Source organism: Phocoena phocoena, chromosome X, assembly GCF_963924675.1.
Source record: "Phocoena phocoena chromosome X, mPhoPho1.1, whole genome shotgun sequence".
NCBI classification, from domain to species: domain Eukaryota; kingdom Metazoa; phylum Chordata; class Mammalia; order Artiodactyla; family Phocoenidae; genus Phocoena; species Phocoena phocoena.
In genome coordinates this window covers 125660550-125803609 of record NC_089240.1, presented here as the reverse complement: position 1 = coordinate 125803609, position 143060 = coordinate 125660550, and the positions used below count along the sequence as shown (strand labels likewise).

Below are 143060 nucleotides of genomic sequence, written 5' to 3'. Positions count from 1 at the left end.
CAAGGGTATATTGGGTTTTGTGAAACAGCCAAAAGTCATTCAGAGTCAAATCTGGTGAACGAGTGATCATGCCCAATATATATGTTGGATGAAAGGGAAAGCTGTCTATAAATGAACAAGCCCAAGAGTCTTATCTGGCTGGTAAACTGGTTTTGAAGGTAATTCAAACATGGTTTGGACTACAACAAAATCGCTGGCTCGGTCTCTAGACTCTACGGTGGATACTTTACAAGGAACAAAACTGAGCTGTGATAAAAACTACCCAGGCTACACAGATGCTGAGATGCCCCCAGAAACCTGACTTGTGATATTAGCTTTGCCTTTAAGTTGCCATTAAGTTGTCACATTAGTTAACCTCTCTGGGCCTTAGCTTCCCTAACGGGGAAACAATATAAACTTAAAGGTCCCAGTCAATTCTAATACGGCATGATTCCGTTCTTGTGAAGGTCTACTATGTCTGTTTAAAAACCAGTCTCAATCCACTTCGCTTCACACTTTGCATGCGTCTATAAAGCCCGTGATATAGGTTTTCCAGCAGACTGATTTCATATTTGCTTAGGCAAAAACTAAAATTAGTTTTCACTTCCTGAGCGCAGCAAGACAGTTAAGGGAGGCAACCCGGCAAAGGGCGCTTGCTCGTGCCTGTGCATACTTCCGACTGCGTATCAGGGAACTAACCGTTCCCTCCTCAGATCTTCCCTCAACTGTTGCAAAAGCAGACAAACCTCCCGTGCATGGCACAGAAACACTGTCCAGGAGCGCCGATCGAGTCTTCGCGGACACTGCCGGGCTACGGCCCCTCCGCAGGACCCACGGGGGATGCGGCAGGCACCCGCCCCGCCCGGAGGGCCAGGGTGAAGACCAGCCGCGGCGCGTCGCCGGGAAGGCAGGGCGGCCGCTCGGCCCGCTCGCCGCCCTGGGACGGGGAAGGAAAGTCCGGGCAGCGGCCGCGACGCCCCCACTCCCCCAGCCTCCCGGCCCGATTCCTGTCCCTACCTTCGCCCGCCGCCGGCCCGGGACCTTGGGCGGGGAGAACGAGGGAAGCCGGAGGCACCTGCCTGCTGCTCCCCGGCCTCAGCCCTAGCCGGCCGGGACAGCGAAGGCACTCGGGCTAACCCCCCTCCCCCCGCCCACCTCCGCGGGTGCTGCGAGGCCCCGTGGGACTCGCCAGCCCCGGGAGTCCCAACTTCCTCCTCCCGGCCCCCCCCCCACCACAGGTCGCCGCAGCGCCCGGCTCGGAGCCAGACCAGCCGCGACCGCGCACCCACCTCGGGGTCCGGGCGCCACCGCCGTTGCCAGGCTGCTCGGCTCCCGGGCCCCGCTCCGCCCCCTCCAGGGCCCGCCCCCTGCGGCCTCCCCGCCCTCGGCCACCGCCCGCCGCCCTCCTCCGCGCGCCGGTTGGTGGGGGTGTGTCACGTGCCGGGGGCGGGGCGGGTAGAGGGCACCGGCCAAGCCTGGGGAGCAGCCCCGAGAGGCGGGGCTCTTCGCCCTGGAGGCTGCTGGGAAACCTTGTTTCAGGGGCCTGGCGCGTGGAGACTGCTAGGAGTTGTAGTTCTAAATACGGTGCCGGGAATGGGCGGGACCAACATGCTAGGGACCACCCCTGTTAAGGGAAGTTGGACTAGGCGCCGAGGGGAGGCCGCTGGGAAGTGTAGTCCGAGAATTATTCTTTGCGTCTCACTGTTTTTCTCCAATAAGGGGGAAACCCTGAGGGAAAACTTCTCTAGATAAAACTTTAGCGGCTGTCGCTAAATTGAGCTATTTGGGGGCTCATAGGGTTGGCTGCGTGAAGTTGAGATACTGTAAGAGAAAAAAATTTCACTGACTCTGGTGTCCTTCATGCTACGTCAGCACCTTTACAAGAACTCTCTTGAGACTTAGTGAAAGGAAACATTTCAGGACAAAGTTCCTTCTACATTTTTGAGGTTTGGGACAGGCGACTATTAACCCAGGAAAAAGAAAGGAAAAGAAAAAAAGACAATTTCAGGAAGATAATTCAGTGTGTAATTAGAAAAAAATACTCATAGAATATCTGTAATTGTCTTTGTGCTACATTATAATTATACGTAAGCAGCTCAGGTAAATGACGGTAAATAGGATTACTTTAACATGCCGTTTTTTGCCTCTTCTATTCTTAGTACTCCAGCATCTAAAAGCACGATACCACTATATGTGTGTCTGTGTGTGTAAATAACCATATATCATTATATATATATACATACACACATATTAACGCTATTGAAGAGTCAAGATTCCTCATCTGAGTAACAAGGCCCTTCAGACGCGAACCCCACCTACTCTTCAGCCACTTCTCCCAATGTGCCTCTTCCCTCTCTCTTCACTCCAAGTTCTGGTCTAATCACAGGGAACTTCTTTCTATTCTCAGGATGCACCACTGTTCTTTCCTCCCTCCAGCCCCTTACGCTTGTTCTTCCTTTCTCCCGGATTGGCCAGACTCCTAGAAAGGAGCAGAATAGCACTTGCTCGGGGCCAGGCAGAATTAGAAGCTCCCCCCTCCCCCAGAGCCCTTCTCAGAGCACTGATGAGAAGTGCTTACCCTTCTTCCCTGTCAACTCCTCTCCCCAGACTGGGAACTTCTTTGAAGCACATTCACTTTTGTACCCGAACCTGTGAGAGTCTTGGAGCAGAGGGAGAGAGGGACCCGTGGTTGGATGGAGGGAGGACGGCCGCTGGGTGGGCGGCCTTGCCTACCGTAGGCACTGCGTTCAAGGATGAGGCTGAAGCCCTTCGCTCAATGGGAGTGGGGGGCAAGGGGTAGGGCACAGAGCAGGGACACTCCTCGTCCTAAGGAGGTGGTTACTGAAGAAGATTTCTCCACCACCTCCAACCTGGGTCCAGCCCCGGCCCAGCCCAGCTCCAGAAGGAGGCAGCCCAAGCAGAAAGGGCCGGGAGAGAAGACCAGTCTTCTGGCCTGTGAAATGGAGGGCGAGACCCCTGCCCGCCTTCCTCACAGCGTAGGTGCGGGATCACAGGATCACGCAGGGAAGAGAAGTGAAAGCACTTGGAAAACTGTAAAGGCTGAAGCCTGCAGAGGAGTTCCCACCTTGCCCTTGGCGAGCTGGCGGTAGTCTTGACCAAGTCCTGCCCTCCCTCAGGCTGGGGCTGCAGCTCACAGTTCAAAGTATATGTGTGAGTGCCTGTGTGTGTGTTGGGGGTTCTTCAGGCTTCCTCGTGTTTCACAGGTGCACACACACCTCAAATGCAGGGGCCTGTGGAGAGATGGCAGGCCTCCCAGTCAGGGGCTTCTGCACAACAGAGAGGGAACAGCAGTAGGCTTGATAGAGGCTGCTTCTCCGATAAGCTTTCTGGGTAGGGCATCCTGCACCCATCCCCACCAATGGCCACCTGCTTTTGCTAAGGCACAGACTAGAGGTGCCTCCTAGGTTCTGGGCTCCATCCTGTTCCCCCAAGTTGGGGGAAGTAAAGCAGGCAGAACCAGGACGGGCCTACACCATTGGCCTGGCTAGTTGTGCCCCTTCTCCCACCCTCAGCCTCCTGGCAGAGAAGCAGGCCTGAGAGAGGAAATGGCCTATTTCCTACTTCTCTCCCTCAGCACACTCACCCCAAAGGCCCTGGTGATGATACTCTGACCCCTGCGGTCCCCACCCCACCTCGGCTTGATGCAGGCTGGGGGCTGCGATCACCTTATTCTACCAGGTTTCCTCCGTTGGGCCTGAAGTGGAGGAAGTTGGAGGAAAGGGAAGGGCGTCCCTATGAAGGAGAAAGCTGGAGACGGAAGTGGTCAGAAATGAAAACTTTTCGATGTAGCTACAGGGAACTGGGCTCTGGCAGAAAGTGCTTGGAATCAGGAAACCTGGATGCCAGTCCCAGCAATTCTATAGACAAGCTGTAAGCCTTGGGAATGTCACTTCACCTCTCTGACCGTTAGCTGCTTCCTCTGAAAAAAGGAGTCAAAGGCCACTTCCCAGGGTTGCTGTGCCCTAGCACAGCAGGGATAGAGGTGAGTGTGCGGTAGAGTGTCAAGGCAGCAGAGTGCCCAAGCTGCCAGGTGGCTGATGGGAAGAGAGGTGGGAGAGGGTGGGGGCAGGCCCCTGGGCATTGGCACGAAGGCCCCTGGGCTCGTTCTAGCTCTTCCATTTGTTGGGTATGTGACTTTGGGCAAGTAGTACATCTCTCGGAACCTGGATTTCCTCATCTGTGAAATGGGGATATTAATATCTACTTCATAAGCTTGTGCAGAATAAACACATGAATGCCTACGACTAACTTCTGCTTCTAAAAGAACCGCAAAGTCCTTCTGCTGCCTCCTCCCCACCCCGCCCTTTATTTAAAAAGTAGCATCAGCAGAATGGCGCAGCCACTTTGGAAAATAGTTTGGCAGTGAATTATAAAGTTAAATGCACACACGACCAGGCAATACCACTCCTAGGTACTTATGTAAGACACAAGGAAACCTATGTTTCTAAAAAGACTTGTATTCAAATATTCATAGTAGCCTTTTAAGAGTAGTTGTCAACAAGGTAAGCATCTCAGATTCCCATCAGCTGATGAATGGCTAAACGGGGATAGGTCCACACAATGGAATACTGCTCAGCGATAGAAAGGAAGAACCACTGAAACGTGCTACAACAGGAATGAATCTCAAAAATGTTATGCTAAGCAGAATACATAATATACAAAATGTTATACACTGTATGATTCCACGTATATTACATTTGGGGAAAGGCAAAACTATACTGACAGAAAGCAGATTTGTGGGGCCAGAGGTATGGGAAGGGGATTGACTGCCAAGGGACAAAGAAGGGAGTTTGGGGGGTGATGGAAACATTCTGTACTTTGATTGTGATGGTGATTACGTGGCTGTACACCAATGCCCCAAACTTATTAAGCTCTAAACATAAAATAGGTGCATTTCATTGTAGAGAAATTATACTTCAGTAAAGTTGAGGTTTAAAGGGCGGGAGGAAGTAGCCTCAGTGAAGTTTCCTGAGGCTGCCCACAATTGTTCCTATGTTTCTGTTTGTTTGTTTGGTTGGTTGGTTGGTTGGTTGTTTAGAAGGGGCCCAGGGCCTTGAAGTGTAGAGGGTGGTGATGCTTGCCCTACACGTACCAAGGGTGTGCTGTAAGGCAAAAGCTTGGGTGGGGCTAGGGAATAGCCACCACCAGGAGAAGATGGTGGCCCAGCCCCGTGGGGCTGGGATGAGGAGTGCTTACCTGGATGGAGCATGACACCTGTGGGCCCCAGGGACAAGAAGTTTCCCCCTCCTTCTCTCTGGGAATTGCCAGTGACCTGTGGCGCACACGGAGGGACTCCAGGATACTGTGGGCGTCCACCCGGACCCTGTGTTTATCTGTAGACCAGGGTGCTGTTGCCGCCGTTTCCCTTCCAGTTCCCTGCGAAACTCAGTGTTGAGTCAGGGCCTCCTCGGAGGGGCCCCGCTGGTCAGCAGGGTCTATTTTCCCAGGTGCTGGGTGGAAGTCTGAGCCAAGGAATGGGACATGAAAACACACACAGAGAGAAACCCAGATTTCTTTGTCTCAGGGCCTCTTAGACACAGGGACCAGACATGAGGGGATTATTGTTATGACATCACAGTGTTTCCAAGGGCCACCTCCATTTGTCTCCCTCATCATCACTAGGCAAATAGAGGGTGTTCAGGGATGGCTTTGAGGTTTAGTCCACAAGCAGCCTGGTGAGAAAATTGCCCCAGGCCCCAGTCAGATCACACATCAAAACAAAGCCACTCGGAAGAAAGGCCAACTCACAAGATACCCTCCCTCTGCCCCCAATTATGAGTTTTATTTTAAAATCTCAGTTTCTTACACTAAAATTATTTTGAGGAAGTAAGCCCCATGAGGAACTATTTCATGATACATTCAAGTGTGTTTTATTCAAAACAGATTTTTTAAAAGAGCTTTATCTTTTTATTTAAAGGGGCTGGCCTGATTCATGTTGAAGTAAACAGTATGGTATTTTCAAACACTGAGAGATTTGGAGACCCAAGATTGAAACTGAGCAAGAATATACGAGAAGGGGAGAAATGAAAGGGGAAAAACATGAATCTCAGCAAATATTTGCTGAACCTGAATCAAATTTTGTTATTTAAGGTTAATTAATCAAAAAGAATAAAATACTTAGGAATAAACTTAACCAAGGAGGTGAGAGACTTGTACACGGAAAACTACAAAACATTGCTGAAAAAATTAAAGGCAAATAAATGGAAAGACATCTGTGTTCATGGATTCAAAGATTTAATATTATTAAGATATCGGTAGTACCCAAAGCGATATACAGGTTTAATGCAATCTCTATCGAAATCCCAATGACATTTTATTTTTACAGAAGTAGAAAAATCCATCCTAAAATTCATATGGAATTTCAAGGGACCCCCGAATAGCCAAAACAATCTTGAAAAAGTAGAACGAAGTTGGAGGGCTCACAGTTCCTGATTTTAAAGCATACTACAAAGCTACAGTAATCAAAACAGTGTAGTACTGGCATAAAGAGAGACATATAGACCAAGGGATAGAATAGAAAGCCCAGAAACAAATCCTCACATATAGGGTCAAATTATTATTAACAAGGTTGCCAAGACCATTCAGTAGGGAAAGGACAATCTTTTCAATAAATGGTGCAGGGAAAACTGGATATCCACAGGCAAAATAATGAAGTTGGACCCTTCTCTTACACCATACACAAAAATTAACTCAAAATGGATCAAAGGCTTAAATGTTAGAGTTAAAACTATAAAACTCTTAGAAGAAAACAGAGGGAAATTTTGACGTGGACTTCTTAGATATGACACCCAAAGCACAGGCAACAAAAGTAAAAATAGATAAATTAGACTACATCAAAATTGAAAATGTCTGTGCATCAAAGGACACAATCAACAGAGGGAAAAGGTAACCTACGGTATGGGAGAAAGTTTTGCAAATTGCATATCTGGTGAAGGATTAATGCCCTGAATGCATAAAGGACTCCTATAACTCAACAAGAAAAAATCAAATAACCCACTTAAAAAATGGGCAAAGGACTTGAATTGACATTTCTCCAAAGAAGATATACAGAAGGCCAAAGGCAAAGGAAAAGATGCTCGACATTGCTAATCATTAGGGAAATGCAAACCAAAACCACAATGGGATACCACATCACACCCATTAATCTACTATCAAAAACAAACAAACAAACAAAACCCCAGACAGTAACCAGTGTTGGGGAGGATGTGGAGGAATGGAAACCTTGGGCACCGTCAGTAGGAATGTAAAGTGGTGCAGCCACTATGGAAAAGTGTACGGTGGCTCCTTGAGAAGTTAAACATAGAATTGCTATATGATGCAGCAATTCCATTCTGGGTATCTACCCAAAAGAATTGAAAGCAGAGTTACAAAGAGATTTTTGTACACCCATGTTCATAGCAACAATATTCACAATAGCCAGAAGGTGGAAGCAACTCAAGTGCCCATCCATGGATGAATGGACAAGCAAAATGTGGGCTACCCACACAATGGAATATTATTCAACCTTAAAAAGGAAAGAAATTCTGACACTTGCTACAACACGGATGAACCTTGAAAACATTATGCTAAGTGAAAGAAGTCAGGCCCAAAAGGACAAGTATTGTATGATTCCAGTTACAGTTATGTGAGGTACCTAGAGTAATCCAGTTCATAGTGACAGAGAGTCAAATGGTGATTACCAGGAGCTGGGGGGAGAGGGGTGTGGAGTTATTGATTAATGGGTACAGGGTTTCAGTTTTTCAAGATGAAGTTAGAACCCTTCACGATTGCACAACAATGTGAATGTACTTAACATTACTGAACAGTACACTTAAAAATGGTTGAATGGTAAATTTGATGCTTGTATTATACCACTATTTTTTAAAAGATTAATTAAGGCTCCACAGTAGTCTGAGCTAAGGGGACCAAAAACCTAGACTCGTTGACAAGGTCCCTCATGGTCCATTTCAGATGTGACTGTACACTGACAAGGTCAGCTTCCACCCAGGACTGGAGGTCCCGTGTCCTGCTTCAGAAACAAAGCCTCCCACAGGGAGCCAGAATTAACCAAGAGCCCCAGTCCCAGGCAACTAGAAGGATGAGGGAAGCAAGAACACAGGTCCTTTCCAAAATAAATACTACCGCCTCTTCTTTGTGTCACTGCCAAAAACTCACGGGACTTGTGGAGGGAGATCCTTTCCCAGAATGTCTTCTAGCCCCTTCCTCTCCACTCCGGAGGAAAAACACCAGGGAGAAGGCTGGGGTGTGCAGAGGAGCAGGATGCAATGGAATTGCCCTAGAAGCGGCCTCCTGAGGGTCACACCTATCAGGGGTGGGGAGCTGCGGGGAGTTCTTTGGGAAAGTGCCCCAGAGAGAGTCTGAGCGAGACGCTCCATTCCCAGTTAGAGCTTCCAGGGATCACTTCAAAGAAGTCCTCAGCCAATGGCGGGGGGTGGGGGGCATGTGCACCCCCCCAAAGGAGCTTGTTAACCCCATGAGTCTTCAAGTGGGGGCCTCCAGGGGTAGCTATTTGTGAGCAGGATGGAGCCTCAGCCATCTCAGCCCTACCGCTGCCCCTGTGGGGCCTCTAGGGAGTAAACTACGGGTGTTTCTAGTGACAGCTGCAGACCACCCACCTGCCCTTCCTCACACCATGGGGCTTATGGGAACAAAGCTGAAATGCTGGGGAATGAGAGCGCTGGCAACTTTTCAGACTGCTAAGGGAACACCGGCAGAGCCCGGGCCTCAGTGCTACACGTGGGAACCTGCTTGGGCTAAGCTCCCCCTCCCAAATCCTTGCCCCTGCCCCCAACACAGAACGTGGCCCATGCTCTCTGTTAACAATTTTATTGAGATTTCTACACGATAAAAGTCACCCACGTAAAAGGTACAATCCAATAGTTTTTAGTGTAGTCACGGAGCTCTCCAACCACCACCACTAAGTCCAGAATATTTTATCACCCCCAAAAGAATCCCCATATCCGTGAGCGGTCACTCCCTATTTCTCCCTCCCCACTACCCGCTGGAAACCACCAATGAATTCTCTTTCTCTATGGATCTGCCTGTTCTGGACATTTCATAGAAATGAAATCATACAACGTGTGACCTTTTGTGTCTGGCTTCTTTGACCTAGTATAATGTTTTTAAGGTTCATCCATGTTGTAACATAAATCAGTAGTTCAGTTCTTTTTTTAATTGAAGTATAGTTGATTTACAATATTATGTTAGTTTCAGGTATGTACTTCATTTCTTTTTTAAATTTTTATTTATTTATTTAGGTTGCATTGGGTCTTCGTTGCTGCGCGTGGGCTTTCTCTAGTTGTATCGAGCTGGGGCTACTCTTCGTTGTGGCGCACAGGCTTCTCATTACGGTGGCTTCTGTTGTTGCAGAGCACGGGCTCTAGGTGTGCGGGCTTCAGTAGTTGTGGCACGCGGGCTCAGTAGTTGTGGCTCACTGGCTCTAGAGCGCAGGCTCAGTAGTTGTGGCACACGGGCTTAGTTGCTCCGCGGCATGTGGGATCTTCCCGGACCAGGGCTTGAACCCGTGTCCCCTGCACTGGCAGGCGGATTCTTAACCACTGCACCACCAGGGAAGTCCCTTCATTTCTTTTTATGGCTAAATAATATTCCAATGTATGTCTATACCTACCACATTTTGCTTATCAATTCATCCATCGGTGAACATTTGGGTTGTTTCCACTTGTTGTCTCTTATGAATAACGCTGCTATGAATACTTGTGCACAATTTTTTGTGTGGACCTACGTTTTCATTTCTCTTGGATATACACCTAGGATTGGCATTGCTGGGTCATATGGTGACTCTCATGTTTAACATTCAGAAGAACTCCCAGACTGGTTCCCAAAGTGGCTGCACCATTTTACATCCTCACCAGCAATGCATCAGCGTTCCAGTGTCTCCACATCCTCCCCAATGCTTGTCATTGTCCATCTTTTTTATTCTAGACATCCTAGTGGGCATGAAATGGTGGCACGTGGTGGTTTTGATTTGCATTTCCTCGTGACTAATGATATTTTACCGTATTTTCATTAGCTCACTGGCCATTTGCACATCATTTATGGAGAAATGTCTATTTAGATCTTTTGCCCGTTTAAAAAAATGGAGTTACTTACTTTTCTATTGTTGAGTTGCAAGAATTCTTTATATATTCTGGGTACAAGTCTGTTATCAGATAGGTGATTTGCAAAATTTTCTCCCATTCTGTGAGTTGTATTTTCACTTTCTGGATGGTTTCTGTTAAAACACAAATGTTTTTCATTTTGATGAAGTCTAATTTGTCTATTTTTTTTTCTTTTGTCACTTATGCTTTTGGCTCCATGTCTAAGAAATCATTGTCAAATCCAAAGTCATGAAGATTTGCCACTATGTTTTCTTAGAAGAGTTTTAGTTTTAGTTCTCATGTGTAGGTCTATGAGCCGCTCTGAGTTAGTTTTTGTGTTTGATGTGAGGTAGGGCTCCAAGTTCATACTTGTGCGTGTGGATATCCAGTGGTTTCAGCACACTGGTTGAAAAGATTATTCTTTGCCACTGAATGGTCTTGGCACCCTTGTTGAAAATCAATGACCATCTATGTGTATGTGCTTCTTTCTGGACCCTTCATTCTAGTCCATTGATCCATATGTCTAGCCTAATGCCAGTACCATACTTCTTTCCTTCTCTTTTCTCTCTGGGTTCATTAGGAAGGCCACCTTGGATGGCTCCTAATATACCCAGTGCTTTCAAGTTCCCCAGGCCCTCTCAACCCCTCTTCTTCTCTGGTCCACACAACAGCACTCAAGGACAAATTAAAACCCCAGTTTTCAGCTATAAACTCAAGCTCCCTCCTGGACAGCCCAGCTCTCTTTAAACGGCAGGACTCTGAAGATATGCTATTTGACCCTTTGAAATAAAGGCCACTTCCGCTGCTCCTTTCCCTGCCCTCGTTAGTTTATAGAGGTGTGAGATTCAACATAGTTCATTTAAGCGAATACGTTTTATAAACTCTCAAGGACTAAAATACACATGAGGAGTCACTAGTCCTGTGTTTCTACAGTGGCTCTTGCCTGAAATCAGCTGGATCAGGGGCTGAAATGGGCCATTTCCCACACCTTCCCCCACCCTGCAACTATTGCTGGACTGTCACTGTATCACTTCTCCATCCCAGTAGAACAGTCACTCCGAGACCCACGATTGTCCCAGTTGTGTTTATTGTCCAGGAAGGCCCCAACATCACATGGTATTCCCGCAGGGAGGGAAGAACATACAATATCCCTTTTTGACTCTTAAATAAAACACGATCTCAGTAAACAGGCATCGAGCCCTTGGATGTTCTAGACACAGTAGCAGGTGCTAAAGGGCAGAGAGAGGATGAAGACAGCCAAGATCGGCAAGAGGTGACAGCTTTACAGGGAGGACAAGAACTTAAATAGTCGCTTGTGGTGTTTCTTCATTCAAATTGTGTGCCAGGACACAGACCTGGTGCCTGCCACCAGTGGGTGGGAGCAAATACTGGATTACCATGACGATAAGACTCCCCCAGATAGCTCATTACAGCCCGTGCTACAGACCACGAAGGGAGTGGAGTCCATGGTACCATGAAAGCAATGGCCAGGGCTCTGGGCCAGTCAGGACATCAGGGAGTCATCCTGAGAAGAGCTTATTCGAGCTGACATGACGTAGTGAAAAGCGTTGGGAGCTGGAAATGTATAAACTGCCCTGGGGACCCAGAGGACAGATTGATGAGAACCTCGCTGAGGCTGGGTATGTTTCACAGAAGCAGTGATGTTCAAAATGGGCTTTGACCAACGAGTGGAAGTTTACCAGGTAGAAAAGGAGAGGAGGCTCACTCAAGCTAGTGGGACCACCGGTACAGCGTCCAAATCGGGATGCCTTTGAAAAGGGGCACTGTTCACCTTTATGCTGCGACGACGGGCATGAGCCGGGACTCTTCCTGGAAACCCGGATGTGTGATTCCTCCGAGCCAAAGCACACGATGGAAGTGGCGAGGCTGCTGGAAGCGTGTAGGGAACAGAGCAGTTAGAGTGTGAGCTTTGAGGGTGGGGGAGGGATCCGCGGAAGGTGAGTGCATTAGGGCTTCGGGAACAAAGTACAACAAACCGAGTGGCTTAAGCAACAGAAATGTGTCCTCTGGGTTCGGGAGGCCAGAAGCCTGAGATCAAGCTGGCCTTTCTCCCAGCTTCTGGGGGGTCCCTTGGCTTGTTTGTGGCAGTATCACTTGGATCGTCACATGGCGTTCTATGTGCATGTCTCTGTGTTCAGATGTCCCTTTTTTATGAGGACACCAGTCATTGGATGACGGACCACACTGAAGACCTCATCTTAACTTGTTACCTCTGTAGAGACCCTATTTCCAAAGACGGTCACGTTCACAGATACTAGGGGTTAGGACTTCAACATCTTTTGGGGGGACACAATTCAGTCCTTAACAGTGAGGCAGAAGATGGAGACAGCTGTGAAAGAATGACAGGCTAAAGAGTCTAGACCATCCTGAAGGTCATGGGGGATTACTGCCAGTCGGTAGGCTGGCATGTAGCACGATCTGTTTCAAAACAGCCACCCTGGCAGCCCAGCCCTTCAATTTAGTCCAATTAGAGATGGACAGTGCTTCGGGGGCTTTTTTTTCCTCCTCACATTTACAAAAATATCTTTTCTTCGTATTGCACTTCCCTTTGGGAAACCAAAGAAAGCAACATATGCATCCTGAAAACGATGGGATCCCTTTAATAGAAAAGGGTAGTTCCTCACTCGAAAACCATTTTCACCACCTGCCTTGCGAGAGAACAATTGTTAACCTGTTAAAGTACACCGTGTAGGCTGACTCTCAGTGCATGCTTTGGGGGGAGTAGAATAAAAAGCTGTGTCATTTTACAGGGTGAACTTTAGGGGTGGTTGTCAATGCCTTGGTGCTGTGTGTGATGTACAACCAGCACTGAAAAATCTCATTTGCCTTTGATTCCTGACTTACGGCCAGGGTTTCCACATGGCTCCTGGTGCCCCAGGAAGTACCCTGGTGACTGCCCAGAGGGTGGGCAGGGCAGACCGGAAGGGCTCAGCCTGGACTGCTTTTACACTTGCCAGAGTTGTCTGAAAAAATGCCCTGTACTCTTCTGTTAATAGCTGGGAAAACCTGGGACTTTGTGCCCATGACTGGCTTCTCTCACTCGAAGGGCAAGTCCTTTGGGCCATTAAATGGATTTCATTATATTTATTCATCTAGCAAATGTTTATTGAGCACCTACTATATACCTGGTACTGTTCTGGGGACCCGCATACAGCGGTGGTCAAGGTGTGTTTCTGAGGTAACACCATTAGAGGGGAATTTGGTGACGATGGAAACCACTTTGAAGCACATTTTTGTCAATTAACAATATTCTCATAAATAATAGCTAATAAAGATTAAATCTGAAATGCTTACTTTGGCGCAAATTTCAGTTAGGAGTATGTAGTGGGTTGAATAGTAACCGCCCGCCCCCGCCGTTCATGTCCAGACAGAACCTCAGAATGTGACCTTATTTGGAAATAGGGTCTTTGCAGATGTAGCTAGTTAAGGATCTCGAGATGAAATCGTCCTGGCTTTTGTGTGGGCCCTGCATCCAGTGGCTGGCGTTCTTGTAAGAAGGGGAGAGGACGCAGAGACACAGAAAAGAAGGCCACGTGGAGATGGAGGAAGAGATTGGAGTGATTCAGCCCCAAGCTAAGGAACACCTGAGGCCATCAGAAGCCGGAAGAGACAGGGACGGATCATCCTCTAGAACCTTCAGACACAGCACGACCCTGCTGTCTCCTTAATTTTGGACTTCTAGCCTCTAGAACTGAGACAATAAGTTTCTGTTGTTTTGAGCCACCCAGTTTGTGGTTGCTTGTTCCAGTAGCTCTACAAAGGCCTTCCAGCAAGGCTCTGCAGACCCCTTATTTAGCCTTCTCTCACTAAAAGAGGGACAGACCACAGCCGTTTCCACCCACACACGGCACGACATGGTACAGCACCAACCCTGCTGGAGCAGAGAAATGGGCTGCTTCTCGTTGTTTCTCGGCCTTTCCCTCACCTGCTCGCTCAGAGCATGAGTGCTGGGGCCCCTCTGCTCCAGAAGGCCACTGGGAGAATCTAAACAAGAGCGAGCGGGGGCGGACAAGTCTGGATCACTTCCCCCTCCCACCCCCCCCACCCCCCGGCTCCTGTCTCACGGCAAACATGCTTTGCACACGGTGATCTCAGCAGCAGCTCCAGCCCTCTGCACACCCCGGCCTAACCAACCCAGGCTGGCCAGCGCAACCTTGGTAGATAAACATTAACCAGCACAGCCCCACTCCCCTCTCCCCACACGGAGCCATCCATTCTGCACCCTCCACCTCGCGGCATCCACTATGCCAACAGGAAGTGGGGTGCAATCAAGCCCGCGCCAGGTGGGTCTTCACTCACTGAAGAGTGCAGAGCGAAGAGTGGTAACTGTGCGAACAAAATGCCCCCAGCCTGACGCCCACAGCTTCCTGTCTGTGGGCCATGTATTTGCTCTGACTCTGACAAGAGGGTCCATTTCTTGAGCCCTGAACATAGCTTCCCATATAGCATCTTATGAAATCCTCACAACTGCCCCGCAAGGTCAGGACGATCATTAGACCCATTTTAGAGATGAGGAAACAGAAGTTCAGAGAGGGTCGGGGGCCATCCTAAGGTCACGCGGCTCTTAAGTGGCACCGAAAGCAAATTGAAGCCAGGCCAATCCTGTCCAGAGCCCATGCATGTGCCCTCCACTGTGGAGAGGGCGAGCTTGGTGCCTCATCTGCTTGTTCATTGTGGTTGTTTAACGGTCACTTCTAAGATGGATGGGCTACTTCCCAAGGCCTCCAATTCCTACAGCAAATTTATGGGAGCTAGAAAGAAGGCATTGCCCCTACCTTCCTCGGGGCGGGTGTGTGTGTGTGTGTGTGTGTGTGTGTGTGTGTGTGCCTGTCTCAGGAGTGGAGCGATCTAGACCTTTAAAATACTGTCCCCCTCTAAAATGCTTCTAACTTGTGCCAAAGCAAACAAAATCATCGCTAGCTTGCAATTTCCTCCTGTTCGCATCTTTTATTATAGTCCAAATTAAATTCTGGTTTTATGTGGGCCATGTACACTTTGTGTGACCTTGTACACTTTGTGCGTCCCGGGCCCTGTATAACCCACGTCCAGACAACGTCTGTGCCCTGATACCCCCTTTTCTCTATTTTCAGTGCTTCTCGGGATTTAGAGAGCTGCTGCAGTTCCCGGGGGCCACACTTGCACGCCGGGAGCCCCGAGTTGCTGTCAGGACCAAAGCCACTCACGCTCCCTTCCCCAACTCGACCCCAAGCCCTTCTGGGGAAAATGACGAATTCCAAAGCCTCTCGGAGTCCTCAGGGCATCGCTGGTGTGGAGCTCGGGAGCCCCTTCTAGAAATCCTCTGCAGGAAGCCTCTAACCCTTCAGGCCTTCATTCCGTGGGTGGGACTCCTCCTAATTCCTCTCTTCCTCCCCTCCCCCACCGGGGGCTGCCCCCTCCTTTATCACACAGGGTCCAGGGCACTATTGGACAACAGCCGCCACTCGTTCCAGGGCTCCAAGTCGCTGTAGAGACAGTTTCATTCTAGGGGGGATCGCCTGACTGGGGACTCTAGTCAATGCCCCCCATCCCTTTGGGCCATTCCCACAGGGCACTTCCCCAAATTCCCAGATTTAGAAAATAAAAATACAGTTGTCCATTTACATTTGAATCTCATGTAAACAATGACTATTTTTAGTGTAAGTACATCCCATGCAGTATTTGCGATATACTTATGCCAAAGCGACGCCCTCACCCCCGTTTGTTTGTTTGCGTCTCTGTCATTTAAACGTACCTGGGCGTCCTGTATTTAACCCCATACCTCGCACCCCGCAGCCCCATGATTCACACCCCACCTTGGTGTTCGCACAGGGCAGCGAGTCCCGCTCGCGGCCCGCGCTGGAGCCTGAAATGACTGGTGCTAGCAGAAAGCCCAGGCCCGCTCACACTGCATCCTCTGGGCGCGCAGAGTCAGGCCTTGGGCACAGCACTTCCTGGCTTCCAGTCTAATTAGGGGTTTTCTCGTCTTACTCTCCACTGGGCTTTGGGAGCTTCTTGTGGGCTGGGGTGATTCATTTCACTCTTGTCCCCTGACTCTCTCCAGCCAGCCCTCCGAAAAATGCCCAGCAGAAGTCGGGACCCAGGGTGGGGAGAGCTCAAAGGAACACCCGCAGAGATAAATGAGCCTCTGATGGCATCTAAATACAAAGGGCTGGGCCACTAGAATGGCGGGTCCCTAAGGGCAGGAATCTTACCTGTTTCCAGCCCTACCCTATCCCCGCCCCCCCCCCGCCCCCGCTCACCCAGCAGATGCTCAGTAAACACAGTTGGCTTGAATCAGCGGTTGCGTTCACGGCGACTGGCCCACCGTGTCTGCTACCCATCTCCACTAACACTTCGGAGCTGCCGGGTCCCCAGCTCCCGTGGAGGAGCTGAGCTGAGTTGACAGTGACCGGCTGTAAGTCCGCGGGCCGGAGGGCAGCGGGAGGGAGGCTGAGGGACGCAGAAGGGGCGCACGTAGCGGGGGAGCGAGCCGCGAGCCGGCGGCGGAGCGAGGCGGGGGCCCGAAGGGGCGGCTGCGCGCGGGGGACTTGAGAGAACCCGGCTCGGCGGCCGCTCGGAGCTGCCGCCCGCTGGTCAGGGCGGCCGCGCACGTGACCCGGCGGCCAATAGGGAGGAGGCGAGGCCCGCGGTCAAGGGCGCGGGTAGCCGCCGAGGCCCTGGGAGGGCCGTGCTTTTCCAGGGCGCTGTGGGGAAGAGGGGGCGGGCAGGGGACGGGCTGCCCGGAACCGGCTGGTACTCCCCCTCTAGCCGAGTCCGCCGGGAACGGGACTCCCAGTGCGGCCCGACGGGGAAGGGGAGGCGGCCCCTCGGCAGCCGGCCTGCCCTCCCTCCCGGGGAGCCACCCTCTGATGTGCCGGGGACAGCTTCGGAGGCCCCCTCCTACCTGTTCCACATACCCGGAGCCTGAAAGAGGGGCAGAGAGGTACCCAAAGCCTAGGGGACGGTTAGTGAGGGAACCCCATTGTCGTTCACGATCAGCTAGGCGGCGCTGGATCACTCAGCCCGCACCTCACAGCTCGCACCTAGTAGGTGCTTCCCGAGTATTTGTTGCTGAAGAAACACGTGAACGGTTGAATGAATGAATGCGTGCATGCATGAGGCCTCGGCAAGTGCCGCAGAGGCTGAGGACTGGCCTCTTGGGGGATGCTTCCCGATCATCATTGTGGGTGTCTCCATCTGAGGGGCTGTGAGCATTCTCCAGTGAAGTGCAACTTTTGCTGCTGTTCTCTTGTTCCCATAAGGGGTGACCTCAAGCCGAATAACCACAGTGCCCCCTCTGGAGGGGGTATCGGGAGTCTGAACAATATGATAATACAAGTCTCCTTCTTGTCCCAGTGTCCACTGCTTCCAGCACCGCTGTCCTCAGGCAGGGACCCTCATGGGGTCCACACTGCCACACTTTAGGGGCCCTCCAGTTCAGCAAAGCCAGCTGCTGGACCTCCTTCTTCCACCAGAGGCACGGACCCCTCCCTCCCCTGGACCTCCTGCACTTTGTGTCATAGTTCCACCCTCTGGGCAGGTCCAGTCTTCCTGGAGTCTGAGAAACCTGGGTTGAAATCCCGGCATCCCCACACCCTTGCTTCTGTCTTTGAGCCTCTTCATCTGCATCTGTAAAACTGGATGGTCATAATAGCACTAGGATCATTACGAGGCCTGAACGCAACGATTGCTATAAAGTGTCTGGCACAGAAGTGGGCCTTGACAAATGGTAGTCCCGGGGCTGCTGGAGGGCAGGGGCTGGATCTTCTTTGCTCACCGCCCCATCGAGCTCCGAAGCCTCTCAGACAGCCTGGTGCGAGTAGGCATTCCCGGGAAAGGCGCTGAGTGAGCTGGGCAGGGCTGGGCTTGCAGGCTGCTGCTGGGGAAGGGAGGGAGGCTGACCAGTGTGGGGTAGTAGTTCAAAAGTCCCCACCACCGAGACCAGTTGGGTCCCTTTTAGAGCTGGGTGTGGAGAACTGCCTTCCTGGGAGCTGAACCCACAGACAGGAATCAGCGTGCTTGGCTGTCCCCCTAGTTCAGTGGCATCCACAAGATGGCTGCTTCTGGAGGGCTGGGCAGCCGGGGCTGGAGCTCAGGCAGCCTTGAAGCCCCACTGCAATTTGCCTAGTGACCCAGATTTGTGGCCAGGAGCCGGTCTAACTCCCAGCTGGTTTGGCTGGAGCCAGGGTTCCCAGTTTTAGCAAATAAAAATGCAGGATGCACAGTTAAATTTAAGTGTCAGATAAACAATGAATAATTTTGTAGTATAAGTATGTTCCATACCATCTTTGGGACATACTTACACTACAACACTATTTATTGTTTCTCTGAAAATCCCATGTAACTGGACTCCCTGCATTTTCCCTGGCAAACCTAGCTGGAGCTTGTCCAGCCGCTGGGGATTGGAAGGGACTCAACCTTGGGGGAGTGGAGAGGGAGGGGACTGCTCCCACCCAAGGCACTTTGAATTGATGTCAGAACAATGGCATGGGTTGTTCTGTTTTTCTTTGCATAGAAAAAGAGCATTCCATGTCACTCAAAAGAAAACAGAGCGGTGGATTGCAGCTCTGCCTTGCTCCACTGATGTTGACCCGGAACATGCCTGGATTCTGAAAGGGATATTGACTCTTAGACAAGTGGCTCTTTCATCTTTCTCTGCACCACGCCTTCTCATGGTTGGTGCCCACCACCCCGTGGCCTGTTTGAAATACACTCGGGATGGGATGCGCAGTGGCCATTTGCCTCTCCAGAGGTCCCTGTTCTGCTGGGCTATTTGGATGCTCCAAGTACAAAGGCCAGTGGGTCAAGTGGCTTGAGCGGTGGACTACGGAACAGATATTGAAAAACAAAGAAGGGTAGTTCAGTTTCCCGAGTACCTCTGAAGCATCGGACCTTTTATGTCACATAACTTCTTCACAGCAACTCTGAGAGGCCATGCCATTATTCCCATTTTACAGATGGGGAAACTGAGGCCCAGACAGGGAAAAGCCTTGTGTGGTGTCATACAGCAAGCACGTGGTGAGGCTGTGGTTCAGACTCCGTTCTCTCCGAATCCAGTGCCTAAACTCTTCCCCCTCCAACCCCCTGCCCTGTGACCCTTCTGCCTGCCACCTTGCTCAATCCCTGCTCCAGGCCTCAGTTTCCCCGTTTGGTAAGTGAGGGGGGGATAGACGAGGTGATCCCTGAGGTCTGTGCAGAGATTGTCTTTTCACTCACCGTTTTCATGCATTCGCTGGTGGCAGGAAAGAGACTTCTCAGGATATTGTCCTTTGTCTCAGAGCAAAAAGACTGACCAACATTCATATTGCAGAACTTGGCCAGTAACACCCCGTCCCCCATAGCATGGGCCTGGTGGCCGTATAAACACACTGAAGGTCAAGGGCTCACAGCACTTCGCATGCAGGCTGCAGGCCACTGCAGAAAACCCTTGGTCTTCAGGCCTGAGTAGGAATGCAGCAGTAGGATTAGCTATGTGCCCAAAATACTGTGCACATAACCCACACGTAACTCATGAGACATGGGCCCGGCCTCTTCACCTGGACTCCACTCCCCCAGACATCATGAGGATGCAGGAAAAAGCAGGTCTGAGACGACTTGCTCTGCGCTCCCCTCCCAGACCCGCTCTGACCCAGCAAGTGGCCAAGATGCCTCATAGATGCTGCCAAAGCACCTGCCAGTTGGCGGCTGTGCAGCGGCGTGACTGGCGTTGGCTGGGGCTGGGGACCGGAAGCGACGCTGTTTCTCAGTGGGGGCAGCGTTGTGGTCTCAGGAGTTCAAGGCTTTCCCTTCTAACAGGGAAGAGCAAGTCTGACTCCATATGAGATCTGCTCCTTTTACTTTAACCCTTTGTGCTTTATTGCCTGTGCTTAGCCATGCTGGCTCTGCACCTTTTGTAAGAGGATGTTGCCCATAGCCTGAAATATACAGGATAGCCCATTCTCAGGACTCTGACCTTTAAGAGTCCATTCATATAGAGATACGAAGTTGTAGAACAGAGAATAACATTTTTTCTGTTGGAGGTTTACAGGAACATCGTGACCTGACCTATGTGGACGGCGGCAGGAACGAAGGATTCCAGCACCCAGAAGTCTGCCGCAACCAACCTTTCCCCTCCCTCACCTTGCCTTTAAGCAGCCGCATAGCACAGGGAGATCAGCTCGGTGCTTTGTGACCGCCTGGAGGGGTGGGATAGGGAGGGTGGGAGGGAGGGAGACGCAAGAGGGAAGAGATATGGGAACATTATGTATATGTATAACTGATTCACTTTGTTATAAAGCAGAAACTAACACACCATTGTAAAGCAATTATACACCAATAAAGATGTTAAAAAAAAAAAAAGCTTGGGGTAATAAAGTTTCTACCTAAAAAAAAAAAAAATGCTTTGCCGAACCCCTTTGAGAATTGGGGGGGGTTTGGGGCCAGGAGCCACCTGTCTTCTTGCATGACCCCGTAATAAACCTTTCTCTGCTCCGAACTCTGGCATTTCGGTTTGCTTGGCCTCACTGTGCGTCTGGCACACGAACCTGCGTTCCGTTAACACCCCTTCCTCTTGCCCTGGCTGACTCGCCCCATTCTTCAAGGGCCAGCTCAGGAATCGTTTCCTTCCCTGCCCTCACCTGCTCACCCAGGCAGAGTCGGCACCCTCCTGTGTGTCCCCCCAGTACTCCGTGCCTGTTGCTCTCGGAGTGATTTCACTGTCACTCAGCACGTCTCGCCCACTGGGCTGCGAAGGTGGAGTCCACATCTATCTCATCTTGTTGTCCTGGAGTGGCCTTCTCCCAGCTCTAAGTGTGACAGGCTTATTACTTTCAAGTCTTAGCTTAAATGTCATTTCCTCTGAGAGGCCTTCATTGACCTCCCTGGCTAAAACCCACCCCACCCTGGTTCTTCTTTTTTCAATGTCTACACAGCACTGCTCGCTACTGAAATCAAGTCGTGTATTTGGTTTTCACGGAGGTGACATTCACATAACCATCTTAACCTGTACAGTTCAGTGGCAGTTAGTATATTCACAGTGCTGTGCAACCATCGCCTCTACCTAGTTCCAAGATATTCTCATCACCCCAAAAGGAAACCCAATCCCCATTAGCAGTCACTCTCCATTACCCCCTCCCCCAGCCCCCGGAAACCAGTATCTGCTATCTGTCTATGGATTTGCCCATTCTGGACATTACACATAAATGGCATCACGCAACACGTGGCCTTCTGTGTCTGGCTACTTTCGCTCAGCATAACGCTTTCAGGGTTCCTCCATGTTGTAGCAGGTGTTACTACTTCATTCCTTTTCATGGCTGAATTATACTCCATTGTATGTGTCTAACACGTTTTGCTTTCCCAGTCACCAGCGGATGGACTTCTGGGTTGTTTTCACCTTTTGGGTATTGTGAAATATGCTGCTATGAACATTGGTGCACAGGTTTTTGGTGTGAACATCTGTTTTCAATTATTTTAGGTCTAGAGCTAGGAGTAGAATTGCTGGCTCAAATGATGACTCAATGTTTAACTTTTTGAACAACTGCCGAACTGTCTTCCAAAGCGGCTGCACCCTTTCACCTTCCCACCAGAAACGCACAAGCTCTGCAATTTCTCCACATCCTTGCTGACAGTTGTTATTATTTGTCATTTTGATTAGAGTCATGCTGTGGGTGTGAAGTAGTATCTCATTGTGGTATTTTTTAATATAAATTTATTTATTTTATTTATGTATTTTTGGCTGCGTTGGGTCTACGTTGCTGCGCACGGGCTTTCTCTAGTTGCGGCGAGCGGGGGCTACTCTTCGTTGTGGTGCGCGGGCTTCTCTTTGCGGTGGCTTCTCTTTGCTGTGGAGCACGGGCTCCAGGCGTGCAGGCTTCAGTAGTTGTAGCTTGAGGGCTCCGTGGCATGTGGGATCTTCCCAGACCAGGGCTCGAACCTGTGTCCCCTGCATTGACAGGTGGATTCTTAACCACTGCGCCACCACAATGGGGAAGCCCACTGTGGTATTTTTAAATTTCTTCTTGTCCTTTCCTCCCGAATGTGGGATTCACGAGGTCAGGGGTCACGCCTGGCCTGGCCTTTCCTATATCCAGTTCCTATCCCTGGCACGTGGGAGGTTCTCAACACATGGAGGTCAAGTCAATGCATGAGTGAAATCGTTCTTGCTGAATCCTCAGCTCACAGCCCAGGGCCTGGCACAGAGAAGGCCAGTAGTGGCTGTGTGTTGCATGCCCTGACCCAGTGGCCCCAGGATGTGGTCTGGCTCCCAGGGGAAGGGGCTCTCAAGGACCACCCAAAGGGAAGGGCCCCAGCCATGTGGGTTGTGGCTCGGAGAAGTGGTCCTGCCTCCATGGGACCTGGAGTAACAAGGCAGGGACTGGAGCTGGGGCTCAGCCCATGACAAGGATCCCTGTTGCAAGTGAGGGTTTGCAAGGAGGTGAGTAAGCAAGGCCGCGGCACCCCAGGAACACTGGCTCACAAGCTGACGGCTCCTTGGCAGTCCCCCTTCGTAACTCCTCCCGTAGCAGCCCCTTGGGAAGTTCCTTCTAGCCTGGCCTCCCCACCCCATGTTTTTTTTTTTTTTTGTGGTACGCGGGCCTCTCACTGCTGTGGCCTCTCCCGCCGCGGGGCACAGGCCTCGGACGCGCAGGCCCAGCGGCCATGGCCCACGGGCCCAGCCGCTCCACGGCATGTGGGATCCTCCCGGACCGGGGCACGAACCCGCGTCCCCCGCATCGGCAGGCGGACTCCCAACCACTGCGCCACCAGGGAAGCCCCCCACCCCATGTTGCCCTTTGGGATTTGAAGACCAGGCTCTGGGCTATCAGCCTGCGGAGACTGAACCTCTTCAGATGCAACTCCTGGTAATTATCTCTCAGCTGCAGCCACAGGGATGGGGGGCTCCTCTCACTGCCTGGTGGGAGAAGTGTAATAGGGAAGAACAAATCTGACTCCATATTCAATTGCTTTCCATACTTTAACCTTCTTCTGTTGCTTTTGCTACAAGTTAAGAATGCTGCCTCTAGCCTGAAATATACAGCATAGACCATTCTCAAGGCTCTGACCTTTTCCATTCATACAGAGATAAAAAGTTGCAGAACAGAGAATACCATTTGTCTTGTTGGAGGTTTGCCAGGAACATCATGACTTGACCTACTTGGACAGCTGCAAGAACAAAGGAGTCTAACACCAAGAAGTTTGCAGCAACCAACCACGCCCCCTCTCCTTTTAATATAGAAGAAGCCTGAATTCTAACTTGGGGAAGATGGTTCTTCGGGACACGAGTCCACCATCTTCTCGGTCTGCTGGCTTTCCGAATAAAGTCGATATTCTTTGCCCCAGCAACTCGTCTCTCGATTTATTGGCCTGTTGTGTGGTGAGTAGTTCAAGCTTGGACTCGGTAACAGTTTCTCCAAAAGTTAAGCACATAGAGTTACCCTGTGACCCAGCAATTCCACCCCTGGGTTTATACCCAAAGAATTGAAGATAGATGTTCGAGCAAAAACGTGTGCACAAATGTTCATAACACCATTATTCACAATAGCCAAAAGGCAGAAACAACCCCAATGTCCATCAATGTATGAATGTATAAAATGTGGTATTTTATTAAACTAGTAAAACATGAAATCAGTATGTTGTACACCTGAAACTAATATAATATGTCAATTATATCTAAATTTTAAAAAAAGTAATAAAGTATTGATCCATGCTACACCATGGATCAACCTTGAAAGCATTATACTAAGTAAAAGAAATCAGATATAAAAGCCACTTAATGTATGATTCCATTTAAATGAAATGTCCAAAATAGAGACGGAAAGTAGATTACTGGCTGCCAAGGCCTGGGGGTAGGATGGGGACTAATGGCTTAATGGACACAGGGTTTCCTTTTGGGGTGATGGAAATGTTTTAAAAATAGGTAGAGATGTTAGTTGGACAACACTGTGAATATACTAAATGCCACTGATTTTTTTTTTTTTTGGCTACACCACGCTGCATATACTGATAGGATCTTATTTCCCCGACCAGGGATCGAACCCACGTCCCCTGCAGTGGAAGCGCAGAGTCTTAACCGCTGGACCGCCAGGGAAGTCCCATTGATTTCTTTTATTTTATTTTTTGTATTTATTTATTTATTTTTGCGGTACGCGGGCCTCTCGCCGTTGTGGCCTCTCCCGTTGCGGAGCACAGGCTCCGGACGCGCAGGCTCAGTGGCCATGGCTCACGGGCCCAGCCGCTCCGCGGCATGTGGGATCTTCCCGGACCGGGGCACGAACCCGTGTCCCCTGCCTCGGCAGGCAGACTCTCAACCACTGCGCCACCAGGGAAGCCCCACTGATTTATTTTAAATGGTTAATTTTATGTCATATGAATTTCGCCTCTATCTAAAAAAAAAAAAAAGCAGTCTTCTCTACCCAAAGCCCCTTTAGCCTCAGGGTTGCAGGTCGTCATCAGGCCTCCGTTTCAGGTGAAGGCAAGAACATGGTGGGCAGCCTCATGCCAGGAATCACCGGACTTTGGCATAAGAGCCCGCTCAGGCCCTGTCACCCTGCTAACAGCTCAGGCCCATGGAGCCTCCCCGACCACGGCTTCCTGGCCTTTGTCCATCACCTCAACTGGCAACGTCACTATGCCCACTTTTAAAAATTTAAACAAGTAGGAAAGTTATTAACTCATAACGGGAAGTCCAAAGGTAGGGCAGGCCCCACAGTATCATCAAGCACTCCGATTTTTCTGCCCCTCTTTGCTGTCAGCCATAGCACTCATCCAAAGGCCGACTCCCCTGGGGTCCCTGATATGACAGCGGATAGCGATTCTGGCTCCGTGAATTCTTGTTTGCATCCATGGATGAAAGAGCCAGTAAAGGTTTCAATGGGCCCGCTTAGTTCACAGGCTCACCCGTGGATCAGTGACTGTCATGGAAGGAAATGCCATGTGCCATGTGGCTTAAACCTAGGTTCCCGCTTTTCACCCTGAACTTCAGAATTGCATGTGTGGCCAGGCCCCACCCAGTCCCCGCCCCCTCACCCCAGGCTGAGTCAGGCCTTCCCTTCTCGGGGCTCCCCCAGTCCCTGAGCCTCCTTATCACAGCAGCGCTGCCACTGTGTGTTCATGGAGGATTTCTTTTTCACTATGATCTCTGGGAAGATGGGGGGTGGTGGGGCGGCTGTCTTGGATGCTCTGTGGCCCTAGGGACCGTCCCAGAAGAGCTGCTTTGCGTTACTTGTTGAATGAAGGAGAGGATGAGTGAGCGAGTAGTTGGGTGGGTGGAATGCTAGGGATAGGAAGGAGTGGGTGTGAGGGCAGACCATTGCTACGGGCAGGTCCTGGTGTGTAGAGGCCAGAGTTGAAGCGGGATGTGCCTGCGTGTGAGTGCTTGGAGCAGCTTGAAGTCCCCAGAACTCTCTTCCCATCTGGAAGTCCCGAGCTGCAGCCACAGGGAGCCCTGGGTGACCAGAGGCCAGCCTGGTGTGGCTCCTTTAAGCAGCTGGGCCTGCACCAGGTCTGACCCATCCCCCCTCCCTCATACTGGCCTTTCCTGGCCACTGACCTCACTCCTTTGCTTGCCTGTACTGTCTCACCCTCTGGATTTGATACACACTGGTGCCCTCTGGTTATTAATAATACTCCAGGGTCATGCTAGCAGTGCCTGTTCCCGGAGAACTTTCTCAGTGCCAGGCCCTGCACTAGGGGCTGCACCAGGCGCTGGATCTCCTTCCAGACACGCAGTGACGTGGGAGTCATCACCCTGATTCCCAGAGGGCACTGGGTTGGGGGCGCAGGAAGACGGGTGCTGCCTGAGGGGTGGAGACTCTGCGGCTGTGCCTGGAGAGAGCAAAGCTCAGTTGAGGCTGAAGTCAGGGTGCAGTGCAGTGCAAAAGCTGCAGAGCCCTCTTTCCAGGGAAAACATAGGTGTGTCCCTGTAGAAAGATGGATGACAATGGACCTGCTGGGGCTGGGAACTGGGGACAGGAGCCCTGCCTCTTCAACTCCCCATTTCGTGCTCAGTGGACCCTGAGGCTCAGCCTGTGCTCGAATCTCATCTCTGCCACTTAGTAGCTTGGTGCCCTGAGCAAGTAGCCTTAGCTCCCTAAGCCTCCGGTGGACCATCTGTAATGAGGGAGGGAGGGGGAGAGCCGGGAGAGTCTTCGCCTCTGACGATTCTTGTGAGCATCGCTTGGTGTGCTCGGTGGGCTGCCCAGCACACCTCCCTGCATTCCGAGGACCCCTTCAGAGTGCAAGCGCGCTTTTCCTGTAGCTCTCCCCATCCTCTCCCAGCCTGCCCTGTATCGCCTGTGTCCCCTCCCCATCCCTGCATCCGCCCATCCACTTATTCACGTGACAAATCTCTGTCGGGCACCTACTATGTGCCAGGCATCGAGCTGGGCATGGAGACCCCGCCAGGTCTCTGCCCTCACGGCGCACTTGTGATCATTCAGTGTCCGGAGAGTTGGACTAGGAAGGCATCCCTCTCCAGCCTCCAGCCGTTGCCACAGGACCAATCCATTCACATCTCCCCATGGCCCCCGCGCTTGCTGCAGGGGAGGCTCTGGGGTGCGTCCTGATGGCGCTTGGAGAAGGCAAATGATGCTAGGCTAGCCTCCCGCCCCCTTCCCTTGGCCAGGCTTTCCCCAGGGTTCTGCTGGTGCCCTCAGCCATGCACATGTGCTAGACAGTCCTGAGCCCAGGAGACCCCCTCGGGACCACTCTGGGTAAACCCTTTGGGGCTTGACTCAGGCAGCTGGAGAAAACCCCTCCCTCTGCTGTGAACCTAAAATCCCTTGAAATCACAGTCACTGTGGAGGGGAAGACAGCATTTGATTTACAAAAATCCTGTGCATATATGTCCAGCAGCCTTGAGTGACTTTCTGGGCACTCGGTGGTTTGGCACTCTCCCAGTCCATTTGGGCTGTTATAACAAAGTAGCACAGACTGGGTGGCTTACAAACAACAGAAACTTATTCCTCACTGTTTCGGAGCCTGGAAGCTGAGATCAGGGTGCCAGCATGGTCGAGTTCTGGTGACAGTCCTCTTCCAGGTTGCAGACAGCTGACTTTTTGTTGTATCCTCACATGCAAGAGAGCAGAGAGGAAGCAAGCTGTCTCGCATGACCCTTATAAGGGCGCTAATCCCATTCACGAGGCTCCACCCTCATGAGCTCATCTAATCCTAATTACTTCCCAAAGGCTTCACCTCCAAATACCATCACATTGGAGGGAAGGGCCTTAATGTGTGAATTTGGGGAGGACACATTCAGTCCATAGCAGCCCCCTTCCCCTGCCATAGGCACGGGTGTGGGGAGTTAGGGGGATGCCCCTCCAATGAGAGAGCCACACCCTCCCTTCCCCCCGGATCCCTGAACTGGGCCAATGGGCCCTACTTTGGCAAGCTGGGATGCCAGGTGGGCGCACGAGCCGCTCATGTGCTCACGGGTGCTAATCTGGCCTGCCAGCCTGGTTCTCATAGCACACACGTGGAGGTACTTGGAGATCCTTAGCGGAAAAGGGTGGTCGGTTCTCTGATTATTGAAAGGTCAGCCCGCTGGCAGGAGCACGTGCTGTTGGCTTCACCTGGAACGCTTTTCCTTCCCCAGCCCCTTAGGGGTCCTTCTTGCCTCATCATATACATCACTTCCTCCAGGCGTGACCCCTCCCCCGGCACCCCCGGCCCTGGCCGGGCCTGGCCTCCTCCCTTGCGGTTTCACAGCCCCCGGAGCTTGCCTTAGCCAAGACACCTACCAGCCTACCATCCTGTACTATCATGTCTTTTTCCACCATGACCATGATCACTTCCTTACAGCCCAGCTCCTGGCCAAGGACCTGGTATAGAGTAATGATCCAGAGCATGAATGAGTGAGCGTTCCACTGTCGAGGATGTCTGCAAGGGCAGGGGAGATGAACCATACGGAGCCCACCAAACGCCTCAGATCGCCCAAGCACAGCCCTGGCATCTCAAGTGGTGGGATGCAGGGCCCATTGCCAGGCCTGGGGGCATGTAGGGGCCCTGGGTTGCTGCCTGGCTGAGGTATGCAAGACCTTGAGCCCTCACAGGGGCCAGGAGCACAGACGGCCAGCCAGGGACGGCATGGGGCCACCAGGAGGAACAGGGGCCAGTGCTGGGAGGGGGAAGTGGTGAGCACTTAGCACTGAAAGGCAGCCTGGAGCAACGCCAGCTTTCTCCAGCTGGGATCCCTACAGCCTATGCCCTGTCTTCCTGGAGGGTAAATTTTGCTCCCAAACTGGGGCGAAATAGTTACTTTAACCGGTCAGTAATGTAAAGATTAGGTTTTTCTGTTTAAACAGATATGGATGTAGTATGCCTTCGAATGCAAACTCCATATGGATTTTTGAGCTATAACATAAGGTATCAAAAGGGCAACTTTGGGCTATGTATGACCCAGCCCATCCTCGGGGGCTGCATCTTACTCTGTTCAGTTGTTAGGGAGACGCAGCTGAAAAACATGAGGGGCACTGGCATGTTGGGGGGGCCTGGGGAAGGTGGCCTTTAGCGTCAGATGGGCTTGAATTTCCGTCCCCCTTCCCTCCATAGCTTGACCTCCCTCCCCATGGATGAGACCCCTGGGAACTTGAGCAAGCAATTCTTTTCTTTTTTTAATTTAATTTTTATTTTATATTGGATTATAGTTGATTTACAACGTTGTGCTAGTTTCAGGTGTACAGCAAAGTGATTCAGTTATACACATACGTGTGACACAATGTACATGTATCATCGAGCAGGCGATTCTAACACTTGGGAATGACGCCTACCTTTGAGATGGGCGCAGGATGAGAGACTAAGGAAGGATGGCAGTCCTGAAATGCACCTACCACCAAAGGGACTGCAGAAAAATGCTGACCAACCTCAAACCTGCAGCTGCGGTGCAGGAGGGGCAGCCTCCCTTCGTAAATCCTTTGAGAAGGATCCAATCAAAATCGATTTCATTGTATATACAACGGAATATTACTCAGCCATAAAAAGAAATGAAATTGAGCTATTTGTAATGAGGTGGATAGACCTAGAGTCTGTCATACAGAGTGAAGTAAGTCAGAAAGAGAAAGACAAATACCGTATGCTAACACATATATATGGAATTTAAGAAAAAAAATGTCATGAAGAACCTAGGGGTAAGACAGGAATAAAGACACAGACCTACTGGAGAATGGACTTGAGGATATGGGGAGGGGGAAGGGTAAGCTGTGACAAAGCGAGAGAGAGGCACGGACATATATACACTACCAAACGTAAAATAGATAGCTAGTGGGAAGCAGCCGCATAGCACAGGGAGATCAGCTCGGTGCTTTGTGACCACCTAGAGGGGTGGGATAGGGAGGGTGGGAGGGAGGGAGACGCAAGAGGGAAGACATATGGGAACATATGTATATGTATAACTGATTCACTTTGTTATAAAGCAGAAACTAACACACCATTGTAAAGCAATTATACCCCAATAAAGATGTTAAAAAAAAATCGATTTCATTTTTCACAGTGGCAGGACCTGGGGACTGGGGAGCCCACCACGCACAGCTCCCCTGAGGTCTGGGGCAGGAACCCAACCACCTCCCGCCACGGGCATCCCCATCGGAAGTGCCTGCTCTTGTTGTCTGGTGGAGGTGTGTGTGTGTTCCTGCGCTTATGGGGCGTCTGCTGTGCCAGACACTGGGCTGAGCTTTTATCCCCATGATTCCCTGCCATCTTCCTCGCAACTATGCGTGAAGTTCGGGGGCCTCTGGGGCTTTGGGGCAGAAGGGAGAGGGGGGCCTGAGGGCCCAGGAAGGCTCTAGTTTGGAGACTGAGTGTTGAATGGTTGCTCCCACCCTTGGAGAAGCGCCCTCCCTCCCTCCTCTCTGGCCACCCCAGCTTCTGGGTCAGCCTTCCCCGGTCTGGACTCTACCTGACCCCAAGCAGTAGACTGACTCAGCCTGACAGCCTATCCTGCTCGCTTGACCACGGTGACACCTGGGCCTCCGTGTGGGGCGGTGGTCTGGTTCCCGGGCCCAGGCAGGACTCTGGCAGGGGCCGCTGTCCTTCCTTAGTCTCTCGTCCTCACACCAGTCTTTGAGCAGGTGTCAACATCCCCGAGTATTAACATCACCTGCTCAAGGGCCCAACGATCTTCTCAAGGGTGAAGTCAAATTGCGGAGGGAGGTTGTATTAGTTTTCTGGGGCTATGATAACAAAGTCCCCCACACCGTAAACAACAGAAATGTATTGTCTCCCAGTTCTGGAGGCTGGAAGTCTGAGATCGAGGGGTGGGCAGGGTTGGTCTTTTCTAAGGGCTGTGAGGGAGAGTCTGCTCCAGGCCTCTCTCCCAGCATCTAGTATGTTGCTGGCCATCTTTGATGTTCCTTGGCTTCTAGAAGCATCCCCCCAATGTCTGCCGTCATCTTCACTTGACTGTCTTCTCCCTGTGTGCTTGCCTGTGTCCAAATTTCCCCTTCTTTTAAGGACGCCAGTTGTATTGGGTGAGGGGGCCCCCCCTACTCCTCTAGGACCTCATCTTACCTAATCGCATCTGCAACGACCCTATTTCCAAAGAAGTTTACATTCCGAGGTCCTGGGGGTTAGGATTGTAACATATGGGTTTTGGGGCGGACAGGGCTACGTAATTCAACCCATAACAGAAGTGAAGCGGAAATTTAAATTCAGCTGGTACCAAAGGCCGCCTTTGATCCCAATATGCTGGGCCTCCACGGAGGACTTGGAGTGACCGACCCCAGTACCACCGTCCCAGGGTGCCTTTGCTCAGGGCCACCTCCTGCTGTTTCACATGCCTTGGTCTCCCATTTCCCATCCCACCCCCAGCCCAGGCCAAGTCCAGGGTAGGTTTCAGCTCCCCAGTTTGTTCCAGAGTCCTAATTTTGATATTCCAGCCTTTCTTCCAGAAGGATTGCCATTGGTCTACTACCCAGAGCCCCAGAGCATCCCTAGTGGCACCTGGGTTCAGTTTCTATGGGCACGCTTCCTGCATTTCATCGTCCCACCCATCTCTGGCTTTCCCTAGACTGGGAGAGACATCATTCTGGCCCAGGCTTCTATGTTTGTTGGAAGCCTCCAGACTGCGCCTTGAAGAGCAACTGCTGGGCGGGGCACGTGGAGCCCTTCCCTGGAAACGTGCCTCCTCGTTCGTGCGGTCTGTGTCAGTCAGAGCCTAAGGTTTCTATGATTGCCTTTGCTGCATGCTAACCGCTCATTTATTTGAGACTCCTCTCGGGAAAGCACCTGCGATTTCATTCCTTTCAGCCACAGTTACACTGCTCTACCCTATTTCTATTTAACAGTTAGAGCACTGAAGTGCCTTGATTAGAATAATCAATTCTGTACCAAGAAACAGCCTCCCCGGGAATGCAGAATCCAGCCAAGTGCCCAGATGCTGAGTAAACAGACCTCTCCTCCCAGCCACTCCCCCAGGCCGCAGGAGAGCTAGCTGTGCGTGGTGGGCTCCCCAGTCCCCAGGTCCTGCCACTGTGAAAAATAAAATCGATTTTGATTGGATCCTTCTCAAAGGATTTACGAAGGGAGGCTGCCCCTCCTGCACCGCAGCTGCAGGTTTGAGGTTGGTCAGCATTTTTCTGCAGTCCCGTAGGTGGTAGGTGCATTTCAGGACAATCGGGACGGTGTGATAAAAAGATGCGAATCGCTCACCCTCCTGGAGCACTCCTGCGACAGCTGCTTTCCTGCGTGAGGAATCTCACCTGATCTTTGCAAACATTCTTCAGGGCAGGTTTCATTATGACGCCCATTTTACTGATGAGTAGACTGGGGTTTAGAGGAGGTGAGTAGCTTTGGGATAATGTAGTTAGGAAGTGGCAGCGGCCAAATTCAGACCCAGATTGTCTGGCTCCAGGGCCCCAGAATAGAACCACCCCTGAGGAACTGAGTGTTGGTGCTAGAAAGAACTTGAGGATTGGATCAAACCCCTTCGTCTCTAGGTGAGGAAACTGATGCCCAGGGAGGGAGGGGAACCTGCCCAAGTTCATAGAGCAAGTGTGATGTCACACGTCCCCACGGTGGGTGGGGGGGGGGGGTGAGTCGAAGGGCACTGGTGGCGGGTTTAGTGGGAGACTCTAGTCCTTTGGTGAGGTCCGCTCGCTGCTGCCCCTTCAGGGACACCTTGCAGTGGCACGGCTGCCAGAGGCGGTGGGCAGTGGCAGCAGCAGAGCAGAGGAGGAATGTGGCCTACGGCAGAGGTCAGCTTCTGGCCGGCCCTGGCAGGTGGTGACTTCCCGCCAGCGGCAGGGGACCACCTGTCCCCTTCCTGCCATGGGCAAACCTTGGTTTTTCCCAAGTCCCCTCGGGTATCATTTGCAACTGGAGTTCCTGAGTTCCTGATGCCCACAGGAAGAGTTCTTAACCATCCGGGAGGTCTGTCTGAAGGACAACAGACACTGGACCCTCTCCTCAAACTTTGTGAAGCCTGAACTAGACACCTGAGGAAGCCCCCTGAAGTCTTCACGCCAGGAGCCTTGCAGGGACCACTCAGGACCCGCCAAGCGTCTCATCTGCAGAACCTCGACTGGTGGCTTTTATAAGAACCGACGTGGTGAACTGATGGCACTGGGAACCCGACTGGAGTAGACTGGGGAGACAGTGGGAATGAAGAAATGACAGCAGGCTGTATAGATGACTCTTCTAAGAATTTATGCTGTGAAAGGAAGCGGGGAAGCAAGGCAGTTAGCTCAAGGGAGATAAGGAGTTGGGGGAGGGAGATACTAGAGAACCACGCAGAGAAGGGAGTGATTGACAGTGCAGCAGTGGAAGAGCATACCTGTAGGAGCAAAGCTCTTTCGAAGGTGACGTGACTGACATCCAGCATCCTGGGGAGGGCCGAGGGGCCAGGTCTCCTGTGGTAACAGCAGGGAAGGCCGGTGAGTGGTTACACTTATGAGTCCTTGGGAGGTATGGCGACCAGAGATGAGACGGTTCTGGTCTGATTGTTTCTACTTGTGGGTGGGAGGGAGGTGAAAATGTGAAACAGTTGTTTAGGGAAGTGGAAAAACACACGTACTTAGGGGGTGTAGTTGGACAATGGACAGTGTGGAGTTGCCCAGGATCACACCGCCGGAAAGGGACTGAGCTGTGACTCAAACCCAGAGCCTGCATGCAGCCTTCCCCCTGGGCCACGTGGCCTCTATTCACCAGAGCAAATGTCAAATCAAATACCAAGAAATAGCCAACGTGCTTCTGCCGTTAAGATATTGTTTGGGAAAACGTGACTTTGGGGGCCCTGCACTTTGCCTTATGTTCATTTCTGCTTCTTCCAGCCTGGGTTTGAGAGACTCAGGAACGCTCCCTGGGCTGCCCCTGCCAGGTTCCCAGGCTCTGCTTCTTTCCTCTCCCCAACCCTTGGGCAGCTTGTCCCTGGCACCTCTGAGCCCCTCTCTTGGGGCCTGGAGCCCAGCCCAGCCCGGCTCAGCTCTGTGCCTCGAGAGTTTTGAAGAGAGACAGCCTTTGTCAGGCTCTGTGGGATCCTTCTCTCATTTTCCCAGAACTATGAGGGGTGAGGCCTGGGACTCTCTGATGATCAAAAAAAAAAAAAAAAAAACCCAAAAACAAACAAACAAAAAGCTTCTCCAAGGATCTTGAAGAGACTGGCAGAGGGGCAAGCTTCCACCTCACCAGGCACCCATTAAGAACGCTCAGCCCAGTGCCGGGCGTTCACAGAGAAAACACAGCAAGCACTATGATCGTATTGAAAAGAACTTTAGAGGCAAAGATATTTTAAGCCAAAGACAAAATCTCTTATCCGAATTTTTGGGGGAAATCTTCCATTTTTAAAAACGTTGGCAATGAACTCAAATCAGAACGTGACATTGAGTGCCCCGCACTCCTGCCCTTGTCATAGCTGCACCCGGCAGAACATGAGCCTCTTTGGTGGATGGGAGAATACGGCCACCATGTCTTTAAGGCATCCATGGAACCCAGAAGAATCGCAGAGGTGTCCAGTTGACTTTATGGGTGGATTGAAGCTCTGCTTCGTCAAGGAACATTTTTGGAGACTGCCTGGAGTCTTTTTCTTTTTAATTAATTAATTAATTAATTTATGGCTGTGTCGGGTCTTCGTTTCTGTGCGAGGGCTTTCTCTAGTTGCGGCAAGCGGGGGCCACTCTTCATCGCGGTGCGCGGGCCTCTCACTATCGCGGACTCTCTTGTTGCGGAGCACAGGCTCCAGACGCGCAGGCTCAGTAGTTGTGGCTCACGGGCTTAGCTGTTCCGTGGCATGTGGGATCTTCCCAGACCAGGACTCGAACCCGTGTCCCCTGCATCGGCAGGCAGACTCTCAACCACTGCGCCACCAGGGAAGGACCCCTGGAGTCTTTTTGATGTTCTAGTGTTGCCTGCCTTTTTCGGGTTTGTAGCAGGCCATTTTGATGACAGACTTGTGTTCTGCTGACTTTTATGAGCGCGTGCCCCACACCGCACTGTGACTGTGTGGGTGCCTGCCAGGTACTGTCGTATTTGCCTGCTAGAGTTAGAACAGGAATCCGAGAACCGTCGACACTGGCCATGCATATGGGCTTCATTTCTGTCCAACTGGGACGCCCTTCAGCAAGGGCATTTAACAAAATGCTCTCAGATGGCTCTCAGATGGGGAGTGGGGAGTTCTCTTAGCTTTCAGCTTCCCTGGACCACCTTCCAGTGTGATCCCAGCCCACACGTAGCCTGCACGGGACTCTAGCCCCAAGTGGGGAGGTGAGACTTGCTTGTTTACTTCTCGCTCTTTCTTCCTTTTCCCACTACAGCCTAGCCAAGGTGACATGTAAAGCTGACCATCACAGTGAGGCAGGAGATAGATGGGCCCCAGGCTGAACAGTTTCTCCCCTGTGGACAGAAACTCCATAAGAGCAGAAACTCCATAAAAGCAGGATGATGGAGGAGGCTGGGCCCTGCCCAGATAAGAGATAAAAGACCACATAGTCCTCATTCTCGAAGTCAAGGAGACCTCCCCTGCTACACATGCGCAGAAAGGTTCCTTGGAGGTGAAAAAGGGAGGGGGCACCACCTCATAGTAAGTGCCGTCAACTACCCATAGGCCTCTTCACTAGAATCCATCTTGGCTAAGAGATGCACACGCACACAGGGGAGGACCCTGAGTTATACCAAATACGGACTCAGAACCAGGCAAAGCAAGACGACTGGCCAGAGGAAACCCGGAAGAAATGCCCCATAAAAGTGATTCAAACCACCACGCGGGCGCGACTCTCTCTGAGCCTGCCCATGTGTCTATCCACACGTACTCTACTCTTTTCCCTCCTAATAAACGTGTTACTTGCTTCACTACTTTCCGTCTCTATGTGGAAATTCATTCCTACACGGCTGACGGGCCAGGGCCTTGTCACCGGCCACAGGTCCCTGGTGGTCTGGTGGTTAGGGTTCAGCTCTCTCACTGCCGCTGCCTGACCTCAATCTCTGGCCGGGAACCGAAGCCCTGCTTCAAGCTGCTGCAGGCCGAGGCCACCGGAGATCACCAGATAAAGCCTGGTTTTCCAGGCCATTGTCTGGTCACGGACACAAAAAATCCTGTTTGAGGTATCAAAAGTTGTCCTTATCTTTCTTGTTATCTTCTTCCCGTGATTGGAATACTGTGGGTGGAATATCTCCCACAAGGAAATGCGATTGAGAAAAACATATTAATAAATTTTTAGTGTGACATTTTGCCCAAGGAAGGACATTTTGTCTTTACGATTACAAATCATCTCCTTGAAGAATAAAAGGAAGCAACTAATGGAACCAGCGAGCTCCCGTTTGAAAGAAGCACGTACAAGGTAGGTGGCAGAGCTTGTTCCCCGGCTGGTGTGGGGTTGTCCCGGGCATGATGGGCACAGACTGCTGGAAAAGTGCCAGGAGAGCCAAAGCTGAGGAAGAGATGAGGGCTTGGAAGATGCCAAGGGTGGAGCAAGGGGCGTGTTTTGAGCCCTGCTTGGCACTTGGTGACCCCAGAGGAGATGGGTCCCTTGCTTAGGGAGGCAGGTTTAATATGAGCAGCTGCTAGAGGTAGAAGACCAACTCAGTCCATTATTCATTGCTCATTCAAGGGACAATCTCACCCTGCAAAGGGTCCAGCTAACATCACCATGTGGGAACAGCCACGTGAGACAGGGCAGGGTGGCAGCCTCCAGCTCCCCTGGGGAATTCTGGCTCCAGGGTCAGGCTGACCCTGGCTCATGATCGTGTACTCCCAGAAGACTCGAGGTGGACGTGGGAGGGAAAGAGGTCAAGGTGGCCATCTGTGTCTGGTAAATTTCCCTACCGGTTGCTTGGTTGAGGCTCCCTGACCCACCCTACCCTCTCCTCTCTCAAGGGCCTCTGCCCTCCCCTGAACCGGAGGTCCCCTCCTGGGCAAGGCCCCGGTCTGATGCCTTGATCGTCGCAGCCCAGTCGGTGCCAGGCTGGGCCCAGAGGTGGGGAATCGGGTGCTTGGGCTCTGCATTCAAATTCCCTGCGGCGGTGAGGCTCACAGGAGAGCGAAGTGGCTGGTGTCCAGCAGTATTCTCCAGGCTTCACGTGTGTTGCTTCTTCTTTTTTTAGAATTTAATTCAATGGGAAAGGACAGGTTTTTGAAGTGGCAGTTTATTTTCAGTGACATAACATTTTTGGTTTTTTTTAAACCGGTTTTGTTGAGATATACTTCACATAACATACAGTTTACCCATTTAAAGGGTACACAAGTCAATGGCTTTGAGTCGATTCGCAGATCTGTGCGACTATCACCACAGTCAATTTTAGAAGGTTTCCATTACCACAGAAAGAGACCTTATACCCTTCAGCTGTCACTCTCCTACCCCTCCATAGCCCCCAGCCCTTGGCATCCACTAATTTACTTTCTGTCTCCTCGGATTTGCCTATTCTGGCCTTTCAAATGAATTAAATTATATAATATGTGAGATTTTGTGACTGTCTTCTTTCACTTACCATATTGTTAAGGTTCATCCAAGTTGTAGCATGAATCAGAATTTAATTCCTTTTAAAGGCTGGATAATATTCCACTGTATGGAGAGACCACACTTTGCTTACCGATCCATCGATGAACATATGGGTTGTTTCCACTTTTTGGCTACTATGAGTAATGCCGCTATGAACATTGGTGTACAACTTTTTGCGTGGACATTTGTTTTCATTTCTCTTGGCTATTGCCCAGGACTTTCAAGTGGTGGAACTCTATGTTTAATTGTTTGGGGAAGGTATTGGCTCTTTTCCTTCTCACAACAGCCCTCTGAGGTGGAGATACTATTAGTTTTTTAAAATTTTTTAAATTAAAACAATTAAAAAAATTTTTTTGGCTGTGTTGGGTCTTTGTCGCTGTGCATGGGCTTTCTCTAGTTGTGGTGAGTGGGGGCTACTCTTCCTTGCAGTGTGCGGGCTTCTCGTTGCGGTGGCTTCTCTTGCTGTGGAGCATGGGCTGTAGACGCACAGGCTTCAGTAGTTGCAGTGTGTGGGCTCAGCAGTCATGGCTCGCAGGCTCTAGAGCGCAGGCTCAGTACTTGTGGCGCACGGGCTTAGTTGCTCCGTGACACGTGGGATCTTCCCGGACCAGGGCTCGAACCCATGTCCCCTGCATTGGCAGGTGGATTCTTAACCACTGCACCACCAGGGAAGTCCGGAGATACTGTTATATCTTCAGATGGGGAAACTGAGGCACAGGAAGCTGAAGTGGTTTGCTGACCTGACCTGCCCCAGATCCCACAGATATCAGGAGGTGGAGCCTTGATTTGAACCCAGGGGCTCTGGTGCCAAAGTTCCCCGGCTTCAAGGCTGCCCTGTGCTGCCCCTTGGCTCACAGAGTCTGTCCAGGTCCCATGAGGCCCTGGGCCAGCCAGGCGCTTGCCTTTGGCTGGAGTCCACACTTGCCAAGCCTTCCCACTTCTGCTTGCAGGCCCAAGTGGTCAGCTTGCCAAGCCTGTCCCCTTGGTCCCCAGAGGAGCTTTGTAGCCATGGCCACTTGGAAGGAGGCAGGGCAGCCGGGGCTCTGTGTGATGTCTCCTCATTTGTTCCTAACCGTGGGCCATGCTGTTGAATGCAAGCAGATTGATTTATCAAATCCAAAGGCAAAGGACTTCCTTGGTGGCGCTGTGGTTAAGAATCCACCTGCCAAAGCAGGGGACATGGCTTCGATCCCTGGTCCGGGAAGATCCCACATGTTCTGGAGCACCTAAGCCCGTGAGCCACGACTACTGAGCCTGTGTGCCACAATTACTGAAGCCCGCGTGCCTAGAGCCCGTGCTCCGCAACAAGAGAAGCCACTGCAGCGTCTGGGCCCGTGAGCCATGGCCGCTGAGCCTGCGCGTCCGGAGCCTGTGCTCCGCGGCGGGAGAGGCCACAGCAGTGAGAGGCCCAATTACCGCAAAAAAAAAAAAAAAAAAAAGAAGAAGAGAAACCACTACAATAAACCTGTGCACCGCAAGGAAGAGTAGCCCCTGCTGGCGGAAACTAGAGATAGCACGTGCACAGCAATGAAGATCGAACGCAGCCAAAAACACATATTAATTAATTAATTAATTTAGAAAAATCCAAAGACAAAGCGACGCAAGGAGGCTGCACCTCCGTGAAGGCTCTGTGCCCTGGACCTTGCTTCTCCAATGACCAGAAGATTCAATTTACAAAGAACCAGCGTTCGCTGCTGCGGCGGTGGTGGGGCTCTAGACCTTCCAACAGTGAAGCCTCCATTCAGGGGGAGGCACTACAGACATGGGGAGGGGGCTGGAAAGAGAAGGAGGAACCTCCGTGCCAGAAGAAAAGAGATGGAGCTGGCCTGGGCCGTGGAGGTGACCTGCGGGCTGGAGCCGAGGCCAGGCAGACGGGCCACGGTGAGAGCCTTTTGCAGTGGGATCTGGAAAGCCCTGGGCTGAAATCAACAGCCCCAGTGCCATGTCAGCTTCTTGAAGGCCTAGCCTGAAGCCCTTTCACAAGTGGGCCAGCTGACTCTGGGACAAACGAAATCTGCTGCGAGGCAGGGCTCCACGTTTCCGAAACCACCGCAGCAAAGCAGGAGCCCCCCTTGCTCCTGCGCCAGGGATAACCTCTGGGAACGGCTCTGGGACCTTCGTCCTGATGAGCAGACCGGGTTACTGCAGGTGGCAAGAACTCTTACGAAAATATCACTCGTGTGTGTGTGTGTGTGTGTGTGTGTGTGTGTGTGTGTTCTCTCCTTACAGGTCCCCTATGTCGGTGTCAAGTGGCGAGCCTGGCCTGGCTTCTTCAGGCATCCCTGTCTCAGGGGAGGTTACAGAGGAGGGAGTAGTGCCTTGAAGCCCACTTCCTTTCCTACCATTTGAAAGGCAGATTGAAGTGAAGATGCAGAGTAGTGGGTGGGCAGGGCATGGAGGGCAGGGAGAAGCAGGGCTTGCACTGCGGTGGGTCTCAGGTATGTGCATGGGGCGGGGGCGGAGGGGGGATCCTGCCACGCCCTTTGTTTTTTAAGGGAAACTGAGTTTTTAATGGTAGCTTCCTTTAAACACACGTATTTGGTACTGAAAATGGAAAGACAATTGGTATGGAGCAGAAAACACTTACCTTGATGCGATCATGTTTACTTAAACTATACAATGTCAAATCACCGATGTCTATTTCCACATCTCTTTGCCCCAACAGTATTTTGCTTTATACTATACACTTGATACTGGCTCTACGCTTATCATCCACTTTAGAATCTGAAGACGCACATGTGATGTGACAAAGAAGGGCGAATCAGTACAAAGGGACTAAGCACATTCAAATCTGAAAGACATTCCAACTATGTAGATAACTGTATTTATTTACTTATTTTTTGGCTGCTCTGTGTGGCATGTGGGACTTAGTTCCCTGACCAGGGACCGGACCTGTGTCCCCTGCATTGGAAGCACGGAGTCTTAACCGTTGGACCAACAGGGAAGCCTCTGTGAAGATAACTGTAGACTGTAGATAACATGGAAGGGAGAAAGACAGACCTGGGAAGGAAAAAAGACAACTGTCATCGCAGAAACCTACCAGCTTGCCCCATCGTGAACCTAACATTACTAGTGGAAAGTTTGGGTACTGGCCCTGAAATTGAATCAAACCTGCTGCTAATAAGCTTCTTTGAAACACAAGAGAAGGAAAAGACCTACAATAACAAACCCACAATAATTAAAAAATTGGTAATAGGAACATACACATCAATAACTACCTTAAATGTAAATGGATTAAATGCTCCCACCAAAAGACATAGACTGGCTGAATGGATACAAAAACAAGACCTGTATACATGCTGTCTAAAAGAGACCCACTTCAGACCAAGGGACACATACAGACTGAAAGGGAGGGGATGGAAAAAGATATTCCATTCAAATGGAAGTCAAAAGAAAGCTGGAGTAGCAACTCTCATATCAGAAAAAACAGACTTTAAAATAAACACTATTACAAGAGACAAAGCAGGACACTACATGATGATCAAGGGATCGATCCAAGAAGAAGACATTACAATTGCAAATATTTATGCACCCAACATAGGAGCACCTCAATATATAAGGCAAATGCCAACAACCATAGAAAGGATAATCGACAGTAACACAATTATAGTAGGGGACTTTAACATCCCACTTTCACCAATGGACAGATCATCCAAGATGAAAATAAATAAGGAAACACAAGCTTTAAATGATTTGACAAGGCCACCATCACCCTGATACCAAAACCAGACAAAGATGTCACAAAGAAAGAAAACTACAGGCCAATATCACTGATGAACATAATACAAAAATCCTCAACAAAATACTAGCAAACAGAATCCAACAGCACATTAAAAGGATCATACACCATGATCAAGTGGGGTTTATCCCAGGAATGCAAGGATTCTTCAATATACGCAAAATCAATATGAAACACTATATTAACAAATTGAAGGAGAAAAACTACATGATCATCTCAATAGGTGCAGAAAAAGCTTTCGACAAAATTCAACACCCATTTATGATAAAAACCCTCCAGAAAGTAGACACAGGAGGAACTTTCCTCAACATAATAAAGGCCATATATGACAAACCCACAGCCAACATCATCCTCAGTGGTGAAAAACTGAAATCATTTTCACTAAGATCAGGAACAAGACAGGGATGTCCACTCTCACCACTGTTATTCAACATAGTTTTGGAAGTTTTAGCCACAGCAATCAGAGAAGAAAAAGAAATAAAAGGAATCCAAATTGGAAAGGAAAAAGTAAAGCTGTCATTGTTTGCAGATGACATGATACTATACATAGAGAATTCTAAAGATGCTACCAGAAAACTACTAGAGCTAATCAATGAATTCGGTAAAGTAGCAGGATACAAAATTAATGCACAGAAATCTCTGGCATTCCCATACACTAATGATGAAAAATCTGAAAGTGAAATTAAGAAAACACTCCCATTTACCACTGCAACAAAAAGAATAAAATATCTAGGAATAAACCTACCTAAGGAGACAAAAGACCTGTATGCAGAAAATTATAAGACACTGATGAAAGAAATTAAAGATGATACAAATAGATGGAGAGATATACCATGTTCTTGGATTGGAAGAATCAACATTGTGAAAATGACTCTACTACCCAAAGCAATCTACAGATTCAATGCAATCTCTATCAAACTACCACTGGCATTTTTCACAGAACTAGAACAAAAAATTTCACAATTTCCACCTCAAATTGCTAGATTTGTATTTAAACGGAGCTGGAGGAATCAGGCTCCCTGACTTCAGACTATACTACAAAGCTACAATAATCAAGACAGTATGGCACTGGCACCAAAACAGAAATATAGATCAATGGAACAGGTTAGAAAGCCCAGAGATAAACCCATGCACATCTGGTCACCTTATCTTTGATAAGGGAGGCAAGAATATACAGTGGAGAAAAGACAGCCTCTTCAATAAGTGGTGCTGGGAAAACTGGACAGGTACATGTAAAAGAATGAGACTAGAACACTCCCTAACACCATACACAAAAATAAACTCCAAATGGATTAAAGACCTAAATGTAAGGCCAGACCCTATCAAACTCTTAGAGGAAAACATAGGCAGAACACTCCATGACATAAATCACAGCAAGATCCTTTTGGACCCACCTCCTAGAGAAATGGAAATAAAAACAAAAATAAACAAATGGGACCTAATGAAACTTCAAAGCTTTTGCACAGCAAAGGAAACCATAAACAAGACGAAAAGACAACCCTCCGAATGGGAGAAACTATTTGCAAATGAAGCAACTGACAAAGGATTAATCTCCAAAATTTACAAGCAGCTCATGCAGCTCAATATCAAAAAAACAAACAACCCAATCCAAAAATGGGCAGAAGACCTAAATAGACATTTCTCCAAAGAAGATATACAGATTGCCAACAAACGCATGAAAGAATGCTCAACATCATCAATCACTAGAGAAATGCAAATCAAAACTACAATGAGATATCATCTCACACCTGTCAGAATGGCCATCATCAAAAAATTTACAAACAATAAATGCTGGAGAGGGTGTGGAGAAAAGGGAACCCTCTTGCATGGTTGGTAGGAATGTAAATTGATACAGCCACTACGGAGAACAGTATAGAGGTTCCTTAAAAAACTAAAAATAGAACTACCATACGACCCAGCAATCCCACTACTGGGCATATACCCTGAGAAAACCATAATTCAAAAAGAGTCATGTACCAAAATGTTCATTGCAGCTCTGTTTACAATAGCCAGGACATGGAAGCAACCTAAGTGTCCATCATTGGATGAATGGATAAAGAAGATGTGGCACATATATAAAATGGAATATTACTCAGCCATAAAACGAAATGAAATTGAGTTATTTGTAGCGAGGTGGATGGCCCTAGAGTCTGTCCTACAGAGTGAGCTAAGTCAGAAAGAGAAAAACAAATACTGTATGCTAGCACATATATATGGAATCTAAAAAAGAGAAAAAAAGGAAAAAAGAAAAAAAATGGTCATGAAGAACCTAGGGGCAAGACGGGAATAAAGACACAGACCTACTAGAGAATGGACTTGAGGATATGGGTAGGGGGAAGGGTAATCTGGGACAAAGTGAGAGAGTGGCATGGACATATATACACTACCAAATGTAATATAGATAGCTAGTGGGAAGCAGCCACACAGCACAGGGAGATCAGCTCGGTGTTTTGTGACCACCTAGAGGGATGGGATAGGGAGGGTGGGAGGGAGGGAGATGCAAGAGGGAAGAGATATGGGGACATATGTGTATGTATAACTGATTCACTTTATTATAAAGCAGAAACTAACACACCATTGTAAAGCAATTAGACTCCAATAAAGGTGTTAAAAAAAAAGATTCTTTGGCAAAATCCTGCATTTTGTTGCTACTTGTTCATTCTTCATTGCTTTCAATTCCTAGAAAGCATCTTTGCAAGGCAACATGGACATTCACACCTGTATCCAGTCTGATCTCTATCCTATATCCTATCCTCTATCCCAATAATTGCCAAACTGTGCCCACAAAAGTTGCATGAGTTTGTCCTCCACTCAGGAGTGGAGGAGAGAGAACACCTGTGTACCCAGGCCCCAGCTTCACCGACTATTATTTGTTGTGACGTTTGAGGCGATTCTGATAGAAAGGGCTTGACAGAGCACCATTGGTGTTATTGGCCTTCCTTTCATTACAGGGAGGTTTAGCATCCTCTCTGTATTCACTGGCAATTTCCATCTCTTCTGTTAACTGACTACTTGTGTCGTGTCCTTTGCTCATTTCCTCCTCCTTGGGCAGTTAGTCTTTCTCTTAGTGATTTGGAAGGGCTCTATTTTAATTTTTTATGTAGTATATACAAAAGAATAAATGCTTATCAAGGTAAATACTTTAACTAAGAAGATGGAGATAGAAACATTTAAAAAGTACAGTGAAAAAAAATATTGACAGACATAGAAAACAAACTTACGGCTACCAAAGGGGAAAGGTGGGGGGATGGATACATTAGGAGATTGGGATTGACATATACACACTACTATATATAAAATAGATAACCAGCGAGGACCTACTGTATAGCACAGGGAACTCTACTCAATATCTTGTAATAACCTATAAGGGAAAAGAATCTGAAAATGGATACATATATAGCATAACTGAATCACCTTGCTGTACACCTGAAACTAATACATTGTAAATCAACTATATTTCAATAAAAATTAAAAAAAAAAAAACTACAGGCACCACTTGAGGTGCCTGTAGTTTTGTGCTAAGCTATGCTGGCTTCCAGAAAAGAGGCTGTAGGAAAATCAAACATTCTTCTTCCTTCTCGCAAATACAAACTTGGTCTCTATGGCCTTTTTCTTCCACCTCAAATTGCTAGATTTGTATTTAAAAAGCACCCTTGGGCTTCCCTGTGGCGCAGTGGTTGAGAGTCCGCCTGCCGATGCAGGGGACACGGGTTCGCGCCCCGGTCCGGGACGATCCCACGTGCCGCGGAGCGGCTGGGCCCGTGAGCCATGGCCGCTGAGGCTGCGCGTCCGGAGCCTGTGCTCCGCAACGGGAGAGGCCACAACAGTGAGAGGCCCGCGTACCGCAAAAAAACAAACAAACAAAAGACAAGCCAAACAAACAAAAAGCACCCTTGTACTTTTAAAAATTATTTTCCCCCAATATTTGATTATGAGATTTATAAGTCGTCAGAAAAGTTCGAAGAAATGTATATTGAATCCTTATAGACCCACCTCCTAGCTTCTAAGATTAACACATTTTTCTACTTGCTTGATCACTCTGTCTCTCTACCCATCCCTCAAGCATCTTTTTTAACGTGTTTCGAAGTCAATTGCAGACATGAGTATACTTCACCCCTAAGCACTCTAGCAGATCATTAACTAGAATTCAATATTTAAGATTTTTCTATTTTAGGCAAAATGTACTTAAAAACAAGATGTCCTGATCTTCAGTGAACCGTTCTCTGAGTTACACACGTGTAACCCACATCCTTAGCAAGACAGAGAATTGACCATCACTCCAGAAAATTCCCTTATGCCCCTATTCAGTCAAGCCCCATACTTGTTCTGACTTTTTCTCACCACAGATGACTTTTGTCTATTTTGCCACTTTATATAAATGGGATCATACAGCGCGTACGTTTTTGTGTCTGGCTTCTTTCTGGCAGCGTAACGCGTTTGACACGTGGCCGGGGAGTATCCCTCTGTGTTGATGCTGGTATTGCATCGCACGGATACGCTGGAGTTGGTTTATCCCTTCTCCTATTGATAGACACCTGTTTGCAGGTTCTGGTTACTGTGAATCAAAGTGTCATGAATTCTTGTAGTTGTCTTTTTGGAGACAATCTACTACTTTTATTTGTAAGTATCGAGTAAATCACCCTTTGTCTGTCATGTGTTCCAAATCTTTGTTTTCTAAATTTGTTATTTATCTTCTGACTTTCATGGTGTGTTTTTCTGTATGCAAGTTGCAAAATTCTATGTGGGCAATTTTATCAGTTTTTTCCTTTATGGCTTCTGGATTTCATGTCACGATAGGAGAAGGTTGATCGACCCTGATATTATAAAAATACCCACCCTCGTTTCCTTATAGTGCTTTTCTGGGTTCTTTTTTCTATTTTAATCTTCAAATCGTCTGAATTTATCTTGATGTCAGGAGTGAGGTAGAAGACCCAGACTCATTGTGCAGATGGCCAGTCAGTTTTTCCAGCACTGTGTATTTGAAATGCCACCTTGCTCATTGTCTTAATTCCCATCATGCTTTTTATCTATTTCCTTTCCACTGACTCATCTGTCTTTTCCTGTGTCAGGGCCACATTGTTTTAAATACAGTAGCTTCGCGATACATTTTAACATCTGGTAGTGCTAGAACCCTTTCTTGATTCTTCCTTTTAGAAGTTTCCTGGCTATTCTCGTCTTGTTGACCCACCGGATGAGTCACCTTGAATCATTTTGTCATGTTCCAGAAAGTAACCCTGCTGGGATTTTTACTGTGATCACAGAGATTTTGCAGATGGATGTGGGGGAGAAATCCCATCTTCCCAGGATACAGAGGGGTGAGGGAAAGACAAACATCGAGGATGACTCCCGGGTCTGGACTTGGAGACCAAGTGGGTTTGGGTCCCTTAGCAGGGTATGATGACTGCTTTCCACTGACCAGGAGGATGCCCAGGCTTGCAGGCATGAGGAGGAGTTCAGCTTAGACCTCCAGAACTGGAGATGTCCAGGGGGAGTCCTCATGGAGAAGGAGGCCTTCCACACTGGCTGCCCTCATTCTTTCTGGAGTCCATCCTCCACATGGGTACAGGAGTGACCCAAGGCTTCCCTTGAGGAATCGAGACAGCCCCCAGGGCCCTGCCCTCCTCCACACCCCCTCTCCCGCCTCCTCCTCCCCCCGATCTTGCTCACTGGACCCACCCACGGGCTTCTTTTCCCTTCCTCCCTGCATCTGTACGTGCTTTTTCCTCTTCCCGGAATATCCCTGCCCGAGCTCTTTGCATGGCTTGCTCCCTCCCATCCTTTCATCTCAGCTCAAATTTCACTCCCTGAGAGTTGTCTTTCCCAAGTGTCCCCACCAGCGCCACCACACTGGGGTCTCTCACTCTCTGCCCCTTTTGTGTTTCCTTTGTAGACCTTAATGCAACTTGTTATTATTTTCTTTGTTAATGTGTCAATCATCTGTCGCCCTGTCAACTTGGCTTGGCCATATGGGCCAGTTATTTAATCAAATACTGATCTGCTGCTGTGAAGGTATTCTGTAGATGGGGTTAACAGCTATAGTCACGTAAGGTGAGGGAGACTACCCTGAATAATCTGGGTGGGCCTCAGCCCATCAGCTGAAAGGCCTTAAGGGCAAAACTGAGGTTTCCTCGAGGAAGAGAAAATTCTGTCTGTGGACTGCAGTGTCAACTCCTGCCTGAGTTTCCAGCCTGCTGTTCCTGATAGCTTGTCCTGTGGATTTCAGACCCCAGACTGGGATTTACACCACCGGCGCCCCTGGTTCTCCGGCCTTAGGAATGACACTCCAGGCTTTCCTGGGGCGCCGGCTTGCAGACGGCAGATCATGTGGCTGTGGAGAACACACACCCACACGCACACCCCTGCCCCGCCACCCCCATCTCCCCCGGTTCCGTTTCTGTGCATTACCTTGACAGACGCACCCCATGGTGTACTCCACGAGGCTGGGACCATGTCTGTGTACCTCCCGGTGCCTGGCGCAAGCATGCTTGTTGAATCACGGAATGGCCACACACTGGAGAAGCCAACAGCATGTGCTTTTTCCGAACCTCGTGTCCACTGCCAGATCCCCTGACTTTCTAGGCTGAAGGGGGACAGATGATAAACAGACCTCCAGGGGCCTGAGCCTGCTCTAAGGGAGGACGGAGGCTCCGGGGGTCTCACACACCTCCCTGGGGACTTCTGGCATTTGCCCCCGGGGGCTGGCCTCAGAGTTGGGGAGCGGGGTGATGGGACAGGGTGCGTAGTCACCAGCCTCCCAGCTGGTGACTGCGGGTCTTTGTGGGGAGGCCTCAGGCCCCACCTGCAAGCCCCTCCCAGCCCTCCCAGTGAAGGGCCTGTGCAGGCCAGGGCCTGGGAGGGGTTCCCATCAAGGCTGCTGTCTGATGCAGGCTGAAGGTGAACCCTCTTGGTGGGGCGCATCCAGCAGCCTCCAAACTCTTTCACTTTTTCTTCAAGGGGCCTAGAAGGCTTCAGCCCAACGTGCAGACCGGTCCAGCAGCGATCCCCTGGGGACTGAAACTTAGGGCCCTGCCCAGACATACGATGCTCTTTGTGGCTGGACTGTCAGGATGCTGAGATGCTGGGATGCTGGATGCGGGCTCAGGGACCTGCTCGTCTCCCAGGAGAAGGAACTGGAAAATAGGGAGAGAGGGAGAAGCCCTAGTTGGGTGAGAGGAAGCTACGGAGGGAGCAGCATCCCCTTACAGAGCGACAGGAGAGGATGGACCTCAGAGGGGAAGAAGCGTCCCAGGGGACTGTGGCTCCCAGGAGCCCGGGGGCAGTGCTGTTCTGGAAGGAGGGAGAGTCCTATGCTGCTAAAGGGGCAAGTCCACTGAGAACTGAGAAGCTTCCGTCGGGTTTAGGCCTGGAGGGAGGTGGTCCTTCAGCCGGCGTCCTCGGGGAGGAGCCAGATGGCCCTGGGCTGAGGAGTGAGTGCGCGGAGTGACAGCAGGGCGTTAGAGCTGGAGCTGGCTGGCCTGAGGCAGTGAGGACCCTTCTCACTAGCCCAGGTCAAAGCCTCTGGGAAGAATCCGGGAGAGGAGAGGCTGACGGTGCAGGGGGTGCAGGAGAGAGGGGAACTGAGCGATGGCAGAACGGTGGGAGCTGGCATCTCTGGGCAGAGCAGCCTGGGGCGACCAGGGGCTAGTGAGGCCAGGCTGGGGTCAGGTAGCAGGAAGTGCTGGGCGTGGGTGCTGCCCACACTGGCTCAGCCTTGAGGTCACCACGTGGTTGAGGTGAGAAGTGAACCCTCTGGGAATGGAAGGCGGGACGGTTCAGCAGGCCAAGCTCAGCTTTTATTTCGGGACTCTGAGGGCTGGCAGAGCTGAGTGGGGACAGCTGTGGCTCCTGAAGCCCCGTGGCAGGCTGAGGAGGCCCCGCTTCACGGGCTGGCTTTCAACACCCCAACTGGCTGGCTGTGAACAACAGTCTCTGGGCAGGTGGGTCCAACCCTTCCTGCCCCTGGGCCCGCTGAGGAGAAGGGACAAGAGAAGTGGGGCGCTTCAGTCAACACTGGGGGAACAGAGGTCGAGCCCGAGACACAGAGTCGTGATTGGCGCTGAGGGACGCCCGCGGGACGTATCCCTTCCCCAGACCCGAGAGGAACGCTCTGCAGGAAGCAGGAGGGGCCTTGTGAGCAGGTGGGCCAATTGCCCAGGCTTTGGGGCCGTGACTGTTTCCACCACCCCTCTGGCCCACGGACTACGGAGGCCTGCTTCCCCCTGTGGATCTGTGCCCTCAGTCACAGCCACTGAGAGTGGCGCGTGGCGGCATCTCCTTAGAGCATTTCAGGCTCTGCTGGACAGGACAGGACAGGCCTGCCTCAGTGTACCTGGCTTCCTCAGCCCCCAAAGTTCCAAAATGTGTTGGAACATTTTGTACCTTGAGGATGAGGATATAAACTCTCCCTGCCCGTTAGGGGATTAAATGTGTGTATTCAATCTGGCCCACCCCTGATCCCAGCTGGTGCTTCAGCTGCGCTCTTACAGCACACGGGGTGTGTGTGTGTGTGTGTGTGTGTGTGTGTGTGTGTGTGTGTGTTCCCAACTAGCTTCCTCACTACCTTTGCGGAGATGTGGTTCCATCTGCAACGCCCCTGCCACCTACGCGCCAGATCCTGGCCACCTCGTGGGAAAGGCACAGGTCCCACCCATCTCTTTAGGGTCCCCTTCAGAATGAGGCCACATTTCGACGAAGCTCTGTGGAAGCCACTTTCTTGCTGTGAGGGAGGGGCCCGAGTGTGAGGTGACAGGAGTCCCTGTTGTTTTCATGCAGTTTAAATTGGTAACAGCCTGCAGCCAAGATGCTGCCTGCAACCGCTGGCGGGGAGGGCGGGGAGAGGAGGAGGCCGAGCGGGGATTGGGTAGCAGGTCGGGGCGGGGCTCCAGGGGCGGGGCTCCTGGAGCTCGACGGGCCGGGACGACGGCACAGCCCCTGCATCCCGTCCGCTCAGCACCCCGCGCCGCTGAGCTCTGCCCGCTCCAGTGCTAAGGACGAACAGGGCTGGCCTTAGCGTAGACTTTGGGGGAGGGCCAGGAGACGAGGAGGCGGGAAGACCCTTCTCTCCCGGGACCACGCCTTCGCCAGGCTCTTCCTGACTCTCTCTGTGAGGTGATGGACAACCTCCAGCCGCCCTTTGTGGGTCCCCCTTACGTGGGAGGAGCTGGATCTTTAGTTGGGTCTGTCACCCTCTCAGTGGAAAGAGGATGGTGGTGGGAGAGTCTAGATTCTCAGCGCAAGCCTCCCCCTGCCCCCTGCCCCCAGCGCAGAGTCACCTTAGCGGCTCCCCTGTTTCGTCCTCTGTAGAAGGAGGCGTTCGAGTCAGAAATGATGTGCTTCTATGCTGTGATGTGAAAGGATCGCGGCTCACGCTACACAAACTTCTCACCCCTCTCCCCTCGGTGCCCAAGCATCCCGAGACAGGCAGTGGCCTCAGAAAGGCCCGAAGACACTAGCGGGCTTAGCTGACAGGGGTTTGTAGGTACTGAACGCTCCCTGGAGAAATGAAAACATAGAGGCACTTTTCTCCTGGCTGTTTATTACAGTACGAAGAAAAAACGCACTGGTTTGAAACAGACGCCAGATTTCAAATGTAGAGGCGAAATACGAGGTGGCAATTAAAATGTGATTACACAGAGTCTGGACACTGAGAAAAGTTTACAGGACAGTGGGTGTGGGTTTTCTATAACAGACACTTAAATATACATGACGATAATTGCAGATAGAAACCATCAAAGACAAAGCCCGAATCAACAATTAATGTTTACAGACCCATTTTCCCCCAGACCACAGAGCCTTACATCAAAACAAATACCGAAAGGCTTTAAACCAGGAACCTCTCACCTCCACCCTGCAAGGTGCTGCTGGAGTAGTGCCAACCGTCTGAGGGATAAAGGGAGGATACTCAAGATCCTCAGACAGTGCCCAGCTCCCACATTGCCTCTTTGCTTCTCCCAAATCTACAGAACTCTCCGGCCTCCAGGCATATGATTCCTCTGAGGGGCACTTAACGATAAAACGGCTTGTGCTCTAATATGCTCATCAGGAAAGAGCTAGCAGAGACTGAAAGGTTTGCGAAAGAGGTTAAGAGCCACACAGGGCGACAGAAGTTTTAGTGGAAATGGAAATAAATGGCCAAGTGAGTTTCGATTTGGTATTTGTCAGTTTGTACACCACCTCTTGATCACATCCACCACTGCATCTAAAGCGCACAGGACTCCACCACCTGGTTGACAAGGTATGGCTGGAGTGAACGAACACAGACAATGCATAGTGAACACAGCTCTACTGAAAGGAAAGCCGTCACTTTATTTACAAAGTCACAAAACGAAGTATAAATACTTCTGTCGTGAGTGTTTAGGAAAACCATTTACAAAATGTTCAGATATGTACAGGTAGCTTGAAAAATCACCAGCTTTCCATTTCGTCACAGGTAGCGAGAGGGGTGGGCGTGGGCTGACGCCCCTCAAATGGTAATGAGGCAACAAGCGTGTGGCTACGTGGGACCAGCTGCGAATTTGCTGTGGACTCACACCGCTCCCCGGAGTGGTGGCCACGTGGAGGTCTCTCTGGGCATTTAAAGCTCGCCAACATTCTGGGGGATGTGGCCAGCCTGCTCAGGGACGTGGCCGGCGCTCCGGGCTGCGGCGGTCCGGGCAGCAGCGTGCTGTTCTAGAATGTCATCAATCAGCCTCAGGCTGCACACCCAGTCTTCAGCTGGGCTCACGCCGGGGCCTTTCAAGAGAGCTTCGATGAGATCCGCCTCAGTGCCGTCAGGGGGTGAGATGAGATCGTTCAGCGAGGCCTGGGGCAACAAGGCATAGGGTGGCAACTCAGGGGGGCTCCCCACGCTGTTGAAGGGACCAGGGGATGGGCTGGCAGCGACGGCGGCGGCGGCGGCGGCGGTGGCAGCCACATAGCTTGGTGGCTCGATGCCCTGGATGGGACTCACGGGCCCGAAGCTGGCCATGCCTTGCTGGAGGGACTTGGTGGCGTGCGGCACAGGCACGGGACCCCGCAGCGGGCTCTGTCTGAGGCTCTGGTGGCCCAGCAGGCTGAAGCTGGGGTTGGTGGGGGCAGCGCCCACCTTCTGGCTGGGTCTGCCTCCCGGGGCCACCTGACTGGGGGACACGACTGCCTGTTGTGATGGAAACACTGGGGCTCCCTGGGGGACTCTCACGGGGGCCTTGGCAAAGAGGGAGTTGCTATGGAAATGCTGCTGGATGCCGTGGGCTGCTTGCCTCGGGGGTGGCCCCCTCAACACCGCGGTGCTCACAGCTGCCGCTGCTGCCACCCAGGCAGCGTTGTGGAGCACGGTGGGCATTCTTGGCACGCAGGGCTGTCTGAGCTGGTGGGGACTCAGGGGCTGGCTGCCCAGGGGGCTGGGACAGAAGCCGGGCAGGGGCACTCCCGTGGGGGCGGCCTTGGGAATCCGCGTGCGCCGGCAGGTGGACCCGAGGCTGCCCGCGGGGTTGTGGCTCAAGCGCAAGGGTGTGGGAAACGGGGGGCTGGAGCTGAAAGTCCCGTGCTGCTTGCCTGGAGGTGGTGACATCAGGCCCACGCCCTCCCGGCTCTGGTGCCTGGCGGGCGGGACCATTCCTGGGCTCAGAGCGCTCTGGAGGAGCGCAGCTCCGGGTGGCATCATGGGTTGGCTGGGTGGGGAGCTTGCCTTGGTCCGGCTACACTTGGAGGTGACTTGATCTTGGACGGCTACAGAAAGAGAGAAGTGGGGGTCAGTTCCAAAGGCATCTTCAACTTGGGCCGCAGCTGCTGGCGGGGAGCCACCGGCCCAGCACTGACCTCTCACCTTCCGCCCTGGGCTCTTCCCGAGCATCCCCTGCTCCCCTGGTTCCTCCACCCTCAGCCCGGACTGCAGTTCTTGGGGGAAGCCCTCCTAGACCCCCTGGGTCTGTGCTCATGGCTCCCCCTCCACCCAAGAGCAGATCACGTTGGACTGAAAGTGCCAGTAGGTTGTAAGCTCCATGAAGCCAGGGTCTGGGTCTACTTTTCTACGCAGGATCCGTACGCAGGCCTGGCACCGCCCACCCCCTGAAGGATGCCCAGTCCTTGACACTGGCCTTTCTGGAACTTGTCCGTCCTGTCCCTGCCACTCCAGCCTGGACAGGTGGGACATTCAGCTGGTATCAGACCCAGAGGAACAGGGGTTTTTGCAGGAGAATGCAGGAGCAATGGGCCATTGCTGGCCACTGGGCTACAATGAAGCTGCTGGACACCTGTTGGAGGGCAGGCAGCTTCCCCCAAACCCCAGGCAAGAATACCCTTGGCCTGGTCCAATGTCACTACTGGCTGGGGAGGACTACTTAACGCATGTTTTCCCTGCTAGTCTGGCAGAGACCGTGTCTGGTTTTTGGCTAACAGCTGTGTCTGCGGCCAGTCAATGTTGATTACAGTCCTAGATGCCATGGTTGAATCAATCTCTTGAATCAAACAGCGATTTCAGAGCCATTAAGACTGAGCGTTTCACTGGGACTCTACTTAAGCTTTCCACGTGACGGATCCAACCAGGCTGCTCTGGAAGTGCCTTGCAGACCTCCTCTCTTTCCCTCAATGCTTTTCAGAAACATCTCAGTAACTGTTTCTGCTGGAATGAATTCTCCCCCAACCTCACACACACTCCCCCTGGCCCACCCTTTCGAGAACATCGAGTTTAAGTGCTTACCTTGAAATTGACTCATCTGTTGGGCGAGATATGCACTCCGCTGTTCAGGGATCATTGCCATAAGACCTGATTTCTGCTTCTCTTGCTAAATAGAAGATGAAAAAGAAGTGTCAGATTAGGGCTACCAAGAAATACTAGCCTTGGGATCTCTGTGTGGGGACTCAGGACTTGGCTTTGGTGTAGCAGAAAGCATGAGTGAACGCACCAACACACACTCGCATGCATGCCCCACCCTCCCAAGCAAAACTCCGCAGGTATAAACAAAAGTAGGATTCTGCACCTGGGTTAAAAAACCAACTGCGACAGCGTAGGATAGGGCGGGAGACACAGAGCTTAACAGCAAGAGCACGGAGAAGAAAGATTGAGGCATTCTGGACATCCTTCTGCTCAGGATGGGGCAGCAAATGTGACATTAGGCTGCGTTAATAGAAGCAGAGTATGTAGAAGGAGGCAGGTGACAGTCCTACACTACTCTGCTTTGGCCAGACCACGTCTACGGTGCTGACAAGAGTTTGGGCGTATGCCAGCCTCAGGGAGACCCAGACAAACTGGCCGCACGCGGAGGACGCTAAGTGATGGAGGTAGGGCTTGGGCTCCCAACCACGAGGGCAAAGAATGGCTGAGCGAACCAGGGATGTCGGGGCTGTCATGGGGAAAGGGCCAAGGCTTGTTCCAGGTGGTCCTGGCACGAAGGGCACGATGATCACACGATCAGATGGACGCACTGGCCGACACCCGGAGTAGCCACTCAGTCCCAGCTTCCCTTCGCTTGCCTGATCGGCCGCACATGGGCGATGGGAACGGGCTCCCGGTCTCCATCCGCAAGCTGGGTGGGCAGGGGGAGGAGCCACGTTCCACGGCTGCAGTCCCAGCCCTGAGGCTGGGAGCCGCTCAAGGGGACAGCCGCGAGCCAGCCAGCTGAAGGCCGGGAGAAGGCACAACTGGCCCCAAGCCCCTCAGCCATTCGGCGCCAGGCTGTGACTGGGCCCCAGGTCTGCTTCCCAGTCCAGCGCTCACCCGCTGCCGCCTCTGTCCCCTTCTCAAGGAGTCTGCTTCCTCGTGCGCCACCAAGCAAGGCAGCTCTGTCGGGGAGCACGTCTCCCTGAGTTTACTTTCGGAACTGCGTCCCCCGCCCCCCAGATGCCAGAAGACTTGACCCGGCAACACAGGCTGCCCGGGGCCTGCTTCTCTGCACTCGGAGGGCCGGCGCTTGGGAGAGCGCCCGGCGCCCGGGCCTGTCGGGCAGTTCTCGGCCTCGGTTCCTGCCAAGGCAGAGAGGACAAACACGTGGCAGTGGGCGGGCCACACCGCAAGCCATGTCAGCTTCCCGCCCTCAGCCTGCTTCCTGTCCGAGCTCTTGCCCCCCTTCCCCCGGGGCTGCTGGGAGGTGGGTGCCAGGGATGTCGCTCTTCAGCCCTGGAGCTGCCGTCTTCCTGCTAAAGCGTGGGGTGGGGAGACAGGACCTCAGGAGCACAGGGGTCACATGACCATCCAAGGCCACCCCATCGGGAACTGGGGGAGCCCTCTCGCCTCTGTTCTTGCCATCGAACCTCCCACCAGCCCTAGGAGATCTGGGTAGAAGACCTATGGTCCCAGCTTACTGACGTGACAACTGAGGCTCACAGAGGGTACGTGACTTGCTCAAGGTGACGCAGCTGGGGAAGTGCAGCGTCTCCTAACTGCAGATCCACTGCATCTGCCTCCCCAGCCCGCTGCTTCCAGGAACCGGCTCCTGTGCCCTGCTGTCTACACCAGCCCTAACTCCATCCCCACCAGCTGCTCCATTAGGTGCATCAAATAACAGAAAGTTGTACGGAGTGGGGGAAGGGCAGGTGGAGGCTACAGAGTGCGACGAAAGACAAAGCAGGGGACAGGCAGAAGAGTCCAAAGGGAGGGAGGTAGAGAGGAAAGACGCCCCCAGGGCCTGGGAAACCAAAGTGAAGGCGAGGCTGGGGCAGAGGTCAGAGTGGAGGAAGTGGGCAGTGTCTGCCACATGAAAGGGAGTGCTTCTCGAACGGTCCACAGTTACAGGGACAACGGGATGCTGGCCGGCGTTCATCCAAGGAAGCACAGAAACCCAGAGGATCCAGAGTTTAAGCGCAAGTCTGCTGAGCGGCACGGCTACAGAAGCTGCCAAGTCCAAAGGGCACGGCCGACACCGGCCTGGGGTGCCGCCATCGAGCAGGGCTCTCTTCACGCTGCTGGGGCATCCGGGGGGGGCACCGCCAGCCCTCTGCTCCCGGCCTGTCCTGTTGTCCCTGGCAGAGCAGCCAGGGCATTCTCTCCAGGCCTCCCCAGGAGGCTGCTTCCTTTGTTTTGCAGACAGAGGCCCCCATCCTTTGTTCTGAATCAATGTGCTCCAAAGATAAGCCCCAAGAAAACAGTTGTTGCCTTTTGACACTGACAATTAGAATCGTTGGAAAATGGAGAAAACAGGAAATGACAAATGTTTTCAGTGACCAGGAGGAAGCAGCGGCTGCTTAGTGATGGACGCTCTGAAGGATGGCCCAGGCAACCCGTGGCTTTCCACCACCATGGTCGTGGAGGAGCTCATCCAAGGCCTGCCTTTCCTAGGGCTGCGGTCGGCTGTCATGGAGCCAGGTGACGCTGGCGGGGCGGCGTCAGGTGGGCCTGTGTGAGCCTAGGTGTGCTTCCCCACGTGGTCCCCGGAAGGAAGTCTCCCCAGGAACGAGGGCCTGGCTCCTCCTCCCACCTGGCCAAGGGGCCACCTTCACAGACGGGCCTCGGCCAGGATGGTGATCCAGGAAGTCCTGGGGCTGCCTTTCGAGGAGCTTCATGCCGATGTCCCAGGAAGCTCTGGGGGCTCACCTGAGGGCTAGCGTTCACCTGCGGGTGCTATAGGCACAGGCAGGAGAGACAGGCAAAGGGCCGGCCCGAACCCCAACACAGCAGAGAGCCCGACACTGGGCCCCCCCGGGGAGGCCAGGCCGCCCCATGGGCCTCACCCTTTGGCCATCCCAGGAGGATGTCTCCTGTGAGCCCCAGAGCGCGCACCTGATGCGTCCTCTCCCCACTGCAGGCCGAGAACGGTCTCATTACTGATTCAACCACTTCATAAGACCCAGGGACGCTCTAACGGGATGCGGGATGAGGCAGAGGCAGAATACGAACAAACCTTCCACACGGATGCGCACACAGGGTTCCTGCGTCTTGGGCAGATTTGGCCTGAAGTTACTTGCCCCACGATCCCCGAGAGGAGAGCATTCTGACCGGGGAGAGGACTCCAAGGGAACAGCTCGGGGAATGCGGGGATGGACGTGAAGCAGAACTAAGAGAGGGAAGGAGGGGGGAGGGAGAGAGACGGGAGGACAGAGAAGGGAGAGAGGGAGGGGAGGGCAGAGGGAGAGAGACGGGAGGACAGAGAAGGGAGAGAGGGAGGGGAGGGCAGAGGGAGAGAGACGGGAGGACAGAGAAGGGAGAGAGGGAGGGGAGGGCGGAGGGAGAGAGACGGGAGGACAGAGAAGGGAGAGAGGGAGGGGAGGGCAGAGGGAGAGAGACGGGAGGACAGAGAAGGGAGAGAGGGAGGGGAGGGCGGAGGGAGAGAGACGGGAGGACAGAGAAGGGAGAGAGGGAGGGGAGGGCAGAGGGAGAGAGACGGGAGGACAGAGAAGGGAGAGAGGGAGGGGAGGGCGGAGGGAGAGAGACGGGAGGACAGAGAAGGGAGAGAGGGAGGGGAGGGCGGAGGGAGAGAGACGGGAGGACAGAGAAGGGAGAGAGGGAGGGGAGGGGGGAGGGAGAGAGACGGGAGGACAGAGAAGGGAGAGAGGGAGGGGAGGGAGGAGGGAGAGAGACGGGAGGACAGAGAAGGGAGAGAGGGAGGGGAGGGCGGAGGGAGAGAGACGGGAGGACAGAGAAGGGAGAGAGGGAGGGGAGGGCGGAGGGAGAGAGACGGGAGGACAGAGAAGGGAGAGAGGGAGGGGAGGGGGGAGGGAGAGAGACGGGAGGACAGAGAAGGGAGAGAGGGAGGGGAGGGGGGAGGGAGAGAGACGGGAGGACAGAGAAGGGAGAGAGGGAGGGGAGGGGGGAGGGAGAGAGACGGGAGGACAGAGAAGGGAGAGAGGGAGGGGAGGGCAGAGGGAGAGAGACGGGAGGACAGAGAAGGGAGAGAGGGAGGGGAGGGGGGAGGGAGAGAGACGGGAGGACAGAGAAGGGAGAGAGGGAGGGGAGGGGGGAGGGAGAGAGACGGGAGGACAGAGAAGGGAGAGAGGGAGGGGAGGGCAGAGGGAGAGAGAGGAGGGAGAGGAGGAGAAAGGGGGAGGAGGGGGAGGGGAGGCGGGGAGGGGCGGGGGAGGGGAGGAGGGGCAGAGGGAGGGTTTTTCTTTTTCCAGCACCAGGCAGCTCCTTGCTCCCTTCCCAGTAGACAAGGCCCTGGGTGCCCCACGCAGAGCCAGCCTGCCACAGCAGAAGCCACTCGCCTCTGTGTTAAAGGTTCAAAGGTTAGCGAGCTCTAGTGTGTGGGTCGGTTGGTTTGTTTCTTCCTCCAATAGGAAAAGCACCTTCTTTTGTGGTTTTGGGAAGCCAAATTTGGAAACAACTCACCCACTCTTGTGACTTTTCCTTTGAAATGACGGGAAGACAGCGCTCTGCATGGAGACCTGAATTCTAGGGACTCCCACACGCCTGTGGATGGGGACTCCTCAGACCCGAAGCCCTGTTTGAGGGGGCGTGGATGCTCTTAGGCTAAAACTCTCCTCAGGTGTCCTTCAGAAACGGGCTGCCCACGGCGAACGGCAGGCCAGCTTCAGTGTTTCCTAACCCCCGCTCCTAACTCTCTGAGCCCGTGACTCAGTTTCTCCAGAGTGCCTCCACATGGGAGTGCTGAGTGGGTCATCAGGCCACCACTCTTCCCTGCGGACCTCAGAGGCCAAGGCCAGGGCGGGGGGAGGGGCGGCCACACACCTGCCCTTTCCTCGGGCCTCTGCTCAATGCCTTTCCCTGCCCGGAAGGCAGCCTCCCTGACTCCGGGTGGGAAGATATAGGGTTTACCTGGCAGCCCGGTGAGCCCCTCTGTCAGTCAGCTGATGGACATTTCTCACGGGCCTACCACGGGCCAGGCTCTGTCCCAGGCATGGGGGTGGCACTGTGTGTCTCTACTCTCATGAAGCTTACAATGGAGGGGGCAACTGGCAAGACGCAAGCGAGTCAATCACAGAAAATCATTGCCAATGGTGGCACATCTACTAAAGAGAACACAACAGAGCGAAGGGATGGGGAGTCGGGCGGGCACGGCAGAAACGCAGGCGCAGGCCGTGGGGCCCTCAGGGTACGTGGGAACATGCCACACCCGGACGCCGGGGCACCAGTGGCCTGCTGAGGTCTTTCTTTGACCCTTGGGGCCTCTGGAGCAGGAGACAGGGACCACCCCCACGGTCATGATGCTGCCCTTGGGTTTGCACCGATCTGAAGCTGCCACCGCGTGCTTCACAAAATCAACGCCGTCGAAAACGACTTTTCTCTTTTCCATTTTCTGCCTTTGCAGTTGACCTCCAGCTATACGAACTCTCTTCTGACTCCACCTCCATCTCGGTGGTTTCAGGGCTGCCTGGTCCCGGAAGGGCTGGGTCTACATGCTGGGATTGATCTGGCCGCAAAGGAAACAAATGTCTTTGCAGCTCGCCTTTCTTCTTCCCCTGGGGTGCCTGCATCCTCCGTCTCACACTGTGTCTGGTCTTCCTGAGTCATGGCTGAGCTGGAGGTCCTGTCCCTCAAAGCCCCCCGAGGTGGGCCCAACTTCCAAAGCTTCGTAGGGAAGATCTGAGGGCCAAGCCTCCGCCTGCCCCCCACCTCCAGTGCAGGGTGGAAGGCCTGGCTTGGCTTTGAAGAGAGATAATAAGATGGGGAAATGAATTCTCTCGAGGCAAGCTAGCTTGGATCCCTCATTTTTTGCGTTTTGGGGACAGGGAAAAACAGGTCAGACCAGGGTGGAACTCAGAGACATCCTGAGTGGACGATGCCCCAATCCGTTTTGTTAATTCTGTTTCCCTGGCAGCTTTGTACTGGACAAGCCGGAGAGCACTGTGAGAGCACACGGAGAAAAGGGGGAAAAAAAAGAGAGAGAAAAATCGATAGCCCTTGAATGGAAAGCACTGCTTGTTCTTGCGGGCCGAGGCAGGTGGGATGGGGAGAGCGAGGCCTCACGTACCGAAGCAGCATTTCCATTAAAGGCCAGAATCCCGGAGGTCCTTTCAGCTGGATGAGCATCTTCTGATCACTATCACTCAGCCAATGCTCATTTCTCTAGCTTTCTCTGCAGAGAGGTCTGACATCCCATACACACTGATATTTCATGCACCAGAACAGCTCCACGAGCCCAGTGAAATTCTCTGCAAAGGCCCGCTCTGGCTGGCGTCCACCATCTTTCTCTCGTGACCACTAACGTGACTCTTTAGGGCAAGTCAAGCCATTTCTTTTAGAATCTGCAGGACGATGCAAACTCACGGCCATCTTGGACAGGCTTGGCCGGGCTTCCTTCTGCCTGCCCTCCCCCGGGGCTACCGGTCCTCCAGCGGGGCGATCCAACTTCCCACTTCTTGGGGTGCGTGAGCCCCAGGTGGGGTCAAAGAACACCTCGGGGCGCAGAGTCCACAGCAGATCGCTGGAGGGAGAGGCAGTTCCCGAGCGCCCACCAGCTATGGAGCAGGCGGGCACGGGGTCGGGGCGGATGTGGGGGGTGGGATTCGGAGGTGCAGAAGCGCAGCCCCTGTGCCCCCCACGGACTCACAGCCTGGCCGCAGGGACAGACAGGCAGGGAATGAACTGGGGTGCTGGAAGGCCAACAGCCGGGAGGGAGCAACTGCGCCCAGGGCGATCACCACTCAGTGCCCCGAAGATGAGGCTGAGATGCCGGAGCAGTCTGCTTGCCTGGGTGGTCTCTCTGCTAGAAATCCCTCCTAGGTGAACAGAGCTTTACGGGCCGGGCTGTCACCTCCTCTTTGCCTCCCAACAACCCTGTACGGCAGGCGGGCGGGCTGAGCAGGGGACCGTGCCCAGCTGACAGATGAGGAAAGCGAGGCTGGGGGAAGTGACTTACCGACAGCGTCGCAGCTAGGCAGTGGTGGAGCGGGCACCTGCCTCCAGGCCTTCGGATCCCAGCCGCCCCAGGGCGCTGCCTCTGAGGTGCTGTACGAGGAGGTGACTCGGGCCAGCTCCTGAGCAAAGGAGCTGCCGGGCAGGAAGGACTCACTCCCCAGGGCCTGGCAGGATGGGGGCTGTCGCCCGAGGCTGACCTGGGGGGGCCTGGCTTCCCCAAGCTTGCAGGCTTTGTCTACATGAGTCTACAACAACCATTGAAGAGTCCATCAGCGGCGTGGCCACAACATGCCTCTGAATGCTCTTGTCACTGCCCTGACCGCCTAGCGGGGTCGTCTGGGTGCTCGGTTAGACACACCAAGTGGTCCGGGCCAACCAAACCCAACAGCTTTGTGGTCTTAGTTGTCTTGGGTCACAGACTCCTTTGAGAATCGGTTAAAAGCTATGGTCTCTCTCCACAGAAAAAGCACTTACGCTGGTGGCTCCCCCTTCCCAGCCCACCGACATCTTACGTATAATCTCAGGGGTTTTCTGGACCACTTACTACCCATCCGTGGGTCTCAGTTAAGGAGCCTCTGCCTCCATCAGTCACTATCTTGTTGGAAATGGGAGTCAAGCTACGTCATCAGCAATGACCTTGACCAATCCCGATCCCGCCCCACGCCCCTCCCCCCACCACAGAGCACACCATTCTAAACTGGTGTGTAGGTACGTGTGTGTAGACACATGCTGCGGGATCTGCAAAACCAAATGGTGAGTGCAAAACCAAGCAGTCAGGTGGAAACCTCACAGCAGCCCAGCCCTGAGCGGCAGCCCTCACTGCACTTCACCTTGCCGGGGCCCCCACGTTTCAGGACTTGCGTGTGAGCGGCACCTCCCCTTTCCGTCATATTTTAGAAGGCAGGGATTTCACCCGAATTGAACATCTGACCCAATTCTTTCAGCCAAAGGCAATTAAAAACCCTCACACTTGATATCCACGTCACAGGAAGCCTCAAGACTCCAAGGAGCTGCCGAGACAGCTGTGACACCCTGCCGAGCACAGCGAGCGCTCGGCCACAGGGGGCGCCCGAGAGGACCAGGGGGAGCCTGCCTTGAGGAGAAGGTCTTTCTACGTGAAGCAGCCTCTTCATTGCCGTGCTTTTAACACCTGAGCTTTGAGTGATCGCCTGTGTCTATCAAACAGCCCAGTAGAAAGGGAAATATTTATCCTCCGAATCTAAGCTAAACAGTCGGAGTCAATTCAATTCATGACAATAAACACGACTAAGCGCCTACTGTGGGCAAGCCTCTGTGATGGATGACGGGCCAGTAGATATTTGGATGCCGTATTTGAATTAACGATAAAAACTGCCACCACTGAATTTATCGAGCATTTGCTACGTACCAGGCACTAACCCGAGTGCTTTCAATACTCAGCCTCACTCACTCCTTGCAACAGCTGTATATGAGGCAGGAACGACTACTGTCCTCATTTTACAGAGGAGGACACTGAGGCCCAGAGAGGTTAACGAAGTTGCCCAAAGTCACACAGCTAGTTAGTAGCAGGGGAGGATGCAAATCCAGGCTTGCCTGGTTCCCAGGTCCACATGAAGTTTGACACGGTGTGTGCAAGTGTGTGATTAGCTTGTCATATGGAAAACAGGCTTGGAAATGTAGAAACTGTTCAAGTGTGTCATTAAGAAAAGTACAGGCCGGATTTTACAAGGGATCCCCAGGCAAAATTTTAAGGACACATTATAAATACTCAAAGATGGGATTAGGAAGAAAACCTAACTACTTGGAGAGCTTTAGAGATGACACCCCTCTCCCCAAAGAAAAACAAAACCAAAAAACCACGTGAAATACGCTTAGCAAGTGAACTCACTGCACGTGGGAAGGAAAACTTTCTTTGCCATTCTGACGATAAGCCAACTACAGAGGGCCCGGCGCCCCTCCCCTTGGGCTGGTGCATTCCTGCAGAGCTGAGCTCACTGGCCACCTGAAGCTTCGCTTCGTCAAGCTCCAATCTGTCCTTGGACCAAGGTCATCTCTACAATGGACTATCCTTTGTGCCTGCATTCCTAGCGCCTTGATAATTCGAGACACTGTTTTATAGCCATGTAGGAGTTTTCACAATCCCGATATGCAGCTATTCCTAGAGGTCTGATTCCTTGCCCACCCCGTGACGACACAGACTGAAAGCAATGAGTGGGGCTTATTTGTAGGGAACTGAAGCATTTTAAGCTTTTGCTCAGGAATCCCTGGTAGCTTCATGTGACTTGTAGGATTTTAGTGACGGGTCAGGAAGCAAGAACCCCCATCAGCATGAACATACGCTCACAGCGCCTCGGTAGTTCATCAGGCAGAAAAAACCCTGCAGATGGTACATGGAAATTACCAGCAGCAGAAGGTGCCCCGACGGTGTGGGCAGTTCTGTTTCGGCAGCAGTTGGGAACGGGGCTGCGGCCACCCATTCAAGTGGAGCAGAATGGGAGCAGGCGCTTCGCGGACCGGTGTAATCCTTGGTTAAAAAAAAGAAAAGAAATAAACTAGATGAGATTCAGTCTTGACTCTGACCGACAAGGAGCTTTGTAGCTGATGCTTTGTGTGTCTTCTCCGTTTTATTTACTTTGGAAAAGAAACTGCTATCACACTCCCTGTTAAGTGGGAGGTCCAGCTTCCAAAGAAAACGTGGTTGGCACTTTTCAACGCCTAGAGGTTTCCACACATAAGGTAAACCCACCTCTGTCTTTGGAATCACTGAAAATCTCAGCAAAGCAAAGCCAGTCCATAATTGGTGGGCGTGATTACCACCTCTCGGACTGGCCGGCTCCGCGTGATCCCACATTTCAGATAATCAGACCCTGGGATGGAGAGTGCCCGATGCTGGGGCCCGATTTCACAGAGCTCACCCCCACTGGGCTTCCCGTGATTGCTAGAGAACTTGCTGGAACGAGGTTGTCCCTGGGTCCCTCTAATGGCTTGCAGCCACTTAGAGCCCCAGGCACGTCCTGCTAAACTTCGCAATTAGGGCTCTTTGTTCCTTGGCCTCCTGCCTTCTTGGCAGGCAGGTTTCCTGTCCCATGGTGTCAGGTACACTACCCCGCAGTCATACCCATGTCCTTGGAGTTCCCCAGACAGGCTGCCGCCCGCGTTCAGTCCCCTGTGATCGCGCTCCTTGCTTCGGTAGCCCAGAGAGCCCTTTCTCCAAGTTTCGCGTCTGGAACCCTGCATGTCCTTGGAGATCCACCCTGGGAATTCTGCCTCTCCTTTGGTCCAGCTCCTCTGGCTGACTGAACATCCTTGTCGGGCCAAGTCTTAATCATCTTTAAATCCCTCTGGTGCCCAGACAGTGCCTGGCACAGGCAAAGGGTTCAGCAAATATTTGGAAAATTCAACTGACTGTATCTGTTATGAGCTTGGCACGATATCCCAGGCACTCGGGATATGCTAGTCCAGTGAGCACTGTGCTGGCTTCTTTTTTGGGGTGAACGTTAATGATAAAAGTGAGCCTTGACCCTCATTTTAAACACATTTACTCATCTCTTTTCAACGCCGTTGGGTTAATAAAACCCATCAGTAGAACAGAGGTCATCACACCGTGGAAATAACGTCAGCTAACATTTACTGCACTAACCGTGCACACACACGTACATTTGAGACTGTCCCCAGTTTACAAGACAAGGAAGTGGAGATAGCTTTACCCAGGACACACACAGGAGAGTGGGTACAGACCTGGACCTGATTTACAGAGTGACTAAAACCCAAGCAACTGCTGGGTTTCGGAGAAGAGGGCTCCTTCTCTGCACACGGAGAGAAGCAGTCGGGTATCCTTCATCTACACTGGAGTAACCACGCTGTCGGCTATTCTGTGACCTCACCGTAGAGCAAATGGGCTGTGGTGTAAGGAGCTCAGATTATGACTAACCCGCACAGACACTCAGACGCTTTGCAAGAAGCGGGTACCTGCTCTGGCTTTATCAGTTATCGACCGGATTCGATCTCGGTCCAGTCTTCGCCGTGGAGGTCGGAAGGAAATACATGCGCATTCACAAGGTTACAGTTGTGTACTGTAATTCCGCTGGCTTCTGGGAGCTCGTTGATGTCTAGACTTACTCAGCCTGAAAGTTCAGGCAACAAATCCTGCTTCACTCCTCCTTTGCTTTACTAACCGCGTAACAGAGGCGAGCAGAGAGAGCCCACAAGAAGGAACTGGAGACTTGGTGCGTGTGCCAGAGACTCTCGGGGGCCAAGGTCACTCACGGCTGGGCTGACTTCAGAAGCCAGCCCCAGCTGTTCAAGCCACGAGTGAGATGGACATGCTAGGGTACTAAATGCTATGCAGATAGCTCAAAGAGGGCAAGGCAGAGCTGCGGAAGAAGCTGGGTCTCTGGGCAAATGCATGAATGTGCAGACTTGTCAAACAGAGGTGACAGGAGACGACTTCGTAAATGTGAAGTAATGCTTTGGGAAACCGGGGAAGTGTAATGTGAGTCAGACTTCTTGGCCTCTTACTTGCCATTACACTACGTGGCCAAATGCAAATGGGATTTCAATATATCACAAGCGTGCATCTATTAATAACACTAGGAAAAAGCTATACAACTCAAGCCTGAGATTTTGTAAGAAATAGAATCGTAGACGCTCAACAAAGCAGCACAGTCCCACAGAACCTTGATGATGCTGAAGCCTCCTCCCAGAAAGAACAGAATGCTCTACACCTGTGCTGTCCGATACGGTAGCCACCGACCACATGCGACAATAGAGCACCTGCAATGTGTCTAGCGCAAATGAAGAACTGAGTTCTTAATTGTATTCACTTTTAATGAGTTTAAATAGCCACCTGTGAATGCTGGTGACAGTAACGGAGAGCACAGCTTTTCACCATACTGGCTAAGAGCGGAGAGAGAGGGTCTGGGCTTGAATCATGGATTTGCCACTTCTTAGCTAGGTAATTGGGGGAAGCCACTTAACCTTTCTGTGCCTTGATATCCTCATCTGTAAAGGGGAAGTCATAGAAGTGCGTCATTCATAGAGGGGCGGAGGTTATGAGGATTCACCGAATTAACTAACACACGTGTAGTGCCTGCGTGCTGTATTCTCTGAAGGTTAGTCAGTGGTAGTCTTAATTAACAATAATACCTCTGCCGTGTATCAAGCCCTTTTACAACGTTCCAGGCACTGTCCTGTGGGAGGAGGTGAGGGGCACGTCCTTCTATTCCACCATCTTGATCCGCTCCTCCTAGAACTGAACATGCTCTAAGGCGTGGTCTGGCCAACATAGCTCAGCGGAGCTATCACTTTTCCTATCTCTCGGTAAAACAGACTAATAATAATAATAAACGACGATGATAATATTAGAAACATTTATTGAGAACTTAATCTAAGGCACTGGGTTCAGCCCTTCCCTGGAGTCATTTCAATTAATTAATTCTTAGAACGATCCGAAGAGGGGGGCACTGGTATGATCCCATTGTAAAGATGAGGAAACTGAGGCACAAAGAGAAAGGTTAAGCAACTGCCTTGCTCGAGGTCAGTCGTTAGTAAGTGCCAGGGCCTGGACTAGAACCCAGACATTGTCTGACTACAAAGCCCAGGCCCCGAGTTTTGCTTGATCCAATTGCCCAACTGAAACTTTTGCTAATGTGATATATAAGCAGACCAGCAGCAAGAAGATTCTGGAGTGCTGCCAGGGTCTCATAGCCGTGCAAGGGCTGCTGGGTGGGCTATTGTGTGACCCAGGTGTTGTTTTCCTTTTATAACAACTGTATCCTAAAATGAGAACTCCAAGTTGAGGGATTTCTGTTCTGATACATGTGGTACAGGGAGTGGGAGTGTCACTAGAGAGATTCTGCAAGAAAACCTCTAAGGTAGCACCAATCCTATCATTCGCTGGATCTCTTCTGTAAATTTGCATGTTGTAAAAGTTTCCTTTCAGCTTTTCTGGACTTTTCCTCTATAAACGTGTATAATTGACCTCCCTATCCCACCCCTCCAGGCGGTCACAAAGCACCGAGCTGATCTCCCTGTGCTATGCGGCTGCTTCCCGCTAGCTATCTACCTTAAGTTTGGTAGGGTGGGATAGGGAGGGTGGGAGGGAGGGAGACGCAAGAGGGAAGAGATACGGGAACATATGTATATGTATAACCGATTCACTTTGTTATAAAGCAGAAACTAACACACCATTGTAAGGCAATTATACCCCAATAAAGATGTTAAAAAAAAACAAATAAGCTTAAAAATGTAAACATCACATTTAAACTTGTAAATTTCACTAAATATTTCAAACTATAATTGCAAACTTAATACACCTGGTTTTGTTAAAACTTCAAAAAAATGTGTATAATTGAATGTTAGTATTTCCAAGTGTAAATGTCTGGAGCTGTTTTCCGTGGGGCATTTTTGCAGAGTGGCCAGGGCTGTGCCCATCATTGGTAACGCTGGGTTATAGACAAGGAAGACTGCACGTCTGGTCAGGCTACTTGGGCCACCGGGAATCAGCCTACGAGCAAGGTGAGGTCAAGGGCACTGCTACAAGGAGCGTCACGGACTGGGTCAAAGGATACCAAAGCTCTCGAGAGTCCAGAGCCTCTGGAGCCAGGCTCTGACAGCTTCTGCAAGGCTCCTATCGTCTCAGGATGATGAGGGTGACCGATGATGAACAGCTACCGTGTCCAAAGCGTAACCCTTCTGCTTACGCGCACCGAATCCTCCCCCCATTCCGTCCAGTGTCTCCCCGCTGCGTGCAGTAAGCACTGCTGACAGGCCCCGGGGTTCCAAAGAAGCCATCCGACTGACCATCACATTCAGGCAACCGAGGAAGGGCGCGGCAGGATTTCCTTTGGAGACTTCCGGATCGAGACGGCAGACCTAATGCATGCACCTAAATTCACTCCCTCGCAAAGCCCCACTAAAAGTCCCGTGAGGGGTTGGCCTGGTTTGGTTTTTAAAGACACAATCCTGCAAGGATAAGGAGAATGCATTACCCCAAGCTCAAAGGCAGCTAGACCAGCGCTAACTGACTCCACGGCCCCCGGGAAGCTGAATCGCAGAATGGCAGAGGGGAAAGTGGAAAGGCAGCTTGGTCTACGTGGCAGGCTCAGGAAAAGCAGCCCCAGGTGGTCTCTGGAACTGGCAGGTGAAGTGCACGTGGGTGGCCAACACAGTGAGGCAGATGCCTGGATGGCCATCCCGCCTCCACAGCCCTGGGTATCTGCCTCTCCTCCTCTCTGGCAGAGATCTGGCTTGACCATTTGCTGCTGAATTTCCTGCTCTGTCTTCCGTATCCTGCTGCCCGGATTTGCTTCACCCCACAGAGGTGTTCTCTGTTGACCTCCACCTGGAAGCTGGAGGGCCTGGAGGCAGGCTGTGGCGGAAAAAAAGCCCTCGGGCCAGATTCCTTTTGTCTGTCCGGTACCACACCCATGACTCCGCCACGAGTCCTGACATCGGTGGGCTTCACACATGGCCGGATCCGTGGTGCCTTTAGTCACTGACTTCCCTAAGACGGGAGCAGCTTCTCTTCTGGAAGCCTCCACTGAATAGTGGCACCGTGACCCTTTGCTGCCTTTAAGCACCTAGATGGTGCCTGCCACTTGGTTCTTCAAGACAAATCGATCGCTTGTTGAAGAGCTCATGAATAAGTAGTGCAACTATATAGAAAAGCAGGAGAACGTTGGAATCAAGATAGTGGTTAATTCTACCAGAAGGGGCACATGGCAGCAGGGGTGCGGGTTCTACTCGGGGGTCGACCATGTTCTATTTCTCAACCTAACCAGTAGTGACACAGATTTTCACTTTATACTTCTTCAAACTGTTCATATAGGCCTTGCAGACTTTCCTGTATCTATGTCACGTTTCACAATAAAAGGAAAAAGCTATATACACAGCTTAACGCCAGTCATGTGAAATACATATTTTGGCACAGAAAAAAAATAATGTGTATTCCAGCATGTTAACAGCGGTTATCCCTGGCTAATTTATACACTGTATATTTATGTATTTTGTTATCTCATGGGATTTGTGTTTTCGCTACACTTTTCTGCATTTTCAAAGTTTACTACAAAGAGCATATATTATTCTTGTCATCAGAAGATCTTAAAACATATTGAAAAAAGACAAGGTCTCCATCTAAGACTGAAACTGGTAAGGATGAACACAGAAGAGATGGGACGACCCATCTGTGGGAATCTATGCAGAAAATAACTACCTAAAGAGACTGGTGATACACCTAATCTAACTAGAATGAGCTCGAAGGTCACCAAGGAGCCGTGGGTGGGTTCCTAGAGTTGGCACTCAGATAGCTGCTATCTCTCTCTGGGAAGAGGGAGGGCTTCTAAGATACTTTGAGTGTTCTATTTCTTAATCTGTCCTGGCGGGTACACGGGTGTTGGTTTTATTATTTTATGTTTTATATGCTCCTCTGTAGGTATCATATGGATTAAAAAAAAAAACAGGACTCACGTAAGTAGAAAATACGATGGCGTGTCAAAGGAACAACTCAAGTTCATGTAAAATCATCATCATTTAGGTTAAAAAAGTCACTTTGGAATTTAGATCTTCTTTTCTTTTCTGTCGCCGATCCCAGATCTTTCTGGAGATGCTCCAGTTGCTGGGGAACAGGGTGGGATCAGCACACTCTTCACGGGGTTTCGGGTGGCGTGGTGTTGACAGTCTGAATTCTTGTCAGGAATGCCAACCATTCCAGGGGTCAGGAGTTGGGGTCTGCGTTCTTCCCTGCAAGGTTTTGTCCATATAGACACACAAGCAGGTATTCCAATGACAAATGAGCCTGTGCCTTCCTGCTACGCCTCTCACACAGCAACCTGGGTTTTCTTCCTTCCCCACTGGTATGGGAGCGGGGCATCATTCTCTGCTTTCCTTTTACTGAAGGCCTCACCTTCTGTCTTCTTCTGACCCATTCTGTCTCCCTGGGGCTATCTCCTCTCCCTACGACCTTAACGCGCTTTTCGTAACTCGAGGAGAAATGAGAGATCACCTACTCAAGTCCTCGTTCTCAAGAGGAGAAGGAGAGGGCCCATGGTTTGCTCTAGATTACCAAACAATGGCTAAGCCTCACCCTAGGAAAACCATCTTCCTGATCACGTTCTCTCCCCTGCCAGGTGAGTATTGGTGGTTGCCGGGGACTGAGGAGAGTGGGTCATGGGGTGTTATTGTTTCATAGGGACAGAGTTTCAGTTGTACATGATGAGAAGAGGTCTAGGGATGGCTGATGGTGATGAAGGGCACAACAGACTCTTAAAACTGGCTAAGATGGTAAATTTGACGTGATGCGCATTTTACCACAATTAAAATATTGGGGGAAAAGAGATCACCAAGCAAGTTAAAGACAGACAGGCCGAGAGTCAGAGAGACCTACAGAGAGCATCTATCCGCACTGTTTTGCAGGGACTCAGTCTCTGAGCGTGGCGCCCTGCAATGCCACCCTCTGAGGACCCTGGTAGGTATGGACCCTGAGGCTCACGGTAGGGAAGAGCCTTGCCCCAAATCAGAGAAGACTAGAACTCACCACTCCAGATGCCCAGTCCGAGGTGCCTTGTGAGTCCTGACCCGACTGCATCGCTCTCTCTACCTGACTGTCCGAAACCTCTGCCTTCTTTTTCTTGTTTCGATCGGAAGCGAGAGCTTTCACTGGGACGGCCTCCACCAGAGGCCAGCCGGCCTGGTCCTCAGCATGTCCAGGAGCAAAGGACAGTCTCATTCCCCTCTTCTCCGCGCTGCCCTCCACCTTCCAACCATTTGGCCTCTGACCTCCCCAGTGCCGCTCGCTTCTTTACAGTTCTGCAGTCCTCATAAAGATGTCTGAGCCGTTAACATATATAAATGGCCACTTAACCCAGATTACACGGATGTAGGTCAACAACCTGGGCTCTGAGAGTTGTCACGTACTGGCATAGGAGAGGGGGCTCTTTCCCCAGGGAATTTGGAGGACATTCCCATCCGCTTACAGCAAAAACCCATCTACTTGACTTGGCAGTAGGTGAGCTGAGAACTAATGGAATCGGGTTAATCCAGCAGCACCGATCAACGAGGAGAGCAGTGAAGGGCAAGGGAAAGTTCCAGAGCGGGAGGCAGGAAACCTGAGGTCTAGGCTTAGCTCCTTCATGTGCTCGGCAGCTGGGTGGCCTCAGGTAAGTCATCTCATCTCTCGAAGCCTCAGCCTCCTTACGCAGTAAGCAGGGATGACATAGTGCCCACTGCCAGGGGCTGTTGTGAGGCCCGGATGAAAGGACAAGGGGCAAGTCTTAATAGTAGCTCTGGCCTGGAAGTCAGGTGACCTGAGTTTAGTCTGGGCTTTGCTATTCATTTTATGAGCTTAAGAAAGTCCCTTTCCCTTTTGTGTCTACTGAGATGATTATGTGGTTTTGTTTTTGTCCCTTGTTCTGTTCATACTGTTTATCACATTGATTGATTGTCATAGGTTGAACCAGCCTTGCATTCCTGGGATAAATCCCGCTTGGTTATGGTACATAATGCTTTTCACATGTTACTGCGTTTGGTGTGCTAGGGTCTTGTTGAGAACTTTTGCATCTCTGTTCATAAAATTTGTTTGTCTACCTTCTCCTTTTAAGGCCTCAGTGTCCCCATCTGTGAGATGATGTAAGAGTTCTCCATTGGCCTGGCTGAGCCTTTCTTGGAGTTGCTGTCTGAGACTCCTCATACCCAGTCCTCCCCTGTCCCACAGTCGTCACAGGCCACCCGCATTGTGGTTTGAGGCTCTGCCCACCTTCTCTTGTTCTCTCTCCCTTTAGCCTTCACAGGCTCTCCCTGCCCCATACATTTCTTGCATGTCTAGTGTCATACTGGTGTCTGCCTTTTGGTAGATCCAAACAGACACAAAGGAGCACTTGGTTACTTAGTTCTTCTCTCTGCCAGACATAAGAGGAAACCCTTTTTCCTCACCCTCTGACCCTCCCACACTGCCCCAGTGAATGACCCACGGTGAGCAGTGAGCAAAATGAGAAGTGCTCACCTGTCTCCTTCCTCAAGCACTTGGCTCACAGCTCAGAGAGTTAATTTTTGTGGGAGCTTTATTATAGTTTCTGTAGATTTTTTTTTTTGCGGTACGCGGGCCTCTCACTGTTGTGGCCTCTCCCGTTGCGGAGCCCAGGCTCCGGACGCGCAGGCTCAGAGGCCATGGCTCACGGGCCCAGCCGCTCTGTGGCATGTAGGATCTTCCCGGACCGGGGCACGAACCCGCGTCCCCTGCATCGGCAGGCGGACTCTCAACCACTGCGCCACCAGGGAAGCCCTGGGCTACGTATCTTTTTTGGTGACTTTCCTTCCTTGCCCCACTTATGAATTGGTTGTTTTGAAAAAGACAATGGGGAAACCCCAGACTAATCTGCTTTCCAGGGTTCCTGGCTAACTTGGGCATTAGTTGGGCTCTAGACTGTCTCCACCTGCCCAAGTCCAGCAACTCTCAGTAAACACAGCACACTTTGTCCTGTGGAGAAGGTTCTGGTCTCCACCATACTGCTGTCTCTCCTTCATCAGGGCCTTGCAATCCAGCAAATGGGTGGATTATAGGACTGTTTAAGAGGAAGAAGGGCTATAGCTCCGGGAACCAGACAGACCTCCGTTTTGATGTGTGCTCATTCCGTGAGAATGGATCCATCAGTGACATTAAATGTAGGCACAGTCTTCAAAGTCAGCATCTGCAGGGCATACTTCTGGTCAGTTTGTAGACTTCATCTGTAATAAATAATCTGCCTTCTCTCAATATAGAATTTTCAGGTTTGGTTGAATTTCATTATAAAATTTTATTTAATAGTAGGGAATGACAGCATTGGGGATAAAAAGTGTACGAAGTTCATATCTCATTCCTGTATCTGAAGCCACCCGTCTGCTTCAAGATGCAGAATTTGTGAGCCCGGAGTCTGAGCCAGGAGTCAGGCGACTCGGGCTGTTGCTTGGGGCCAGGCGTTTCAGGGCCTCGCTAGACTCACACCACCCCAGGGGGAAAATGTGGGCTTCGCCCAGACCAGCTCTCTAGGCCCTGCTGGGCGGGGCATGCTGTGAGCTGCGGGGGCTTCCACTGACTTCACCCAAATGCCTATCTCCAAACTATGGGTGTGGGAGGGGTGAAGCTGGGTGTTCAGGAAGCTGCTGTCTGGAGAGAGGAGGCCCAGGGTGCCTGGTAGGGAGATACCCAGCTCTCAGGTGGCAGGTTCCCAGAGAGAAGGCAGCAGGGGTATGAAATATTTGGCTGCAGTCGCCAGGGACTCTGAGGCTCTCTAGCCCTGTGTTTGTTTCTTCTGAGGGCTTGTCTGTTTCGTTCCTTTGAAGCAACCGTCACTGCACATCGTAGTAGAACGTGTAGTATAGACTGTTTGATAGCTTTCCTCGTAATAAAACATGGTGGCTGGAATCTGCTCACAGCCTGCCTCTTATAGCATTCGCGCAACACGTATTTACTGAGCACCCACCAGGATCCAGGCCCTGTGCTGTGATAACACTGGTGGATAAAGCAGAGATGGCGTTGCCCTTTTAGAGCAGGCACGTTCATGTAATGGAGATCACTTAAATGGGATTTGTAGCAAAGGTGGTAAGTGCTATACGGAAATACTGCAGAGAACAGACAACAGGAGAACCCAGCCTGGCTGGGGTGAGGGGTTAGTTAGAGGAGGCTTCTTGGGGGAACTGAACTTTAGCTGTGACCTGAAGGACAAAGAGATGTTGTCCAGGTGAGGGGGTCCTGGGCAGACAATTGGCAAAGTTCTCAAATCAACTTCAGCTACATCACAGCTTCACCCAGTGCCACTCCTATCCCAAGACCTGATGGATACGCAGATTACGTAGGGAGAAGGCTTTCAAAATGAGGCCTAAGGATCTGGGTTCTCCCTGGAAAAAGGAGTGGATGGGGGCGGGGAAGAAGGATGAACAGTCTTCGTATATCTATTCCTAACTTATTAAATTCGAGAAAGTTGTTGGCTCTCCTGAAGCCTTAAGCCCGCTTGCTGAAAATCAGATAACAAACCAAAGCTGGGGGTCTGAGATGTTTTTAGCTATTCACATGGTAGAGTAGGGTGTGTCCCATTTATAAAACAATCTGTTGTAAATCAATGTAGAACGGAAGAGATAGCTAAGAAAAAGCTGAGTCCCAAATGTCAGAATCAGCAGGGCCTGTGGGACTCATCTACACCAGAGGTTCTCAAAGTGGGAGTCGCTGGGCCAGCAGCAGCTGTTAGAAATGCACATGTCTGGGTCCCACCCAGACCTACCGAATCAGAAACTCTGCAGGTGGAGCCCAGTACTCTGCACTTTCACAAATCCTCCAGGACACACTCCAGAGAGAACCACTGCTTTAATCCAACCTTCTTGTTATACAGAAGAGGAGACTGAGACCCGGAGAAGCAAGGAACCCCTAAGCCCGTGGATGCTGGGCTCGTGACCACCGTGTGCTGCTTTCCAATTCCTCCTTTCCAAACGGGAGCTCCTTTTTTTTTTTTTCCTCCTGTCCTGTACTTCTGCTTTTTCTCTGCCAAGGTGAGCGCGATGGCCAGGGGTCCCGGGAACAGGAGGGGCTATGCTCTGACCAAACTGAGGTGATGGCATGACATCTGCAGTTTCTGGATTGGAACTGAACCCCTCTGGGGAGGGAGTACATAGGTTTTCTGGAGGAGTGAGCATTTCGGGAGGCACGTGCATGGGAAAGAGGGAGGGTATGGCTGTGGATGGCCAAAGAGGTCGATGGCAGCAAAGACAACGGATGGCTACGCTGGCGCCTAGCTCTCTTGCTCTCATTGCCTTCCACAGTTTCCGTTCAGGCGGCCCCACTTGCCCCACGTGCCTATGTGCTTTGGGGAAACCTCGCTCCACCCGGGCTTGCAGAGGCTGGGCACCGAGCTCCGCTTACACGAGGCAGAACAGTAGGCATGTGATCCATTCAGGCCACTGAGCCCAAAGTGCCAGAGGCTTTCTGGGAAAGACACTTCTTTGCTCTTCTGACAGAGCTTCTCAAAGCAGCTCTCTCTTCTGCTCCCCTGGATGAGGGCAGGAGGAGGCCTGCAGCCCCTGGAGTTGCTGAGGGCTATCGTGTGCCCACAAGGGGGAGCCGGCCTGAAGACGAAGCCAGTGCTCCGGAAGGCCGGATAGACGGCAGGGAGGAAACAGCATCCTCGGTGACACTACCTGAAGTTTGCCCGAGAGCCGGCCTTCCGCTTACAGGACTCAGTCAGCCCCCTTTATTATTTCCTGCTATTTGCGACTCAATACATCCTAACTGCCAAAGACTCCAGCCTGGCCCCTCAGACCTTCACGACGTCTGCGTCACACCTCCAGCCTCACGCTGGAGGACAGCCCATCTCTGACGACGAAGCCTGGGGCCTGTGGGACCCTGCTCAGCCTCGAGTCATCTTCCTTTACCCACAGACCAGTTCATCTAAAGAGAATTCTAGCACGCCTAAGCTGTCTGTGCAAGATGATCAAGAGAACGCATCGGGTGCGGATCCCACATTGCAACCTTGGGCTCTTCGCTCAGATCTCAAGTGTGGTACTCAAGCTCTTAAATACTCTATTTTGCGTTAGTTGAATGTGATCCACGTTTTAGCGGCAATAATCTAGCTTAACAACATTATGAATTCCTGGATCAAATTCAATTCCGACGCTAACTCGAATATGTACTTTGTGGCTTTCTGTGAAGAAAATAATTGATGATCCAAACTGGAATCCATCTATAGCAAATTAGCAGTGCTAGCTCCTAAAAGCAATTACTGGCACCAAGCTCCTAAATTTTTAAATCCCTTGAAAAGTCCAAGACCATACCAGAAAGTCGAGATTTGATTTCAGAGGTAATAACTGTAAACAAAAAAATTAAAAGCCTGTAAGAGGTGTTGGTGACTCGGGTGCTGATGGCTCTAGGAGGGTTCATTCTCTTTCTCAAACCCATGTCCAATATTATATCAAAACTTTACCGATCAGCAGATATACACTAAGGTATATAAAATAGATAAACAGCAAGGACCTACTGTATAGCACAGGGAACTACACTCAGTATCCCGTAATAACCTATAATGGAAAAGAATCTGAAAAAACATATATAAATGAATCACTTTGCTGTACACCTGCAACCAACACAACATTGTAAATCAACTAGACTACAATTAAAAAAAAAAAGGAGTGCCAAAAAAACACCCTTGATCTACTGAAGAGTGGGAGTGACCTTCCTGCTCTCCCCTGCGCAGGGCTCATGCACCTGGAGCGTTTGGGTCAGTCCAGTAAAGCCTTACCCACCCAGAGGGCCTGACGCCAATGCCCTGATTTGATGTGTATTGTCTCCTAGAAATGTGTAACTGCCTTCAGAAGATGCTCTAAACCACACAATTACAGTGTTCAGCACAGGTCTCAGCTGCCTTTCTAAACACCAGCAGAGAATTGGGGGTGGCAGGGAAGATTCAGTGGGAACATCCCAGTTGCCTTTAACCCTCTGAAGGGCTCTGAATTCTCAGACAGCATATTGGACTACAATGTCTTTTTTTTAATTTTTAAAATTTTATTTATTTTTCTATACAGCAGGTTCTTATTAGTTATCCATTTTATACATATTAGTGTATATATGTCAATCTGGACTACAATGTTGATCAACCTCACGATTTTGTCATTTGTTTCCAAAAATGGGGCATATGGAGAAGGATTCTAAACTCTAAACTGGATGTCAATCTAGCTCTGACAAGTCACAAGCATATCTGTTGCTTGCAGTGGAGTCTGGTCAGTTCCTGAGGCCATGAGGTCATTCCGATAGTCGGCTGACATAGTTTCATCAAAGGATGGGTCCTCTGTTACAATCCTGCCTTTCGCAATGAGGATGGGGTAACTACAGTGCTTGGAAGAGCAGTACTGCCCACCGGCTGCTGAGGAAAGGGCCAGGCAGAGCAGACCTATACGATGCTGGAGCTCTAGGAGTTCAGAGGGAATCGGCGGGGTCAAGGCCATTGCCAGAGGCTGCCCTTTTCAACCCCATTCTGCTACTTTGATCTGTACCAATCTCGAACTATAACAGCTGATATAGCAATAGGGGACATCAGGAGATCTTTCTGGAGGGTGCCAGGAAGGAATCTCTGTGATGTAATTATTCTGCTAAAGAAGACACTTGCAAATGAAAAGCGAATCAAGCAAATAGAAGAAGCTAACAATACAGCTGTCAAAATGACAAAAACAAACAAATCAAAACGAAACCCCCAAAGATCATTTCCACAAAGGATATAAAAATCTGTGCTCATGAACTAGTAAAAAAAAAAAAACAACCTTTTAATTCTTTTAAACCAATGGGGAAAGCTTATTCAAATACAACCAACTGTTCTTATAAGTTAACATGTAAAGTCTGACAGGACAAGAACATACGCCTGAACTGGGGAAAAAAGCAATGGAATGAGTGGCCTGAATTTCTAAGCCAGCTTTTTTTTCTTTTCTTATATCATGTGCTGCTATCATTGTGGTATGTGAAATAGCAGCCAGAGGTCTTGTTTGTCCTTCTAAAATGCATGAAACGACCGCTACCGCTGCAACAGGACAACCAGTGCAAATTACCCCTGGAGGTCCGATACGGCGTTATATGTTAGAGTTTGAAGAAATCAAATGTACTCAGATAGTGCACTTGTAGAATTGTAGGCAAGTGCCTGTCCTCGTGCTGTTGGCAGACAAGAGCCCCAACTGGACCAGAAAATGTCTCACAGTCACAGTCACGGGGTAGGGACCCTGCGTGAAGAGGCGGAGCTCTCCCTTCAGTCCAACGCGAGAATCTGAGTTCATCAGCCTCCTGGGCTTCAGAGATTGGGGATTTCTACCAATAATTACTCTAAAACACTCAAAACCATCTCAGGAGCTTAATTCTCAGAGGCCACAGCAGATGCAACCGATTTATAGGTTGATTCCTTCCTGCCTTCTTCCAGTCATTCGTTCCAAGGCTCCTTGAGCTCACGTTTACAGACTAGATAAGACATCACGTGCCTCAGGAATCTGCTAGCAAATGGGGGCACAGGCAAGACACAAATGACTCTGACTAAAAAGTGGACACTGCCAGGCCCTGAAAGGCAGAAACCGAAGGTCTTGAGAGCTGGGGTGTGAGTGGGGACACAGTGACCAGGTGTGTCAACTTCCCAAAAGTCGTTTGAACAATGACTAGAGGCTCCTGTTTCCTACTTTGCGTGTCAGGGTCAAGTCTGGTTCGCACTGTAGCCGAGACCCTTAACTCTTTCCAGAACTCTACCCCAGGGCCTAGCACTTGCTCCAGAGGGACACTGGGCACAGACAGTGAGTCCCTCGCATCGTTCTGTTGGCTCTTGTATTAATCAGCAAACCGTGAGCCATCCTAGCGTTTCCAGGCTTGCAGATGCACCAGAGAACCCATGAAGCCGGTGGGCTTTCTTACCCCATTCCGGAGCAGAGACCCCATTCTGTCTATATCACTCCTTTGTTCCCCCATCCACATGTTGTCATTTCTCTAAAATGCCCAGAAAAGGACAGAAGCTGTGATCGATTTATCAGGAAAGTTCTTTCTAAGTGAAAAGGGGAAGTGCACGCATGTCACTAAGGTATCTAAGAAGTGTAGCCGGCCTGCACAGAAACATGGGTAAGGTACCTGTGCAGTCAGTACTCTCCCTCCATGAAGGAAGACAGGCAGCTCAGCTGCTGCCACCTCGACATCACACGCTAATATTATCAAAATTAAATACTGCCTTGACTAGGAGAGGATTAGCTCATGTTTTAAAATTTGTTTTTCCTTTTCTTTTTTTCTTGCTGTTAAACTGACGTTTTAATTTAATTTTATTTTTTTTTTGTGGTACGCGGGCCTCTCACTGTTGTGGCCTCTCCCGTTGCGGAGCACAGGCTCCGGACGCGCAGGCTCAGCGGCCATGGCTCACGGGCCCAGCCGCTTCGCGGCATGTGGGATCTTCCCGGACCGGGGCACGAACCCGTGTCCCCTGCATCGGCAGGCGGACTCTCAACCACTGTGCTACCAGGGAAGCCCGCAAACTGACCATTTTAAGTGCCTAGTTCCGTGGCATTAAGTACATTCGCAGTGTCCTGCAGCCATCACCACCATCCATCTCCAGGACTTTTTCATCTTCCCAAACTGAAACTCTGTCCCCATTAGACATTAACCCCCAGTGCCCCGGCCCCAAGCAAGGACCACTCTGCTTTCTGTCTCTATGAATCTGACTCCTAGGTCCCTGTTATAAGTAGAATAACGTGGTATACGTCCTTTTCTTGACTGATGGCTGATTTCACTTAGCATAATGTCTTCAAAGTTCATCCGTGTTGTAACAGGTATCGGAATTTCCTTCCTTTAAAAGCTCAATAATATTCCACTGTGTGGATGGATCACATTCTGTTCAACCATTCTTCTCTCTGTGGACATTTTGGTTGCGTCTACCTTTTGGACATTGTGAAAATGCTGCTTTGAACGCTGGTGAACAGATATCTGTTCAAGAACCTGCTCTCAATTCTTTTGGGTATATACCCAAGAATGGACTTGTTAGGCCGTATGGTAATTGCATGTTGAATTTTTTGAGGAACCACCCTACTGTTTTCCACGGCAGCTGTACCATTTTACATTCCTACTAACAGTGCATATGGTTTCCAGTTTCTCCACATCTCACCAACACTAGTTTTTCCTATTTTTAAAAAAATAATAGCCATCCTAATGGGTGTCAAGATTTTGTTTTTTGACGACATGAAACTAGATAGCCATGTTTGAGAGCTTTGCCTGTTCACATTATCTAGAGCTCATCTTTGAAAGTGTTGCCTGATAGAGGGAAAGGTCATGGAATTGTTCCCACTTACTGCCACTCAAGGGTGGTTGGAGGCCTCTCACATCTTTCAAAGCTTTGTCAGATGGAAATAAATGATCATTATGCAAAATTGTAAATAAGGAGTCCGCTTTCATCTACTGGCCTCCTGAGTCAGTTGGCTTGGCAAATTATTTTCACGTGCCACCCAGACATGGGCCTGTAGAAAAGTCTGGGTCCCCACAATTCTGCTCACTTCCTCTGCTCAAAAAGGGCCAAACGTGGTAGCATGCCGCAGGGGGTAAGGCCAGATAGAACCTCTGCATTTAGCTTCAAATCCAAAGCTCCCAAAAGCGAAGCAGAAGTTGGAGTAATTTCTGATGAAGTAGGGCCATGCATCTTTCAGGCTCTGAAGGTCACAGTTAGGCCAGGACTTTGTGATCATTTCCTGGACTGCCCACTTCCCCTTTTCCCATGCACCTAGCTCTCCATCACTGAGTCAAGGTCTACGGGCTCCGTGTGAGTCCATGCTGCCCACTTTCTAATCTAACCTGAAACTTGGTTCACATGGGGCGAAGGACCGAAGGATGAAAGAAATGGAGAAATGCTGCCCCTTTCTTCCACTCTCTGTCTTAGAAGCTGTTATTCCACTGGGAGTCAGGAGCCAGGGAAGGCTCAGCTCGGGGCACTGCATGGGCTCTCAGGACCACCATGTACGCACGCGGGCCTGGGGTGGAGGTGTGATCTCTTTGGACCTTTACGCTGCTTTTAGCTCTCAACAACCTCACTGATTTGGCTGGGAGAAGCTAACGTGATAAGCCCTCATCCAACAACAGCAAAGCAAAGCACAATCAGACTTTTTCAACTCCTTAGGAAGAAGCAGAAACTCTTCCTCTGGGGGTGGGGTGGGGTGGGCTGCTTTCATTCGCTGCCCCCTTCAAGCTCACAGGCCACCAGTTCGGAGCATACGCACACTGTTGCTTTGCCCAGCAGGCCCAGGTTGTGGGATTTGACAACCCCCAAGCGACAGAAGAGGCTGAAAGTATAAACGGGCTTAGGAGAGGTTTCCATAAATTTGTGCTATGGGGCCATGAATGGGTTTGAGAGAGGGAAGCTGGGGAGGGTGCAGGAGGGAGGGGCAAGGATGCAGTGGAGCCCCCTCAGGACACATCCCTTGCTCGCCCCAAGGGTCGCATCTCTGACCTGCATTGCTCCTCTGGCGCCATCCTGCACTCAGCGACAATGTTGGCTGTAGGTGTTAGGGTCACAGCCGGACGGTGCAAATCCACTGCGACCCTCCATCGGCCCTAGACATTTTTTCTATTTTGCTAACTTTTCACTTGGGGTCACAACAGTAGCTGACCACTTCACTTTCAAACCTGTTTTATGTGTGGAAGTGGACGGCCTCTCCTTGAGGTAGTCTACATTTTGGGTCTGTAGATATTCATAAGCAGTTACAGTTTAAAGGAACATAACACAATGATTTATTTCTGTCCTCTTCGACTCTTTGAAAACTGAAATCAGATTCCTTTCCTTGCTTTACAGTGACAAATATGCAGCTTGTTCCAATGTCTCATTTTGGGCACCCCAACTTCAGCAAAGTTTAGTGTCCCTTTTCAGGTATGTAAAGACAAAAGGAACAAACAAAAAGCCAAACAAAAACTTCACAGGAGGTTTCTGAAAATGGCTGCCCTTCCAGCTTTCATGAGTCAATTGTCAAACAATTAAAAATTAAGGCTAGTGATCGCCATTAAGGAGGCATCTGAACTGGGGGGCTTTGTGCATCCCCGTTAATTTTGGTGTTGACCTTACTAAGTGATGGATCATTACTCCAGGGGCAAAAAGTAATGCTGCCTCATTGCAACGCGACGTCTCACTTATTCTTCAGCCTCCGACACAGAAAAAGCTTGATGTTTAAAAAGTTAGCATTTGAGAGTGCATTCGTAAGTCCAATTTGCTTGAGATCCAACAAAGTTAGCCTAGGTACCCAACTAACACAATTGGCTATATAGTACTGTACTGTAACAGGCTTATAGTATTTTTCACACAAATAATACAGAAAAAACTAACAAAGACAAAAAAATGAAGAAATTTTTTTAAAAAAATTCATTGATTTATTTATTTTTGGCTGCATTGGGTCTTCACTGCCGTGCGCGGGCTTTCTTCAGTTGCGGCGAGCGGGGGCTACGCTTCGTTGTGGTGCGCGGGTTTCTCATCGTGGCGGCTTCTCTTGTTGAAGAGCACGGGCTCTAGGCGTGCGGGCTTCAGTAGTTGTGGCTCACAGGCTGTAGAGCGCAGGCTCAGTAGTTGTGGCACATGGGCTTAGTTGCCCTGTGGCATGTGGGATCTTCCCGGACCAGGGCTCGAACCTGTGTCGCCTGCATTGGCAGGCGGATTTTTTTTTTAATTAATTAATTTTTGGCTGCGTTGGGTTTTCGTTGCTGCATGCGAGCTTTTTCTAGTTGTGGCGAGCAGGGGCTACCCTTCACTGAGATGCGCGGGCTTCTCATTGCAGTGGCTTCTCTTGTGCAGAGCATGGGCTCTAGGGCGCAGGCTCAGTAGTTGTGGCACGCGGGCTTAGTTGCTCCGTGGCATGTGGGATCTTCCCGGACCAGGGCTCAAACCCATGTCCCCCGCATTGGCAGGCGGATTCTTAACCACTGAACCACCGGGGAAGTCCTGGCAGGCGGGTTCTTAACCACTGTGCCACCAGGCAAGTCCCAAGAAAACACGTTTAATCTTACAGTACAGTACGTTGAACAGTACTGTAGTCCAGTACAACAGCTGGCATCCAGGGGCACGTGCGCATCTTTGAAAGCTCACAGCTTGGAGGTTAGTATGTAGGGGACTTATTGTAAGCTTTGCCTAATTATATTTCCTCCCAAAGCAGCTAAAAAATGTTTCACCAAATTAAATAGTTCTTTGCTGCCCAATTTAAAAAAAGAAAGGAAAAACTAAGCTTGTATGTACAATCATGCTTAAATACAAAACAAAGATGCTTAGGGACTTCCTTGGTGGTCCAGTGGTTGAGGATCCATCTTGCAATGCAGGGGACACCAGTTCGATCCCTGGTTGGGGATCCCACGTGCCGCAGGGCAACTAAACCCACGCACCGCAACTACTGAGCCTGAGCGCCACAACTAGAGAGAAGCCCACGTGCCGCAACTAAGACCCAACACAGCCAAAAATGAATAAATAAATAAATTTTAAAAATAATAATAATATAAAAACAAAATCAAGATGCTTATTCAGGAAAATGTCCTCATGTCTGGTAGAGAAGACGTGTGCAAGGCGAGGCTGGAGCTCAGACACATGGGCTCTTTGAAATCTGACTTTCCTGTCCCGCTTCTTCCTTAGTTCAGCCCAGAGCTTCCCCCAGAGGCCTCTGCTCTTGCACTTCAGCAGTACTAACCTTTGAAATGAAATCCGTGACGCTTCTCACCAGAATTTGTAAAAGACAAAGGCGAAGAAACTTTCCTCGTTACACGGGGAGCAGTGCCGCCCTGCCCTGCCTCTTAGCCTCAAAACAGCAGAAGAATTAAGGGAAGCTGGTGAAAGGACTTTCAAGTCCAAGGTCACAGGCCCTTCCTTGACAATGTGTGGTACGTCTGATTCCAAGGGGGTCTAGTATTCTGGCAAGATAGTGGTCACTTGCTTTTAAAGGGTCATGAACGATATTGAGGCTAGGAGCAGACTCACACGTTGCTATTTCTCTGACTCTCTTCCTCCAGTGGAAAATGGAGCCGGCATAACTTTGACAAGAATAGGGAATTCTCTCGGTCTAACTAACCTGGTTTTATCATTTTGGTTTTCAATGGGAGGTCACGGCGTGAAGGGAAAGGTTTTAATTTGCAGTGTTAATCGAGACAGCAGTAATTCATGGTTCTGCTCTACCGAGCAGTTGAGTCCAACCTCGGAAGTCCAAACCAAGTGACCACGATGAACCAGTGTTCCTGGCGGCGTTGGCGCCGGGTGGCCGGCAAGGCTGGCCCTCACTTGCCCTTCATTCTTTCTCTCCGCCCATCAGCAGCAGTCCCTCTGGATCTAGAAACCCGGGCAGCCCTCGGCCTGTTGCAAGCGGCGGGATTGGGGCCCAGCTGAACGCAGGCAGGATGTGTTACTGCCGTTTGTTACTCAGCACGCACGCGGGATGGTGCAGCCCCCTGCATGGCTCCCAGCTCCTCTGCCGTCTGTGCTTGGAGGGAGAATGGCCAGCACCGTCCCCTCCGCACTGGCCAGGGTGCTCGGGAAGCTGCAGCCGGGCCTGGCTGCTCTGCTCCTCTCGGGGGTCACCAGTCTGTGTCCGCCACTTGGCCTCCCTGACACCCCACGGCTGGAGCGCACTTCCCCGCCCCTCCTCTGCAAGCCACCAACACTGGGAGCCGGAGAGGAGCCTGGCAGTCTAAACGCATTCCACTGAGTGCCGAGTTTCAAGAGCTTTCTCGAAACAGTAGAGCTAACATCGGTGGAGCGTGATTGTGTGCCAGGCCCTGGGCCAGGCACTTTTACCTCACCTCGTTGAATCCTCTCAGCAGCCCCATTTGATAGGTGTACTAGTATCTCCATTTTGCAGATGGAGAGACTGAGGCACAGAGAGAGGAAGGAGCGTGCCAAATGAAACAGTGGCAGAGCCGGGATTTGGACCTCAGTGATCCAAGCCTCAAGCCCAGTCCCGGGGCCCGCACCCTGCCAGGAACCAAGGGCCAAGGCCCCGCTGTCCCTGGCTCTGTGCTGTCTCCCTCCAGGGCCCTGGGTGCTGGGGGTGCTGTGCTTCAGAGGCTCAGCTCCCAGGGACAAGAGGCACCCACGGGTGAGGGTGACAAGAGGGCTTCCTCACGGTCCCACTTCAGGCCGAGGTGCCCAGATTCCCCCTCCTAGGCCCAGCCCTCCAGGAGGGTGGATGGCAAGTTCTCCTAATGAGCCCGCGCCTCCGCCATTGCTGGGTGCTCACTGCTGCCTAAGCGTGGGAGACGGGCGGCTGGCATTCAAGGCGGAAGACGGGGCAGACGCGGGCGAGGGCTCGTCCAGCCTTCCCGGAGGCAGGCTCAGGTCCCCTCTCTCGCCCCTCTCAAAATCTCTCCAAACCATATCACGTGCCTCTGGTCTACTTCTCTGCAGCTGCCCACCCCCCCCCCCCACCCCAGCCTGCCTCAAGGATCAGATTTCAGGCTTTTTTGTTCTTATTCCAACTGGCCACCATCCTCGTCCCTCCTCCCCGCCATGCTCCACTCCCAGCTCTGCAATCGCACGTGCACCCAGGGCGCCCTTGCTGCCTCTGGCTTCCCCGACTCTTCCAGAGCCCAAGTCTCATCTCCTGGACAGAACTGTTTCTGTCTTTGAGTAAATGTCAGTTCCTCAGCCAGTGGCTGATAGTCAAATTGAAGTCCTAACCATGACGTTCACAACACCCTACGGTATCCTCCATGGTTTCCAGCGAGAAGGGGCATTCAGTTATGGAAACAAAATTCATTTTGCCTCGCTTCGATTACAAACAGAGAGGAGTCACGCAGCCTTGGGAGTAGGGTGGGGAATACAGCGATGAGATTTGGGGGCCTTGGAAGTCACCACAGCAGTGCTGGGTGTCACAACTCCATAGTCCCTTCCTTAATAATTCTAGGTCCACCTCCCTTATCTGTAACTTCAAGCCCCAAAGCTCTGAAAGCCTATCTTAGTTTTGTAAATTTGGTGCCAAAATTTCTTTGGGAACAAAACTCGACCTGGGCTTCGTTAAATATTCATATTTCTCTGCAAAAATAATAAAATGTGCCCCAGATTCCACCGGAGGGTTGTGTCATATTTGCTATATGCACCGTATTACTTTTCTAAAGGCCCCAGAGTTCTGAATTTGGAAACGCGTCTGACCCCAGGGGTTCCAGATCCAAGTCCGGGAGCCCACGCCTGCCGTGCCTGGGTGCGGAGTGTGGGCCGGGCGGGGGTCTGAGCGGTATCGCTTCAGCATCTCCTGTCTTTCGAGGCCCTACGCGACGGGGCCCATCCCTTTCCCCAGGTACAGCTGAGGCTCGGGGGGCTTAAGTGACACGGCTCTTGGCACAGTGCCCACTTAGAGTTGGTGTCCGGACTTGAACCCCAGTCTGTCTGCCTCCAGCGCCCCTGCCATGCCGAACTGCTGTCCTGATGCCAGATGGCATTTACCTTTTACCTTCAGGGCAAGCAAGCGGGTCACTGAAATCGGATCGCTCACGTAACTGGTAAAGTGAAATCCCCCAAGCTGAGAAAGGCTAGTCTGAACGTAAGAATGAGCTCCTTGCGGCAGCTGGACTTGGCATTTCTGGTTTAAGATGAATGCCCAGTCCTTCTGTGGTAACCGCTACCATCCACGGAGGTGCGACGAGCTAGTCAACGCCACCCAGGGGGTAACGAGTGTTTCCCGAGGCTCAGTTTGGCCATCAGTAAAACACGGCAAGTTCTCCCTGCTGGGAGCAAGAAGCATGTACTTCCTCACCACGGGGGCCTCAAACACTCGCCTCTTCCTTTCTTCCACCTTCTCCTGGCCAAGTGACCAGAGCTGGGCTCTTAGGCCTTAAACGGAATGCAGAAGGGCCATGGGAAGGAACAGCGGAGCTGCTGATGTGCCCGTTTGGAGGCCTCGTCAGCGCATTTTGGCTAAAAGAATGCCGTGCACAGAGCAGGGTGCTGGGAAGCGGGGTGGAGCCAGCGTGAAAGCACCAAGGCGGCTCGTTCCCCTCGCCCAGCGGGCCTGCGGTGGTCTAGGCGGGGCAGGGCCTGGGACAAGAAGAGCCCACGAAGCTAGTGAGCCCCGCCACTCCCGTCCATCTCACTGGCAGGCGTGGGGTCTGGAGACAGCACTGCTCATATTCTGTCCTGACACAGCCCCAGGTTTGAGAACCATCTTAGCCCCCAGGAAACAGATCTGGAGACTCAGGACGAGGAGTCAGGCTTTCGTTGGCAGGTTTTGCGCCAGGCTCTGTTTGGAGTGCTTTCGACGCACTGAATCCTCAAACAACCTACCATCACACCCACTTTGCAGACGAGGCAACAGTTAGGAGGTCAAGGCAGGAACAGAGGGCTCTGGAGGCCCCCGTGTGCGGGGTTACAAGTGTGGGCTCTCTAGCCGGACTCCCTGCTCTGGCCCCGACTTGCTGTGTGACTGTGGGCAACTCTGGGGACTTCTCTGTGTCTCAGTCTTCTCAACTTTAAAGAGAATGATAACAGCCCCTACCTCTGAGGACTAAGACAAGAAAATGCAGGTGAAGTCCCAGGTAGCACACTCAGCCCCTGGGCACCGGCCAGTGCTGGCCGGGAAAGCAGCTCTTGGCAGCAAGAGCGCCCCGTCGGGGAGCCCAGCCTCTTGCCTCTGTTGGCGGAGATCACCTGAGCCCCTCCTGACCTGGGGAGCTTGGCTGCACGTGCTTTCTCCCGGACACTTTCTCCAGCCCCACCTAGGGAATCAGTCGGGTGTGATTTTCACGACCCTAATCATTAAGGCTTCTCTCTGTGAGCCAGCTGGCCTGGCTCTGAAGCAACACAGTCAGGCTACACATGTTCCCCACTGAACACAAAAGAAACCAAAAAGGCTCACAATGTTAGATGGTGACACGGCTCCGGGCTGAGGATCTTTCCTGCTAGGATAAGGGCTCCAGTGCTGAAGCTGGCACTCCCCCAAGCCAGCTGCAGAAGTCCACGAAAACAGCTGGCAACAGGCCTATAACAAAACCAAACCAAAGTGCTCCTGAACTGTGGACAAGGGCCGGCCGCTCACCCTGGCCACCCCCAGGGGCGCTCCCGTCGAAGGACCGATCCCTGGCGTGGAGTACTCTGCTTGGCGATGCTTCACGAGACCTGGATGAAAAAGCCACGGTGTCTCTCCTCTGGGGACTGCCACGGCCATGGTCATCCAGGGCCCTCAGCAAAGAGGTCAGCCCCCGCTGGGAGCTTCTTTTGGGCCACATTCCCAGACGCGCACTTTATGGCCACCTACTCCTTGGCTTCTCGACAGAAGAAGGAGGTAGAGTGGGAGACGGAAGTCCAGAGGACAGTTGGGGCAAAGCTTCCCGGGGGCGGGGGGTGATAGTGACTGAGCCTCAGGACCTGTAAGAGTGGGACAGGAGAGCAAAGGTGGGCAGGGAAGGCCGGACACAGGCAACAGTGGGGGTCAAGGCCAAGGACGCAGAGCGGGCCAGGAGTTGCAAGCACTTTGGGGCCCGAGGGACACGGAGTCTAAGGAGGTAGATGGAGTCACAGCTTACGGGCCTCCAGAATCTTCCGAGCAAGTGTGAACGTGACCAGGTCTGTGTCATAGCAAAGTAATTCTCAGAGAAACGGACGGTTTGTTGGAGCAACCAGTTTAAGAATCAACTGTACGAGTTCGGACGAAGAATCAAGAGGGCCTGAACTTGGGCAGGCCTGAGAGCAATGGAAAAGAGGAAGCACGAAAGACGGTATTCGGGGCAGGGAGACATCTGACGTGGTTCCCAGGGATCTCTGGTACCCTCCCCAGCCTGTAATCCCCTGCTGGTATTCACATTTTCATGCTCGCGTCTAATGAACAGAATACTGCACACGTGATGCAATGTCATTTCCCAGGCTAGGTTGTACAGACTGTGACTTCTGACTTGCTGGCACTCCCCCTGCCTCCCTTACTGGCACACTCTCTCTTGCTTGCTCTGATGAAGCTGGCTGTCGTGTCGTGAGAGGCTCTATGAAGAGGTCCACGAGGCAAGGAACCAAGGGAGGCCTCTGGCCAGCAGCTCATGAGGGACTGAGACCTCAGTCCAACAACCCGCAAGGAACTGCTTCCTGCCAACAACCACAGCAGTGAGTCTGGAAGCCAGTCCTTCCCAGTTGAGCCTTAAGGTGACTGCAACCTTGTGAGAGACCCGGGGCCAGAGGGCCCTGCTAAGCTGTGCCAGGATTCCCAGCCCCCAGAGACTGTGAAGTTACGTATGTGTCTTGTTTTAAGCAGTAATCACGGGCTAACTTGTTACGCGGCCATAGGTAACTAATACAGGCAGGGGTCAGAACAAATGAAAAGTGGGGACTATGATAGACACTGCCCAGGGAGAAGTAGCTGAACTGAGTGACTGACAAGACTGTAGGAGGTGAGAGAGACGTCATGGGGATTTCGAGAAGAGCACGGGCTCTGGAGCAAGCCCGCCTGCCTTCAAGTTGCTGCTGGGCCTCTCGCTAACTGTGTGACTCTGGGCGAGTCATTTCAACACTCTGAGCCTCAGTTACTTCGTCTGTGAAACGGGGATGGTAAGAGTGACTACCTGACACGTCTCCGACAGTTTCATTTAGCACCTGCCTCAGCACCTGGTGCGGGGGAGAATGGCACGCTGCCGCTGCCCAGCAGACGTTTGCCATGACGCTTCTAGAAGGCTCGGTGTGCAGCCTTATGCCAGCTGGGAGAAAATTTAAATGCTTCGGTGCAATTTCCTTGCATCCTATGAAGGCTTCACTGGTCCTGGGTGAGGGAACGTGCCTCACGGCCCAGTTCTGTGTGATTCTGACTCGTCTGCCCTGGTTCCTTCCCCTGGCGGCACCTTGCGGGTGAACTCTTCTCCCAGGGAAGCTAAGCAACCTGCACGGGAACTGAAACCACAACCTCGACCTCGTGAATACTGCGCTTTGACCGCGCAGAGTAAGTCGGCTTCAATAGACTTTTCCAGAGTGAAGTCCACTCGCAAAGAGGGCTACGGCCTGGACCTGCCCCCGAAGGCGGCTCTCAGTACCATGAAACGTGGTTCTTATCTCCAAAACCAAGGGACGCGAGCGGAGATGAGAGCGGCTTACCTGTCTGGGCAGAGACGGCATGGAATCCGAGGCCAGCGACCGCGGAGCGCGCTGCGGCTGCTGCGTCACGCGCTGCAGGAGGAACGAAGCGGCGTCCGGCTGCTGCTGCAGCCGCGGGCTGGCTGTGGCCGTGGACGAGGCCGCGGCACAAGAGGCCGGCGTCAGCGTCGGCTGCTGCAGGTAGTGGAGCAGGGCCGGCTGCCGAGACGCGGCGGGCACCGAGGGCATCTTCGGGGGCCCCGGCTCAGGGACGAAATGTGACAAGGGCTTGGTGTGGCCGAAAGGAAAAGGCTCCGGGGCCCCCGGGCCGGGGGCGGCCAGCCCCTGCTGTGTGATCAGGCTCAGGGTTCTGGGTGAGCTGGTGGCCATGGGCTTGAGGACGGCACTGGCTGGCGGAGGCGGAGGTGGAGGCGGCGGCAGCTGCGGCTGCTGCGGGCCGAGCGGATTGCTGGTGGGAGTGAGGCTCCGGATCAGGGGGCACTGTGGGGTGAAGGACTGCTGCGGCAGCCCGGGGCTGGACAGCTTCTCTGGGCGGTAGGGAGTGGAGGGCCCCGGGTTGTTGGTGGGCAGAGTGGGTATCAGGTGCCCTTGAGGCTGTTTGATGGTGGAGGACACCAGGTTGGCAAGGATGGAGGGCTGCGGGCTGAACTGCGGCTGCTGCTGGAGCGCGGGGCTGGGGAGCTTCTCGGGGGCATAGGTCATGGCCGGCCCCAGGGCAGCGCCGCTGCTGGGCGCCACGCTGGACAATAAGGCATTGGGAGAGCCCTGCAGAGCACTCGCCGGCAGGCTGCTCGATGACATGCAGGACACCATGAGGCCCTGAGGGCTGAACGGCTGCAGCGGCTGTGGCGAGGGCAGCGGGCGGTAAGGCGGGGAGAGGCCGGGAAGAGGCAGGCCAGACCAACTGGGAGCGGGGCCCTGCTGCTTCGTACCACAGCCCTGCTTGCTGGCCGCCAGCACCTTCAGCTGGTGGGCGTGATGCCACTGAGGCACTGGGAGCGGTGGCAAGGCAGCCGCAGGGAGCGGCGCCTGGACCTGGCTCTTGGCCTGTGCTGTTGAAGAACTGGGGGAGACCATCTGCTTACTGGTGGAGGGAATGACGTAGCTGATCCCCGCAGAGGAGGGCGGGATTTGAAGCGACACTCTAGGGCCCTGGCTGCAACTTGAAGCGAAGTCCTTGCTGGAACCAAGGCTCTCCAAGTGTGGCATCTGAACTGCAGGCTTGGGAGTCACGCCTAGGGTTGCCGGAGGGTGATCTAAGACCAGCGGTTCTTCCGGCTTGCTCCCCAGGATTTTTTCAAGGTCGAGCTCACTCGGAGAAGGTTCTTGAATTTTTGTCAGCTCCTCCAGCAGATCTTGAAGCTCCTGGTCCACAGCAGGTACAGTGTTGGTCTTGTCATAGTAAGAAAGAGGGGGGCCTTTCAGTCCCATTTCCGCAGTTGGTGGCACCACAAACGGTGAGCCCATTACGCTGCCGTTCATGGGGTTATTTTCGAGAAGTAATGAATGACCAGCCGCTCCCATCGCTGCAGAGCCAGGGTTCATGGGTAACGCAGGAACCTGCAGCTCTGCACAGGCTGTGCTGGGATGGGCGCCGGGGCCCATTGAAAGGGTGACATCTTCAAGGCATGGTCTCTTAATTTTATTAGGGTAACCTCCTTCGGCCATGCCTGAAAGCTGGAAAGTTTCTCCTTCCTGCCTCCTCTTAAGGGTTCCCTGTGGCTGGAAGAGAAAAGAGGGGTGGGAAGGAAGGGAGGGAGGGAGGGAGGGAGGGAGGGGGGAGAGAGGGAGGGAGGGAGAGGGAAGGGGGGAGGCAGAGGAATGTTTATAAAGGCTTGGCACATTAAAGCTATTGAACAGGAAACTTGCGAGATAAAACAGATCTCTCAGTTTCAAGACTTAGAAAGAGTTGTCAAAACTATACAATACAGCCTATTTTTAGAACCACGATGCTTGTTTTGTTGCTGTCTTTCATTTGGACTGTCGCGTTACAGTTCAAATAAAGCATTATGCTGTCTCTACACCAAACACTACGGAAAGTCACGCGAACGATATTCTCTGCCCACTTAAAGGAGCTGTCAGCGGAACTATGCAGACGTTGGAGGGCAAAGGAGAATCGCTAAGAAACTTGCAATTTCCACCTGTCTACTGCTAACCTCATTCTTAAAAAGGAAAAGCGTGACGTAGACGTTGAACTTTTAGGTTGCTTCCCTGTCTTGGTTAAATGCATCAGGCTCTAGTGAGAAAATGGGATAAAGCAGAGGCTTTGGAGGAGTGAAGTAGATCTGGCGTGTTCTCTTGGGCAGCTGTCTGAGAGACACTGTTTGGGGCGTCACACAACTGCCTAACAGTCACTATAGCGTGGTTCCATTGATCTGTACACACACAGACACACACACGTGCACGCACATACACACACATTTCTATGAGTGCACAAAAACACCTTGGAAGAAAGTATATGCAACTCTTTGGAGTAGTCATCCTTTGGGGGTGACTGGAAACTCACTTTCTGTTCTCTGTATTTTTCTACAGAAGCTGGTTTTTAATGGAATGACTTACACTCCTCCACCAAAAAAGTATAAAGCTATCTAATTAAGAAATACCTCTGTGCAGATGTATCCTCATGTCGGGGAGACAGGAAACAACAGGAAAAGGCCCCGATCTGTGGTCTGCACTTGGGGGAACTGCCCGCCATTTATAAAAGCCTAGCCTTTGGGAACAAATCAAAGAAGCTACTAATGCCGTGTTTCCTACACTTTCAAGACTTCATACAGTCATCCGTGGCTGTCTTGTAAATGACCATGACCTGCAGTGAAGGGGAAGGGAGTGGAGCGCAGGATTACGTGTGGGAGGAGATGGGCTTGGAAACCTCCTAAAGGCCGGCGCTCTACCAGATCCATTTCCCCTGAAGCACTTTTGCACGAAGAAACCTCTTTCCAGCCTTGAAGTCTTACTGGGACATCCGGTGCGGATCCTCTGACGTCCCCTTACATTGCCTCACTGGAGGGTCAAGGCGTGCGTGAGGGCCACCTACTAGCACGACAGTGGTCGTGACTGTTACAGCGGAGTGAACGTCAAAAGAGATCCCCTAGGGCTGCACATCTGGAGCCTTGGCACCCATCAGATACACTCAGAAACCCCCAGATTCCCAGGCTCTCCTACCACAGCTGAACTGCTTCAGTCTCCTCCGGGCCGGGGCCCAGGAACCCAAGGTTTGTTACAGCTCCCTGGCTGGCTCTCAGTGGACTGCCAGCTCGAGAGCATGGGTGCAGGCAGGATGGCCTAGGGCCCTGGTCCCGAGGCAGACGCAACCACTACGTATTGGCCTCCACACAGAATCTCCTAAGTTCTGTTTCTTCATTTGTAAAATGAGCGTCATTTCAGTTCTCACCTCATGGTGCTGCTTGGACTATTACACGAAACGGGACGGATTCCGTGGCACCTAGTGGACCCTCATTAACTAGTATCTGGCATTACAGAGGGCAGATCTGGAAGTGCTCTGGGAGTGCAACCCTGGCCTTTAAAGACAGGGAGGGACCCTGAGGCCCTGGGATGGGCAAGGCTTGCCCTGAGCGGCTCAGCTAGAGGGCCCCAGGGCCTGCCACCGTCACTCAGCTGTTCCCCGACCCGCAGCCTCCATCCTCCCCCACTGACCACCCCATCCCCGCAGAAAGGGCTCCCCCTCTCTTCGCGAGGGGACTTGCCTACTTCTCTGCCTTTCCTTGTGAGATGTCCACCACCCGGCCAAGGGCACTTTGAGGGGCAGGTCCGCCACCAGATTCATCTGAGGCCTGACTACCACCGGGCAGGCAGGAAGGGGTTGGGGGGTGAGGCAGAGTAGGCACAGGAAGGGGCCTCTCCAGTCATCTGCTCCACTCTCCCACCCAGGAGCGCTCACTAGGTATTTGGCCCACGGCAGGTGCTCAGTAAACAGAAGCTGAATGAATCCATGGACCAATGAACACAAATGACTCAGCGCCCAGCGAGCTCTGCCTCGTGTTTTCCTGGCCGTTCATTCAATCAGTCATGGGCCACAGAGAAGTCACTGCATTTCAGGCTGAAATTTGGTCTCTTCTACGTTCTCCCAAAGACTTAAAACAAATCCATTATAGTGAAAACAGAAATGTCTAAAATGGATCAGTAAGGAACGACTCAGGGTGGGCTTTACATAGGATCCCCTGCCTGGAGTCCGAGCTGGCGATGGCCGTGCCCAAGGCGCTGTTCGTGATGTCTTGGACTCAAGGAGAGTTTAATGCCAGTGAAGTCTGCATAGGACCAGGCGGGGGAAGGATGGGCTTGGGGGATGGGAGGGAGGGCAGGAGCTGTGAGTTGGACCGGCCTGGACTCCCTGGCAGATACTAGGGCTTTCATTTAATTGTTGGCCTGCCATTATCCCGTTGGGACTAAGGTGGTAGGAGGTGGGGAAGGTGGGACATGACCACCAGATGCTAAAGTTAATACTGGGAACCACTGGCGAAGGAAAAGGGTCTCCAGCCCTCTGAAGTGAGAGTGTGTGCCCCCGACTTTTCAGGCCCTCAGCCCCACAGCGGACCCCAGGATGCCCCTGCGAGGTGCTGGGGGCTGCCGTGCTGCTGGTGGATACCATCTGCTGGAGCAGGTGCTACCCTTGCCGTGCCAAGCCTGCAGCCGGACGCCGCTGGTTCTAGCTTCCCTGAATGCTTTGGGAGGCTCCCTAGTCGGCGGGCAGGCTGGCCTTGCTGTCCCTGGGGGTGCAATGGGGGGCGCTGGTTGACGTCGCAGTCTCTGCGGTGGGGCAGGCAGGAGCCTCTTCCCAGCTTTGCTTTCTCCATGGACTAAACGAGACTCCACTTTGCTAGAGGCTGCAGCTCTGCATTTCGGATTTCACGGGGAGAGCTTTCAACAGATTGCCTAAAGCACCTTGGCCGGATGGCCGGATCCCCAGCCAAGCCTAAACAAGCCGAGGGGAGGCGGCTGTGTTGACATCTACTACGAGTTAATTTCGCCCCTAGACCCAGGCTGCTGCCACCACCGAGGTCAGCCTGGCTGGGCTGTTGGGCTTGCTACCCCGGAATGACTGTCCCCACCAAACTTCCAGACCCTTCTAAACAGCTTTACCTATGTGCCGTTTTCCAGTCTCTGTGGACTCTGTACAGCAAGCTATGGGTCCCAGCTCCCAGCCAGCCCCTACTTCCTTCAGGCCTTGTACTACACGTGACCCTGCCCACTCAATGGGAGAACAATTTTTTTTCTTTTTTTTTTACCATAAGTGACTCAGTAGCCGCTAGCAGGATTGCTAGACAACACACGTCAACCTTCACTTTTTACAGAAAACAGAATGGGTGGTGATTTGCTTGTGGTCCCACGGCTAGTTAGGGGCCAACACCAACACTAGACCCCAGGAGGCCCAGCCCTCACAGGTCCGGGCAGTGGTAGGGCGGGGAAGGGGAGTGAGGGACGGTGTCCTGGTGTCTTTTAGAAAGGAATGACTTTATCTCCATGCACCAGTGCCGGCGGAGTCCCATTTCATAATCGGGCAGACAAAGCCACCAATGTGATCCCCACGACCTTATAAACATTCATTAAAATGCATTTCAAAGCATGTGATGCCTTCCCCACCCCCTAAATAATGAGAAAACAAAGGCAACCCTTCTGATAGAGGCCAAGTTCAGCTCTGAAGTCAACATTATTTCTGGTTCTGTCTGAACAATGACATATGGCAATTCTTCCCTTTCTACATTTTTTTAGTCCAGAATGGCAAAAAGGGCAAAGATTTCTTGGGAAAGGGTCTAGATTATAAGAGTACAGTCCAGGCTCAGAAAATGGGCATAAGGAGAAGAATATATATATATATATATAAAACTCTTTCCAAAGGAGTCTGGCAGGTTGCTGTAAACACTTGATTTTGAACACTCTAGCTGGAGGTTTATCACAGACATCTACAAAAGGTCAGCAAAATTATGCACAGTCCCTCCTGGGTAAGAATGCAGGAAGCCGAAGGTGTGCAGGACAGATTGGCTCAGGGAGCCTCGTTTTTCCCTCCAGAGAGCCCCGGGCAAGATTGTCAAAGAGCTGGAAATTGCCTGTGGTGTATTTAGCCTCCCCTTGCTCTGTCAGTAGCGCCTCCTGCGGTGCAGCCCCGTCCGCTTCTGCTTCTCTCAGTGTCTCTCACACGAGCCCACCCATGCTCCATCAACACCTTTCCTTGGTACTGTTACACATGCTCCCTGGGAGTTTCCAAGAAGCTCACGCTGGCCAACTAGCTGGGATTTCAAGCCCTCTGAGACAGGAGTGTTCCCCGGTAGACTTGCTCAGAAGAAAGGAGAACAGATGAGACACGATGCAGCAGGACTGGGTTTTCAGGAAGAGAGACAAGGAGGGAAGGAGGGAGAGAGAGGGAATCTGCCTGCGTGTAGACATGGGATCAGATGAGCACCGATAACCGCCTGTACTTGAGCTGGTGTATCATTTGCACGGTTGTTTTTCAGAACAATGTCCCCACAAACTGGTCTTTCTGTAGAACAAACGGGACTTTCAGCATTTCCAGAATTGCAAGACCTGAGGCTCTGGAGAATCCCAGGGTGGATGGGAACTGCAGGGAATCCTGACTGGCTTCAAGAGGAGTCGGTCTGTCTCAGGAATGACTCTCTGCTAACAGGTGGTTTGGAGCAAGAACCTCACCCTAGAAAGAGGGGATATATTGGCGCCCTGGGCTTGCCCCGAAGTGACAGAGGCTGCACGCGCTGCAGGTAGAGGCGGGCTGGGCTGGACGGAGGAGCATTGGAGTAGGCACCAAAAGACCTGATGGAAGCCCTAGCTCCTCCATTTGCCGTGTGACTGTGGGCAAGTCACTCCCCCTCTCTGAGCCTCAAGTTTTCTTCTGTAAAATGAGTCCTCGGCCTGCCCTGGGTGCCTCACAGCATCTTTGAGGAGTGCACGTCAGAAGCAGTCACTGTCACTGATGTCACTCTCCAGGCCCTGGGTCCCCAGGCTGCCCCAGTGCCCTCCAGTGTGGGCCTCGGCTTGCTCTCTGGCAAATAAGGACGCATGCTCTAGAATCGGGACATGGGGTGAGAGTGGAGGGAGACGAGCAGCCTGGCACTGATGGCACCGACCTGACGGCCAGCGGTGCTGCCTGTAAAATCCCACCTTCTGCTGTTCGCCATCGCCCACCACTCTGGGCTCCACCACACTGTCCGCACCCTCAGGCTTCCCAACATGGGGGCTGTGGCTTCAACAAGCTTCAACCAGAGCGGCCCCAACACATGCAGAAATGAGCAGACCTGGGGGTTTTTGAGAACTGTGTTCTCCCTTTCTGTAGTGTAGACACACCAGCTGGAAGAACTGGCAACTCTAAGAATGGCCCCAAACAGATAGATGCACGTGGACTTAACGGGCTCATAATTCAGCTGTTCCACCCCGAGACACCTCCAAGTATTCCGTCACTGACCAGGCGTTCCTGGAGTGTGAGCCTTGCACTCCTAGAGGCTGTCAGAACTACCAGGCCCTTAGTGACAGGCCGGTCTCCCCCATTCACATGAGGGCTCATGAGGCTGAGAGCCAGGAAGAGATGTGCCCGTGGGCCAGTTTCTCTGACTGCCAGGTTGGCCTCTTTCCGCTGGAAGAAACCCTGCCCCGATTTCCTCCAAAGGCCTTCCCATGTAGCATCATTAGTGGGATAAAGATGACCACTTGGGGGGAGAAGGGAAAGATGGAGTTGGTTCCAAGCACCCGGATTTGATGAGGTTGGCCTAGAGATCAATCAGGTACTGCCTGTGGGGCCAGGCCAGAAGCTGAAGGTCAAAGGCGAGGGCGTTGTCTCAGCCCAGATGAGTCTGTCTGTGCAGGACTCAGGGTAACAAGGGTCATCTGTGTTTCACCTGAATTAGGCTGTCGCACCAGGAAACATGCAGGGAAGAGGAAGAGCGAAGGCAGAGCCGAGGTTGGAGACCACCAGGGCCACTGGGCAGACCTGGGTTTCTATATATGAAAAGGGCAGAAGGGCCCTCGGAGTTCATTTAAGCCCAACTTTCTCACTTCTCCCAGGGCTCTGCTTCTAAGTATCGATACCTTGTGGTGTGACCTCTCATAGGTCCCGACCCCACTCTGAGCCTCAGTTTCCCCACCCACACAGTGAATGGGTCCCAGCTTTGGTAAGCTGATGCTATGACTTTCTTTCTGGACTGCTCCTGCAGAGAAAAGATGAATGCTCTTGTCCCTCACCTAAGAGGGCCTCTCTCCCCGGGGTGCAGATAGGCCAAGGAGAGCCTCGTGGTTCACAAGCGTCCTTGCCATGGGCAGGAGGTGTACACCACCTCCAATTCCAGACCACGTTAAAGAAAGCACAACTTGCCCCAGACCAGCTGGGGTCAAATTATGATCTCCCCCAAATAGCTCTCCACGCCCTCTGCTTCGTGGGGATTGAAGCTTAGACGATGCGAGGCACCCGCTTTATGAAAGGGAATGTAAGGTTCAGAGAACAAAATTACGTCCCAGGCTTCGTAAGGTTTGAAGGCCAGTCCTGAAGCTTAAGCAGAAGGGGACTTTGCTTCTGCCTGTGTCCCAACAATGGGCTAAATAAAATGGCGACAGGCTTTAGACCATGGCAGGAAGTTCCCTGCATGAGAAACCCAACAGCTGTGTAGGTGGGGGAAGAATCCAGAGACACCCGGTTAGTCCGGTGTGTTCTGGAGGTCACGTGCTTACTGAATAAGCACATTTTAGTGGCTAGGTGCCAACTTCTGGCTCTAAAATATACTAATGGCCTGCAAATGTACGCACCCTAGTTAGTAGATCTTTGAGCAAGGCTGCTTGAGCTCTGATGCCACAGAAGCAGAGGCTGGGAGGGGACATGGGCTAAGGAGCTTCAGGTCAGTGCAGAGACCCTCCCCATGGTCTAGGTCCCCTCTTTTTTCCAGCTTTACTGAGGTATGATCGACAGCTCAAAATTATATGTATTGAAGTACAACGTGATTTTTTGAAAAGCGTGCGACGTGATGATTTAACATATGTATACACTGTGAAATGACTTAGGTCCTCTCTTTTTGAAATCGAGGCAAAATTCGCAGAGCATGAAATTAAGCTTTTGCAAGTGTACAATTCAGCGGCCTTTGGTACATTCACAGTGCTGTGCCACCAAGATGGGGAGCGTTGAGGCCACCTCACAAATTTGTTACCAGGATCACATGAGCTTAGAGGTGGAAAGTGCGCGCAGCGCCTGGCGTGGTGTTCGTACCAAGTAAATAGTCTCTCTCTTCCCACCCTTGAAAATGCAAACACATTCTTGGTGGTCCTAAAATAGCCTGTAGCATAGTTACTCAGCGGCATTTGCCATTCAAGGCAGATCTGCCTTTACTCATTGGCTGCATTCCTGAACAGCTGTGTGCAAGGCTAACTTTTGTCAACCAAATCATAATAAAATGCAACGAGAATCTGCCATTGAAAGGAAATCCTCAGCAAATCCTTTTATGAAGTTAAGATCTCTCATCCAAACGTATCTGTCTTAAAGGTGTAGTGCTCGGAGGTACTGGCCTTTCTTGTAAGGGATCCTAGTTTAATTTTGGCCACAAACACACACGCTGATGCTCCGTAGTCCCAAATCCCACAGCAACAAGAGTAGATTACGTAATGAAAATAATGAAAACCTTAAAATATTTCTCTATCTCACTGTGTGTGGAAGGTGTCTGCGATTCCATCAGGGAGCCTGTCACAGAACCTGAAAAATTTCCCCTGTGTGTGTGTCTGTGTGTGTGTGATGGTGGTGGTGGTGACGGTGCTGATGGTGGAGATGGTGTTGGTGGTGGTGGAGGTGGTGGTGGTGGAGATGGTGTTGGTGTAGGAGATGGTGTTGGTGGTGGAGGTGGTGGTGGTGGAGATGGTGTTGGTGTAGGAGATGGTGTTGGTGGTGGAGGTGGTGATGCTGGTGGTGGAGGTGGTTGGTGGTGATGGTGTTGGTGGTAGAGGTAGTGGTGGTGGAGATGGTGCTGGTGTAGGAGATGGTGTTGGTGGTGGAGGTGGTGGTGGTGGAGATGGTGTTGGTGTAGGAGATGGTGTTGGTGGTGGAGGTGGTGGTGGTGGAGATGGTGTTGGTGTAGGAGATGGTGTTGGTGGTGGAGGTGGTGATGGTGGAGATGGTGTTGGTGGTGGAGGTGGTGGTGGTGGAGACGGTGTTGGTGTAGGAGATGGTGGTGGTGGTGGAGGTGGTGATGCTGGTGGTGGAGGTGGTTGGTGGTGATGGTGTTGGTGGTGGAGGTGGTGGTGGTGGAGACGGTGTTGGTGTAGGAGATGGTGTTGGCGGTGGAGGTGGTGATGCTGGTAGTGGCCGGAGTGCTGACAGTCAAGGGGCTACTCCTACAGAGTGATTCCTTCTTGCTCCACCTCACTGTAAGAAGCTGCCCTGAGTGGGCCGGAGAAAGAGGACTCGCCCTGAATGTGTTATTAACAGAGACCTCAAAACTGTCTCCTTGCCATCATTCGTAATTATTTTTTTCTCACTTGGAAAATTGAAGCTGAATTACCGGTGAAAACACAGGAGAGTTTTGTTTGTTAAAATGCTGCCAATAAAGTAATTTTATGTCAGATTTAACTACAGGAAAGGGCAAGGCATTTCTAAGTTCCTTGGCTGTCATGTGGCTTAAAAACATAGGATGGACAGCACTTAGCTACCGTGCACTTAGCTCTTTGAAGCCATATATTCAGAAGGCAGATGTTGGATGTTGGTGTTTGGGGGCTGACTTCCTGGAGGTACTTTATATGGGCCAAGTTCATTGTTCTAAAGCCCAAAGGCTTGACTTAAAGGAGAAAAAGAGGCAAGAAAATGTTGAGATTTTCTGACAGCGTCACACAGACAGCCCCAACACTAGACAACTTTATTGCCTCAAGTTTATTTTAGAAAAAGAGGCAGCTAGCGAGTGGCACTGAGCACCTGTCCACTACAGAGATGGAGGCTTTTAACTGTGCAAAGCAGGGCTGTCTAGGGGGCCCAGAACAGAGATCCCCTCAGAATGAGCACATGCCGGGCGAGGAGCGGGGAACCACAATGAGACGGAGCTGGAGTTCTAGTGGAACAGACGGTATGAAGACAGCAAGGACAAGAACAGAGTGAAGGAGCAGTGATGTGACAGAGTGGCCAGGAGAAGGACTGGGGGCAGAGCGCTCCAGGCAGGAGGGCAGAAGGGAGAGGCCCTGGGGAAAAGCTCTCGGCGCGCTCCAAGAACGGGCAGGTGGCCACTGTGCTTGGTGCGCAGCGAGCCAGGGGAACAGCCATGGCTCATGGATGGACCCGCAGCCCTGGGAAGCGGGTGGACTGTCAGATGTCTGCGGTGGGAAAACACCGGGTGGGGGGTTATACCGAGGAATGGTCGGCTCCATCTGTTTGTAAAAGGTCTGCCTGGGTGCTGATGGGAGAGAAAAAGGGATAGGTCCAGAGGGGGGTCAGGCCAGCTGTGGCACAGGAGAGGAAGCAGAATGCCTGGAGAGGTGCCAGGAACTGTGATTGTCCCTCAGGTGGCACAGAGCCGAGCACCCACTTATGGGAGGAAACTACGGCCTCAGAAAATATGATCCAAAACCCAGTGACCTAGATCAGGGGGTCGTCAACTTTCTGTAAAGGCCCAAAGAGTAACTCTCTTAGGCTTTGCAGACCAAGTGGTCCCTGTTGCAACTCCAGACGGTATGTTAATGACTAGGTGTGGCTTGTGCTAATAAAGCTTCATTTACAAGAACAGGCTGCGCGGGTGGGACTTTACCAAGCCCTGACCTACAGCACAGACTGAGCATCTTCCCCAAGGCACAGAGGTAATTTCCAAATCGCCCCCCTCACACTGCAGGGGGCCACGTAGGCCTACTGTTCACAAGACAGTGGCAGGCAACATTTTCGGAGCTGAAAAGCTTCAAGATTTCTACCATCGTACAAGTTAGGTGACCATTTCTGAATGCACGAAGCGTGTAGCAGTCTCAAACGCCACGTCGTTTAACCTGCGCTAACGACGGTTATTATTACTCTGCCCATCTGTTGGGTGCGCCACGGGTTCCATGAAACAGGACACCGCCTCCTCCAGAATGCCTGGCCGTCTGCTTGCTCTTCCAGCCTTTGTATCCTCATCAACGGTTCGCACCTTGTCCAGCAGATGAAAGCACACCCTCCTCCCTCGGGCCTTCAAAGGTCTCTAGGATAACTGGGCCTCGAGCCCCACCCCTTCCAACCCAGGCCTCCACAACGCAGCTCTCAGAAGACTGGGGCTGTTTCCTCCTCATCTCTGCACCCCCATAGCACCTAGTGTCGTGACAGGGCTCAGCTGGTATCTGCAGATGTGAATTAAGCCCTGGAGCAGAAGGTTTCCTACAAATGATCCTGTTCTCTTCCATTCCCAGCACAAGGCCCAGAGGCAATCGCTTTTCAGAAACTGTGATGAACTCACTAACTGGCCCCGTGAAGGACACGCCTTCTCCTTCGTGTGTCTGGGCCTCCTGTGGTCAACAAAGGAGGTGACCTGGACGATTTCTGAGGGACCTTCTGGCCAAGAGGAAGGGCAACCACTGTCCACCGAGCATTTACTCAGGGTCACGAGAGTGCCTGTGTGCCAGCTGACAGGCTTGGAGGGGGGCGACCGGCCTGGAGAAACAGCTCTGGACGTAGTCAGAAGAGGGACCGCACCCTGCAGCACCAGAGGGAGGCACACAAAGGGGGTTTGTGAGGAAGGGCGGGGGGGGGGCGGTGAGGGGGCAGGGAGGGAGGGGTGGCGGCAGCCTCTCCTGGGCCTTGGGTCTAGGCCCTCAGGGGTCGAGTCCGGCCTGGGCTCTGGCCTGTCTTTTTAACTTTGGTACTTTGGGGCTGGCGATCTGGTGAGACAGGGGAGGTGGTAGATGAGGAGAAAGGAAAGGCCAAGGAGCAGCAGGCAGGGTTTTGCCAAATTCTTCTATGTCAACTGCAGAAATCAGCACCTGTAGCTAATCTTCAGAAGTGCATGTTTCCTGTGCCCCTGCCCAACCTGAGGTCTAAAACTGGGCACCCCAGGGGCAGCTTATGACCCAAATATCTGTCTGCAATCAGAGCCACGTTGAGTTCTCCAGCTGGGGATTTTCAGCAAAAGCAAGGGGCCTCAGCCTGCACAGGCCAAGCCCGAGTCTGAGGAGCCCTGGGTCTGCGCCCCAGGGCTGCCCCTCTCTGGTTTGCGCACACCCTAGATGGAGGTCGTGCCTGGGGTCCAAGAGTGTCCACCCTCCCCCTCCCCCGGGCAGCTCAAGCTCCAGACACCTGTCACCTCGGGCCTGATGTCAAGGAAGCTGTGGGCAGAGGCCAGGCGGGAACGCAGACACAGCTAACGAGGGCTCCTAGAAGTTCAGAAATAGGCAGTGCCGAGCGCCCAGATGCCAGTGGGCGCCAGCTGCCAAACAGACTTCCCCTCCCGGCAGCTCCCCCTGCGAACAGGCTGCAATTTTCAGGTCACCGCTTTGCTGGACGGGGCTACCCAGGTGGGACCCGGACGCAGAGCCCAGTGGTGTCCGGCCAGCCGAGCAGCGTGCAGCCTTTGCAGAAGAGCCGAAGGCAAGGCCTCTGCCTGGTGGCCCAGCCCGGCGGGGTGTCTGGAACAGGGCCGGGCCCTCAGTGCAGGAGGAGGGGGCGGGAGGAAAAGGAGCGAACAGCTGCGCGCTCCGTGGGGAGGATCCCCAAATAGAAAGTCACATACGCACTGCAGGCTTTGACCCAGAATGCTCAGAGCTACACCATAAATCCAGCGCTCCTCGGGCAGCGGGGCTGCTGCTGAGCCTGAGATATCCTCAGGGGCCCTGTGTCTCTACCTGAGCTCCAAGGACACTTGTCTCTCATCGCCTTTCTGAGCCAATGCCAATCTCTGATCATTAAAAAAAAAAGTGCTCACAGCGGTAATACCCTGTGTGGTTTACACTGCGTTCATATCCACACTTTGTTCATCGTCATCTGACGCGGGCAGAGGGCACAGCCTCATGCAGCATCCCAGTCACTGTCTGGGACAGCTGCCTCCCCAGTGAGCTGATTCCTGGACCCGCCGGCTCCTGGAAGCCGGGGCCATACACCCTGCTCCCCTCTCCTGGGGCCAGTGCACCCTGCCCACAGCCGACATGAAGAAGGGGACACTGGGCTGCCTCTCCAGGCTTCCAAGAGAGCTGTTTACACAACTCAGCCCAGGTCCTGGCTGGCTGTCCCTACTCCCTGTGGGGTTTTAATTAGCCTGGCTCTCGGCTCACAGGCTGGGCAGTGGACGATGCTGGTCAGGGCACCTGGGTTTGAGATCGGAATTTCCAACCTACTGCCCGCGCAGCATTGGGAAAGTCCCTCGGTCTCCTCCCCGGTGAAGTGGAAATATTAGTCTCTGTGTCACAGGAGTAGATGAGCTATTGTCTACAAAGGAACGTGCACAAGAGAGCCACTTGGCCATCCTCTCCTCCCGGCTTCCGAGGAGGACAGGCAGAACTACAGAGTAGGACACATCTGTTCCCAGTGCAGGAAGCCTGGGAAAAGTCTACCTACCCCTTGACTGGGAGCTGTTGTAGCCCATGGTCTAGCACAGGGCTGGGCACACAGGAGGAACCCTGGAAATGTGGCAGGAGGCCTGAGATATGCAGGCCCTCTGACCTCAGGAGCAAAGGGACTTACCCAAGGGCTCACAAAGTGCTAGTTAGTTAGAGCCCTGGAATGAAATTTGAGGTCTCCTGAGTCCCCTGTGCTTTTTGCAAAGAAAAATGTGTGCTTCCGAGGATGAGGGGCACAAACCCCCAACCTGATCACATGCCACGGCAGCCGGTGAACGGCCCTCCTCCTACCGGGCATATCTAAGGACACCAGTCTAAAGCAGAGCGACAGACAGGACTCCTTTCTGCCCCTTCCTCAGCTCCATTTGCATTGGAAGTGACAAGAAGGAGAAGAAGGGGTGAGCCGTTGGTTTAGGTCATACTGCAGGTGGAAAGCAGGCTGCACTTGGGGCCACCCAAATGGGGACCCTTGATAGAGCTCCCCACCTTCGCCATGAGCATCTTACTACAAGTCACTGGATTTCTTGGATCTAAGAGTCCTCATCCATAAAGAGGGGCAATGGCTGGGAAGGTCGGAAGGAAGACCGGACATGCCAACTCATGGTAACTATAGAGTCGGCCATTCATTATCATCCCATGACGACACACAGAAGGTGCGCCGTGAGCGCAGCATCCCGTTCCTTCTCCGACTGTACGTCTAATGCCCTTAATGCCTCCATTTTCTCTGGAGCTGCCTTATGAACGGATTAGGCGGCTGCTCAGAGCTGGGGAATCTTCGCAACTTTGGGTGCAGACTGAGACGGAGACGACTGGGTTCCAATTCCACGTGGGCTCTGAAGCGCTCCCATCTGGAGTGCTAGTATTTTAGAGATTCGTGCACTAGTAATCAATCCGCTCACCGTTCTGGGGGAGGAGTGGAGATCTTAACTTCAAAAGGAGGGAGCAAACATTCTGCCTCCTGTTAAAACTCCATACACTCACTGCAGAGACTGGATGCCTTATTAAAGCTTGGGTGGATGCCCAAGTGTTCAAAAGGTAAAACTCCAGATCACGAGTCGTTAAGCCATCAGGCTGCTGAATGAGTGAACAAATGCTGAGAGGTGCTGCACTTTGTTACGACAACTGCTCCCACCTGATATGTGCTTGGAGCTTTGTGGTTTCCAACATGCTTCAGATCCAAGAGGCAGCAGAGCACAGTGGTGAAGAAAGCAGGCTCTGAGCTCTGCTGTGCCTTGTCTCTGTGACTTTGTCAAGTTGCTTAACCTCTCTGAGCCTCAGTTTCCTGGAGCTAACCTCTTCATCTCAGGGTTATCCTAAGGATTACAGGAAATAAGGCAGCCCGAATGCTTAGCAAGTGCGTAGCGCCTAGTCAACACTCAACTAAAGGTGGCTATTCTTACTCCTGGTTCATTTGATCTTTGTCCTCAGAGTGGGCAAAGGATGGACAAGGCCCCATGGCTAGTTAGGAGCAGAAGCAAGACTGGAATCAGGTGTCCTGGGCCCTGGTCTTAGGCCAAGAAAAATCATCACATCAGACGCACGTTTTCCTGCAAGTGGACTCTCAATAATTCACATGGAGAAATGTCTATTTAGGTCTTCTGCCCATTTTTGCATTGGGTTGTTTGTTTTTCTGATATTGAGCTGCATGAGTTGCTTGTATATTTTGGAGATTAATCCTTTGTCAGTGGCTTCATTTGCAAATATTTTCTCCCATTCTGAGGGTTGTCTTTTTGTCTTATTTATGGTTTCCTTTGCTATGCAATAGGTCCCATTGGTTCATTTTTGTTTTTATTTCCATTTCTCTAGGAGGTGGGTCAAAAAGGATCTTGCTGTGATTTATGTCATAGAGTGTTCTGCCTATGTTTCCCTCTAAGAGTTTTATAGTGTCTGGCCTTATATTTAGGTCTTTAATCCATTGAGTTTATGTTTTGTGTATGGTGTTAGGGAGTGTTCTAATTTCATTCTTTTACATGTAGCTGTCCAGTGTTCCCAGCACCACTTATTGAAGAGGCTGTCTTTTCTCCACTGTGTATTCTTGCCTCCTTTGTCAAAGATAAGGTGACCATATGTGCGTGGGTTTATTTCTGGGCTTTCTATCCTGTTGCACTGATCTATGTTTCTGTTTTTGTGCTAGTACCATACTGTCTGGATTACTGTAGCTTTGTAGTATAGTCTGAAGTCAGGGAGGCTGATTCCTCCAGCTCTGTTTTTCTTTCTCAAGATTGCTTTGGCTATTTGGGGTCTCTTGTGTTTCCATACAAATTGTAAAATTTCTTGTTCTAGTTCTGTGAAAAATGCCATTGGTATCACCTCACACCAGTCAGAATGGCCATCATCAAAAAATCTAGAAACAATAAATGCTGGAGGGGGTGTGGAGAAAAGGGAACCCTCTTGCACTGTTGGTGGGAATGTAAATTGATACAGCCACTATGCAGAACAGTATGGAGGTTCCTTAAAAAACTACAAAAAGAACTACCACATGACCCAGCAATCCCACTACTGGGCATATACCCTGAGAAAACCATAATTCAAAAAGAGACATGTACCACAATGTTCATTGCAGCACTATTTACAACAGCCAGGACATGGAAGCAACTTAAGTGTCCACTGACAGAAGAATGGATAAAGAATATGTGGCATATATATACAATGGAATATTACTCAGACATAAAAGAAACGAAATTGAGTTATTTGTAGTGAGGTGGATGGGCCTAGAGTCTGTCCTACAGAGTGAAGTAAGTCAGAAAGAGAAAAACAAATTCTGTATGCTAACACATATGTATGGAATCTAAAAAAAAAAAGGCTCTAATGAACCTAGGGGCAGGCCGGGAATAAAGACGCAGATGTAGAGAATGGACGTGAGGACACGGGGAGGGGGAAGGGTAAGCTGGGATGAAGTGAGAGAGTAGCATGGACATATATACACTACCAAATGTAAAATAGCTAGCTAGTGGGAAGCAGCCGCGTAGCACAGGGAGATCAGCTCGGTGCTTTGTGACCACCTAGAGGGGTGGGATAGGGAGGGTGGGAGGGAGACCCAAGAGGGACGGATATGGGGATATGTGTATACGTATATAGCTGATTCACTTTGTTATACAGCAGAAACTAACACAACATTGTAAAGCAATTCTACTCCAATAAAGATGTTAAAAAAAAACACTTCACATGTAAATCCCAGGGCTGTTTCAAAGAACTCTCCTTTGGGACTGATATAATTTTATTAACAGAACTTGACTTGAAATTTGTTTTTTTGTTGTTGTTAGTCTGTTTCTTGGGAAAGGACAAAAAAAAAAACAGGTAAGCTGAATGTGTCAGACCTCTACGCTGAGGATGCTGGCAGGACAAGGGAGGGTGGTGCTAGGGAAGTGCTTCCAGAGGTACACAGTTTCCTGGGGCTGGGGTGTGGGGCGTCATCCGTGGATGTTATAAAAGCACCCGAGGGAGAACAAGCATTGGAAACAGCCGAGATCCAGTCCAGGCCACACCTGGGAGGTGCCAGTCCAGCTCCCACAAAGGACTGCTTTCTGCTGCTGCCATCCTGGGCCCTGTATTAACGTATCTGGACAGCAGGTGTCACGGTGAACTGACTGGCCATTCTGCTTTGAATCTGTCCGTCTCTGTCCACAAACACGGGGCTGCTGAGCCACTCAGCATGTGGAGCAGAGCTCCGTGTGGGCACCAGGTACCTTCCTGAAGCTGCAGGGATTGACCAGCTGCGAGAAGTCAGCTGTGCTCAAACCAGGAACTGCTCAAACCAGAACTGGCTGCGTCAGCAGTGCCTGGCTCCATACCCATCAGGCACAGCCAAAGGAGCGGGTGCCCTAGGTGTCAGCTCCTTCAGAGGCCATGTGCATCTTCCAAGAAGATGAATGTGATTTTGACCTTTCGGAGCCCAAGGCTTGGATCCCCTCCACTGGGGCAAATCCATGGTCTTCTAGGACAGCTTGGCTTTTCAGAAACAGCTCACTCTGAGCCACTGGCGGAGAATAAGGTGTGCCACGGAGGAGGGAGAAGGGCTGATTTTGATCAAGACCGAAGTGTGACTCTAAAGCAATGAATGTGAATTTTTGGCAAGACTTACAAAGGACTCTAAAGGCCACCTACAAAGAGAAGCCTAGCCAGGAAATGGCGTGAGCAAGGGCCGCTTCTCCAGAGCGAGGGCACGGGTGGCAGCTCTAAGAACCTGTTCCAGGAAAAACCCATCCTGCGCTGAGATCTACACTCATCAAAACCAAAACAATTACTTACTAGTCACACTTTCTAAAAGGGTGTTTGTTGGTGGGGCACACGGGGGGAAGGGGAAGAGGATCCTGCATCTACAACCCACCCAGTCTTCTCCCCTAGGGTTGGAAACAAGCGTGAAACAAAGGAGAAACTGCAAGTCCCGTGGAAACTGACCATGAACTCTGGACGCATTACCGGGAGGCTTTCCTTCACTGACTTAGTTCTTGACCATAAAAGAGAAGCAAGAACTAAAAAGGGTAATTAGGATGGAGGGTAGAGATTGCCATGGAAAGATGCCTGACGGGAGGGCTGGTAATTTGGAGGACAGGCCAAAGAAATCGCTCCCTCTCTGCCATCCCATCTTTCCGCCATCTCTGTGAGAGCTGGAACTTCAGTAAACAAAGTTTTGTAAATGCCTCAACTGGATACCACATTTTCAGTACATTGTTGGTGGTAGACAACCAGGGCAAAAGACAGCAACAGGATTTCAACGATGTCCCCGCACACTTGTGCACAGATCAGAATCCTCAACTAAATAGAAAACTGACTTACTGAAAGTGGGTTGCCCTTGGAATTGGAGAAGCCAGGCCCTCTAGTTATGTGAAATGGCATTACCTCAGAGCCCCCAGCTCCCAGTTCTCTGAACAGGAAGGAAGCAGACCCACGGGTCTAGAAGAGCCATTTCCTCTCGGCTCTATTAATTGCAGAGATTAAGTGAGCCACTCCTTTGTGGACCTAATACACTGAGATAACAGCCATTGTGTTTGCGGCACCTCCTATTAACTGAGCTAACCCTGGTAGACTGGCGAGGTTGCAGGCTTTTATTGTCAGATTCAACCAACCGATGGCTCTCTGGAATCCCTAACCCTGAGTTTCGGACCCGTGGATGACATCTGAGTTCCAAGGGAAGAAAGCAGAAATTTGTCAAATGAGTTTTTGAAAGGACATCAGGGCCAGAGAATCGAATGGGAATCTCTTTCTGTGCCCTACTCACTGGCTTCCTGTTCTCAGTGGTACTAGGAAGCTAATATAATATATCTAGTGCCTGTCATCCCCACATTCCTGGTTTCTATTAAGGTAAAAAGTAGGTCTTTTTCCCTTTTCACCCTTCATCTCTTTCCAGTTGAACGGGTGCAGTGCAGAGAGAGCTGGACTGGGAATCCACATGGAACCTTGGACTCTATTTCCTGCTCTTCCAAAAACTCACAAGGGGCAAGGTCAGCTCATCTCCTAGATCCCTTCTAGGTCAGATTTCAGTTCCTTACATTTTGGGTTGGTTGCTTGCCACCAAGTTCGCACAGAGAATTTCAATAACACATATTACGTTCAAGTTTAAGATTAGAAGCATTCAAAACCCCCCTCCCCCCCGATAGCCCATTGTCTGACCGATTCCTGGAGCTTTCTGGGCTCCTGACGATTTCCCACCATGGCGAAATGGGGAAGCATGCTCTTGGTTACAAGCCGACTTTTCCAGTCATCCATTGTTTGACCTGCAATTTTATTCTTGACTCTCCAAGGCGCTTCCCAAACGACCTAGACACAGGGCTTAGGGAGACAAAAAGTACACTGTCTTTCAGATATGAAGATGAGACCATTGACCCCGTGAATCACAGACTTGCATTCTGAGGACAGGTTTAGGTGGAGTCAGCCACGTTCGTTTTCCTGTCTCTCTTCCCACCCCACCACCCTCATGGAGCCCCTCCCACCTCCAGGGATGAAGGGCACCTCTGGGAGGCACTTGGCTGGGATGAGACCGCAGTCCCTGGCCGTGGGGCAGAGTGAAGTTCACTGGAGAGCTGAGGGATGGGTGGAGAAGCAGCCCAATGTACCTTAAATAACAGTGGGCTTAAAGGCAGGGAATGGGGCTCCTGGGTCTGGCTTTGCTTGTGTGGTACGCAGTGAGATCTGGGGAAAGGTTTTTCTGTTTTCTGACACAGGTTTTTGTTTTGTTTTTTTTAACATGAAAACCACGGCGGTTGGATCACGTGATGGCTTATTGCCCCTTCAGCTCTACTGAAGCCTTTGGCCCATAGAAGGAGCAACTCCCCACTCTGCCCGTTAGCACCCAGCCAAGTGAGCTGACAGGTCATAACCTGACAGTCAATGGAAAGAAGCAATGGACGTTGGAAGGGGCTCATGAGACCCTGGTGCACTGGTTTACAAAAAACTAACCGAGCCGGCTGCCATCACGGCTGCCCCAACTTATGCCCTCCGTGACAGATGAGCGGACACGTGCAAACCCAGGTACAGCGGACTTTTTTCGTTTTGTTTTGTTTCATTTCTTTTTGTTCTCACAATGTAGACGTGGAATAGGAGCTCTGCTAAGACATTCATATGCGAGGGAAGCTCTCCTTCCCATAGATCTACTTGGCAGTACAAAACCAGGTCTAAAATTTCCATGTCCAGATGCCTGGCTCTGGAAAAATAAGAGAAGTACTTTCCCCATTCTCCCACTGAGTACAACTGAAACCTCTGGACATTACATATAAAACAAACATAAGAAGACCCTGAAAGGTGGAGAGAAGAAAGCAGGCTGGATAGGGACCTTGGGACCTAAGGAACAACGCAGTGGCGAGCTCCCTGGGTTTTCATTCTGCCTCATAGATCCCAGATCAGGACCTGAAGAAGCCAACAATCCAAAGTGCCAATGAACAGAGGCAAAAAGGCTCCAGCAAAAGCCAAAGGACTGGGAAAGGGGCAGCCTCCCAAGACCGAAAACTTTTATACAAGAACCACTCTAATTCAGCTAAACACCATAGAAAAAAGGGTGTTCCCACCCAGCCCCATCAGTAAAGGCCAACTGGGGGCCTAGAATCCACTCCCACAGAGCGGTAATGAGTCATCTCTCCCTGTCCCTGCTAGGGTGGTGTTAGAAGAGACCTCATAGAGAGCCAGGACCTTTGCCCCTGGCACAGTGGTAATAGGTCCACATCCCATCCCTTCCAGTGTCAGTGGAGATCACATGGGGAACAGTAATGAGGCACTCCTACCTATCCCAGCCAGGGTGGCATTAGTGGAAGCCCAGTGGGGAGCTGGAACTGTCACCACTGCCCAGCAGTAATGAGAAGCCCCGACCTCCCCCGTGTCAAGGAAGGCTAAGTGGGGAACCTGGATTTCTATAGCTACCTGGCAGAAATGAGAGAGTGTGCTCCCCCTTTCCCTGCCAGAGCATTGTCAGAGGAAGTCAGCTAAAACAGAAGATCTAAATAAGTGCTGAGAAATATGCTTCAGGTATGGAAGGGGAATCAAGACATCCTTAGATGAAGGGAAACTAAAAAGGAAAGCTAAAAGACTTTGTTAACAACAGACCTCTCCTAAGGGAATGGCTAAAGGTTCTCTGAACGGAAAGGAAATGATAAAAGCAGAAATTTTGGACATCACCAAGGAAGAAAGAACAATGGAAAGAGAAAAAATGTGGGTAAATAGAATAGACTCTCCTTTTCCTTTCAAGTTTTCTAAATTGTGTTTGGTGGTTGAAGCACCAATTATAACAATGCATGCTATGGTTGTAAATGTATGTGGGAGAAATATTTAACGATTACATTACAAACAGAGGAGGGTGGTAAAGCAGTGGAAAGAGAGGTAAGGTTTCTATACTTCACTTGAACTGGTAAAATGTTGACATCAGTAGATGCTTATAAGTTATTTATATACGATGTAATACCTAGAGCCAGCAAGAAAAATGGTATACGAAAAGAAACATGCAAAACAGTGTACGTGAGTCATCAATTGGAATTCTAAAAAATATTCAGGTCACCCACAGGAAGACAGGAAAAAGAAAATAGAGAAACAAAAACAGAGAGCAAACAGAAATTAAAAATAAATTGGCAGAATTAAGCACTAACGTCAATAAGTACATTAAGTGAAAAGGATCTAAATACACCTATTAAAAGACGGAAATTGACAGAGTCAATAAAAAAACATAAGCCAACTATATGATGTCTGCAAGATGCTCACCTCAAATATAATGATATGGGCATGTGGAAAGTAAAAGGATGAAAAAACATGCAAATGTTAATTAAAAAAACAAGGAGCGGGGTGGCTCTAGTAATACCAGATAAAGTAACTTCAGAACAAAGAAAATTACCAGGCACAGAGAGGGGCATTACATTATGGAAAAAGGGTCAATCTACCAAGAAGAAAAAGTAATCCTAAATGTGTATGCACCAAACCACAGAGCTACATGATATATGGAGCAAAAATTAACATAACTGAGAGGAGAAATTTACATTTATAGTGGAGACTTCAATGTCCTCTCTCAATAGTTGATAGAACAATTAGACAGAAAATCAGCAAGATATAGAAGAACTCAACACCACCACCATCTAATAGGATCTAATTGACATTTATAGAACACTCCACCAAGAAACAGGAAAATTTACATTCTTTTCAAGCATCCAAGAGATATATACCAAGATAGACATATTTTGGACTATAAAACAATCTACCAAATTTTTAAGAAGTTGAAGTAATACGTGATGGCTTAGTACATTGTGAATGTACCGATGCCACTGAATGGTTACGTGAATTTCACCTTCATTTAAAAAGAATCAATACCACCAAATACTGGCAACAATGGGAGAAACTGGATTACTCATACATTGTTGGAGGGAATGAAAACTGGCGCTTTCTTAAAAACGAACATGCAACTCCTACATGACCCAGCAATTGCACCACTGGGTATTTATCCCACAGGAAAGAAAACTTGTAGTCATACAAAAATTTGTAAACAAGTGTTTATAGTAGATTTATTCATGATAGCCCCAAACTGGAAACAACCCAGAAATCTTTCAATGAACGAAGGATTAAACAAACTGGCACCTGTATACCATGGTACACTCCTCAGCAAAAAAAAAAAGACACGACTGTTGATGTATATATAATGACCTGGATGAATCTGCGGAGAATTACGCTGAGTGAAAAAAAAAAGGCAACCCCCCAAACTTACATACTGTGTGATTCCATTTATATAATTCTTAAAATGACAAAACTATGGAAATGGACTGATTAGACATTGCCAAAAGGTAAGGAGGAGGTTGGTGTGGGAAGGAAGTGGATGTGTCCATAAACGGGCAAAATGAGGGATTCATGTGGAGATGGAAATGTTCTGTACCTTGACTGTACCCATGTCAGCATCCTGCTTGTGATATTATACTACAGTTTTGCAAGATGTTATCATTAGGCGAAGCTGGCTAAAGGGTACATGGGATCTATTTGCATTCTTTCTTTTTTTTTTTAAAATAAGATGTTGGGGGGTAGGAGTTTATTAATTAATTTATTTATTTTTGCTGTGTTGGTTCTTCGTTTCTGGGCAAGGGCTTTCTCTAGTTGTGGCAAGCAGGGGCCACTCTTCATCGTGGTGCACGGGCCTCTCATTATCGTGGCCTCTCTTGTTGTGGAGCACAGGCTCCAGACGCGCAGGCTCAGTAGTTGTGGCTCACGGGCCTAGTTGCTCCGCGGCATATGGGATCCTCCCAGACTGGGGCTCGAACCCACGTCCCCTGCATTAGCAAGCAGATTCTCAACCACTGCTCCACCGGGGAAGCCCTATTTGCATTATTTCTTACACCTGCATGTGAATCTACAATTATCTCAAAACCACAAATTCAATTAAAATCATATGACCGTATTATGTGATGCAGAAAACGGACTTCACAAAATTCAACACCCCTTCACGATGAAAACTCTCAGAAAACCAGAACTAGAGGGGAACTTCCTCAACTTGGTAAAGAACATCTACAATATATCTACAGCTAACTTCACACTTAATGATTAAAGACTGAATGCTTTCCCTTCACGATTGGTAACAAGGCAAGGATATCTGCTCTCTTCACTGCTTGTATCAAATCGGTATGTTGTACATCTTAAACTTACACCATGTTGTGTGTCAAATATATCTCAATAAAACAAAAACACAGTACTGGAAGTTCTAGCTAGTTCATTAAGGCAAGAGAACTAATAAAAGGCATACATATTAGAAGCAAAACTATATTTATAGGTGATATGATTGTCTACATGGAAATCTTAACAAATTTACAAAGTAACTCCTGGAACTAACAAGTAAGTTCAGGAAGTTCTCAGGATACAAGATCAACATATAAAAATCAATTGCGGGCTTCCCTGGTGGCTCAGTGGTTGAGAGTCCACCTGCCGATGCAGGGGACATGGGTTCGCGTCCCGGTCCGGGAAGATCCCACATGCCGCAGAGCGGCTGGGCCCGTGAGCCATGGCTGCTGGGCCTGCGCGTCCGGAGCCTGTGCTCTGCAATGGGAGAGGCCACAACAGTGAGAAGCCCACGTACCACAAAAAAAAAAAAAAAAAAAAAAAATCAATTGCTCTGGGACTTCCCTGGTGGCACAATGGTTAAGAATCCGCCTGCCAATGTGGGGGACACAGATTCGATCCCTGGTCCGGGAAGATCCCACATGCTGCAGAGCAACTAAGCCCGTGCGCCACAACTACTGAGCCTCCGCCCTAGAGCCCGTGAGCCACAACTACTGAGCTCACGTGCTGCAACTACTGAAACCCACACACCTAGAGCCCGTGCTCCACAACAAGAGAAGCCACTGCAGTGGGAAGCCGCGCACTGCAACGAAGAGTAGCCCCCGCTCACCACAACTAGAGAAAGCCTGCGCGCAGCCAAAATAAATAAATAAAATTTAAAAATCAATTGCACTTATAAATACCAGCAATTAACACATGGGCGCTGGAATTAAAAATACGATGCCGCTTACTATTGCTCAAAAACTTCTTAGGTGAAAGCCAAGCAAAACACGCATAGAATTTGCATGCTAAAAGCTATGCAACACTCATGAAAGATCAAAGATGATCTAAACGAATGGAGGGATACTCTGTGTTTACAGAATGAAAGGCTCAATATTCTAAAGATGTCAATTTTTCTCAAATTGATATACAGCTGTAACCAATTCCTATCAAAATCCCAGCACGATTTTTTGCAGATATAGACAAAATTATTCTAAAATTTTTATGGAAATTGCAAAGGAAGTAGAAGAGCTGAAACAATTTTGACAAAGAAGAATCAAGTGGAAGGAATCAACCTACCCGGTTTCAAGACTTATCATATGACTGCATTAGAGAAGATGGTGTGGTGTTGGCAGAGGGACAGACACATAGATTACTGGAACAGAACAGAGATTCCAGAAATAGACCCACACAAATATGCCCAACTGATTTTTGACAAAAATGCAAAAGCAATTCAGTGCAGGAATGGTAGCATTTTCAACACATGGTTCTGGAACAACTGAACATCTATAGGCAAAAAATGAACTTCGAACTCAACCTCATACCTTACACAAAGGTTAACTCAAAATGGACCATATAGTTAAATGTGTAAAATTACATAAGTTTTAGAAAAAGGTAGGAGAAAATCTTCGGGATGTAGAGCTAGGCAAAAAGTTCTTTCTTAGACTTGACAGCAAAAGTGTGACTCATAAAAGGAAATATTGATAACTTAGACCTTATCAAAAGTAAAATCTTTTGCTCTGTGAAAGACCCTGTGAATAGGACGAAAAACACGACTAGGAGAAAATATCTGCAAACCTCCTATCTGATAAAGGAGTAGTATCAAGAATATATAAAGAATCTCAAAAACTCAACAGTAGGAAAACAAACTACCCAATTAGAAAATGGGAGAAAGACATGAAAAGACATTCCACTGAAGACTTTCTACGGAAGGCAAATAAGCACATACAAAGATGTTCAGTATCATTAACCATTAGAGAATTGCAAATTAAAGCCACAATGAGATACCACTACTTACCTATCAGAATGGCTAAAATAAACAGCAGTGGGAACACCAAAAGCTGGTCAGAAGGTGGAGAAACTGGACCCCTCACTGCTGGTGGGAAATGTAAAACTAGCCACGCAGCTGTAGGATGACACAGCACTTGTACTCTAGGGCCTTTATTCCAGAGAAATGAAAATTTATGTCCTCAGAAAAACCTCCAGCAGTATCAATTTTCTGGTTTTGATACAATTCAGGGCCTCTCTGTACCCTGTTTGCAACTTCCAGTGAATCTATAATTATTTCATAAAAGAATAGCTAACTTCTATTCAAAAAAGATTTCAGTGTCCAGACCCACGGGGACACATTCTTCTTATTGCTTCTGGGGCACGTACAAGGTAGCATTTTTTAAAAAGTTACTTTTGTATTTATTTTTGGCTGCCTTGGGTCTTCGTTCATGCGTGGGTTTTCTCTAGTTGCGGGGAGCGGCGTGGGGGGTACTCTTCGTTGTGGTGCATGGGCTTCTTGTTGCGGTGTCTTCTTTTGTTGCAGAGCACGGGTTCTAGGCGCATGGGCTTCAGTAGTTGTGGCTCTCGGGCTCTAAAGCATAGGCTCAGTAGTTGTGACGCATGGGCTTAGTTGCTCCATGGCATGTGGGATCTTCCCGGACCAGGGCTCGAACCCGTGTCCCCTGCACTGGCAGGCAGATTCTTAAGCACTGCGCCACCAGGGGAGCCCCCAAGTGGCATTCTTTTCTCAAGCAATGTACAGAAGTTTGTGCAGACCTTTTTATTCTTGAAAATACAAGTCCCACCCAAATCTTTGTTGAGTGTTTCAGGGGCCAAGCCCAAGGCCTCAGCTGTGACCACACTCAAAAACTAGGGTCTAGAGACACCCTAACGAGGACAAAATGTCATATAATATACAGTGCACCCAGCATCTCGAGCCTGTGTGAGGGATGGAGGCCCAGATCCCATTTTAGCACTGGCAGCACAAAACCTACCAATACCAAACAAGCTACCCATTTAGCTCCAAGGAAAAAAAGGCAAAATTAAAAAAAGAAAACGCCGCTTTGGCTCTTAAAGACTCCACTCTACTGATTTCTTGACCCGCCCCTTTGCGGTTCCCAGCAGCCAATGTAGAGAGGACAGGTAGAGGTAGCAGCCAGAGCTCCGAGGATAAAGGCCTGATGCTCTGGTCTGCAGGAGCGGCCTACTGACTCAGCACCACATCGCCGAGTTTGGATACTGGCTGGGCCCAGGGCTGGAGAGCGTGGCCAACAGCGGAAACGCAGGTGAGAGCTCCTTGCCTGGAAATTGACTTGGTTTGGTCCAAGTCAGAAGGCGTCTCCTGCCGTCGGCACGCCAGCCTCTGTGGCCATGACATCGTTTCCTCTTTCCCTGGAGATGAACCTGGGCCTGGGAAACAGCCCTTGCGCAGACCTTCCTGCCACAGCAGGGGTGTGCTACCTTCCCACCCCCCCCAGAAGCATCCACGAACACCTGTACGGGAAGCCTATGTCCCCCATAAAAAGAAACCAATCCTCAGCAATGTTTCTCCCCCAAGCACAATCCAGGACTGTGGATGAACCCCCCAAATCATCTGCCATACGCACTTTGGATTTCACCCTCAGACGTCCATGTGAATTCAGTTTTCTATATCCGTGTCGGGTTTAATACAGAAAGAAAATGTCCCCCCCCAACCCATCATCAGGTAAGTCGATGCTCCAGGGAGAGGCTTTGCTCTGGGGCTCTGGAGCCTGTTCATGTGGGGAGCGCGGTGGGTGAGGGCTGTACTCACACTTCAGGTTCGGAGCAGAGGCCTGAGGGCAGTCTCTCTTGCCCCGTCAGCCTGGGCTCTGGAGGCACCCGAGGGCCCCCAGGGTTATCACTGGCTCACCCCTGTCCATCTTAGCCAAGGCCTCTACTACTGGACCTCTTGCTGCCCAGACCTGTGGACTCTGCCAGATGCCTGACGTCCACGTCAAAGTGCCAGTCGGGGTCAGATCTACGTTGTCGCCCCCCGAGTCTGGACATGACAGAGGAAGGAAACGAAGAACCGAATCAGAGGCACTTGGCAAGGAGGCAAGCCGAGCGTGAGGATGGAGCAACCCTGAAGGACTGAAACCTTTCCAAGTGCAAGAGTCCCAGTCCCCTGCCCCCCAGGAACTAAGTAGCAGAAAGAGCCTCGGGCTTCAGACTGGAAGGTATAAAGGTGAGCTGCATTGTGAAGCCAAGTTGGGTGCACCCCACAACCCCGAGTGCGTCTCCCATCTTAGTTGCCTCTTCCTCTGCGCTCCCCGGATGAGGTGACGAGACAGGTCCTGCTCAGCCACTCCCAAAGGAATCTCTGAGACCATTATGTCCCATCCTGGGTCTCTGGCTTGTTGGGCATATTTTTGGTCAGGATAGAAGACATTGGATATTAGGGTCCTCATTTTTTCAAGGGTGAAATTTAGCTTCCAAACCAAAGAAAAAGCCAAAAGATCTCTGGACTTCAAATGGGCTTACAGAGGAATCGAACACATCTAGTCGGGTGAAGGTAATGTCGATGGCAAAGTAATTCAAATCTGTCTTCAGACGTGTACATTGGTGTTAACGTTGAATTGTGTCTCCCCCTCCCCATTCATGTGTTGAAGTCCTAACCTTCAGTATTTCAGAATGAGACCTTATTTGGAAATAGGGTCATTGCAGATGTGACTGGTTAAGATGAGGTCATACTGGAGTAGGGTGGGCCCCTAATTCGGTATGACGGGTGTCCTTATAAAAAGGGGAAATTTGGACACAGGGGCACGCACACAGGCAAAGGCCACGTGAAGACTGGAGTTATGCTGTCATAAGCCAAGGAACTAGCACGCACTAGAAGAAAGCTGGAATGGATCCTTCTGTGGCACCTTCAGAGGGAGTGCAGTCCTCCTGACACCTTGATCTCAGACTTTACCTTCCAAGACTGTGAGAAAATTCTTGTCTATGGTTTAAGCCACCCAGTCTGTGGAACTTTCCCATGGCAGCCCTAGCGAACTCATACACTGGGGATAAAAATCTTTCTATAGCAAAGGTGTGGATGCCACTGAGGGCTGGCCTGTGCCAGAGAGGGCTCCCTCCGGGGGCTCTGGGGCTTGTTTACTCTTCGGTTGTGAAGGATCCTCTCTTGTTTGGATTACTAGGAGCTAGAGCGTTCTGAGCCCAGGGCTGGCTTTGGCTCTCGGCACGTAGAGAACGCCCTATTCTGGACCGTTATTACTCTGCCTGCCCCATGAACCTGCAGCCGGGAATCCTCTGATCCCAGGCAGCTCTGAAGTGGAGCACGCATCACAAACTTCTGTAGACAAAACTGGGGTGCAGGGCCATGTGGAAAGCGGGAGGAAGCAATGGGAAGGAGGGACCTCTAGTGCAGAGCCACACGGCTTGATGGCGGGCTGAATACAGGCCAGGAGGCTAAGGCCACTACTACCGTCCAGACCTCCAGCAGAGGACGCCTCGTGGGGAACAGATCCAGAAACTCAGTGCCGTCAGTCGTGGGCACTTTGGGCTGTAATCGCAGCACATGACCCCGCTCGCAAGGAACTGGATGCTGCTAATTCCGATCCGCCACGAGCAATCTTGGTGTGAAGGTGTAACGAGTCAAGTGAGATGCCCCGGTCCAGCGGGAGCCAGTCCTGGGAGAGGCAGGCAGAGCCCAGGCTGGAGACAGGCGGGTCGAGAGTGAAGAAGGCCGGCCTTCTAGATGTTAGGAGAGTCAGGGCCTCGGAGCCCAAGGAGAGGCCGTGAAGCAGGAAGGCTGGCTTCTAGGTCATGAGTTATGGGGCTCTGGGAAAGCTGCTTCACCTTGAAGAGTGAGTTTCTTCGTGTGTAAAACACAAAGTTCTGTACAGAAACCTAACAGCTACCACTGCGTGTGAACGGATTCAAGCTTGGGTGGCGGCTGCCCTAGAACCATTTGAAGGAGTCCCTCAGCCTAGAGCCTTGGTGACTCGTTGGGTTGGAGCCCATGCGTCCTTAGGAAGGCATAACACATTGTTCAATATTTCTGTGCGTTTGAAAAAGCCCAAAGTGATGTGGAGAAATTGGGACCGTCACATATTGCTGGTGGGAATGTAAATGGTGCAGCCATTCTGGAAAGCAGTTTGGCCGTTCCAGAATAAGTTAAACATAGAATAGCCATATGGGCCAGCAATTCCGCTCTCGGGTCTATATCCAAGAGAAATGAAAACATGTCTACACCAAAGCTTGTACATGACTGTTCACAGAAGCGCTATTCATGATAGCCAAGAGGTGGAAACAACCCAAATGTCCATCAGCTGGTGACTGGATAAGCAAAATGTGGTCTCTCCACACAATGGAGTATTTCGCAGCCATAAAAAGTCATGAAGTACTGGTGCACGCTACAACATGGATGAGCCCTGACAACATCATGCCAAGTGAAAGACGCCAGGCACAAAAGACCACACGATGTGTGCTTCCATTTATATGAAATGTCCAGAACAGACAAGTCAAAACAGTGAAACACATTGAATGGTATACTTTCAAAGAGTGAATTATATGGTATGTAAATTATATACTAATTAAGCTTTTTAAATAAAGCCCAAATTATTATCCCTCCTTAATCTAACTTGGGGTTTTAGAAAGTTGTTCCTTTTAGAGAAACGATGAAGCCACATCTTTTAAGTTTGGGGAGAAAAAAATGTTTGTATCCTGCACTCTTAGCAGGACTAGCTCCTTTTGAAATGGGGTGTCAACAGGCCTTTTCTTCCCTTAATGACACAGTGGTGCCGCGACCTTTCCCTAGTGACCCACGTCATAGATAAACAACTTACAAAGTTGGTTTGGAAATAATACCTCAAGATCTGGTTGACTTGAATTTTGACATCACTGCTGCCACTGCCAGGGACCTCCCGAGTCCCCCTCCTTTTGGATTTGGGATGTCATGCCACTGAGGTTACCAATGCCTGTCCACCACACACTCCCCTGACCATCCCATGCCACTCAGTGATGAATCAGCTTGGGGCTGGGGCTTCCTGGCAAGTACAAATGTTCTACGATCCCATACAGTGGGCTCGGACTGCAGAATCCTGCTTTAAGGAGACAAGACTTGCCCAAACCAACAAGTCAGCTGGGATCACTGTGCCTCCAGCTGGCCCTGCCAGGAAACGGATTCGACTCTAAGACCGAGCAGCACACAGTATCCATCCATGACAACAAGCAGAGAACAGAGTTCTCTGGAACTTGGGGACACACAGAAATGAGGGCAGACTGAGACAGCCTTACAGCAGGGCTAACAATGCTGATCTTGTCACGTGATCGACTGCAGCAGAAACAGCCTCAAGGTGATGTGAGGCCAAGTTTCGTCAAGACCTCATTTCTCCCTGAACTTGTTCAGCATCATCTTTTTCTGTTCCGGACATCATGTGCTTTGAAAATTGAAAGAGCCCTGGGATTTAAAGTGGTAGTCCAGACGGCCCTTCTAGGTGCTGGCTTTCCTGGGTGCTGAACGCCCACAAGCTGATCACCAAGGTTGTGGTTGGCCTGTGGGGGGGGGGGGGCGTCAGGAAACTGTCCCGGTGTCCTCTGCAGGGCCAAACCATGCCAGTCATACGGTGGTACGCACACAGACATAGATGCACACAGTCACACATGTACACACAAACGCACATACAGATAGACACACACGTGCACACAGAGACATGCACACAGACACAAAGACATACAAATACAGAGGCACACACAGACACACAAGCATGCAGACAGACACACACGGGCACACACATACAGAGACACACAAAGACAGGCACAGACAGACAGAGACTCTCTCTCTCTCTCTCTCTCTCTCTGTCCTAGAAAGTACTCAAGCACTAGAGGCCCAGGGGGAAAAGTCTCCCTTTCTAAGTGGGGGATGTCCCCATCAGCCCCAGTGGGTGCCTGGCCCCTCTACCTTGCCATCCAGCAGAGGGGAGAGAACCTAAGGTGCTCGCCTCCCTTCCTGCCTCTGCTCTCCCCTCAGCTGTGGCCCTGAGGCAGATATGCAAGCAAGATTCTTTTCCCCTCGAAATGATTTTTTAAACAATGCTGTCCCTAGACTTATCGTACAATAACTGGAGATGCTGGGCTAGGGAGGAAGTGGCTTGGTTTTGTGGCAATTTCGGCTCGCAATAGCTTCAGTGTGTAGAAACAACTTAGCAACGTGTGCCACTTGGGCCCTGATGCCAGCTGTCACAGCAGGCCGAAGCAGGCGCGTGAAGGTTTGCAAAGTGTCTGTAGCTGGTGACCTGGGAGAAACTGTGGGCTGAACACCGGAGCCAGGAGACCTGGCTTGCACTTATATCTTAAACCAATCATCGACTCTCTGACCCTCAGATTCCTCGTCTGCAAAGCAGGGCTGATGCCCTCTGCTCTTCGCCTTTCACGTGTACCGTATGAGGGCCAGATGATAACTTGAACCTGAAAGTCCCTGTGACAGAGGCTCTGGGGGAAGGCAGCCCCTTTCAGCACCTCTGAGCAAATGAACTGAACAAAAGGAAGCAGTCCCTTTTGTCCCCCGCCCCTTTATAGTGACGCTTGGCTAGAGTCCTAGAATCTTAGTTTTGGGAGGCAAACTAGAGATTGTAAGGTAACCCTCTTCGTGAGCAGAGGGGGAAATCAAGGCAGAGACTGGAATGAGGCAGATCCTTGGATGAGGAATGATGGGCAGGGAGAGGTGACGCCACATGTCAGGTTCACTGACTCCCGAGATTGCGGTGGGCTGGGCTGGACACAGACGCCCCATCTAACGCTCCCCCTCTGGTCCACATTCCAAAAGGTACTGACCCAAGGAGCCTAATAAATATCCGAGGCCGCCTCCCAGGCCGTCCAGTGACCCCGCCTCTCTTCAAAGTGTCGGCAGCACTGAGGTTGCTGCCTCCCCCTGCCAAGGCCAACGAGCGCGCCGCTTCACCTCTCCGGGGTTCACTTTCTTTCAACAGACGAAAGAGTCTGGCCTGGGTGACCCTATGAGCCCTGCCGGCTGGCGCTGCCTCAATGGGTATCCACCTGCTATGAGTCCCCGGCCGGAGTGTACAGACTTCCCTTCAGCGGCTGTTGGAAAGACCCTCAGCCACCTTCGGATTCCTAGTGGGGCCGGGCAGAGTTTGGGGTCCCCTCTTTCCACATTCAACCAAACACTCGTGTGACCCCCGCCCCCAGATTCTAAACAAGGCCACCTGGGGATCAGAGCCCTGCATCATGAATTAGGACAAGGTTCAAGAATTCAGCAACCTCAGAGTCCAGAGCGCTCTGAAAAGAAAGTGGGAGGAAACAAGGAAGGCCACGGCTACGCAACGTGGCACTTGTCACCGGGCACTGCACAGAGGTGTCCCCGAGGTCTGCACGCACGGTCCAGCCTTCTGTCTCCATCTACACTGTGACGGGTCCACCTGAGAAAATTACCTAAGAAGGCGTATCGGGGGAGGGGAGGGTACGTAACAAGTGGCCTAAGGAGCAGTGAGATAAAAGAGCAGCCTTTTTTTTTTAAAATAAAGACCATTAGGCTAGAAAAGATTTGTGAAGAGTTCATGCTTAAACTGCCTTCCTGGGGACTTCCCTGGTGGCGCAGTGGTTAAGAATCTGCCTGCCAATGCAGGGGACATGGGTTCGAGCCCTGGTCCGGGAGGATCCCACATGCCATGGAGCAACGAAGCCCGTGCATCACAATTACTGAGCCTGCGCCCTAGAGCCCGTGAGCCACAACTACTGAAGCCCACGTGCCTAGAGCCCGTGCTCCGCAACAAGAGAAGCCACTGCAATGAGAAGCCAGCGCACTGCAACAAAGAGTAGCCCCCGCTCACCGCAACTAGAGAAAAGCCTGCGCGCAGCAACAAAGACCCAACACAGCCAAAAAAAAAAAAAAATATTGCCTTCCTGAATACATTCCACTCTCCTGATGGATTTCGAATAATAAGAAAAACCTTACCGTTGCACTTAGAGATTTCATGTGAAATCCCATCTGATGGGAGGAAACGTGCCTTCAGTACTTACTCTGACGCAATGAATTCTCTCCATTCTTGGAAATCCTTCTCTGCAAATATTTTAGATATTATTTCATAAATGAAAGAAAACAGTCAAGTCTGCTACCATCAGCTTTGGAGGAAACAATCTAATTTCAAAGGTATTTATCTATCGCAAGTTGGCAACAATGGCTCCAGTTACTAAAGAAAGTGGGAAAATGGCTGTGTGTTTCAGTACTGGTCCCCAGACACTTCCCTTCGAGAACACAGTTAACAAAATGCATAGAAGCAGGCATTAAAGACAAATGCAATCTAATAGGCAAGAGCAATGGTGAACACACGGCCCGATTCCGGCTTCTAGAAGAGCTGGAGGGGAACACTGACGTGAACGCTTTTGGTAGGCTACTTGGGTTGAGAGTAAGTGCGGATCTCCACAGTTCAAACTACACAAGTTGATGTCTATGACCAGCCCTATGCAAAGTTAGCCTATTTATCAAGCAAAGACTGTTCCAACCCAGAAGCCCAAGTGCTAATACCAGGGCAAATAGGACATTTTTGCTTGATCAAAAGTGCCTTCCCTGAGTCAGAAAAGAAACGATGCCCTTGGCTGGAGCTTAAAACTGGGGGTGGGGTGGGCTGGGGGGAGGGGCCCTGTGCAGTGTGCTAGTTTACCAGGAGGAAGAAGGTTCGGGAACACGAACCAAGTCCTGCTTCAAGCTCTGTGCACCTGAGGAGGCAGCCAGGAAACATGAAGTTCTGGTTTCTCCTTGATTTTATCTACTGTATTCGTCTAAACTGATTTCTTCAAAACCCAAATCAGGACCACCTAACTCCATTGTGGGTCAAATACAAATGTATATTTCTGTGGTTTAAGGGTTCCAACAGCTAAAGATTAAAAGGCATATTCCTAAGACCATTATAGACCCACAGAGCTCAAGACTCAGATGGAGTATCACCTGTTCCTGATGCGCAAATGTGCACAGAGTTGATTTGGAATTCAGAAACGCTCCAAATAAACACTTCTGTGCCAAGACTTTGCAGTTCTTTCATCCCGTCAGCCATCCGTTTATTCATCCAATCAAGCTGCCTGTGTCATACTGATTCATCCTTCCTCTTTTTCCTTACACTAAGCAAGTATGGGAGAGTCGTAGAGAAGGTATAAGAAAAGAGACAAACTTTTCATTTTGTACTGCAGCGAAGTTTAAGGCTCAGTAAAGTCCTGTTACCTCTATAACCTTGGTGCGTCTGAAAGGTACCGTTTTAATAAGGCTTTTTTTTTTAATGGTTAAGAAGCCTATGGTGGTTCATGAAATTCATTTCATAGTCATATAAGAAATTGCTTTTTATGAGAGAGGATCTCTGCTGAGTTTCCCTTGGGCACCAGAAGTTAGAGGCCGATAGGGTCTCTGCTTTCCGTGAAAGTGTTTTCCAACTCTCAAAGCGTTTGTCAATATACTCAGAAGAATCAGAATGAAATGAGCCCAAGGCTTGGTACTCAGTACGCGCTAGATTACGATACTGCCTGCGGGGTCGTACTCAGCCGCTCACTACAGAGCTCTGAAGTTGGAATCAGGAGCCCCGGGTTCAAGTCCCAGCTTGGGGAGGTCACTGGTTACACTGCCTGCATTTTGGGACCTGCTCGTCACCCCGTCTTTCCCCAGCTTGACGACCTCTGCTTGTGTATATCGCTGGACGGGAAGTGGGCCATGGCAGACGCTGCAGCCCGAGGCCATGGTCACCCTGACGGCGGGCCCAGCTCACTGCTGAATCACGATCACGGTCAACTAGAAGCTCCCTGTTCTGTTCTCAAACCCCGGTTCCCCCATCCTATTCTTGGGCAGATGGATTCAGGACCCAAATATAGGACCTTGCCATTTGTCTGTGTTCAATCTCGCATGTCAATCTTGAGCTCGTCAAGATCTCTTTGGATTCTAACTTCCCGCTACAGAGAATTCATCACCCTCTGGCACTATGTCAGGGCCAAACCTGGTAAGAGCGAAGAGAAAAAGCGAAGCAGGCCAGGAGGCACTTGCCTCGAGACTTCCCTCTCTAAGGGGGGACACGAATCCATGATCCACGGCCTTTGGATTCACTCCTTTCATTGGTTACACAATCACGTAACTGGACTGTAAACGAGGATTCCACAACTGCCGCTGCCAAAGGCTTTGCTGAGGTCCAAACACTTGCCTGCTTTTCTCTGCCCTACCTGCCCAGGGGGCTCCTCCAGCAGAAAAGAAGATTCTAACCGGACGCGCTGCTCCCGTGAGCCAGTGGCGGCTCTGAGGGAGACCTGCTCCTTCTGCTTTCGTTTCGGACCCGCTTCTTGCTGGCTTCTTGTCTGACTACCCACTCCCTCGCAATTGCTCTAGGAACATGTTCTACAATTTTCCCGGGGAGCCACAGCAAGCTAGCTGGAACCACATAAGCTATCCAGTTTAAGGAATTTCTTTTCTGGAAATTTGGAAGTAGCTGCCCATCTGGTGGTTTATGGCTCTTTTTGGCAGTTCTGCGTGATTCCAGAATGCTCTCCCTCCCTCTGTGCCCAGGCCTGTCATTCACCTCAGCCCTCAGTGAGCAGGCAGCCTCCCAAACCCCTTCATCCATCACCATCTTCTAGTCTAGCTGAACCATCTCACCAGCTGATCTATCACTCCCAGGTTGAAGGGCATTCTCTTCTGCAAAGAAGCCTGAAGTTTTTCTCCCAAGAGCCTGGGTTCTCCTTCTGTGGGAATGAGTCTCTTCACCAGCGCGGGACTCCCTGGGTATGGGGGTCTCTTTACCTTCTACTCTGTCTCAGGTCACATTCCCCCTGTGCTCCACCTCTGACTCAGACGCATCTCGGCTGCTTCTGTCCGATGCTGCTGCCTCTCCAGATGGTCTGGAGCTTTGAGCTTACAACTGGTTGTTTCTTGCTCATGGAACAGGGTTTCTTCTCTTCTTCCCTGTCTCATGCCTCTCTCCACTTTCCCGACTTTACCTTCTGTCTTCAGAACAGCGTTCTTGGGTAACCGGGGGAGGGGAGAGCCACACCTCCATAACAAACTCCGAAGTGGTCAGTGCAGGCTTACGATGACTCGCCCTGGGCTCAAAGCTGCCCAGTGAGTGTCAATCGCCGCATTTCCAAAACAGGAAGCACGCGATACTTACACAGAAGGGAGGGAACCTGAGAAATACCGTTCAAGAGAGGACGAGCGGGAGCAAGGGAACAAAAAGACATCTCAGATGATTTCTCAAGGTCCCTGAATAAGTAGGAGAGGTGACGTGATCATCTGCAGTAACTAGAAAGAAGATGTGCTCTATATATACACTGGAATATTACTCAGCCATAAAAAAGAATGAAACAATGCCATTCACAGTGACATGGATGGACCTAGAGATTACCGTACTAAGTGAAGCAAGTCAGACAGAGAAAGACAAATATCATATGATATCACTTATATGTGGAATCTAATAAAAAATGTACAAATGAACTTATTTACAAAACAGAAACGGACTCATAGAAAACAAACTTCTGGTTACCAAAGGGGAAAGGTGGTGGGAGGGATAAATTAGGAGTCTGGGATTAACAGATACACACTACTATATATAAAATAGATAAACAACAAGGACCTGCTGTATAGCACAGGGAGCTCTGCTCAGTATACTGTAATAACGTGTAATGGAAAAGAATATGAAAAAGAATATGAAAAAGAATATATATATATACGTATGTATAACAGTCACTTTGCTGTACACCAGAAACTAAAACAACATTGTGAATTAACTATACTTCAATAAAAGAATTTAAAAAGAAAGAAAGGTAGGGACCAGCAAGTGCATACCTCAAAAATTCCAAAGTTGGGTTTGTGATGCCTGAGGTAGCTAAAGGAGTATAGCAATTGGAATAAAATGAACAGTATTCAGTTCGATTAAAAACAAACTTGTCAGGCTATTTATGAGAGACGGAGAAATCAAATTAGTGGTGGAGGTTGTCACAGCTCCATATGGACCTGAGGCAAAGCCCATCCACCCAGGCCGCATCCACTGGGCTGAGCTCTAGTTGCCAACAAGGTGCACAGCTGGACCAGGGGAGGGACTGGCCACAGGACACAAAGGGCTGCGGAATGGCAGGGAGCTGGCCGAGAAGGACAGGCCACCTTGAGGGATGCAGGAAGGGGAGAGGCTGAGTCTGGAGGTGGCCCTGCGAGGCGGGGAGCGGGTCTGTGTCCTGGGGGATGGTTGAGTCAGCCAGAGCCTGGAAGGGGCAGGGCGCCGGCTGAGGACATAGTGTTAGGACAGGGGAGAGCTTCACACGCTGTTCCCCAGTGAATAACAGGATTTTCTTCACAGTCAGGATTGTTTTGAGGTGTTCTGATGTCGGGTCATGGGCCTCAGGGTCGCACAAAATAGCATCCCAGGGCTGCTGATCTGCTGATTTGCTAATTCCTCCTCCTTATGAGTGACTATGTTTCCTTCTATGAAAATCAGTATGACCACATTAACACCATATTAGCTTTTGAACATTCTGTGTGGTCATTTTCAATCCTTGACTTTTAATATGGTTCTAGATCTTATGTTTTTGATTTTTTAATTGATTAATTTTATTTATTTATTTTTGGCTGCATTGGGTCTTCGTTGCTGTGCACAGGCTTTCTCTAGTTGTGGCGAGTGGGGGCCACTCTTCCTTGCAGTGTGTGGGCTTCTCCTTGCGGTGGCTTCTCTTGTTGCGCAGCACGGGCTCCAGTAGTTGTGGCACGTGGGCTCAGTAGTTGTGGCTCGTGGGCTCTAGAGCGCAGGCTCAGTAGTTGTGGCGCACGGGCTTAGTTGCTCTGCAGCATGTGGGATCTTCCTGGACCAGGGCTCGAACCCGTGTCCCCTGCATTGGCAGGTGGATTCTTTTTTTTTTCGCTTTTTTGTGGTATGTGGGACTCTCACTGCTGTGGCCTCTCCCGTTGCGGAGCACAGGCTCCGGACACGCAGGCTCAGCGGCCACGGCTCACGGGCCCAGCCGCTCCACGGCACGTGGGATCTTCCCAGACCGGGGCACGAACCCGTGTCCCCTGCATCAACAGGCGGACTCTCAACCACTGCGCCACCAGGGAAGCCCAGAGGTGGATTCTTAACCACTGTGCCACCAGTGAAGCCCGATCATATGGTTTTAATGACTAAATTTTGATTCCCTAAATCTGACTCGAAATAATGTGACGTGCAAAGCAAACAGGCCAGTCATACAAAGTGGACTCAGTTCACTTGTGGCCCGCCTGCTTCTCCCGTCAGGAAGTGCGGTTTCTGCTCCCAGGGCTCTGACAGCTTGCGACAGCTGGCTTCCTGGGACCCAGGGAAGAAGGAAATGGGCCAGAGGAAGCCACCTTGGCAGCAAAGGGTCCCACTGGGCAGGTCTGTAGGGCAAGCTTGAGATCAGGGCAGTGTGGGAAGTGGTGACAGCCTCCCAGACACAGTGACAAACAGCCTCTGGGCAGCCTCTGGTCCAACCTGTTGCTCACGATGCCCCTGCCCACCACAGCGGCCTCGGCTAGAGCCCCCCTACCTGGCTTGGAGGCCAAACCCAAGAGGCACCGAGCGCACCAAAGGCTGAAATGGCCTTGCAGCTGGCAAGCCTGCTCCTTGGTACAGGCAGTGCTGGTAACCAGCTCACCTGGCATGACAACGGTCTCCCATTCTCTGCAAAACCTGGTGCCCCAGCTTGGAACCCAGAGTGACGGTGGGGGGTAGTCAGTGCTAATACACTTTTGGGTGGGGAGCTGGTGCGATCAGGGCTGGCGTCTCAGAGCCGCATCGTGATTCTGTGAAGCAAACGGGGCTGGGCTTCCTTCCCCGGCAGAGGTATTTGGGCTGAGAAAGGGGAACGGGGCACTGGCCAGGCCTGGTGACACCCAGCTAGCACCTGGCTGTCTTGGAGCTCCTTCCAGGGTGAAGGTACTCACCCTTAGTAGGGAGGACCTAGGGCTGGACCCTGGCCTGGGCCTTCCTTGAACGTGGTGACTTCAGATACTGTCCCATCCTGAGAGTGCAGTAGACGAGCAGTTAAAGCATGGACTCTGGTGCCCAACGGCCTGGGTTTGAATCTCAGCTCTGCTGCTCATTAGCTGTGTGGCTTTGGGGAAGTTACTCAACCTCTCTGTGCACCTGTTTCCGTATCAGTAAAAGAGACGATAGTAATAACATATGCCCCGTAGGGTTGTGGTGAAGATCAAAGGCACGGTATCTGTAATGTGCTTTAAACAGTCGCTGACGTGTGGTAAGCCCCACCAAACATTAGCTGGTGGCACTGTCTTCCTCTAGACCCCCCTCCAGGTCCTGGCAGAGGGGAACCTGGCCACAGTGGCCATAGCTGTTGGGTGGGGTGAAATGCTGTCATGGCGCAGACAGCCACGCTGACTCTTTTTCTGTCCAGTCTCTCCTGACTAGAATACGAGCCCATGCTATCTGCCAGTCCCTAGAAGAGAGCCGGGCATGGGGCAGGTACACAGCGACCAGTGATGAGCAGGGGCCAGGAATCCCCCCTTGCAGCGGATGACCCTGAAAAGGGTCTCAACATTCAAAAATTACTCGGCTGCAAACACTTTTGGGTGACAGAGAGCAAAAGAGACCAATGCAGGCTGCAGACATTCTACTGGGACAGAACTACGAGCCGGCCTAGGAGTCAGGAGGCCGGGCTTTCAAAGGTTTTGCTGCTCCCTCGCTGTGGGGCTTCGGCAGTCCCTGGCCCTTTCTGGGCCTCGGTGTCGTCTCTGGATGACAAACAATGTAAGGTGGGCCCCTGCTCTGCGCCCTCCAGGAAGTTCCTTTCCCATCAGGGCCCAAAACACACAGGACACTAGCCAAACAAGAGGGGAAGGGACACACCCAGTTCCGAGGCTCAGGCTCACTCCTGTCAAGTTCAAGGTCAGGCTCAATTTCTGACAGCCACATCCACACACCATTTCTACGTCAACTCTAGGAGCCAATTTCTCTGGCTTACTTTATAAAACGCTCATTTCCCTTCCCCCCCAATCCCTAAATGTGAAACTTACACTTAAAAAAGACATTTTGGAAAACGGGTACACTTTCCCTTTTGGAGCACCCCATAGCATCCCCACAAGAGAGGCTGCCTGGTCTTTGCCAGGTCGGGAGGGAGCTGACGACGACTCCATCACCCTCCTCCTCTGCCAGATTCTGCGTCTCCGTAGCTTTAAGTTCTCTTGCTTGCCATCCCCATCATAGTTCCTTTCTCCATCATGTGTTAGCACATTTCACAAGTGGAGAGCAGCATGTACAAATGGCTTATAGACTGTGGCAAGCTAGCAGAGAAGCATCTGAAAACAGTTCATGCTGCACCGCCATTCGCAGACATAAACATCCACTTACGAGTTCCGAAAACACCGTCTAAGCCAACGTTCGGACTCAAGGAACGCTAACAGGGCTGCATAGTCAGCCAAGTCACTTTTCTGCTGTGTGCCTTTACAAAACTCTCTGGGAAGGACGCACTGGAACCTTACAGATAAGAGCTGCCCAGTACATAGAAATACTGGATTGTAAGTTAGAAAGAAAAAAATTGTACTCTGCAGATAAAGAGAACAGAGATTTCTTTTTTCCTCATCTGAGAATAGATCCTTTTACAGAATTGCTGAAATGGAAGTAATTATCAAGAACTGAGAACATTCGTTAAGAAAAACCTGTTCTTTCCTTGATCTAAAACTGTGTAGATGGAAGAACCAATAGACTGAAAATGAAATTAACTTGGACCACAAGAAACATTTAGTTTTCTCCCCCCAAACCCATCTGATGTTTTAGGCTTTTCCCAGACACAGTATAGGTTGTCCCACCATCACTGTGATAAGAGTGGCCTCCCATCGCCCGCCCCCCACCAAGTAGCGTGCGGATAAATGTTGAACAAGCAGCTTTCCAGGGAAAAAATAGCTCTGATTAAAAGCTCTGTCACACATATATACACTAATATGTATAAAATAGATAACTAATAAGAACCTGCTGTATAGCACAGGGAACTCCACTTCGCTGTACGTAGAAACTAACACAACACTGTAAGACAACGATACCCAAATTAAAAAAAAAAAACAAAGAAAAACAAGAGCTCTGGGGGCTTCCCTGGTGGCGCAGTGGTTGAGAGTCCGCCTGCCGATGCAGGGAACGCGGGTTTGTGCCCCGGTCCGGGAAGATCCCACATGCCGCGGAGCGGCTGGGCCCGTGAGCCATGGCCGCTGAGCCTGTGCTCCGCAACGGGAGAGGCCACAACAGTGAGAGGCCCGCGTACCGCAAAAAAAAAAAAAAAAAAAAAAAAACAAGAGCTCTGTCACAGCACTTGATGATTTCTGTTGAAACTATTCTCATATTCTTACTGTGGCTGATTTCGAGCTACCAACATGATATCAACCAGCTGGTAAATTCCCTGAAAACAGTTGGCTTTGGGGAGCCAGTATGAACCAACTCCACTGCACCACTGCCCCTTCCGCTGTCTGTGTATCCTATGCGTTCTATTCTGGGATCATGGAGACAGCAAAGAGATAAATCACCAGAGAATAAGGCAGATTGCTATAATGGTCCACACGTGCTGCCTTTTGGTTGATAAATTCTTTCCATAATAATAATTATTATAGCTGACCTTTATGAAGGAACAACGCAGTGCCAGGACGTTTGACAAGTATTATCTCATTTAATTCTTGTGTCAACGCTAGGAGATAGGTCCTGTCATCATCCCTGTCTCGCAGAGGAGAAGACTGATGTTCAGAGAGGTTCAGCAATCCACCCAAAGTCACACAGCTCGTAAGTGGGGGAGCTAGGACTGGAATCTAAGTTCCCTGCTTGTGCTCTGGCAGTAAGAGGAAAGTGCAGTACAAGAGAAAGGTGTAAGGTCGACAGTTTCACTCAGCTGAGGAATCAGGGGCAAAAGATCCCACCTTATTAAATAGGTTTCAGTGTTGCCTTAGCAGGGGACTCTTAACCTAGGGCTCATGAACAGAATCCAGCGAGTCTGTAAACTCGAATGAGGAAAAAAATTACATTTCTATTTTCATTAACCTCTAACAGAAATTTAGCATTTCCTTCAATTATGAATGTTGGCAACAAACCACAGTAGTATTTACAGAACCTGTGACTGTGTCGCCAAGAGAAATCACAGATATTTTTACTTCACATTGCAGTCGTAGCAGGGATCTCCAAACATCACAATTTGAAGTTACAGTAATTATGAGACCTACTGCTAGATCTTATTTACTGTGTTAAGAAAGACGTCTATAAATGTCACAAATTTGTTTTGTTAATAGCTATTTTGATACTATTTTGACCTGACTGCTATCCTTTGTGATAGCATTGTTTTCTTTCGTGCATTTAAAAACATTTATTTATTTCTTTTTGACAAAGGTCCATAAGTTGCACCGGAAAGCCAAGGGCAACCATAGCACAAAAAGAGTTAAGAATCCCAGCCTTTGAGAGGAATTTCACCAGCACCCAGTACTAAGCATCTTCCCTTCCAGGTTTGAGAACCAGCTTGGCCCCAGTGAGCTCAGAAACCACCCATCACAATTGCTGTAAGGATCCTATGACCTACAGCCCTCCGTGCCCCATGCCCAGGTATAATGAGCCTTTCGATGGCTAGTTAGAGGTTCTCCTGAGAGCTCCATGTCTGGTTTCCAGAAACAGGCCTACTTGTTTATTTAGAATGGCTGGGCCCATTCGGACAGAGGCTGTGCCCATGGCCTGGGATCATCGACGGGCACTCCAACATTCTTCCAGAGTGAGACAGCTTGGGATCATGAGTCAGTCCTTCCCGGGAAATAGCTGAGAAGCAGCTTTCTGAGATGAAAACTGGAGTGGAGAGGGCGCTGAAGGAGAGGCAAGGGAGAGGCTGAGGCAGGCCCCTGACGGCTCTCGCAGGCTATCCGGCAAGCCCTGCTCCTCTGCCTGCATCCCCTTGGTGGGGGCCCAAACCTGGCCAACGTCTGCCACAGAGAAATTCTAGAACGACTGTGTTACTATTTTAGTGGAAAAATATGAACAGGGTGGGTCATCCAGGCAATAATGGGACACAGCTCCTCTTGGCTGAGCATCAAGGGATCCCATCGGCACCCAGAGGATCCCGGGGCACCTGTATTTTAACAGACTAAGGAAACAAAGCTGCAGTTTGGGATTTTTGGAGCAGTTCAGTTTGGGCGGCGCTTGTTTTCGCTCATTTTTCCCCAGGCTCTGCGAGGTGATGGAGGTCCGAGGGCAGCGTGCCTTTCCTTCCTGACTTGCATGTTTGGATTTCATCTTGCTGGAAAAGGAGGTCCTTGCACGAATTCTTTTTCTTCTGAACAGCTCTGCCACTCCCTGGCCATGTGACAGGGATCAAAGACTTGACCCTTTCCGTGCCTCAGCGCCCTCCTTTGTTTTGTTTTGTTTTGTTTTGTTTTTTTGCGGTACGCGGGCCTCTCACTGTCGTGGCCTCTCCCGTTGCGGAGCACAGGCTCCGGACGCGCAGGCTCAGCGGCCATGGCTCACGGGCCCAGCCGCTCCGCGGCATGTGGGATCTTCCCGGACCGGGGCACGAACCCGTGTCTCCTGCATCGGCAGGCAGACTCCCAACCACTGCGCCACCAGGGAAGCCCAGCGCCCTCCTTTGTAAACGGCAATAATAATAGAATTTACCCATCAGGTGCTCTTTTAAAGCCACCCTAGGAGCAGGTCTGCTCCAGAGGATCAACCGCTGTCATTGCTCTTCTTAGCATGATGGGAAAGGCACCCAGCACACGTGCTTGGCTAAAGGGCAGGCCTACCAGACGGTACTGCGCCAGGGTGGGAAAGACTCCCGTAGGTGCTGGTCGTGTAAATTTCAGAGATGCAGAGATGAGAGCTTTGACATGAAATGTCTGCAACACACTCCTTTCTGCAAGTCAAGGGCTAGGATGGGGCCCTGGAACTGGACTCAAGATCTACTCCTTGGAGTCAAGTACCGAACACAACCCCTGAGAGCCGCAGAGCAATGCCTGGCACAAAGGTCTCTGTCCCTCCGGTAGGGGACTTCTAGGAGAAGGCGTGGGGTCATCCAAGCCCCCTCTCCACCTTGCCTCTCTCCAGTCAGCCTTTAAAGAGATAACAGGAAAAAGAAGGGTTTACAAAACAGTCAACGCTCCAAGGGTGGAAAACAGGTAACGGCACAACTGTCCTCCCTTTCTAAGAAACTCGTTCCAAGTTAGAGGCCAAGTATATGCCACAACAACATGGCCACACAGATGGGCTCCAGGGCCTAGAAGCGGGTGCCCAGAAAAACTGTCCACTCACTCTCCAGAAACTTTCCGTTTCTTCAGCAGGCAGCTAGAGCAGGCTCTGAGCACTTCGTGGGCCCCTCCCTTCCCGAAACCTCTGACCCCCTCATTCAGTTTTCCCTTCACCATCTGCCCCTCCTTCCCATCTTGTTTCATAATATAGACCAAAGGTTATTTCTGGATCAAGCCCAATGTCTAATTTGATGCAGAACCTGCGAAAAGCCACGGACTTCTGCCAACCCCATAGAAAGCCATGGATTTAAAAAAAATCACACCAGCATGGAATGTGATATGGTACAACTACTTCGAAAAACCTGGGAACGTCCTCAAAAGTTAAGAAACACACCTTATGACCCAAGCATCTTACTGCTGGGTATTTAACCTAAGAGAAACGAAAGAGTATGTCCATGCAAATACTTGTATGTTTATGTTGACAGCCACTGTATTGATGGTCGCCCCAAACTGGATAAAACCCAAATACCCATCAACAGGTGAATGGATAAATAAACCGTGGCATAATCCATACTACCATGAGTTGGATCTCAGTCATTAAGCTGAATGAAAGAAGTCAGCCCCCGAAAAAGAATCCCTATTCTCTGATTCCATTTATACAAAACTCCAGAAAATGCAAGCTACTCAGGATTGACAGAAAACAGATCACTGGTCGCCTGGAGGTGGTGGAGAGGCGCAAGAGGGAGGGATTACCAACGGGCATAAGGAAACCCTGGGAGGTGATGAGTGTCTTCATTATGGACTGTGGTGATGTATACATGTGACAGAACTAATCCAATGGTGCTTCAAATATGTATAGTAATTGTCTGTCAATTACACCTCAGCAAAGCGCTGACACCATCCCACCAGCAGCTCAGTTTCCAGAGCCTCAGAGTATGGGAGTGTGTGCGATGTTCGGCCTTTCATAGGATGTGTCAATGCACTTTGCTCAGCCTGTACTTTCCCAGCTTTCTGGCTGAGTCTCCCGTATAATTTCCCTTGGACTTTGTGGAGGGCTCCCAGCAAGCGATCGCACGAATGCATTGGGCCTGGACTCTTTCCACTGCCATTCTACACCCTGTCCACCACAGGGGGCACTCAATCCACCCAGAAGTGATGCCCAGGAGGGTCTGGCGACCTTGCCCTTCATTCCAAATGAGAGCCGGTGTCCGCTCACTCGGGCCCTCTGGGCTGCCCGGCCCTCCTCAGGGCCACAGACAGGATTACTGATCTCCAAATTTTCAGAAACCAAATAATAAAATATGGTTGGTTTCCAGCCCGCAATAATTTTGTTTATTGGGGTAAAAATCACATAACCAAGTTGGCCATTTTATTTATTTTTTAACATCTTTATTGGAGTATAGTTGCTTTACAATGGTGTGTTAGTTTCTGCTGTATGACAAAGTGAATCAGTTTTACGTATACATATACACCCATATCCCCTCCCTATTGCGTCTCCCTCCTTCCCACCCTCCCCATCTCACCCCTCTAGGTGGTCACAAAGCACCGAGCTGATCTCCCTGTGCTGTGCGGCTGCTTCCCACTAGCTATCTACCTTACGTTGGGTAGTGTATATACGTCCATGCCACTCGCTCGCTTTGTCACAGCTTACCCTTCCCCCTCCCCATATCCTCAAGTCCATTCTCTAGTAGGTCTATGTCTTTATTCCTGTCTTACCCCTAGGTTCTTCATGACATTTTTTTCCCTTAAATTCCATATATATGTGTTAGCATACGGTATTTGTCACTCTCTTTCTGACTTACTTCACTCTGTATGACAGACTCTAGGTCTATCCACCTCATTACAAATAGCTCAATTTCGTTTCTTTTTATGGCTGAGTAATATTCCATTGTATATATGTGCCACATCTTCTTTATCCATTCGTCTGATGATGGGCGCTTAGGTTGTTTCCATCTCCAGGCTACTGTAAATAGAGCTGCAGTGAACATTTTGGTACATGACTCTTTTTGAATTACGGTTTTCTCAGGGTATATGCCCAGTAGTGGGATTGCTGGGTCATATGGTAGTTCTATTTGTAGTTTTTTAAGGAACCTCCATACTGTTCTCCATAGTGGCTGAACCAATTCACATTCCCACCAGCAGTGCAAGAGTGTTCCCTTTTCTCCACACCCTCTCCAGCATTTACTGTTTCTAGATTTTTTGATGATGGCCATTCTGACCACTGTGAGATGATATCTCATTGTAGTTTTGATTTGCATTTCTCTAATGATTAATGATGTTGAGCATCCTTTCATGTGTTTGTTGGCTTTCTCTATTTGCAGCGAGCGGGGGCTACTCTTTGTTTCAGTGCACGGGCTTCTCACTGTGGTGGCTTCTCTTGTTGCGAAGCACGGGCTCTAGGCATGTGGGCTTCAGTAGTTGTGGCTTGTGGGCTCAGCAGTTGTGGCTCACGGCTCTAGAGAGCAGGCTCAGAAGTTGTGGTGCACGGGTTTAGTTGCTCTGCAGCCTGTGGGATCTTCCTAGACCAGGGATAGAACCCGTGTCCCCTGCATTGGCAGGCGGATTCTTAACCACTGTGCCACCATGGACGTCCAGTTTCTGCTTTATAACGAAGTGAATCAGCTATACATATACATATATCCCCATATCCCCTCCCTCTTGCGTCTCCCTCCCACCCTCCCTATCCCACCCCTCTAGGTGGTCACAAAGCACAGAGCTGATCTCCCTGTCAAGTTAGCCATTTTAAAGTGTACAATTCAGTGGCATTCACAATGCTGCACAGCCATCACGTCTACCTGGTCCCCCGATGTCTTCCTGAGCCCAAAAGGAAACCTCGTACCCATGAGCTGTCGCTCCCCACCCCCCCCCCCCGGTCCTCACCCCTGGCAACCGTTAGTTTGCCTTGTGGCTCTTTTGGACATTTCCTACAATGGGTCATACAATATGTGATCATCAGTGCCTGGCTTCTGGTCCTCGGCATCACGTTGTGGAGGTCCATCCACGTAGCATGCCTCAGTATGTCACTCCTTTTCTGAGTTCTATCCCAGTGTATGGGCTGTGGTGACGAACCTTCTCAGGGAACTTCCAGTCTGTGCCCAGGAGGTTACCACTTAAGCCACAGGGCAGAAGGAATTTGTAGATCTCTTAGGTTACCATCTTGTGTCTCTGACAATAGCATGTGACAAGTTCTGAGCAACACCCAGTATTTTTTTGTTCTAATGAGCATCTCTTTAGAGAGCAATGGGGCAAGCTGGGTTACAAATATAAGACGATCTCTTCCCAAGCCGCCAGTATAATCGCTGACAGATTTCTACACCATGAATATCTCCTCCTAAACCCCCTCAAGAGTCCCTGAGAGCCCATTCAATTGTTCTTTCATACCATTCATACTAGTTTTCTGTGGCCGCCATAGCAAATCACCACAAACCAGGTGGCTTGAAAACAACAGAAATTGATTCTTTCACAGCTTGGGAAGCCAGGAGTCAGAAATTAGCGTGTCAACAGGGTTGGAGGCTGGAGGCGATGAGGGAGAGTCTGGTCCAGGCCTCTCTTCCAGCTTCTGGTGCTGCCAGCAGCCTTTGGTGTTCCTTGGCTTCTAGATACATCACTGCATGTCTGTCTCGTCTTCACGGGGCCTTCTTCTCTCTGTGTGTCCGTGTCCAACTTTCCCTCTTCTTAGAAGGACACCAGTCATACGGGCTTAGGGCCCATTCTAATGACCTTACCTTGACTTGGTTACATCTGCAAAGACCTTATTTCCCATGCTTAGGCTGTGGAGGTTAGGACTTCACAACATATCTTTTGGGCGGAACACAATTCAACCCACGACACCATTCAAGTCTCTGAGTTGTTGAGAACGGTAGTTCTATCGTAGATTCTAGCCCACATCTCTGTACGGGTGAAACATCCGTGAAGCCGATCTTTGGAGCGATAGTCATCTGTTGATTGTGCCCCTTAAGCGTCTGTCTGGTCTGTCTGCTTCCACTGCCCTGGGTTAGCCTCATCATCTTTCCCCTGGAACCCTGCCACACTCCTCCCAGGGAACCTCTCCCGCCTCCAGTCTCTGCTTCCCGCTTTGTCGTCTACGCTGCAGTCAGAGCAATCTTTCCCAAACACTGATCTGACCACCTTCCCGGCTCAAAAATCTGGGTGGCTCCACACTCCCTCTGGGGAAAGTTCCAAAGCACAGCCCCTCCCTGGCCTGCCTTTGGGCCTCTGGACCCCCTGCTGGTCCCGAATTTGCCACCTGAGAGCCTAAGCAAAGGCCAACCTGCTTGGGGGACGCCTTCTGCCCGGCATGACCCGCTACTCATTGCGCATGGCCTCTGAGCCGTACGTCCCCCTCCTTTCCCTGAATGTGAATACTTGGTTTGGACCTTTCTAGTATCCATCCATCTGACCCCCTGAGAGCTTACTCTGGGCTGGGCATTGGGCTCAGTGGGAGAGGTTGACCTATGACACACATCAGATGGTGCTGGAAAGCAAAACTGAAGGCTGTGAGGGTGACAAAGCCCTGCCTGATGGAAAGCTGCTGCACGGCAGAAAGCATCCTTCCCCAGCATCTCATATTCAGCGCTTCGCCTGGTCCAGAGCACATGCTCAGGAGATGCCGTGGAATGAATTCTGACAAAGGAGATGACAGAGAGCTTTCCAGAAGAAGTGACATATGAGTGAGACCCTAACGAGTGAATGGGATTCTGATGGGGAAAGAGACAGTGGAAGATCCAGAGGTGGAACCGAGACAGTCCCTGCCCTAAAGGAACTAACCTTCTAGAAAGAATTCCAGTACACGGCTGCAAATAACCAATGCCTTCCGAAGAAAGAATGTGCTATTGGGGTCCACAGAGGAGGCCGCCTTCTATTTGGTTTGTACTATGGCCACTGATACATTTATTTATTGGCCTGTCTCTTCCACTAGCCTGGAAGCTCCCTGATGGCAGCATATGTGTGTCGCACACTCCAACTGTGTCGAGGGAGTAGGAAATGGTTGCTGAACATCCATTGTTGAGTCCACATCAAAAATGCCCCAGTGTATTTGCAGCAACATGGATGCAACTAGAGATTATCCTCCTAAGTGAAGTAAGTCAGATGGAAAAAGACAAATACCATAGGATGTCACTTATAAGTGGAACCTAAAATATGACACAAATGAACTTATCTATGAAACAGAAACAGACTCACAGACACAGAGAACAGACTTGTGGTCGCTAAGGGGGAGGGGGGTGGGGAGGGATGGAGTGGGAGTTTGGGATGAGCAGATGCAAACTAGTATATATAGGATGGATAAACAACAAGGTCCTACTGTATAGCACAGGGAACTATATTCAGTATCCTATAATAAACCGTAATGGAAAAGAATATGAAAAAGAATGTCTATATGTGTATAACTGAATCGCTTTGCTGTACAGCAGAAATTAACACAACACTGTCAATCAACTATACGTCAATAAAATGAATGCCACAGTGTAACTATCTTGCTACTAAAGAGGCCGCCGGCGCTGCCCGTTCTCTTCAGCTCCATGGATAGAGGAAGAATGAAGGAATATTCGCAACCACTGTCGATAAGGGCCTTTGGAAAGCTAATGTTTTCAAGCTAATGTTTTCTCGATCCTTCCTCCTTCTCCTCTTTCTTCTCTCCCTCTCCCTCTCCCTTCCCCCAACCTCAGAGTAGTTGGAGATGATGTGGGAGAGGAAGGCTGGGGTCAGAAAGTGGTCTGGACGTTAGCCAAGGACATTCACCCTTCAGTCTGTGTGTCCTGGGGCCTGGCAGAGCCATGGCCAGAACCATCTGGAAGGAGAACCAAGCACACGGGGAATGATTTTAGAAAGAAGGTGATGAATTTGAAATATATATGTATGTGGAGTCAGACACGGCCAGAAATACAATGGACTGCCACATAAAGGAGTGACTTTCTGGCCCCTGGAAATGTATGTTCAAGTGTGTGCCAGGAGACCACTGAATGGAGACACTGAAGGAGAATTTAGGCATCAGAAGTGTGGTTAGGCTAGAAAACTTTATGATCCTGTCTGACTCGGAGATTACATGATCACAGCTTCTAGAACGCCAGAGAATCAGGACTTCGTGACCAATTAGCTAGTGAGGGGGTGTAAAACGACGAGTTGGAAGTAACGCCCCAGTTTCTGGTGAGTGTTTACTATTACTGGAGTGAGGGTGAGGGTAAGCAGGGAGGAAGAGAAGTTGATCCTTGCACGCAGGGAGCTGAGGGTGTAACAGAGCTACCAGGTAAGCAGGTGGGACGGACTGTGACAAATCTGGGTCTTAAGCTCACACGACACGCTGAAGATCCAGACGTGAGAGTTACAGGTTTACTTCCTATACCCAACTAACCTTAGGGAGGAGACACACATGATAGGAAAGGAAACCCCATTTACAAAAACAACAAAGAAAATGGCACCCTTAGGAAGAAACATAACAAGCATGTACAAAACCCCTCTGAAGGAAATGCTAAAACACTCCGGAAAGACTTGAAAGGAGACCTGAACAAATGGAAAGACACTTTTTGCTTTTGAATAGGGTGACTCAACATCATAAAGATGTCAGTTCTCACTTACTTAGTTTATAAATATCAAACGCAATCCCAATAAAAATACCAACAAGCTTCTTAACGCTGCTAGACAAGTTGATACTAAATTTCATACGAAAAAAGCAAACATACAAGAATAGCCAGGGAAACATACTATAGGACTCTTCTGGTTCTGACCAAGATGGAGTAGCTCCGTTCCTCCCAGGTCCTCCCTCTATAATTTAAAAAAAAAACCTTGCACATTGTCTAACAACATGAATATACTTAATAATATTGAACTGTACACTTGCAAATGGTTAAGATGATAAATTTCACGTTATGTGTATTTTACCACAATTAGAAATGTTTTCAAAAGCAAATTGCAGAGACAAACAAGCAAAACCTGGACATAATACAACAAACAAGCATAAGCAGATTCTACGAGGTAAAAAGAAAAGTCAGTCAATCGAAGGACCTAGAGACTTGAGGAACAGGACAGCAGGGAGTTTCCTGGGTTGCCTCGCTGACTGTCACATCCTGGACAAATTGCTGCAGAAGCCTCCAACACAGAACCACCAACGGGTACAGGCACACATGCACGCACACGTGCACACGCACACACACACACACACACACACTCTCTCTCTCTCTCTCTCTCTCTCTCTCTAGTAAAAGCCTTTCCCCTCAATCAAAGGACTGTGAAGAAGGTAGCCTACATGACAGAAAACTTTCCTGAACATACTCACCCTGCTCTAGCCAACACCAACAGAAAAGCCATCCCCATCCTGTGTTTTCCGCCAGGCAAAGTGGGTTCCACCACACCCCAGCCCCACCCTCACGTAAGCAGATTGCGCCACTCTGATTCCTCCACCCAGGGGTGTCAGGGGTCTAAGCATGCTCCCAATCCCTCACCCGGGTAGTGTCCCCAAGGTCCTGAGGGGAGCTGAGCCCCCACATCCACCTGGCAGGCTTAAGAAGGTGTTGTGAGTTGCAGCTCATCAGCACTAGACTTGACCAAGCCCTCCCCTCCCCAGGTATCAGTGAGATCATATGGGAAGCTTAACATCCACCCCCAGCCAGCACTGATGAAACTGAACAAGGTCTTGCAAGTCGGGGCTGGACAGGACTCCGCTTTCCACCTGACCACTGGTGTGAGTTAAAAAGGACCAGTGAGGGGCTTCCCTGGTGGCGCAGTGGTTGAGAGTCCGCCTGCCGATGCAGGGGACGCGGGTTCGTGCCCCGGTCCGGGAAGATCCCACATGCCGCGGAGCGGCTGGGCCCGTGAGCCATGGCCGCTGAGCCTGAGTGTCCGGAGCCTGTGCTCCGCAACGGGAGAGGCCACAACAGTGAGAGGCCCGCGTACTGCAAAAAAAAAAAAAAAGGACCAGTGAGGAACTGAACCTCCACACCCTCACCTGCAACAACAAGACTAAATGAAGCAGAGTGAGGCAGAGGCTGACACTGCCCTCTTGTCCCCCGTCCTGGCCTGATGTCAGCTGGACCCAGCAGGGATCTGAGATTCTGCTCTCACCTTGCAGCAAAATGACAATGTGGGTCAGGCCTCCACGTGGAGGCTAGGTGAGGCAAGGCGAGGCAATCCACGCTCCACTTTGCCAAGGAAGGTATCGGCACAGCCCAGGAGTAGCTAAATCTACTCTAGCCATCAGCAATAAGGCTTTGTCAGTTCAGCTCTCTACTTTTGCCAGGGTGGTGTTAGCGGGGCCCAGCAAGAAATTAAACATACATACCCAGTAAGCTCTCACATTACACCTCAACAGGGGGACTGCCTGCCTAAAAGTGAGATGGAATACCATCCAAGGTCTCATATATAGTATGCAAAATGTCTAGGATATGATTTTTTTAAAAATACATCACTCATCATAACGAGAACCAGAAAAATCACAGTGTGAATGACAAATGATGATCAACAAACGCCAACACCAA

The 143060-nt window shown here is 50.8% G+C and overlaps 2 protein-coding genes across 5 annotated transcripts in view; both read right to left on the bottom strand.

Annotated features, from left to right (window-relative positions):
* MTM1 (myotubularin 1) overlaps nt 1–1303 on the bottom strand; it is a 95674-nt gene extending 94371 nt beyond the window's left edge. Inside the window, exon 1 of the mRNA XM_065901402.1 lies at nt 1269–1303. The gene's annotated coding sequence lies outside the window, so the exon portion shown is untranslated. The remainder of the gene's footprint in view (nt 1–1268) is intronic.
* A 52150-nt stretch (nt 1304–53453) lies between these two features.
* On the bottom strand, nt 53454–109160 carry MAMLD1 (mastermind like domain containing 1). 4 transcript variants are annotated; one of them, XM_065901069.1, is made up of 9 exons: nt 109065–109160; nt 108673–108684; nt 107201–107214; nt 97962–97983; nt 96973–96999; nt 88965–90680; nt 86752–86874; nt 60461–60704; nt 53454–53494 (listed from the first exon to the last, which is right to left on the bottom strand). In XM_065901069.1, exons 1-9 carry the CDS (start codon nt 109158–109160, stop codon nt 53454–53456), a joined length of 2295 nt encoding a protein of 764 aa, XP_065757141.1. The 4 variants fall into 4 exon arrangements, with proteins under 4 accessions (XP_065757141.1, XP_065757143.1, XP_065757142.1 ...); XM_065901071.1 differs by lacking the exon at nt 86752–86874; XM_065901070.1 differs by lacking the exons at nt 96973–96999; nt 97962–97983; nt 107201–107214; nt 108673–108684.
* Nucleotides 109161–143060: the final 33900 nt, after the last annotated feature.

Excerpts from the sequence above, each read along its gene's own strand:
- MAMLD1 (XM_065901069.1), bottom strand. The coding sequence starts at position 109,160 with ATGGATGACTGGAAAAGTCGGCTTGTAACCAAGAGCATGCTTCCCCAT. Across the intron at positions 97,000-97,961 it reads AGGACCTAAGTCATTTCACA|AAGCAGAGCCCTGGGAGAAG; the intron begins GTGTATACATAT and ends ATCGATACTTAG. Across the intron at positions 53,495-60,460 it reads GCCTAGCTGCGACGCTGTCG|CAAGAGAAGCAGAAATCAGG; the intron begins GTAAGTCACTTC and ends TCTTCTATTTAG.